Source organism: Xenopus laevis, chromosome 9_10L (assembly GCF_017654675.1).
Source record: "Xenopus laevis strain J_2021 chromosome 9_10L, Xenopus_laevis_v10.1, whole genome shotgun sequence".
NCBI lineage: Eukaryota > Metazoa > Chordata > Amphibia > Anura > Pipidae > Xenopus > Xenopus laevis.
This window is the reverse complement of record NC_054387.1, coordinates 10,944,789-11,062,783: the sequence shown is the minus strand read 5'-3', so window position 1 is coordinate 11,062,783 and position 117,995 is coordinate 10,944,789. Positions and strand designations below refer to the sequence as shown.

Genomic DNA, 117,995 nt, shown 5'->3' with positions numbered 1-117,995 from the left:
TCCTAATTTGCATATGCAAATTAGGGGTGGGGAGGGAAATCGCATGAATTTTTGTCCCATAACAAGGAAGGTAAAATGTCTTCCCCTTCCCACCACTAATTTGCATATGCAGATTATGATTCGATTCTGGATCGGCCGAATGTTTCGCGAAGGATTCCATGCATCTGTACCGGAAACCCGTTATCGAGAAAGCTCTGGATTACGGGATGGCCTTCGTCCATAGACTCCATTATAATCGAATAATTAAAATTTTTAAAAATGATTTCCTTTTTCTCTGCAACAATAAAACAGTAGCTTGTATTTTTATCCAGACTAAGTTTTAATAAATCTCTGTTGGAGGCAAAGCACTTCTATTGGGTTTATTCAGGGGGTTATTTACTAATTCTCAAAGTTGTTTCTTGATATTGTGATCTGCGCTGGATAATCCGCTAAAATTGGGGGTTTTCATCCGATAATCCAATAATCTCAAATTTTCGCAGCAATGATTCCATAAAGTTTTCGGAGTGTCAATTGTACAATTCAATTTGACGCTCAATTTTGTCGGAACGTTTTTTTGCTCTGACTTTTTTGAGAAGTTAATGATAAATGAGTTCAATTCATGGATGGGAGTTTGGTCGACTTTGTTTAAATAAAACATTGAGTTTTAGTAAATAACCCCCTAAATGTACAGAATAAGGGTTTCTAATGTAACATCAGTTCACCTCTCACTATATATCAGAAGCAGAAAACATGAATGATATTTTTGCTGGTGATTTGAAACCAGTATCAGTTTCACGATGGAGTAAGTAAGACAGCAAAACACTGATATAACTTTTTTCTTTATTTAGAAAGCTATTTTTATACCTGTATCGATATTAGGTAATAATTGGCACTCCTTGGATAATCGTTGCTTCATTTAAATATACATGTGCTATATGTAATTGCATAATATCACATTACTGAGCACGATCATTCCCTTGGGCGTGTGTTAATCATAAATATATTTAGAGATTTTATATAATGCTGCCATGAGTGGATCAAAGACACAATGTTCCTGGGCCCAATGAGGTCTACGCCCTACCAAAATGTGTTTTACATCATTATACACCCCTTACTTGTCATTATACACCCCTTACTTGTGGGAATATAAACTTTAATTTGATGCAGCCCAGCCAAATCGGGCAGAGATCTAATAGTACGATTTCCAAGGGGGTTATTTATCAAAATCCGAATTTACCCATTATTTTCTGAAATAAAGTCAGACCAAATCCACACGGTTTATTTCTGGTTATTTATAATACATTTTCCCGAAAAACTCGAAAAAATAGTCCGAAAACTCAGATTTTTTTCAGATTTTTTTCAGATTTTTGACGGAAAACCACAAAATCTTCAGATTTTTTCGTGAAACCCAGCGTAGATCAGGATGTCTTCGGGACTTCTCCCATTGACTTATATGCAACCTTGGCAGGTCTGAGATGCTGGCTTTTTCGGATTCTGACTTTTTCCATCCTCGGGGTATAATAAATCCCGAGTATTTCGAGTTTTTTTTTTTTCACTAAAATTTTTGATTTCATAGTCAAAAAAACTGGATTTTCTTTTGAGTTTTTGGCATTCAGAATAAAATAACCCCCCTAGTGTATGGTCACCTGTAGAATGGCATTGTCTACATAACAAGGGGGCCATCGCCAATCATAGGGTCCCAGACTACTAAGTTTCAGTGTGACATGTTTCATTGAAGCTCAGTTTCTGATTTTCATTGCAGTGTGTTTGCTTTCAGCTCTGCTCTATTCTGCCATATTTTATGTATTGTGTAAACAATGCCCCACCTAGACTGTTGTGTTTTATAATGGAGCTCCAGTGCTATTCTGGGTGTTTTGTTGCAGGTATATTGAAATGCAAAAACCATGCTTTCTAGAAATGGCGCTGGCTCAGGAGCAGTGTTGGACTGGCCCACCGGGATACCAGGAAAACTCCCGGTGGGCCCAGGTATCAGTGGGCCCTCCTGCTTCTAAACATTTGGCTTATTTCATGGCCATTTCCTATTACTATAAGTATAAAGAGGCTAAATAGCTAGAATAATAGGTCAGTGTCGGACTGGCCCGGGATACCGGTAAGAAACCCGGTGGGCCCGACCCTCGTGGGCCCCCGCCGGGCCAGAACCCGTCTCCAGATATTTAGAATCGCAAAAGCCGACGCTGAGCCGACGCGGTTTAGTAGGGGGGCCGGAGGGGGGGCCCAGGAGACATTATGGGGGCAATTTGTTAAAGGTCGAGTTGTGTTTTTCCTGAAAATTTTTCACTAAAAATTAGGGATCCACCAAATCCAGGATTCTGCCTTTTTCAGCAGGATTAAGCAGAATCCTTGTGCCTGGCCGAACCGAATCCTAATTTGCATATGCAAATTAGGGTCGGGAATGGAAACCACATGACTTCCCGTCACAAAACAAGGAAGTAAAAATTCCCGCCCACACTTTTTCCTTTTCCACCCTAATTTACTTCGACCATCGAATAGGCTACTTCGACCTTCGACTACGACTTCGATTCGAACGATTCAAACTAAAAATCATTTGACTATTCGACCATTCGATAGTCAAAGTACTGTCTCTTTAAAAAAAACTTTGACTACCTACTTTGCCACTTTAAATCTACCGAGCATCAATGTTAGCCTATGGGGACCTTCCCCATAAAGTTTCTAAACTTTTTTTGATCGAAGGAAAATCCTTCGATCGATGGATTAGAATCCTTCAAATCGTTCAATTCGAAGGATTTAATCAAATCAAATCAAAAACGTTCGATTGAAGTATTTGCGGTAAATCCTTCGACTTCGATATTCGAAGTCGAAGGATTTTACTTTGAGAGTCGAATATCGAGGGTTAATTAACCCTCAATATTCGACCCCTAGTATGATGTAGAGAGTGAAATTCTGAGACAATTTGCAACTGGTTTTCATTTTTTATTTATTTGTGTTTTGAGTTGTTTTATTCAGCAGCTCTCCAGTTTGCAATTTCAGCAATCTGCTTGCTAGGGTCCAAATTACCTTAGCAACCATGCATGTATTTGAACATGACACTAGAATATGAATAGGAGAGACCTGAATAGAAAAACGATCAATAAAAAGTAGCAATAGCAATAAATGTGTAGCCTTACAGAGCATTTGATTTTTAGATGGGGTCAGTGATCCCCATCTTAAATCTGGAAAGGGTCAGAATGAGAAGGCAAATATTTCCAAAACTATAAAAATAATAAAGACCAATTGGAAAGTTGATTAGAACTGGCTGTTCTATAACACACTAAAGGGTAACTTAAAGGTGAAGCACCCCTTTATATAAGAGCATGTCATTATACCAAAAGCAAGTACAACGTTCAATATTCATTTTCCTGCCCTAAATCACTTTTTAGGTTTGTGGAATCAGTCTTGCTGTAGCTTTTTGGGGGGACTTATAGTTTAGTATGTATAATAACTACATCTCAGCCAGGCAGTTCATATGGAATTAATCCAAATAAAAATGCCCCAGTGTTCTGCGTTGCGACGGGAGAGGAAGTATCAGGCGTCTCCCGTTGTTAATGAGCGGGGTTTAAACAAAGTAGCAGTTGTCCCATAGTCATCATCCCCTTAATGAGAGCTGATGGTTGACTGCCACTGTCTCTTGAATATTTAAATAAGATTCAGATATTATATCCACCGACATTCTGCCCAATCAGCACTTATAGATCGTCCCAATTACTGACTGACTTCATCAGATTAAAAAATCAGACTCAGATCAGATGAATTTCTAACCAGGAATCTAATGACCCCCAAACTTGTATTAATGCTGCAATACTATATTATACTGCAGACCATATGCTTAGTAGGGATGCACCGAATCCAGGATTCGGGAAGGATTCTGCCTTTTTTAGCAGGATTCAGATTCAGCCGAACCGAATCTGAATCCTAATATGCATAAACAAATTATGGTTAGGGAGGGAAATGGCGTGACAAGGAAGTAAAAAATGTTTCCCCCTTCCCACCACTAAATTAGGATTCAGATTCGGTTTGGTATTCGGCCGAATCTTCTGCGAAGGATCTGGGGGTTCGGCCAAATCCAAAATAGTGGATTCGGTGCATCCCTAATGCTTAGCCAATTATATGATCATCAACTTGATTCCCAAATACTCCCAGGACTGATCGTCTGACCATGTGATCTCTTAGGGGTATATTTATCAAAGAGTAAAGTTAAGGGCTCTTACACATGAGCGTTTTTACCTGCGCTCCCCTGCGTTCCGTTTTTCGGCGTTCAGCCGCAGGGGAGCGCAGGAATAGACGCATTTCATTATTTCAAATGGGGCTGTACTCACACAGGCGCATGTAGACGCCGAACGCAGGTTGAGACGCAACATGCTGCATTTTTCCTGCGTTCGGCGTCTACACGCACCTGTGTGAGTACAGCCCCATTTGAAATAATGAAATGTGTCTATTCCTGCGCAACGGAACGCAGGGGAGCGCAGGTAAAAACGCTCATGTGTAAGAGCCCTTATAGTGAAGTTCCGCCACTAGAGTTTAAGTCCGCCACTCTTCATTCATTTCTATGGGATTTTTATAGGCGTATTTATCAAAGGGTGAACTTTCAAAAATTTATTTCAGAAATAAATTGAGAGCTGCGGAATTTGACTCTAGTGGCGGAACTTCACTCTTTGATAAATTTACCCCATAGATTGAACATACACAGTGAAACATTTCTATCCCCTTTCCTGTTCTCTGCTTTCTGTTAAAGGGGTTGTCCTCTGAATTAACATTTAGTCTGATGTAGAGAGTGATATTCTGAGACAATTTGCAATTGGTTTTCATTTATTATTTGTGGTTTTTGAGTTATTTCGCTTTTTATTCAGCAGCTCTCCAGTTTGCAGTTTAAAGGAGAATTCAACCTGTAACATAAAAAACCCTACCCCCCTTTCCTAGGTAGACCCCCCTCCCCTACCTGGTACCCGGGGCAAATGCCCCAAACTTTTTACTTACCCCTCGTGCAGATTCTGTCCTTGGGAGTTCACGGCAGACATCTTCTTTTCTTCGTTAAACTTCGTAAGCAGACCGTCGTTTTTGGCACAGTTTCCGGTCCCGAACAACTGCACATGCGCCGAAAGCCGAAATTTTCGTGACATTTTTCGTGACTTTCGGAAATTTTCATTACGTTCAGCGCATGCGCAGTTGTTCAGGACCAGAATATTACTCCGACTGCGCATGCGCCGAAAACGATGGTCTGCTTACGAAGTTTAACAAAGAAAAGAAGATGGCTGCCGCAAACTCCTGAGGACAGAATCTACATCTAGGGGTAAGTAAAAAGTTTGTGGCATTTGCCCCGGGTACCAGGTAGGCTGGGGGGGATGGGGTCTACCTAGGGTAGGGGGTAAGAGTTTTTAATGTTATGGTTGAATTCTACTTTAAGCAGTCTAGTTGCTAGTGCCCCTTTTACCCTAGCAACCGAGCACTGAGACTGGAATATGAACAGGAGAGGCCCGAATAGATACATGAGTAATAAAAATTGTAATAGCAATAATGATACATTTGTAGCCAAAAAATAAATGCTCTGTAAGGCCACAAATGTATTGTTATGTATTGTTAGTGCTATTTTTTTCTTACTCAGACCTCTTCTATTCATTTTCCAGTATCTTATTCAAATCAATGCATGGTTGCAGGGGCAATTTGGACCGTAGCAAACCGGAGAGCTTCTGAATAAAAAGCTAAATAATTCAGAAACTGAAATGAAAACCAAATGCAAATTTTCTCAGAATATCACTCTTTATCATACTAAGGGGCCGATTCACTAAATTCGAGTGAAGGATTCGAAGTAAAAAAACTTCGAATTTCGAAGGTTTTTTTGGGCTACTTCGACCATCGAAGGATTCGTAGTAAAAATCGTTCGACTATTCGACCATTCGACCATTCGATAGTCGAAGTACTGTCTCTTTAAAAAAATACTTCGACCCCCTAGTTCGGCAGATAAAAGCTACCGAAGTCAATGTTAGCCTATGGGGAAGGTCCCCATAGGCTTGGCTAACTTTTTTTGATCAAAGGATATTCCTTCGATCGTTGGATTAAAATCCTTCGAATCGATCGATTCGAAGGATTTTATCGTTCGATCGAATTTTCTGCGCTACATCCTTCGACTTCGATATTCGAAGTCGAAGGATTTCAATTCCTAGTCGAATATCGAGGGTTAATTAACCCTCGATATTCGACCCATAGTGAATCAGCCCCTAAATGTTAATTTAAAGGTGGGTTCAATTTTAATTTAGGTGCAAATTATGAGGGGACAGGAGACTTACATGGGATATTAGGAGGTGTTGGACCAGAGCCATATGATTGATACGTCTGACAGTTATAAAATGCATGAAATGTCCCTTAGGGTTGGCAAATATTAGGATTGACGTGAGAAGAACAGGACAGGCAACTTCACATAATTCTTGCGTTTCACGTTAAAATTGAATGAAAACCACAGATTCTGGTCACCGATAATTCAGAAAGTCAAAAGCCGCACCTTAACATGGATACGTGTGATTTCTTACTATTGCTTTACATCCACACAACAAGTGCATAACTGTAAGGCCAATGTCAAAAGCATTCCCTGATCCCGTCCTATATGTCTGCTGGGGGACAAACTCGGAATCCAGCCAAGTTGCTAAATAAAAAAGAATTTCTGTGTAACAGGAAGGAATTCCTATTCTAACAAAGGTAACATTCTCTCAACTTGCCTGGCAGGTAACATTCCATTGCAGAACTCAGGTGGATCTGTGAGCCCTGTCTACATAACAGTCTGGTGCCACCCTGTGGCCAACATGTTCACTGCAGCATCACTCTCAAGTCCTCTCGCTATTAGGGGCAAATTTACTAAATGGCAAAGTGACTAACGCGGGTGAAAAAACTTCACTAGCGAAGGAGATAGACTCTAGCAGTACTTTGCACCCTAACGCCAGGCAAAGCTGCGCTCTGGCGAACAAACGTGACTACGCTAATTCACTAACATTGAAATTTTACTGAACGTTCCCTCTTGCGCCAGACATGCCTTCGCCAGCTCAGACCAGGCAAAGTGCAATAGAGTAGATAGGACTTGGTCAAAAAGTCCCAAAAACGCTGGCGTCTTTTACTTATTACAGGGTGATAGGCTACAAAAGATCGTAATTTTTTTTTTTGGGGTACCCGGCTTCCCCCCTACATTTCCTAACATATGGCACCTAAACTATACACTGGGCTCCTGTGTAGGGCAATATAAAAAATCTAGTTTATTTTATTTACGTTTCCCGGGCTTGTGTAGTGTAATGTATTTGCTACAACATAAACGTCCATTCAACTTTAACTTCCCGCCGTATGCAAATTAGCCAACGCTAGCGTAACTTTGCTTTGCTTGCCGCAGTAACACTAGCGCAACTTCGCAGTTGTTCAGCGCCCTGTACGCAACTTCGGATTTTCATGAATTAGTGTTGTCCTGGCGAATCTACACCTGGCGAAGTGTTGCGATGTCAGCGAAGCCGTCGCTGGTGCAATTTCGGAGCTAAGTAAATTTGCCCTTTGGAATGGGTTATTTTTAAATGATCTTTAACGCACAAGCAAGGAGAAAATTCATAGGGGGTTATTATGTGTAATGGCAGCAATTAGCTACCAAGTTAACATTTGGAACAACATTTGCCCTGAGGTCTAGCAAACTATAAGAAATGAAGAATAACTAAAGCATGCATCGGATTAGTTGTTATGGGATACAGGACTTGGAAAACATTAACCCTGTTTTACCTCTGTGGCCACTATATGATTGGTGTAGCCCTTCACTAGAGTCCTGCGCGGTACCAATTTGTTAAACCCACACCTGAACCGCACCCGGACCTACAACCCACATACTTCCCCGCTTGCATCCGCTACCCGACCAGCAAGTACCTTATCCGCAACCCGATACGCTGATTGAGAGAGTAAAACATGCTATTGAGAGTTAATCGAGATTTATTACACCCTGATGCTGCAAAAAGCCAGAATCCGAAAAACCCGACATCTCAAACCTGTCCAGGTCAATGGGAGAGGCATCAATCTCAATTTAAAGATATCGTGGTCTGCGCTGGGTTTAGCTCTATAATATGAAAAATTAGGGGGTTTTGGGCAATAACAGGAATCGAGCGATTTCGGAAGTGAAGTCCGAAAAGTTTTAGCTCGATTTTATCAATTTTTTTTCCAGCCTGACTTTTTTTTAGTTATTTTATTGATAAATAAGGTAAAATCGTGGATGGGGGTTTGGTCAAGCTTTGTTTAATAAAAAAATGTAATCAATTTTGATTTTAGCAAATGGTTTTTGAGTTATTTAGCTTTTTATTCAGCAGCTCTCCAGTTTGTAATTTCAAGCAATCTGGTAACTAGGGCCCAAATTACCCTAGCAACCATGCATTGATTTGAATAGACTGGAATGTGAATAGGAGAGGGTCTGAATAGAAAAATAAGTAATAAAGTAGCAATAACTATGAATTTGTAGCCTTACAGAGCATTTGAAAGTTTGAAACAGTCAGAAGAAGAAGGCAAATAGCTCAAAAACTCCAACAAATAAATAATGAAGGCCAACTGAAAAGCTGCTTAGAATTAACCATTCTATCACATACTAAAAGTTACCTTGAAAAAAAAATTAGGTTTAGAGTTCAGTTCTGGTTCTGAATATTTACCTTTAAAAAAATTTGTTTGAAGAATAAACAGCACCACCTTATCTGCCTGCTTAATATTCATGTCAACAAGTGCCAGGATCCAGAGTGAGTGTATAGAATTACCTGGCAGATCCACCGTGCCACTGATCCGTGGGAATTAAAAATAACTTGACTGGTTGAATTGGTTTGCTCAGTCTTAGGTTACTCTTTATACACCTCATGCAATCAGTATATTTTGGCACGGTGCAGTACTGAGCAGCCCATTGTATTTGCTTATTGATACCGACAAATGACAGATTCATAGAATCAGAGTTGTTTATAGGGGCTACAGTCTAAGTGCCAGCAACATTTTGCAGTTGATATGCCTATCCTATCTGATCCCTATTGTAAGCAACAGTCCTGTCCTGCTTTATGGCTGAGATTCTAGCTATCTGTATAACAGAGCATTCTGTCCCAGTGGCTGCACAGATCCTATCTGATCCCCATTGTAAGCAGCAGTCCTGCCCTGCTTTATGGCAGCTGAGATTCTAGCTATCTGTATAACAGAGCATTCTGTCCCAGTGGCTGCACAGATCCTATCTGATCCCCATTGTAAGCAGCAGTCCTGTCCTGCTTTATGGCAGCTGAGATTCTAGCTATCTGTATAACAGAACATTCTGTCCCAGTGGCTGCACAGATCCTATCTGATCCCCATTGTAAGCTGCAGTCCTGCGCTGCTTTATGGCTGAGATTCTAGCTATCTGTATAACAGAGCATTCTGTCCCAGTGGCTGCACAGATCCTTTCTGATCCCCATTGTAAGCAGCAGTCCTGTCCTGCTTTATGGCTGATATAATATAAGTAATTGTATAAATACAGATTGGGTATTATTTAAGCAACTTATATAATAACACTCATTTGGAGTTCGGAGTAAATGCTACCCGCTGATTGGTTTCAATGCTATGGTATACCATTTATTGCTACCCCTTATAAAAGTCCCCTGTCAATTTATTCATAGCAAAGCTTGTGGCGCTACCTTCAGTTCCATCCAATCAGCATGCTACTGACTAACCACTGCCTTTAATTTCCTGCTCCTCTGCCTTTTGGACGCTGCAAGTACATTCTTTTTTTGCTTTGCCAAGATTATTTTTATCAGCTGCAAGACAGAAATGTGGTGTTCCGAGATTATATTTAATTTCACTGCAGGAAAAGGGAACTGTTCTGGAATTTCAATGGAAATGATCAGTGTCGGTGACAATGGCAGCATACATCATAGCAGTTATCAGTTAAATTGAACATAGAATGAATGGTCTGGGCACCCAATAAGCTATACCCCCATACTGTACTGTCTAAGGGAAACAATATGGCACCTCCTTCCCATATGTATAAATACAAATATACAGAGAAGGAATGTTCTGGGCACACAATAAGCTATACCCTCATACTGTACTGTCTAAGGGAAACAATATGGCACCTCCTTCCCATATGTATAAATACAAATATACAGAGAAGGAATGTTCTGGGCACCCAATAAGCTATACCCTCATACTGTACTGTCTAAGGGAAACAATATGGCACCTCCTTCCCATATGTATAAATACAAATATACAGAGAAGGAATGTTCTGGGCACACAATAAGCTATAACCTCATACTGCACTGTCTATAGGAAACAATATGGCACCTCCTTCCATATGTATAAATACAAATATACAGAGAAGGAATGGTCTGGGCACCCAATAAGCTATACCCTCATACTGTACTGTCTAAGGCAGTGGTCCCCAACCAGTAGCTCGCGAGCAACATGTTGCTCTCCAACCCCTTGGATGTTGCTCCCAGTGGCCTCAAAGCAGGTGCTTATTTTTGAATTCCAGGCTTGTTTGGTTGCATAAAAAGCAGGTGTCCTGCCAAAGAGAGTCTCCTGTGGGCTACCAGTCCATTTAGGGTCTACCAAACAGCCAATAACAGCCCTTATTTGACATCCCCGTGGACTTTTTTATGCTTATGTTGCTCCCCAACTCTTTTTTACATTTAAATGTGGCTCACGAGTAAAAAAGGTTGGGGACCCCTGGTCTAAGGGAAACAATATGGCACCTCCTTCCCATATGTATAAATACAAATATACAGAGAAGGAATGTTCTGGGCACACAATAAGCTATACCCTCATACTGCACTGTCTATAGGAAACAATATGGCACCTCCTTCCATATGTATAAATACAAATATACAGAGAAGGAATGTTCTGGGCACACAATAAGCTATACCCTCATACTGCACTGTCTAAGGGAAACAATATGGCACCTCCTTCCCATATGTATGAATACAAATATACAGAGAAGGAATGTTCTGGGCACACAATAAGCTATACCCTCATACTGTACTGTCTAAGGGAATCAATATGGCACCTCCTTCCCATATGTATAAATACAAATATACAGAGAAGGAATGTTCTGGGCACACAATAAGCTATACCCTCATACTGTACTGTCTAAGGGAAACAATATGGCACCTCCTTCCCATATGTATGAATACAAATATACAGAGAAGGAATGTTCTGGGCACACAATAAGCTATACCCTCATACTGTACTGTCTAAGGGAAACAATATGGCACCTCCTTCCCATATGTATAAATACAAATATACAGAGAAGGAATGTTCTGGGCACACAATAAGCTATACCCTCATACTGTACTGTCTAAGAGAAACAATATGGCACCTCCTTCCCATATGTATAAATACAAATATACAGAGAAGGAATGTTCTGGGCACACAATAAGCTATACCCTCATACTGTACTGTCTAAGGGAAACAATATGGCACCTCCTTCCCATATGTATAAATACAAATATACAGAGAAGGAATGTTCTGGGCACACAATAAGCTATACCCTCATACTGTACTGTCTAAGGGAATCAATATGGCACCTCCTTCCCTATGTATAAATACAAATATACAGAGAAGGAATGTTCTGGGCACACAATAAGCTATACCCTCATACTGTACTGTCTAAGGGAAACAATATGGCACCTCCTTCCCATATGTATAAATACAAATATACAGAGAAGGAATGTTCTGGGCACACAATAAGGTACTGTACTGTCTAAGGGAAACACAATGAACTTTCAGACATACCTGAAACAGGCTGGCAACATTAAATTTACCAGTGAAACAGAATATACACCAGATGCTACACTTATTCTGCATAAGGATTCCCCCAGGGTCAGGCATAAAACCTTTATGAATGTATGATATTATTTATCCAATTCTCTGGTAAATGCAATGAGGTGACAGGAACCTCGGGTTGACGTATTTACTGTAGTTGCCAGCACTATGAATGGGTCTTCAGTGCATTGCAGAGACAAGGGGAGAGATGTAGCAGCCATTGTTGTGAGTTGGCGGGAGACGTGCATTGCAGCTGTGCCACTGATCCAGCAAACAGTTGTGTTGCCAGGAGAATGTGGCTCCCTTGGGGCGCAATGGAATCAGCTCTGGTATTTCCTGAAGCCCTCGTGTAAACATACCAAACATCTGATTGTGCATTTGATGGGCCTAATCACCAGCAAGAAATGCACAAGTAAATGTGCAGGGGGCCATTCCTTGCAATGCCACAGGCTATTAATTAGAGACATCGCAATGGCACAACGGGTCAAACTAGTCTACCATGACACCAGAAGACCTCTCAGTGTGGTTGGCTTTAGTGGGCTAAGGTTTTACCCCATTTTTTAGATACCGAAATCTGACCGTTAAAGGGGTTGTTCATCTTTGAATTAACTGTTAGTATGACGTAGAGAGTGATATTCTGAGAACATTTACAATTGGTTTTCATTTTTTATCATTTGTGGTTTTTGAGTCATTTAGCTTTTTATTCAGCAGCTCTCCAGTTAGCAAGTTCAGCAAGCTGGTTGCTAGGGTCCAAATTCCCCTAGCAACCATGCATTGATTTGAATAAGAGACTGGAATATGAATTGGAGAGGCCTGAATACAAAGATAAATAATACAAAGTAGCAATAACAATAAATTTGTAGCCTTACTGGGCATTTGGTTTTTAGATGGGGCCAGTGACCCTATTTTGAATGCTGGAAAGAGTCAAAAGAAGAAAGCAAATAAACAAAGAACTATTAAAAAAATAATGAAACCAAATGAAAAGTTGCCATTCTACATTATACCAAATTTAACTTAAAGGTGAACCACCCTTTCATGATCTCAGTAGCCAGTGATTTGAGACTAATACTTTGGCCACTCTTGGTCTAGTTCAGTGATCCCCAATGAGTGGCTCATAAGCAACATGTTGCTCTCCAACCCCTTGGATGTTGCTCCCAGTGGCCTCAAAGCAGGTGCTTATTTTTGAATTCCAGGCTTGGAGGCAAGTTTTGGCCAAATAGAGCCTTATTGTAAGTCTACAATCCAAATAGGGGCGACTAAATGGCCAACAACAGCCGTATTTGGCACCTGAGGAACATTTTTCATGCTAGTGTTTCTCCCCAACTCCCAACTTCTGAATGTTGCTCATGGGTTCTAAAGGTTGGGGATCCCTGGTCTAGATCCATGTACAGGTATGAGACCTGTTATCCAGAATGCTCAGGACCTGGGGTTTTCCGGGTCTTTCCATAATTTTGATCTTCATACCTTAAGTCTACTAGAAATCCAGGTAAACATTAAATAAACCCAATAGGCTAGTTGTGCTTTTAATAAGTATTAATTATATCTTAGTTGGGATCAAGTACAAGGTACATTTCTATTATTACAGAGAAAAAGGAAATCATTTCTTAAACTTTGGATTATTTTGCTATTATAGAGTCTATGGGAGACGGCCTTTCCGTAATTCGGAGCTTTCTGGATAACGGGTTTCCAGATAATGGATCCCATACCTGTACAAGGGGGCAATTATTGTGAGAAATTGGCAGCAGATTGGTGCAGTGCAACACCTTGCAGTGTTGGGGGTCTTTACTCATCTCACATTGGCACTTAAAAGCTTCACATAACGTTGTTGTCATAAGAATGAAAATACAGAGTTCAGTTAAAAACCGTTGCAGTTCTGTGTTCCCTTGAATGGAAATTTAAGGGACATTTTTGTGAAGACTTGAAAGTGTTTGTTCACCTTAAAATTAACTTTTTAAGGCTAACATTGATGTTCGGTAGGTTTTAGTTGGCGAAGTAGGGGGTCGAAGTTTTTTTTAAAGAGACAGTACTTCGACTATCGAATGGTCGAATAGTCTAACGATTTTTAGTTCAAATCGTTCGATTCGAAGTCGTAGTCGAAGGTCGAAGTAGCTAGGTGTGATGTAGAGAGTGATCTTCTGAATTGATTTAGATTTTTCTTATTATTAGTGTTTTTTTAGTTATTTAGCTTGTTATTCAGCAGCTCTCTAGTTTGTTATTTTAGCAATCTGTTTGTTAGGGTCCAAGTTACCTGGGGATACACTGAATCCACAATGGATTCGGCCGATCCCAGAATCCTTCGCAAAAGATTTGTCTGAAAACCGAATACGAATGCTAATTTGCATATGCAAATTAGGGTTGGGAAGGGGAAAACATTTTTTACTTCCTTGTTTTGTGACAAAAAGTCACTCATTTTCCCTCCCCGCTCCTAATTTGTATATGCAAATTAGGATTTGGATTCGGTTCACCCCGGGCAGAAGGATTCAAATCCAAATCCTGCTGAAAAAGCCCAAATCCTGGCCGAATCCGAAACCGAATCCTGGATTCGGTGCATCCCTAAAAGTACCCTAGCAACCATGCAGTGACTGAAATATGAATAGACAAATAATTAATAAAAAGTAGCAATAATAATAAATGTGTAGCTTTACATGCCATTTGTTTTTAGATTAGTCAGTGACCTGTATTTGAAAGCTGGAAAGAGTCAGTAGAAGAAGGCAAATTATTAAAAAAAACTTTCAGAAATAAATAATGAAGACCAATTGAAAAGTTGCTTATAATAACATACTCAAAGTTAACTTAAAGGTGATCTATCACTTTAATAAATACATCCTAACAATTTGTATGCAGGTGACCAAGAAGCTGTGACATCTCCCATTGAATCAGCGAGCTCATTTTTCACCGGATCCTACATATACCCCAAAATATCTAGTTTTCAGATGTGACAATAGAGGGAGCCAAATCCCAACCTGGCTAACGCGGCTAATTACTGTAACATTGCATTTTCCTCGGAGCTGCTGAGATTTCTTCGCTTCAGATGTCACAATTCTTTATGTTTTATATAAACAAAAATTAGAAAGGAATTTGGATCATGAAATGAAATGTAAGAGAAATGATTGTTTTAATGTTATTTTTTTTCTTCTTCATTCCAGCAGGAATAAAAGCCTTCTGCCCTTATTTTAATCAGCGCTTCAGTTTGGAAGATTGTTCAGATAAGGGCCGGCTGGCTATGTCTCCCTGACATACAGTTGGGAAAACATCATCTATCAGTTCAAGGAATTCTTTCTTCTTCTGGACATTTTTTTTTTTTGAATTTAGAATTGCAGTTAAAAACCTGATGAACATGTCCAATCACACAGCATCATCGCCTTTCTCTAAACCCCACAGGGTATACAGGGGAAGCAATATGGCAGATACCATCCATATCAATGCAATTACACAGAGCATGCTATACCCTCATACTGTACTTTCGACTAAAGGGTAAATAAATAGAGATGTACCCCACTTGAATTGAGAGGGGGGATATTCTTTACATAAACAAATACAATTTCAATAACCCATAGAGCAGACCATTTAAGGAAAAGAATGCAGAATGGGTTTAATGAAATTCAGCAGCTTGCGGTAGGCTCACAAAACACAACTTTCCCTTCCTGGGGACTGGTTCAGGCTCATTTGCGTGCGTTGAACTGGAACTTTGTTGCACTGTGCAAGACAAGCCTGGGAAACGTCAAAAGAGAAGCCAGTTTGCCTTCCAGAGTACATCCTATGTCATACAGGTTTAGTGCTGTATACTGAATGAGCAAGTACTTATTATGGCCACAGAGAAAAAAATAGATTGACTTTGCTCCTGGAAGACCTCAGGGTACCTCATGAGAGTAGGTCAGGGTTATGCCACTCTCCTACATTCTCCCCCCCCCAGGGTCTAAATATTTAAAGGAAAATTGTCATGGAAAAAAAGTTTTTTTCAAAACGCATCAGTTAATAGTGCGGCTCTAGCAGAATTCTGCACTGAAATCCGTTTCTCAAAAGAGCAAACAGATTTTTTTATATTTAATTTTTAAATCTGACATGGGGCTAGACATATTGTCAGTTTCCCAGCTGCCCCCAGTCATGTGACTTGTGCTCTGATAAACTTCAGTCACTCTTTACTGCTGTACTGCAAGTTGGAGTGATATCACCCCTCCCTTTCCCCCCAGCAGCCTAACAAGGGAACGTAACGAGATAACAGCTCCCTAACACAAGATAACAGCTGCCTGGTAGATCTAAGAACAACACTCAATAGTAAAATCCAGGTCCCACTGCGACACATTCAGTCACATTGAGTAGAAGAAACAACAGCCTGCCAGTTCCATCCTAAAGTGCTGGCTCTTTCTGAAAGCACATGACCAGGCAAAATGACCTGAGATGGCACCTACACGTCAATATTACAACTAAAAAAAATACACTTAATGGTTCAGGAATTCAATTTTATATTATAGAGTGAATTATTTGCAGTGTCATTTAGAAATAAAAACTACATCATAAAAATCATGAAAGAATCCATTTAAATCCATAGTTTCCAAAACTGATACCCCCCAACAAGGATAGCCCAGTCTGTTGGTTTAAGATGCAGGGATACCATCAGTTGGCTCTCCTAGATATTCCTGGGAACCCAACTTATAGGTCACATAGGGTAAGGTCTGGGGTAAACACAGCCCTTTATATTCTTGGAACTATCATGGCTGAAACAGCAGTATTTTAATTTTAGTGTCGGCTAAGGAGGACCCTTACCAAGTGTCAGACCTCGACAGGAGGGCATGCACCACAAAAGAGTCCAAAAATCACTGCCTTAGAATATAATGGGAGCATGTTTGTGCTGCTGTTCTCATAGTATTCACTGGTTCAGCAACTTATGATGGTGCAAACGCCACAGTATTTATACTTTATTAAATATATCTGGAATTTATTTTATAGCAAATGCCACATTCCTGAGTGTGTTCATCATGATCCTGTATTATACATGAAGTACTACTGGGAGCTACAGCCTGGCCAAAGTCATGGGTCAGTAATTTGTCTTTCCTCCCATTTGCCTCCAGCTGGTAATGACGTTCCCTCTGGTTTCCATGCAAATACAGGTAATTTACATAGATCTTGGGCAGAAGTGCAAGATCACTGAGGGGTGCCATTTAGTGCTCATGCATGGAGTATTTCTGCCTGGGGCCTGGCTGCACTCTATGCTTCATGCTGTCATAGGGCAGGGAGTAAGTACAGAGCATTTTCACGTCCTAGATCCATCGCTGTTCACCAAATTGCAGGTCTGAATGTCAAGTTAGTTAGGGGAAGGAGAGGGACATCCTTCATGAATACAGCTCTGCTGAATGCAGACACCACTGTATTCATGGGAGTGGCCTCAGCTCTCTTTAATTAACAGTAATGCTGATTGTAGATCTTCTCTAACATTGTTACTTTAAAGGAGAAGGAAGTGATTGTATTGACTTACCTGAAACCCCCGGGCTTTTCTCCCTTTCTTACTACCACCAAGCCTTTTCTTCTCCTTTAAAAGCTTTACTTATATATACTTATAGTATACCAGTACTTTTGCTTTTAGCTTCTGCTGCCCAGTACCCCAGTCTGAAACTGGTAGTAAGAAAGGGAGAAAAGTAGGTAAATGGTGCCCAGTTTATACCACTTTAGCTCTTGTCGCCATCTTCTTAGAGCCAGCGGCATAACTAGATATTACTTATTTTTCAGGCAACCCAAAATGTCTAGAGATCGACCTGTTTTACCAATATTTATTGAAAATGTATATGAATTAGTGCATCATGTGGCCCCTATACCTCTTGGACCCCCTGGTCTGCTGCCTCTGTATTTACACCCCTGTTTATAGCTAAAGGGCCTCCTATAAGCAACAAGGCCCTCAGTTATTGCCTCTGTAAATAAATGGAAGGGTACAGGCATTTGATACCCCCTTCAGATTAATGTATTAAACCCCCTGCAGCGACATTGCAGTTCACATGAGGACCCCCTTGTACCAATGTCTAATAGCAGTCAATGTGACTACATTCCTATTTACGATGAAATAGTTCTCTAGGGCAAAAAAAATCCATTGGAAAGGGGGGGGGTTGAGAGGGAGAGAAGCCTGTTTGTGATTAGAACGGAGAAAAGCATTGTGTAAAAAAATTCTAGTAAACATAAAAAAAAGTTCTAGTCCCCCTTTAACTCCCCCCACCAGGCAGAGAGGCAGAGCAAGAGCTCAGATGGTGCCTGATTAATAGCAGAGAGTCCTGACACAGTCACAACCTCTCAATGTCCTTCCAATTAGCTGCACTCACTTTCCATGCCAGTGTGAGGGGGGCTGCAAGACTGGGAGGGATTCATGGGGGGTATTAGTTTAGCATTTTACTCACATAGGAGCAAAGAGGGGGAGAAGGGGAAACAAATCCTTGGCTGAAAGGCTTTCAAGAGCTCAGGGGCTGTGCAGTTGAAACATTGGACGGAGGTTGCTTCTTCCCCAGCCCAGAGCATTTCCATGAAAGTGAGTTTACTGAGGACATGTGTGCGAGGGTGTCTCCTAGATAAGGCTGCTATCTCTGCCCTGCATGCAGCACTACTACCAACTGCCACTTCTACTACTCCGAGGGGACTCTGCAACTGCCAACAGCATCAATAGGTGAGTGCACTCTTTTTTAATTCTTTAATCGGCATCACCTGGGAGGGTAGCTTGCGTCTGTCTTGAGATTCTAAATTATTATTGGATCTGCAAAAGTGCAAGGTCTTGGCACCTTCAGAAAGGGCTTGCACAGGATGCTGGGAAATGCTGAAGGTTCCTGTTTACATATTGCTGCTGCAGCTGCCAGTGTCTTGACTGGAGATGAACTAAATTGTGGGCTCTTTAATCCTTTTGAAAAGTTGTGTCTAGATTCCCAAAATGCAGCTGCTAAGGATGCTGGGAGATGTAGTTTGGACCGGTCACTTGCTGGAGATTCCCATTTAACTGTTCTGCTGTTGCTTTTAGCATCTTGAACCAGGAATGGCTGGTAGATATAGTTCATCAGCAGCCAAAGCTTAGAGCTTCTTGCTCTAATTGTGTGGTTCAGAACTGCATATGTCTATCTAGCGAATCAGAAGGGCAAGGTGAGTGTTATGTTTTGGTAGCCGAGGATGAGTAGAATATAACAGGGCTTTATTAGCAGGCTCATGCAGCCATTATACAACAGTAAGCAACTCTAACACCACAAGCTGTATAGAAAGAATGCACAAAATCTACAGGCCATTTGTATACACACCAAAGGAAGGATGCTGGGAAATGAATATATATTCGGAAGGCTGTGACATGTGACACATTTGGAATGCACCGAGGACCAATGGGTTGATGCAGCAGGGAACAAATTGAATGGAACACATGGAGACTATGTGATTATTCTCATCATCTCATTTCATACTACTGGGAAACAGGTCTGATTTTAGCCATGAAAATTTTGAGTCATTTTGGATATTAGCGTGTGCCGATTTCCAATCACCATTCACGTGAAATGTTTTGGGAAATGTCCTAAATAAAACTGTGCGAGACGATTGCTTTAAAGTGATACTGACACTAAAAAAATGACTTTTTAAAATATGAATGTACATTAAAAGTTACCCATAGGTCACGTTGATCATTTCTTGCTGAGAGGTTTGTTTATGTAAGTTATTGTTAGTTGACGTTTCTAAACCTGACTGTCACATCTCAGACTGTCAGTTAGAGCATCTAATGCTAACGGACTCCTGCTGCACAAATATGGCAGCCTCTTTATGCAGGAACATGGGGCATCAGACAGGCAATGTAAAAGCATTGGGCAAATACTTTATGGCAAAGTTATAAGTTGCTTTCAAAGGCAATATTATGATAGATGTAAAAAGTGTCAGTATCTCTTTAACTGTTTCAGAGCTAAGGGCTGACAGTGACTTTTCATGTGGCACAAAGAGTGGCATTTAAACCTCAATTCACTTGAATGAAGCGATTCTGCACCCCTGGCACCCTGAGATGGACTTTCCAATGCCACCCCTTCCAGGGGAGGTCCCAATTATTAAACATTATTACAATTATGTGTTTGAAGTAAAGCACAAGGGTTTAGGTGATAGAAGCTTTAAAGGCGGTTGTTCACCTTTGAGTTATATTTTAGTATGATGTAGACAGTGATATTCTGAGACAATTTGCAATTGGTTTTCATTTTTTATTATTTGTGGTTTTTGAGTAATTTAGCTTTTTATTCAGCAGCTCTCCAGCTAGTAATTTCAGCAAGCTGGTTGCTAGGGTCCAAATTCCCCTAGCAACCAACCAACAGGGTTATTTAGCTTTTTATTCAGCAGCTCTCCGATTTGTAATTTCAGCCATATAGTTGCTAGGCTCCAAACTACCCTAACAACCATGCATTGATTTGAATAAGAGACTGGAATAGGAGAGGCCTGAATAGAAAGTTGATCAATAAAAAGTAGCAACAACAATATATCTGTAGCCTTAGGGCTAGTCCACACGGGGAGATAGCGACGCGTTTGCGGTCGCGGCGACAAAGCGCCGCGACAGTCGCCGCGACCGGCGCAGGCGACAGTTTTGTATGGGCGCCTATGTAAAAACGCCTGTGCTAACCACACGAGGCGATGCGCTTTTCAACAGTCGCCTGAAAAAGCCTGGCGAGGCATTTTCAGGCGACTGTTGAAAAGCGCATCGCCTCGTGTGGTTAGCACAGGCGTTTTTACATAGGCGCCCATACAAAACTGTCGCCTGCGCCGGTCGCGGCGCTTTGTCGCCGCGACCGCAAACGCGTCGCTATCTCCCCGTGTGGAATAGCCCTTACAGGGCATGTGTTTTTAAATGGAGTAAGTGACCCCCATTTGAAAGCTGGAAAGAGTGAGAAGAAGAAGTCAAATAATTCAAAAAAATTATATGAACCACCCCTTTAAACTGTGATCTAGTGTGTGTTGCAAGGCAACATTTTGGTGGTAATGTTTGCTGACCTACAACTCCCAGCACCCCTGACACCTATAGCTGTGCGGTAACCTACTCCCTCCATGAGTGAACAGAAGCACCCAGGAGAATTAAAGTGGCACCTTTGCTCTTCCTTAAGGGATTATGTCATGGAAAAATGTTTTTTCAAAACACATTAGGTAATAGTGCTGCTCCAGCAGAATTCTGCACTGAAATCCATTTTTCAAAAGAGCAAACAGATTTTGTCATATTCAATTTTGAAATCTGACATTGTCAGTTTCCCAGCTGCCCCCAGTCATGTGCCTTGTGCTCTTCAGTCACTCTTTACTGCTGTACTGCAAGTTGGAGTGATATCACCCCCCTCCCTTTCCACCCCCGCAGCCTAACAACAGAACAATGGGAAGGTAACCAGATAGCAGCTCCCTAACACAAGATAACAGCTGCCTGGTAGATCTAAGAACAGTACTCAATAGTAAAAGCCAAGTCCCACTGAGACTGATTCAGTTAAATTAAGTAGGAGAATTAACAGCCTGCAAGAAAGCAGTCCCATCCTAAAGTGCAGGCACAAGTCACATGACTGGGGGCAGCTGGGAAACTGACAATATGTCTAGCCCCATGTCAGATTTCAAAATTAAATATAAAAAAATCTGTTTGCTCTTTTGAGAAACGGATTTCAGTGCAGAATTCTGCTGGAGCAGCACTATTAACTGATGCGTTTTGGAAAAAAAACATGTTTTCCCATGACAGTATCCCTTTAAAAAAAGGGGTTTCCCCGCTTGCTTGCAAAGATTTTATGCGGGGGTTCTGTTGGATCTGAGAACCAATACATTTTGGCAGGAAAAGGTGGAAAGTACCAAAGTCTTACATGCATCTTGTCCCGGTCTGTTGCAAACGGCATGGCTTGTGGTTTCTAGCAGCATATGCTCTGTGTGATCCCATTATAACATATCCTGGAAGTAGCTGCCGCTGGGGATACTCCTTGCTTTTAACCAGCAGAGGGCAGCCAGCAGCCCTCCAACATTCAACTGGCGGTGAGCACTAGTATTCAACAACCTCTAGAGGGCGGCAGATTGACAATCCCCTTTTATATGATCCTAATGCCTTTAAGTGATTTATAATGAAAAATAAAGGGATTGGCTACATAAAGTAGGTGTGTCTAATATGATTTCACTTTAAAGGGGTTGTTCACCTTTAAGATAACTATTAGTATGATGTAGACAGTGATATCCTGAGACAATTTGCAATTGGTTTTCATTTTTTTATTATTTGTGGTTCTTGAGTTATTTCGCTTTATATTCAGCAACTCAATTTGAATCTTTAGCAATCTGGTAACTAGGGTCCAAATTACCTTAACAACCATGCATTGATTTGAATAAGAGACTGGAATATAAATAGGAGAGGCCTGAATAGAAGGATCAGTAATAAAAAGTAACAATAACAATACATTTGTAGCCTTACAGAGCATTTGTTTTTTAGATGGGGTCAGTGACGCCCATTGAAAAGCTGCAAAGATTTAGAAGAAAAAGGCAAATAACTATAAAACTATAAAAAATAAATAATGAAAACCATTTGAAAAGTTGCCTAGAATTGGCTGTTCTATAACATAATAAAAGTTACCTTAAAGGTGAACCACCCCCTTAAAGGAACAGTAAGATCAAAACATAAAAGTATTTTAAAATAAATAAAATATCATGTACTGTTGCCCTGCATTGGTAAAACGTTCATATTAATAGCCTGCTGTGGAAACTATGGGGGCAACCATTCAAGCTGAAAAAAGAAAAAAAGGCTCAGGATACGTAATAGATAACAGATAAACCATACCTCCCAACTGTCCCGTTTTTAGAGTGACAGTCCCTCTTTTGACAGCTCAACCTGCAGTCCCTCATTTGTACTGGAAAGTCCAGTTTTTCTCTGCACTGAACAGCCAGAAAAAGAAGCAAAGTTTCTAACTTAATTGGCTTTTGGCAGAGAGTCCAGAACAGCCACAACAGAAGATAAGATACATTTGTAACAATTCAAATGTATTTAGATAAGCAAATAAGTAATTGTAACAATATAAGATAACAGGTCCCTTGGGAAAAGACACAGCTTAAAGGGCAATTCACCTTCATTAGCAAAACTGTAATAACTGGGAAAAAAAACACAGAAATATGTTCAAAGTTTTATAACCTACAAAATTTTATAAAATGAACATGGTAATTTTTAAAAATGGACGTGGTCCCTCTTTTTATTTCCAAAATGTTGGGAGGTATGGATAAGCTCTGTAATAGAATACAACGGGATTATAGAGAGTGCATCTGTTATCTGCTATGTAACCTGCGCTTTGAATGGCTGCCCCCATGGCTACATAGCAGTTTGTTTATATAAACTATAGTAGTACTTATCTGTAATCTACTGTGTATCCTGTGCTTGAATGGCTGCCTCCGTGGCTACACAGCAGATTGTTTATATAAACTATAGTAGTACTTAACTGTTATCTACTGTGTATCCTGTGCTTGAATGGCTGCCCCCATGGCTACACAGCAGCTTGTTCATATAAACTATAGTAGAATTAAACACACTAATTATACAGTAGTAGTAAACACACCAATTGTACTAGTGCATGAAAACAGTACATTATATTTTAACTACTTTAGAACACTTAAGTTTTTTGGTGTTACTGTTCCTTTAAAGAGTGCAATTTACTATTCTTTGGGTGGGGTTGCGGTTGCAAACAGTGGTAACAGTGATAAGCCAAACTCAAGCCACCTAACAGGGCCGTAACACTTTTGTAAACAATTCAGCCGAGGGTGCTGGGAGCTGCAGTTCAGGAACAGCTGGAGATTCCACTGATCTCACCCAGCTCTGCACTATGTCGCCAAAGTTGATATATTATTATTTATATGATGAACTGTGATGTGTTTACTTAGTAGACGTCTTGGATTGACATAGGGACTGCAAAAAAAATTCCACTTATGGCTCAGATTAGTTAAATAATACGAACCAGATTTATTTGGAGGATTCAGGCCTTTCCCTGCCATGTAATCAGGCAATGTTGCAAGATATCTCAGCGAGACATGTTTTCAGCTGCACATAAAGTTGTGATGCCTCGAACAGCCGAAAAACGTGCGAGAATGTGATTTATTTGAAGGAATTTACTTGGAATTTACTCAGGGAAATTAGTTTTCCCAAACACGTTTATCAGACTGCTGGCTTTGAAGTCCGTTATACATGGAGACACCAGTGATAAGCACATGGGATATGAGTATATCTGTTCCTACTCAGGATCAGAAAAAGTGTTCAAGGGGTTCCCCCCTTGTCACCTTTACAAACAAAATAGTCCCTAGGGTTGAAACCAGAAGAAGGGAATTGGAAGAGATAATATATCTTATATAGGAGGATTATAACTCAAAACCATATTTCTGTGCTAAATTCCAAGAGCCCTCTCCTTTATGTCTCACCACCTGCTCTCTTGACCGTTGCCCATCTCAGCTTCTTCATGCTTACTCATCCCTGTTATTGCCACCATGAAATTACCTGTATAATAAACTTTTGCTCTAACATATGTCACATTTCCCTCTGGATTTACACACTCCCTAATCATTCCCATCCACAAGGAATCCTCCTTTGACCTTACATAGTGTCAGATGACTGTTCTATCCCTTTTTTCCCTTTGTACCTCAATGTCTTCTTCTGCAACCAGATGAGTCTGTGCCTTGTGCTAGACCTCTGTCATCTGGTGTTTGCTATTCACATTCTTCTGAAAATGCTCTTTTTAAAGTCTCCAATGATCTTCTCATCCCCTTAAAACTAAGGACTGACTTTCATGTACTTTGTAACTCAGGATGAACAAGGACATACGCTCATCACGTTCAAGATCACTCAAATCCCAAAGGTAACGATGTTGTTGTTGTTCATTTAAGTAACCTCCTCTAACCCAAGCTCTGGAGAACTCCTACTGGTACATTTCTCTGGACTGTTCACCTTGCACTATTGTTGAGCATATTTGGTTATAGCTGATTCAACACATTTTATTGTCCTGCACATAATATCCAAAGAGCCCTAAGTTTTGCCTTCTAGCACTGTAATAATGAGTAAGCAACTGTAAGACATGGGAGATTGTCCCAGCTTCTTACCTCCCAGCACGTCTCTCCCCGGACAGTGTGCACTTCCGGGTTCCTCTTCCAGTGACACTGGCGTCCGACGCCAATCGTCTTGACGCCTTCGTCATGATGTGATGTCATGATGTCATCAGTGTACGTCAAATTGGAATTTTTGGCACCAAAGACAGCTTAAAAGGCCAGTCCACCATTTTGTTAATGCCCAAACTGGTTCCAGTTTTACTGATCCTGCTGAAGCCTTGTTTGTGATATTGGATTCCAGGTTTTTGACTTTTTTGCCTGACTCTTGACTACAATTTCTGCCACCTGCCTTGAACCTTTTGCCCGACTTCGACTACGTCTTCTCTTCAACCTTGCCGGTACCTCGCTTATGGTTTTGCTACACACTTCCTTGTTGGATTCTGCAGCAGAAAGCCCGGGGGCCCCAAAAGGGGGTGCGTCCGCAAGGTTCAGTCACCAAACAAGGTTCTTGATAACGTGGTCGTTACAGCAACCATACACTGGTATTTGCTTCGGGATTCAACTGAACTGCACAAAGGTAACAGGAAAGAGATGTTGATCTGCTACTTTGATTTCCATCTTCACATGCCAAAAAGAGGCATTGGTCAATGTTTTCATTCTACAGAAAAATCCATTCTTGGTGAAATCTCAAATGGCCCACATATGATTCCATACACATCATTATGATTGGTCAACATTATTGATGTTTTTGGACCTATTAATTTTAACTCCTCCTGAGCCACTTGCAAAATAAACAACACAAACCTGTGTTCTCCTCCCATACACACAACTTTGGCCTTCTCTGTATCTTCCAATTGTCTAATTCATATGGACAATCCCTTACTGGCCAAAAAGGACAGGTTTTATTTAGAAGTTGGGTTAGTTTATCTTTAGGGTAGATTGGTAGATTGGTGCTTTTTCTAGCCTGGGAGAAGTGACCTAATTTTCCAGCTCAGAATTTTTGAGGGTTGTGTTTCACCCCACAAGCTCCATGTCACCTAGCCTTCTTCAGGCATGGGAAAGGCATAGCTATATGGAGTCCAACAAACTGGGAAACTTGAAAGACACAACCATAAAAGGATTTAATCTAGACCAATGGTTTAAATATAGATCTTTACTTTTACTAATTTTTATTATGAAGTGCTAGATATTTAGCAGTCAAAACATACTTTGAAAGATAGTTTCACACGCAGAAACTCTGTTGTGCTGCCAAGTAATCCATTCTCTTTCCATTGCCATACACCACATGCTTTTATTTTCTTTTTTAGCCAGTGCATTTCTCTTTTGGGCGAATCTGCTAGATATAATAGACAAATTTCAAATGCATGCTTTCCAACCGCAAATGGTTGGCTGCTGAGTTCTTTGGAATCTTTCTGACTTTCCAATCAATGAAACCGCTGGTCAAGTTCTAAACCGATACCACAGTTTAGCGAAGTATTTTGTTGGCCTTTGGCTATGTATGAGTGAATGCTGGATAGAGAAAGCTCAAAATTATAGTTTTCATGCTTTTGTATGAAAGGTGTATATGGTGGATGTAGGAGGAGCAAGCTGGGCAGAATTAGTGCCTCTGACTGGGGACAAATTAGGTCCCTTTTTAGAGGTTAATGGGATGTGGGAATTATGAGCATTGCAATTTTGGGGTGCTAGTTCCTGGGGCAGAGTATAGCAGACTTTAAGGAATGATCAAGAGGCCAGAGTTACCTCTCAACATAGGGATTGACTTTGAAGTTTGGTATAACAGGAGGTAGTTTCATTGATCAACAAGGGGTAGGTAGCCAAAAAAGTGGGGTAACCAAGGTTATGGCATACATGGGAGGTGCTGTGTGTGTGAAGCATAGGTCTGGAAATAGGCTTTAGCAAGACATCTTTGTGTGTGGAGATTTGGAGTATGGAGGCTCAGGCTTGGCACAGTGTGGTTATCCTAAAGTTAGGTGGAGTCCTTTTACTTTTGGTAGCTTGTGGATGTTTTTGGTTGATCAAAGAGCATTTATGTTACCGTGTATCCAGCTTTGGCCTTTCCTCCCAGTTTCAAGTCTGTGAGTAATTGGGGTGCTTTGTCAGGTAGCCAAAGAATTGAGACTACCCAAGTCAAGCTATTGGAATAAACGTGGAATACCATAAAATTGGATTTCTGAGGGTGGCTGTTTTGTTTCAAATTAAATTACCCTGCGTGACCAAAGCTATATCTTAGATACATACATTGATGAAAAGGGCACGTATTACTACAGTAATTACAGTAATCTTTTAAAGAGCAGATACCAACTCTTCCATGGCTGCTGGCCTGAAGGTATGAGTTCCTCAGAATCAACTTATAGACTGATATTTTGAAAATGTTGAACTTGTGTAATTTGTCTTTTTTTTTTTCTTTTTCTTGTGTTACCGTGTAACCTGTCTCGTATCTGTATCATCAATGAGGTAAAACCTATAAAACTGCTGGTTTTATTAGTATCTTTAATTTATATACCCTCAACTCTGTTCCGCAACAGTATTGTTCAACATTTACATCAGTCCAGCGGAGCTTATAGAGTAAGATCAGGTACATCAAGATCCAGTAAACCTGTTTGAATGTTTCTGGAGTGTGAAAGAAAACCCATAAAAACATGGGAAGAACATACAAATTCCCTTGCAGAAAGTGCCCCGTTTGGTATCAAACTGAGGACCTTAGTGGTGCAAGGCAACAGCACTTACCACTGAGCCACCATGGTGCATATTTAGGTAACATTCCTTCATACTAATTCCTTCTCTTGATATTCAAGAACTAAACTCCATAAAATCCCATACAATCCCATCACCTCATGAGCAGATAGGCAATAAATGTACATTTATTTGTGTGTATGTGCAAAATAAGCTCTAAATCCGTGACAGCCATGCGCTATTGAGTTTTTATATTCCTTTATTGAGGACTGGTGTCTCCAGACATACGATGTTCAATAAAAGCAAGGCACAGTTCCAATTCTGAGAGATTCCTTACATGGTAGATTTTAGAGATACAGTACCCATGATTAAGCCTGTTGGAGGCCCAGTAAGTTATACTGAGTCTCCTGTGCATAAACATTGATCGCTTTACAACGTCTGACTTAGTGCTCCCCTAGGACATTACTTAAGCTCTACAGATGTATCAGGGCTTTTTTTTTTCTCTTCCAGGCTGGAACACTCAAGAACTGAAATGCGAGACAGTTCCAAAATAATTTTCTTTTGCTTAGTCCATAGACTTATGGAATCCACCATAGCTTGCACTGCTATCGATTAATCTATCCAGGTTGCTGTTGGGTTTTCCACTGCCACATTTCCTTTCAACTCTTCTGAGCATAATTGTCTATTCCAATGAGCTGGGCCTTGTTATATTATGTCCATAATAAGATAACTTGAGCCCAGTGCAGTGACCATGATTCCCAGAATTTCATTATGGTGTTGACTACAGTTATTACTTTTTACCAAGACATGGTGCAAACCCAAGCATAAAACTGTTACCCAACCTTTTGGGGCTGTAGTATCAAGGCAATAGCCTTGGAAATCCTCTATTCCCTAAAAAAGTTATCGTTTTATCAATATGCTGCTGTTTTTGTGCATAGAGAGGAGTTTTTGTTTTTGCAAGCCCCCTACCAGTGTACATCAAAGTCATTATTTCTCGTACACTGACATGGCTGGTTCCCCCCTTTAGTAAACAGATCTCTCCCCTTTCACACTGGGTTTCTTGGCATCCTGACATAGCTCTTGGTCAGTGACCCTGATACAACTGAAATAACAGTAAAGAATAACAAAGCTATAGGAGATATCTTCGCTGGCTCTCTTGGCTGTCCTCTGCACAAACCTTCCTCACACTGGCTTCTTGGATTCCTTAACATTGGGTTTATTTAAAGAAACTTGATTCTTCCAAGTGGTTGCATTGTTTCCTTCTTTGTCAGAAGCATCACATCATTATTTGTATAATAGTCAAGGGTAGGAGAGCCCTAGATTTAAACATGGAATTTCACCACAGAACCGACTGAGGTAGGATACCACATTCGCTTTTGTAATTGCTGCCATTTCCTAATTTTCAAGGATAACCACTGGTTTTCTCATCCGCTAATCTTTTGTCCCTGGAAAAGTTCATATTTTCAAAGCTGGCCTGTTACCTAGAGGGGTTTTAGCCATCCTTTAAGTTCAACCAGAAATCTGTTCTCAATGGGGTGTGTTCAACACACAACTGTGTTATAACCATGACGACTACTCCAATATATAGGTTGTGTTTTTTGTGCTTCTGAACAGCACTAGTAGTGACAAAGAATGAAATATAAATTAATGTATGGCTAACCTGATATCCCAATTAGAGATCGTATTCAATTTTTACTTCTGCTGCCCATATGGATAGTATTTCTCTAGAAGTTCCCGTTATTTGTTTGGGTCTCCGGTCTTCTCGTTATGGTAATAGCTAACATAGAGCAATATGGAAAGAGTACTGCAGCAGGACAAGATGGCAAAAGTTCGTCAGGATGGAGACAGTAGGGCAAGATGGCCAATACAGAAAAAGATAGTGACAGTATAACAAGGTGAAACACTAGGGCAATATGAGGACTATAGAAAAAAAATGGTTACAACTGAGGAAGATGGCGGCAACAATAGAAAGTTGTAGCATGGAGACAGTAGGACAAGAAACCCACAGTAGAAAAAGATGGGTGATAATAGGGGGAGATGGCATCAGTTGACCAAGTTGAAGACCGTACAATAAGATATGGGGCAAGTAGAGTGAGATGGAAACACTAGAAAAAGATGGAGGCAAGTTTAAGACAGTAGGTCAAGATGGTGACAATGGAAAAAAGCTGGTCATGGTAAACCAAGATGGAGACAGTAGTGTGGATATTATGACTTCCAGTGTTTTCCCAATCCGTGGCCCTTCAGTAGTGATCCAAACTCTTGACTTGCAGTGGTCATATCTCACCATAAGATGGTATTAGTATTAATTACAGATCTTCATGGTTGGAGCAGATTCTTTCGTGAAAGTGTTTAAGGATGAATAGGCACCATTCTGGACCATGCACATATAAAGGAATTATATTAAAATAAGAAAAATATGTCTGGAAGCGCTATTCCAAAAATCTCGTTATAAAAAAAAAAACCCAAAGCATTTTCTTTAAAATGTTTCTTTTTCCACAAGAACACAATTTATGTGGTTTTTATTTCCAGTGTGCACGCCAAAATAACCTAATTGCACAAAATAATGCAATAACACAAACCTTTCCTCCCCTCCCCCTCCCCAACGCGCCTTGATTCTTGGTATCACCTCTATGGGCCATAGAGTTTTATTTTATTGGCAAATAATCGTTTAGTGCCTCTATGATTTAAAGGCATCCGCACCTCGTTTAATGGCTTTGGCACAGGGCGGCCTCCATACCAGACGCAGTTCAGAGGTGTTGGGAGAGGGGAAGGAGATCTAGCGGACTGGAAGATATATTTTTGATACGTTTTCAAACTGGCAGAGTGGCCAGAATTTAAAAGCTTTCAACAAAGCCGTCGCTAAGCAGAAAATCTTGAAACTAATCCAACAGCCTTGATTTGTGAAGTCTTATAGCACTGGGTAATGTATAGGAAGATAGGGTTACACATTTTGCGGCAGATTTTGCCGGAAAAAATTCTTGAATGAGGATTGGTGATAAATTCCTTCTGATAAATGTTTATTTGTGGCTACTGTGGTCTGTATAGAATGCTCGTCCACTGGCGAAAGCAAAACCCTATAACAAACACAATAGGCATTACACTGATGGTTGTCGCATTATACAATAAAATGTTACATTTTTATCATGGGCAGTACTGACCTCTTAACTTTTATAAAGGGGAAGTGAACCTCTTATTAGAGCAAGTGCTTGTTTGATAAACCCAGTCATGAAGTTGATGTTCATCTCTGGTCTTAAAGGGTCATGATTTTTATGATGTTGTTTTTATTGCTAAATTACACTGTTTTACACTGCAAATAATTCACTCTACAATATAAAATTTCATTCCTGAACCGGCAAGTGTATTTTTTTAGTTGTAATATTGGTGTGTAGGTGCATCTCAGATCATTTTGCTTGGTCATGTGCTTTCAGGAAGAGCCAGCACTTTAGGATGGAACTGCTTTCTGGCAGGCTGATGTTTCTCCTAATCAATGTGACTGAATGTGTCTCAGTGGGACTTGGATTTTACTATTGAGTGCTGTTCTTAGATCTACCAGGCAGCTGTTCTCTTGTGTTAGAGAGCTGTTATCTGCTTACCTTCCCATTGATCTGCTGATGGGCTGAAGTGTATCAGAGCACAAGTCACATGACTGGGGGCACCTGGAAAACGGACAAAATGTCTAGCCCATGTCAGATTTCAAAATTAAAAATTAAAAAATAATACGAATAACTGATACATTTAAAAAAAATAAAATATATTTTTTCCCATGACAGTATCCCTTTAAGGTGGCCATTAAGGGCTTTAACTAGCAGTAGGCAACAGAGGCCTCAACCTTATGGGAGAAAGAGAAGTGGTGAACAGGTGGCAAGAGGTACTTGCATTGGGCTCAGCCCTGTGGTCAGAAATTGGCAGTGAAGTTGGAAACGTATTGTCCCATATATGGGGGCCTCTAGTTGCCTGACCAATATCTGATCAAAAATTGTCTAGATATCTATAAGCAGGTTAGAATATCTCATTGGGTAAGAAATTCTTTAAAGAGTTGATACAGTCCTCTCCCAAAGTGTCTCCACTGTTCGGTATTAGGATCTGATTTTTGGCCCAGGGACCAAATGATCAGATCAGCCTGATTTGAAGCTGCTTTTGAGTGGACAAATAATGCCAAATCAGCATATCTATTGGTGTGTGAAGATCTTTACCAGCTCTGTGTAAATGATTACCCCCCTGTAGGTCTATGGTAAGCTTCCAGAGCATGATGGGTGTTTTAGCTAGATGGCTTTAGGTTGGACTTCACTGCCTTATACAGTACAAGTTCTGAATCCCACAGACTCCCTGTTCTAACAGGAAATAAGTTCAATTGTTAATGATATAATACAATAGTAGAACAGAATTTTCTGTAATAGAATCCCAACATCCCCCCCCCAGTAAGTTTTAGCTAAACCACTTGTGAGTTTTGGGTTCTGATGGGGGGGTTGGCTCCATCAGTCAAGATTTAAATTATGTCCTAGAGGGACAGGTTGTGCTTTCATTACCCACCCTTGTCGAGGAAAAAGATACAGTTATATTGTCTATAGAGGAAATCGTATTACTGCTATAAATGGATGCCTGCTGATACAAGGTCCTTTTGGGTAGTCTTGGGTCTTTGTTGAGTATGGTGAGAACCTTGATAGTGAACATCTACTGGATTTATATTGTTACCTTTTCATGTGTGTGGTTTTTTTTTTTTACTAGTTTTAATTACAAGTGTATTTTGTATCATTGTTTGAAGGTCAGAATCCTGTCTCTATCATTTGCTTGTCCCTCTCATGGCCACCTGTAGCCGTGGCAATAGCAGCCGTTTTTAGATCTTTTAGCTTCAAGAGAGACTGTATAGTCCCTCGATGGGATCCATTCATTGGCCCAGGCCCAAACCCTCCACAATGTCATCAGATGAGTATATTATCTGGGGGTATGGCGAGCGGATGTCTCCTGAACCATCTGCTCCAAAAGGTAGATCATTATCTTGAACTGGTGACCAGTAGATCACATTGAATCAAGCATTGTCGACTAACTCCCTAAGAGCACCCCTATTAAGATATGCGACATGGGTCTTGTCCTTTCATATATATCTGTTTTTTCTGAGGGTAATCTAATTAAACTTAATTTCTATAGCACTAGACCGCACACTGGTAAAGTCTGGGCACCTCTATTCTGTTACCTATTAAGCACAGGTTGAAGATGACTGCTCTATACCATATCTACCCTCCCTTAAAGCATATGTAGCATACTTGGACCTCTGGCTCACCATCATCCCCAACAAGCTAAAGATTTTCTGGAATAAAATTTTTAGAAATGTTAAAAGAATTGGCTCAAGGCTAACAACATAAGCACGTGTGGTTGGCTGCACAAAACTCCAAACTACATATTCAGCTGCTTTAAAAACTACAACTCCCAGCAGCCCCTAGTTGCCAAGAACTATTTGGCAATTGATAGAGAGCTACAAGGGAGTACTTGTGACTGGAAGCCAACAGTCTAGGGAAAGGTATCCTTACTTAATGGTCAGGGAAATCTTACTTGGAGAAGGCTTGGGGTTCCATATATGACCACAAGTGCAGTTTTGGACAATTTGCCATGTTTTTCCCCCCACAATTCCAATATCAAGTGTCAATAAGTTATCATTACTATAAATACATTTAATTTGCCTTTTGCTGTAATAAATGTAAAGAAACTCGCTTAAAGGGGTTGTTTGTCTTTAAAAGAACTTGTAGTATAATGTAGAGAGGGATATTCTGAGACAATTTACAGTTGGTTTTCATTTTTTATTATTTCTGATTTTTGAGTTATTTAGCTTTTTATTCAGCAGCTCTCCAGTTGACAGTTTCAGCAGTCTGGTTGCTAGGGTCCACGTTACACTAGAAACCATGCACTGATTTGAATAAGAGACTGGAATATGAATAACCGAGGTCTGAGTAGAAAGATGAGTAATAAAAAGTAGCAACAACAATTCATTTGTAGCCTTACAGAGCATTTGTTTTTTCATGCGGTGGTCAGTGACCTCCATTTTACAGCTGGAAAGAGTTGAAAAAAGAGGGTAAATAATAAAAAAGGATAAAAAAGGAAGACCAATAGAAACGTTCCTTAGAATTGGCCATTCTATGACATACTAAAAGTAAACTCAAAGGTAAACCACCCCTTTAAATGAATGTTGGCGACAGATCTTGCATTTCCATAATGTACGTCAACTTCACTCTTATAAACTTGGGCACCAAAAGCATTCCCACGGTTAATGGACGTTGATTTATAGACAAGCATAATCGGTAAACGTAGTCCCCCTCCAAGCCCCTTGTAGGAAAGAGCCACGTCGTTTAAAGCTTTTATTATGATTCTAATAAACTGACATTGAATGGTTTCCCGAATGAATCAACTTGTTTCCAGTTTTATGGAACTTGTTGGCCATGAAGCCAGTCGTGTGCAGATGTCGTTATCTGTAATTACCCAGCCTCAAATAAATTCTAATGGCTGATATTTTATTTTTATTATTGCTAAATCCTGACTTGACACCCCAAGTTCCCTCTGGGTTTCATCTACTCTTTGGTCTATAGTTCAATTTAAATTTAGTGCAGTTATATATAGTGAAGGGAAACAATATGGCACCTCCTTCCCATATGTATAAACACAAATATACAGAGAAGGAATATTCTGGGCACACAATAAGCTATACCCTCATACTGTACTGTCTATAGGAAACAATATGGCACCTCCTTCCATATGTATAAATACAAATATACAGAGAAGGAATGTTCTGGGCACACAATAAGCTTTACCCTCATACTGTACTGTCTAAGGGAAACAATATGACACCTCCTTCCCATATGTATAAATACAAATATACAGAGAAGGAATATTCTGGGCACACAATAAGCTATACCCTCATACTGTACTGTCTATAGGAAACAATATGGCACCTCCTTCCATATGTATAAATACAAATATACAGAGAAGGAATGTTCTGGGCACACAATAAGCTTTACCCTCATACTGTACTGTCTAAGGGAAACAATATGACACCTCCTTCCCATATGTATAAATACAAATATACAGGGAAGGAATGTTCTGGGCACACAATAAGCTATACCCTCATACTGTACTGTCTAAGGGAAACAATATGGCACCTCCTTCCCATATGTATAAATACAAATATACAGAGAAGGAATGTTCTGGGCACACAATAAGCTATACCCTCATACTGTACTGTCTAAGGGTAACAATATGACACCTCCTTCCCATATGTATAAATACAAATATACAGAGAAGGAATGTTCTGGGCACACAATAAGCTATACCCTCATACTGTACTGTCTAAGGGAAACAATATGGCACCTCCTTCCCATATATATAAATACAAATATACAGAGAATGCAAATCTACAAGACGTTATTAGGTTCATCAGTCCTATAAATAAGGCATATTTTCCCTTTAAACCCTAAAGACTAATGAGGCAGCAGTATGTATGACAGACACATCTGTTACTGTGCATAAGAGTTTCCGATACAAGACCGGCTTGTCGCCATCGTTTATTCTCCTTTCAATGGAAGCATAATGAATGGGAAAGTATTTGAACACCAGTTTTATAGCTAATTATTGTAACCAGCAGGACGCTCTTGTTTTACTGCTCTGCCCGATTAATATCCTGCCTGTTATCGGAAACGGCGTTGTTTTAATTCCTAGAACATAAGTTCCCAATCCATTTGTCCATAATTCCCGCATCGTGGTCGCCTCTTCTCCCCCTTAAGCTTTTTCAGCTTAGTTAAAATGTTTTGTGTTTTTTTTTTAATAGCTCCCAAGGAATGCACCCAGGGAACAGAACATCTGCTTTCCATAAAGCACGTTAATTCGCTGTAAAGCGCCAAAACGCTGTGCTTTGATACACGCAGGGTTTAGAATGGAGCCAGGCGTTGACGAGCTCCACCCAATGCACAGGTATTAGTGGCAAGATTTTTTTTTCTTTGGAGACATTTTTCATGACATCCCTAAGACTATTATTCTATAATAACTATATTACTATTATTACGACCATTTCCTTAAAGTTCATTGAGTTGCAATTCAAACCCATGGTTTCCATTAATGCATAGCAAGATGTAAAGGAGACACAACTTTTTTTTGTTTGTTTTTTGGGTGGTAATCAGGGCTGTATTTATATATAGGGGTGCCTTTTTTTTGGTTTTGTTTTAAAAAAAAAAAAAAAAAAAAAACCTCCCCACTCTCCGTCATGGATTTCCATAGGAAATCTGGTGACGGAGCTGAGGGGTAGGGGGTCCGAGGAAGAGGGTGCGTGACGTCAACGTGTGACATCAGCGAGCACGACGTAGGGGCGTGTTTTGGTCTGATGCCTAGGGCAGCATCGCACCTAAATACAGCCCTGGTGGTAATAATTGGGTAACAGCCCCACGATTGAATCATAAGGGGGACCTAGGTAGATCTGTCGGATGAGGACCACCCTGTCATCATGCCAGTCATTGCCCAATGGAATTATCATTATATAATACACAACAGCCATGAATATCTTGTAAATGATATCCTTATTACACGACTCACTAAATCTTGTGCATTATAATAACTCTCCAGAGTGAAATTTATTTGAACTTTAGAAATTGGATGGCTTTGGCGTTGCCATTATTCTGTGCAGAGGAACCCTTTATTTCAGCAAACTGGGAGAGGATACCACCAGAAGTGTGAGAAATTACTAATAAATTAAGTACCCCTTGTTGGAAAATATGAGGATATAAGAAGTCACCTCGGAAGTTCCATGACCTTCGTCCTTGTGATTTTATACGGTCATGGAACTCCTCAGTGACTTCTAATATCCTTACATTTTACAATAGGGGGTACGTTATTCTCTATATATCATTTGGGTAGACTGTTGCACCCATACTTAGTCCAATAAGCTGTCAACCCGATCTAAAGGTGCAGAATCAGTAGCTTTTATCTGCCCATCTTTGGCTTTACAAAAGTATGATATTTTGTAAATTTGCAGGAACCACTGATTTTGCCAAGAGAGAAAACACCGTAATCAACAAATATAAACTCTGTTGGCAAATAGGGTACTGGCACATGGGGCTATTTATTTTGCCGACTTTGTGGTTTCTACCTTTGCAGGTGGGCAACACTGGGAATCCTCCTTCCATTAAATGGGAATCGTCAGGACTCTGGCGGTGCATTTGCGGTTCAGGTGATTCTTTCTTGCAAAGAAAGCAGTGAACATATTTCGGATAAAGTTGCCACCTTTTGTTTTAGTTAAGTCCGAACAGGACAGGTGATGTCAGGGGGTTGGGCAGGTGAAGTTGGGGGCATGCTTGGGACATCCGGGGTTAAGGCTATGATCACTGATTGGCTTTTGCCCACAGGGAAATGACTTCAGACTTTTTTTTTTGCTTGTACTGCTCTCGAAGTTCCAACCTTTGGTCAGGTCCACCCTTTCCTCCTAAAATGTCTACAGACATAGTTAGAATTGGTGTATTAGCCATGGTTCCAAAAATATCTGCTACAGCAAATTAAATTTGACTCCAAAATTCTACCTTAATGGACATTGAAGCTGGGCTCTCTGGTGTATCTAGGAAAACAAATAGGCATTGTGCCCAACCCTCAGATTAATCCCCCCCTGATACTGCTCCAGCTCTATGGGGGCCAACCCCACAGCTTGGGAACCACTGCCTTATAGAAACGGCATTTGGGGCTGTATTTGCGTGCTTTAAGTATCATTACTGCCCATTACCCTAAGGCTAATGTCACATTGCCCTGTTTGTGACAGGCTGATACCCTTAATCTTAACCTGTCGGATGGACTGCCTTATCGATTGTGCAAACACCACAAAGTAAATATATATAACCGGTCCCATCTTACTCGGATATGGTCTCAAAATGGGAAAAAAAATCTTTCAGCATAAAATCCATGTAAGCGATACCCAAGACAGGGATTGAAGGCAAAAGGGTCAAATATGAAAGAAAAACAAGAGGAGAAAAGATTGACAGTAAGAAAAATCAATATAATCACATGGGCCCTAACAGGTTATAATAATTCTCAGCGGCAGAATAACAATCAACCTGTCAGCGAGACATGCCGGTATTTGGTGCAGTCATTGTAATGGGAATGGAATCAGCCCCACAGCAATCAATTCTGCAGTGCAAGGGAGGCTGAACAAAGACACTGTCATTAATAGTAATGCTACAGGTTGCAACTCTACAGCATTGGCCCCAGGGCCAATCTGACTGCCTATACAGTAAAGAAAACCTTCCTGTGCTCTTGGTGAAACCTCCTTTCCTCCAGTCTCTGTGAATTTCCTTTTTTTCCAATCTGCCCAAATTATTGAATGTCACGGTTGCTTCTTTATAGTTTCTTGTCTTTGAGTGGTGGCACATTTATCTGCTGCACCCTGTGACTGCTGTCTAGGATGATCAGTGATAGGGGGATTATGGGAGAGGGAATTGCAGATTGGCTGCCATTGTTTGCAGGGTTAGGGCTAACTTTGCCATGGTTTCTGCGTTACACTTGCTTTAATACTGTTCGCATGTTCCAAGTATCCACTGCTCTTCATGATCATGACTCCCGAGCTTCCCAGCCTCGAGCTTCAGGGCATTGCCTCCCGTCTCTTCTGAATTTAGTTGAGCTGTTTGAAGTATTTTTACAAGTTTTGAGCCTTAATTAGAAGGGAGAAACAGCAGAGCGAGCAGCTGCGCATCAAGCAAGATCGCCAGATGAGATTAACAAGTCTTCCACTCATAAGAATCGGCCATGGAATCAGTCCAGGTTGGGAAGGAACCCTAAGAAAGATTCCGGAGTGTTTGCACTCATTGTGCGCTCGCCTGAGAGACGATGGAAGCCCCCATAATGGTCTCCATTGCACCAGCCTGTCAGACAATGGAAACCCCAATTATTCTCTCCATTGCACCAGCCTGTTGGGTAACAGAAGCCCCTGCTATGTCCATCAGTGAAAGAAATGAAGATCACAGTTTTGTGGAAGAAAGGGGGGATTCAAGCCATAAGGTAATATATAGTAAAGGGAAACTTGAGTACCTTTTATAGAGCGATGGTTTTTGCCTTGAGTCTTCTGATGGTGAAGATTAACTTGTCTGGTGTTACCGCATGGACATATTTTTTGGGACATAGCTGAATATCTACAGAGTCTTCCAGCCCTAAGCATGGCCAGTAAGTACCAACAGTAGAACAGTGCTCATTGAGCATGTGCAGTGCCGCTGGCACTAGGGAGAGCACTGACTGTAACAGATACAGAATTTGCACTAAAACATTGCTCCTGTATAACATTTTACATGAATCCTTTTGTCAGGCTTTAGTTGTCCTTTTAGAGACACCACTGTATTTATATATTTAAGGGAATGTCAGTATCACTTTAAGAGGAAATGCAAGGGGAAATAAACACAACTTCTAAATATAGTGCCTTTTCACTTTAATCAATCTTCAAACTGTCTTGAGCGTACTTTGCACATTGCATTTATTTTTGCAGTTGATTCTCATTATCTGCTATTCGCACACTTCCTTGGGCTGTGTCTGACAGGCACAAGGGATGGAGGGGAAACCTATTCTAGTTTTAGAAAACATTACACGAGTATGTACTGTCCATCAAGGTCTAAGGAAATATGCCCCCCTTTTCTTTATTTACTTGCAATATGTAAACAATGTTGCCATTGGTGTTATTTGTTATTGTTTTATCACTTATTGTGCTTTACAAACAAAAACTAGGGGGCCAATATTAAGCCGAATATTCTGTTTTTTTTGCGGTAGAATTGTTTTTTTCTCTCTCCTTTAGCCTCTTGGTTCTTAAAGTTGTGTCCCCAGTTATGTTGATATGTTTATAGGTAGTGGGATTCTGGAGACCCGTGTTTACAAACAGGTCTTCTCCTTTCTCCTGTAACTCTATGATGGTGGGTCATAGGGAAGCCCCTTCCATTGAGAGCTGCTGTGACTCTGTTACTCAGCTGGGCCGATGTAGTGGAACTGTAACTGCCAGTAACAATATAGAATGGGAGTAGTTTTTCAAAAGCTAGAAGGTTTAATGCTGAGCATCCATCTATGCACCCAACAAGCTGTAGCCGCTACTTTTTTTTTATTTTTTATAAATAATCATGTTGTTTTATTATATAACTGAATCTGACCTGTACATGACTATATGTGCCATATACCAGCATTGTAGAATTATGTCCTTACCCTTTTACTTTCTAAGAGCAAGAAGTTCAGAGCGTGAGGAATATATTTCCGCCCGTCCCTTTTGTATATAAATATTGTCTGTTATAGCAGTGTTTGCTTATACAGTTTGGAATGTTAACAACATACCCTTTTAATGGAGAGCAGTGATGTGTGGCTCAGAAAAAAATCAATATAAACTCTCCTGAGGAAGCCAACCCGTTCCAAATTCCGCAGCACTACCTACCTGTAAGTCAACCAAATACAAAACTACCAGTCATTCCTGTGATCCAATGCAATCCAAACCCAAAAGCCTTTTAGATCAGCCAACCCAATCCAATGCCAACAGTCCTTTTTGTTGGCCAACCCAATCCAAACCTACCAGCTCTACTTGTGAGCCAACCCAGTCTAGACATGCCAATCCAGTCCAAATCCAAGAGCCCTTGCTGTTAGCCTACACCATCCAAACCAACCAGTCGTTGCTGTGAGCCAACTCAAACCCACCAACCATCTCTGCAAGCCAACACAATCCAAACCCACCAACCATCTCTGCAAGCCAAAACAATCCAAACCCACCAACCATCTCTGCAAGCCAACACAATCCAAAATCACCAACCATCTCTGCAAGCCAACACAATCCAAACCCACCAACCATCTCTGCAAGCCAAAAAAATCCAAACCCACCAACCATCTCTGCAAGCCAACACAATCCAAACCTAATAGCCCTAGCTCCATGGGAGCCAATTCAGAGCTGCCAACCAAATCCAAACATATGAGCCCTCTCCGTGAGCTAACCCAAACCAAACCTGCCTTGCATTCATGTGAAATCCAAATGTAGGAATGCACCGAATCTAGATTTCGTTTGGGATTCGGCCAAGATTTGACCTTTTTCATCAGGATACGGCCTAATCCAACTGCTGGTCAAACTGAATCTAAATCCGAAACATCACATGGCTTTTCATCACACAAACAAGGAAGTCAAATTATTTTTTTTAACTGTGCGCTGTACACGTGGTTCACATTCCCTAATTAACATATGCAGATTAGGGTTCAGATTTGGTTTGGTATTTGGCAAATCTTTCACAAAGGATTGAGGATTTAGTGCATCTCTATCCAAACTTACCAGTCCTCCAAATGAGCCAACACAATCCAGGCTCAGGTAAAAGGGGTACAACTTGATAAATAAATATACCAGAGTCATGGTGGCCCCCTTTGTAATTGCAAATATTGCAAATGTGTATATATGTGTGTGTATAGATAGATAGATAAATTTAAGGTACACATTTGGAATAACTTTTCCAGACGCTTATTCCCCTCTCTAAAATTTGGCGATGATTGAAATGGGTGTAGTGGTCCCCGATCTCTATACACTTCCATCCATGTTACTCAACAGTTTATATCTGGGCACAAAAGAGAGAGGAGATTTCATCATCAGCATAGCAAGAGATTCTGAGAAATTCCCTAATGAGGGAGGGGAGTGATGGCTAATTTATCGGTTTGGTTTAGAAATGGGTAAGATGCCTTTGATGATGACTGCAAATCACTTTTCTTGCTACAAACAAAACCAGCAGTGATTGATTCTAGGTGTTACTTGATTATCAATTGGTTGTTTATCGTGCAACTGGCAGCCAGCCAGCTCTTGGGGGTAGCTGGGGGGGTGGGCAGCTTTTTTTTTTCTGGGTCAAGAGAAAAAAGTCTTGCAAAGGCTGAACTAACTGATGGTATTTATGTTTCCACTTTGCATAGCATGTTCTATTCTATCAGGGGCTTCCACAGACCTTTCATGCATAGATTGATGGTATTATAAGTACATGGGAAGAGGGGAATATTATTTGGATAGCTGCATGTGCCACGAGGCCTGTGAGTATATGTAGATAAGTGAAAACCCAGGACACAAACAAGAGCAGGCTCCCTTTCTTGCAACTTGAGATAGTCATGCAGTGGGTCTAGGGGTGTAACTACAGACCCTGTGGCTGCAGGGGGCCCCAGGAGGTATGGGGCCCCTAAGGGTCCTAATGAATGAATCATTTTAACATAAAAAAACGAATGGATATGTTGGTTGCCCTAAAACTAGGGATGCACCGAATCCACTATTTTAGATTCGGCAGAACCCCCAAATCCTTTGCGAAAGATTCGGCCGAGTACCGAACCCAATCCGAATCCTAATTTGCATATGCAAATTAGGGGTGGGAAGGGGAACATTTTTTTACTTCCTTGTTTTGTGACAAAAAGTTGTGATTTCCCTCCCCATCCCTAATTTGTGTATGCAAATTAGGTTTCGGATTTGGTTCGGCCTGGCCGAAGGATTCGGCCGAATCTGAATCCTGCTGAAAAAGGTCAAATCCTGGCCGAATCCCGAACCTAACCCTGGATTTGGTGCTTCCCTACCGAAAACAAATTTGCTGTGTGGCCCAGTAACCTCTAGTTATGGCACTGAGCGGATCAGGTAGGTGCAGACAAGTATGGGCATAGCTAAGCCGACGAGCTATAAGCTTATTGTGCTTCTTTTTCACCTTCGCTTGGCTGACATCACTTCTAGTCAGGCAGCGCATCGCACATGCGCAAAGATAACTAGGCGCGCATGCGCAAACGGCGCTGCGCCAATTTTTTTTTTTTTTTTTTATGAAAAACTGTTTGGGAGAGGGGGTCTGGCCTGGCGGGGGCCCATATGGGTCGGGCCCACCGGGTATTTTCCCCGGTGTCCCGCTGGGCCAGTCCGACACTGCTTCTGGTCTATAGTGATATCATTTTGGTCTGCAATGATGTCATTTCCAGGTTTATGGTGGCCAACAGGTAGCATGTAGGGTTGAAGATAAAGCAGTTGTGGGTTGAATAGGGTGGTGTAGGGTTGGAACTAGGGGTGGACAGGAGAGACACATGCCTAAGGTGCCATTGGGTTGGGGATGCAACTGAGGGGGCACAAGCAGAGTAAAGGGGGGCATACAGGGCTCCAGGCCAAGTAGTATAGCCTTGTATATAGTGTCTAGTATAGCCTTGGACATCATTACTACTAAGCCTAGCACTGGGGTAGTATGTCTCACTGGTACAGATGCTATTCTGTGTGTGTGTGTATATACAGTAGAACACCAATTTTACGTTTTTCAGGGAACCAGGAAAAAATTATGTAAGATTTGGCAAAATGTAAAATCAGGGAAATGTGTAACTTTTTCTTTAAGTACTGAAAGGATTTAAGCACAGAAGTCTGTTTTACTTTGAGATCCAATATTTACTGTGTTAATAACAAGGGTTAAACATTGCAGTGTTAATGTTACACTATGGGGGGCAAGTGCAAGACTCTCTGTCAGTCTCATACACAACCTAAAGCGATCGGTGCAGGACAGTATAAGGGTCACACTCATTGCAATTGACCATTTACAGGCAGAACTATGACAAACTATACATCTGGTTAGTATTTTAAATATCTTTATTTCACAAATAATAACATTCATAGAGGGGGAAAAAAGCAGTTTTTGGGAACATCAGGACACAATTTTGATGTAAAATGCGGGAAAACATTACTTAAAACCAGGAAAATGCGCCCATAGAAATGCATTATAACTTGGTGGGACCACAAATAAAAGATGTAAAATGCGGGAAAGCTTGAAATCAAGGTACTTAAGGGATACTGTCTTGGGAAAACATGTTTTTTTCAAAACACATCAGGTAATAGTGCTGATCCAGCAGAATTCTGCACTGAAATCCAATTCTCAAAAAAGCAAACAGATTTTTTTTTATTCAATTTTGAAATCTGACATGGAGCTAGACATATTGTCAATATCCCAGCTGCCCCGGTCATGTGACTTGTGCCTGCACTTTAGGATGGAACTACTTTCTGGCTGTTATTTCTCCTACTAATGTAACTGAATGTGTCTCAGTGAGACATGGCTTTTACTATTGAGTGTTGTTTTTAGATATACCAGGCAGCTGTTATCTTGTGTTAGGGAGCTGCTATCTGGTTACCTTCCCATTGTTCTGTTGTTAGGCTGCTGGGGGGGGGTGATATCACTCCAACTTGCAGTAAATAGTGACTGAAGTTTATCAGAGCACAAGTCACATGACTGGGGCAGCTGGGAAACTAACAATATGTCTAGCCCCATGTCAGATTTCAAAATTGAATATAAAAAAAATCTGTTTGCTCTTTTGAGAAATGGATTTCAGTGCAGAATTCTGCTGGAGCAGCACTATTAACTAATGCGTTTTGAAAAAAACACGTTTTTCCATAACAGTATCCCTTTAACATCGAGGTTTCACTGTATGTCTGACGAGCCAGGGCAGATTTTGCCTGATCTGTATTTGACAGATACACCCTTGTATCATCTTGGCCTCAGCAAGTCCTATCCCCTTCATTTGGCTTCAGCCTCAGCACAGACATCCCTGGCTAAACAGAAAGCCAATTAGCATGAGCATTTTATAGCAGAGAAGTCTTCTTGGAAAGAATCTTCCCTTTTTCCGTCATTCCGAATCCTGCTAGAATTTACACAGCGTCTCGCGGAATACCAGGAATCATGGAACCGGCCCGAACGGAGCCAAGTTTTGGTGCTAATAAATTTCAGTGCCTCGGACGCAGCAGCTGTTTTTGTTCAGAGAACAAGTGAGTGTCCGCTATTTAGAGACATAGGGGAAGACTATATTATATCATATCTCTGTGTGTAAAGCATATATCAGTGCTCCTCAGCCTGCATATATACCCTAGGTCAGCTCTCCCATTGGGGGGGCACCATGACATAGACTCTAATGGACTGAGTTTAAAGTGAAGACAGGATTGTTCAGTGCATACCTTAACTGTGCATAATGATTGATATTATAACTCAGCGCAACCCTGCTTCCCACTCAACCTGCCTGAAAATTCATATACAGGTTTGGGATCCGTTATCCGGCAACTCATTATCCAGAAAGTTCCAAATAACGGAAAGGCCGTCTACCATAGACTCCATTATAATTAAATAATCCACATTTTTAAAAATGATTTCCTTTTTCTGTGTAATAATAAAACAGTAGCTTGAACTTGATCCCAACTAAGATATAATTAATCCTTATTGGAAGCAAAACCAGCCTATTGGCTTTATTTAATGTTTACATGAATTTCTAGTAGACGAGGTATGGAGATCCAAATTACAGAAAGATCCGTTATCCGGAAAATCCCAGGTCCCAAGCATTCTTGATAACAGATCCCATACCTGTGTGTATATATACATTTTGCAGCATTCAAGTAGAACCCCCCATTTACATTTTCCAGGAGACTGGAATAAAATGTTGTAATTGTAAAATCAGGGAAATTTATAATGCATAATATATAGGTGGGATCACAAAAAAACTATGTAAAATCTAACAAAATAACTGCCTTTTGCACAAGTTCTGCATGTAGAGAGACAGGATTTCTGGTGATTTTAATAGAGTGAGATCTAATACATCTTCTAGGCAAAAGGAGCCCCCTATAAGATATATTGGATCTAACTGTCAATGAATATCTGACACCCAACTCCTGAATGAAGACAGAATGAAGAGAGGGATAGTGAAGATAAACTTGATTATTTCAGAAATGGTACAGAATATTTAATTGATTGTATTTTTTATTTCAGTATGCTGAAGCTAAAAAAAAGTCATTTTCGCGATAGTTCCCCTTTAACTTTTAGTATGTCATAGAATGACTAATTCTAAGCAACTTTTCAATTGGTCTTCATTTTTTTAAAATTGCTTTTGAGTTATCTACCTTCAGCTTCTGATACTTTCCAGCTTTCAAATAGAGGACACCATCTAAAAAAAACAAACAAATGCTCTGTAAGGCTACAAATGTATTGTTATTGCTACTTTTTATTACTTGTCTTTCTATTCAGGCCTCTCTCTTCATATTCCAGTCTCTTATTCAAATCAATGCATGGTTGCTAGGGGAATTTGGACCCTAGCAACCAGATTGCTCAAATTGCAAAATGGAGAGCTGCTGAATAAAAAGCTAAATAACTCAAAAACCACAAAAAATAAAAAACAATTGCAAATTGTCTTAAAAGATTACTACTCCCTGCATTATAGTAAAATTAATGTAAACGGTAACAACCACTTTAGAAAGGTGACATTATTTTGTGCTATTTTAAACATTTTTTTCTGTTGGTTTTGTGTATGTGAATCGCTCAGTAATTAAGTTCACACAACCAACTGATTTAACTCAAAAGCGTCATTTAAGAATAAATTTACATTCCACCGTGAGAGTTCTTTTCTGGAATGGAGCCGGCCGGGGCCACAGTTGTTTCTTATTGGTTGAAACGGAATTTCCTTGTCGAATAGTTAGAAAATAAATCGTTTGCATATGATTCTTGACAGATAGCCGGTATAATTAGCATTTTTGCTGTGAGTTTTGTTACCATGGCAATGGCAAGTAGCAAAACGATGGAAGGACAGAAATATGGATGTTATGTGTAAAATGCTGGAATTTCTTTTGTTTAGAAATGGAGATGATTAAGTAAATGGAGACTCATCATCTTGTAAACACTCATTATGGGGTGAAATGGTCATGGGTTGTGTAATCAAGTAGGAAGGGTCTTGTTCTGCTGTAGGCGAATTCCTAGGAACAAATAGGGGCAGATTTATCAAGGGTCGAAGTGAAAATGTGAATTTTTAAATTAGAATTTTGAGCTATTTTTAAGGGGCAAGGGTCGAATTTTGAATTTAAAAGACTTCGAAATTCGAATTCAAAAAGACCAACCGAAATGAAGACAGTTTTTTGTTTTTTTTTGGTCGAATACAGTAGGTCAGTTTTCGTTCGAATAAGTAAATCCACCAATTGATTCCACATAGGTTCTAGGAGGTCCCCCATAGGCTAAAACTGCAATTCGGAAGGTTTTAGATGGTGAATGCTCGAAGTCAAATTTTTAAAGAGACAGTACATGATAAATTTCGGTATTCAAATTTTTTGCAAATTCGAATTTGGACCATTCCCTAGTGGAAGTACACAAAAAATAGCTCAAAATTCGAGTTTTTTTCATTCGAAAGTTCACCTTGACTTTTGATAAATCTGTTAGTGTACTTCAACTAGGGAATAGTCCAAATTCTAAATGAATTTGAAAAATAGTTGAAAATTCGAATATCAAAATTTATTATGTACTGTCTGTTTAAAAATTCGACTTCGACTATTCGCCATCTAAAACCTGCTAAATTGCTGTTTTAGCCTATGGGGGACCTCCTAGAACCTATTTTGAGTCATTGGCGGACTATGAATTAGATTTTTTTTAATAAATTTCACTTGGTCTTTTTTTATTTGAATTTCGAGATGATGGGGGTTTAAAAAAATTTGACCCTTGATAAATCTGCCCCATAGTTTTCTGTTCTGGAGCCTGATGTGCTATATCCCTTTATCCAGGTCATATCTTACAGTTTTCATTTGCATCCTTTAGGAATAAACCAAATCCGCTATTTTAGGATTCTGCTGAAGCCTTTGTGAAAGATTTGGTCAAATACTGAACCGAACCCTAATTTGCATATGTAAATTAGGGAAACAAGGGGGGAAGAGAACTGCACACACAGCTCATGCTTCAATAATGTTTGAATTTCTTGTTTGTGTAATGGAAGATTGTTTTATTCAGATTCAGTTCGGCCAGGCACTTGGATTAGGCTGAATCCGAATCCTACTGTATAGCATCCTTATATTATACAGACTGCTCTGCAGAGGTGCAACGTGGGATCCCTGAAACTCCCTGTTGGCCACAGGTCCCATGAACCATGGGGGTAAGGGGACCTATTCATTAGTAGGGGAATACGTGGATCCTTACTCTCGCTTTGTAGCCCCCCCACAAGCAGGGCTGGTCCTATCAAATGTGGGGCCCAATTGGAATCATTTTGGCGGGGCCCCTTAGATGAAGTGTTTCTGGCTACTGACACAAGGGGAGGCACATTTATCGAATTTCAAATTCATGTGAGTTTTTAAACTCGAAATGTATTTAAAAAAAATAATTTTTAAAACTTGGATCAATTAAATCGAACTGAAAACTCGAATCGAATTCGAATGGAAACGTAAAAAAAAATGTTCCGCTTCCCACCCCTAATTCGCATATGCAAATTAGGATTTGGTTCGGTATTCGGCAGAATCTTTCGCAAAGGATTCGGGGGTTTGGCCAAATCCAAAATAGTGGATTTGATGCATCTCTATAGCAAAGTGAATCATATTTCCCCTTTAAAGGAGAACTAAAGCTTAACTAAAGAAGTAGCTAGAAATGTTGTACATTATGTTTTGTGCTTCTGTACCAGCCCAAGGCAACCACAGCCCTTTAGCAGTAAAGATCTGTGTCTCCAAAGATGCCCCAGTAGCTCCCCATCTTCTTTTCTGCTGATTCACTGCACATGCTCTGTGCTGCTGTCACTTACTGAGCTTAGGGACCCACTCACAATTTACAGTACACGTAGAATAGACATGTCACAATATAAGGCTGATTAGTAATTAATACAGATAATTACTACATGGCAGCACAGAAACCAGTGCAATTAGCATCAGAATTTAATAATCAGCCCTGTAGCATCAGCTTATATTACAGCCAGGGAAGCTCATTTTCTGCTGGGGCAGCTGGGAAACTGACAATATGTCTAGCCCCATGTTAGATTTCAAAATTAAATATAAAAAAATCTGTTTGCTCTTTTGAGAAATGGATTTCCGTGCAGAATTCTGCTGGAGCAGCACTATTAACTGATGTGTTTTGGAAAAAAACATGACCGTATCCCTTTAAAGGTGAACAACCCCTTTTAGAGCAGAGAAGGATTATTTGGGTGTAACAGGGTCAGATAAGCAGAGTGGACAAAAATGTCCCATTTTTTTAATTTTCAAATGTTAGCTTTTATATAGGCACACCTAGTATGTGTTAATAAGGGAACCCGATGTTATATGAATGGGTTAATATCTTTATATAGCATGAGCCGGCGCTGAGCTTCTGGGATCTGCACATTCTGTACATTGTTGCCCCCACTAACCCTACAATAAGTGCACTGACCTTCTCTCCCATGGGAATCCTCTGCTGTTGGGCACAGGACTGAGCAGTAAGGTCACCAGCTGCAATTATTCTGGAGAGAGACAGTTAAAGGGGAAGTACAGCCTACTGTAGTAGACAATTCATATTTATAAGCTGGGGGCGGTTTAGCGTCTGCACTTTATTAACCCTCTATTTTCACCCAGAACTTTGTTGACCCACTTTGTTGAAAGCATGAATTCAAACCCACATCCCCACTACCTAATTCTATCCGAGGAACATGACCCAATTTTTAAATCTATTCTTTAACGAGGTGCAAAATGGTGTATAGCAGCAGTTTAATGGCGTTGGACTCGCTGAGAGCCAGCACCTCAGGAGATCCCTCAGGGGCCAACAGCAATAACGCTGACCCAAGCGAAGTGTCAAACCTCAGTTCATAGGGAAGGAAGAACGTATTGTTAACACAGAATCCTTGGACTGTCTGACGGAACTTGGATGACTTTGAAAGTGCTCGTTGTGAATAGAAGAATCAGGAACACGTGTTTTTTAGTCTCAGACTCACTTTTTGTTTTCAAAGGGTTTTTATAGTTTGACTTGATTAGTCTCTGCGGTACCATATGATTCGCCGCAGCCCAGAATGTGTGAACGATTAATGTTTGAGCTTGAGATTCTACAGACCTTTTGGGTTACTCAGGCTCTATTCTACTTCAGTTTAACCCATTGGTTTGTAGTGAGGATTGAAGGTGTCATAGACTCTCAAAGTGAGGACCCTGCTTAGACAGAGGAGAAGGTGAGTGGTACATACAGAATAAGGAACCATAGATGGACCCTGTCCAGATAGAGGGGAAGGTGAGTGGTACATACAGAATGAGGAACCACAGATGGACCCTGCCCAGATAGAGGAGAAGGTGAGTGGTACATACAGAATAAGGAACCACAGATGGACCCTGCCCAAACAGATGGAAGGTGAGTGGTACATATAGAATAAGGAACCACAGGTGGACCCTGACCAGACAGAGGGGAAGGTGAGTGGTACATACAGAATGAGGAACCACAGATGGACCCTGCCGAGACAGAGGGGAAGGTGAGTGGTACATACAGAATGAGGAACCACAGATGGACCCTGCCAAAACAGATGGAAGGTAAGTGGTACATACAGAGTGAGGAACCACAGATGGACCCTGCCCAGACAGAGGGGAAGGTGAGTGGTACGTACAGAATGAGGAACCACAGATGGACCCTGCCCAGACAAAGGGGAATGTGAGTGGTACATATAAATTAAGGAACCACAGGTGGACCCTTCCCAGACAGAGGGGAAAGTGAGTGGTACATTCAAAGTGAGTAACAACAGATGAACCCTGCCCAGACAAAGGGGAATGTGAGTGGTACGTATAGAATGAGGAACCACGGATGGACCCTGTCCAGACAGAGGGGAAGGGAATGTGAGTGGTACATACAGATTGAGCAACCACAGATGGACACAGGACCCTACCCAGACAGTGGGGAAGATGAGGGGTACATTACACTGAACCACAAATATGGTTCCAAATGCTGTCTTGGTTAAGGGATTTGGAGACTGCAGTTTCCAGTATCCCCCAAGAATACCATAATGTTGACATCCATACATTAAGGGGCCTATTTATTATGCTGGGTAAAACTACGTTTGCCGGTAAAAACTGTAAAAAGCTGTGTACAATGAATGGCGAATTTATCAAGGTTTGTTTTATTTTACACCATGTGAACACCAGATTTTCCACAGTCATTTTACACTGCTTCAGACCTTTGTAGGTAAGTTCCGGCAGAAGTTGCTCAAAGAAAAAGCTCTTAAAAACATGACGCCACACACTGTCAGTTGAAGTGTTAACAGCATTTTGGGTAATCTGTGTCTTCTCTATTATAATAAATAAACTTCTGTGCGTGATCTCGGGTGCACTGTCACGAGGTGGGTGGGGGTGCCTTTGGCCTCTGGGTTGAACTCCATAGACAAACAATATATGATAGGGGAGAAGAATCATGGGAACCTCAGGAATTTAAGAAAACTGTTACTGTTGGATATCTCCGAAAAGAGCAATAAAAATGGGCTGGAACCTTGTGTTGCTTTATCAAAGCGTTCTGTGTGCTGAAACATTGGAATGTGGAGCCGGCTTCATACTGTACTGGTACGTACGTCCCGTCCCCAATGTGTTCTGCTGTCAGATCCTCAGAGCGCTAATTAGGGTGGTGACTTTGTCTGAGTTACAGCTGCTACAGGGATACCATATATTCTCTTTTATTCCTAATATATTCTCTAAATATTCCTATTTTTATTTTCCTATGTACTCCTCCATTGTATTCTCTTTTACTTAATATGTGAACTATTCATAACAAATATATAAAGCTGTTTCCTTTTTGCTCTGCTGATTAATGTTGTTTAAGGGCTGCTGCTTACAATAGGGATCAGATAGAATCTGTGCAGCCACTGGGACAGAATGCTCTGTTATACAGATAGCTAGAATCTCAGCCATAAAGCAGGACAGGACTGCTGCTTACACTGGGGATCAGATAGGATCTGTGCAGCCACTGGGACAGAATGTTCTGTTATACAGATAGCTAGAATCTCAGCCATAAAGCAGGACAGGACTGTTGCTTACACTGGGGATCAGTTAGGATCTGTGCAGCCACTGGGACAGAATGTTCTGTTATACAGATAGCTAGAATCTCAGCTGCCATAAAGCAGGACAGGACTGCTGCTTACAGCGCCGCTTCGGACCTAAGCGCCGCCTGAGGCGGCTCCTGCAATGCCGCCCCCCTCGTCGACTTACTTGTCGGGAGGGGAGGCAGGAACACTAATGCGGAGAGCGCAATTGCGCTCTCTCGCATTAGTAAAGCCGAATTTCCGGTTTAAAAACCGGAAATTCGGCTCTTAAAGGTGCAGGAGCGGCTTTTTGCCGGCTCTGGAAACCGCTTCGGCGTTGCCGCCTGAGGCGAGCGTCTCAGCTCGCCTCATTGGCGGCGCGCCCCTGGCTGCTTACAATGGGGATCAGATAGGATCTGCGCAGTCACTGGGACAGAATGTTCTGTTATACAGATAGCTAGAATCTCAGCCATAAAGCAGGACAGGACTGCTGCTTACACTGGGGATCAGATAGGATCTGTGCAGCCACTGGGACAGAATGCTCTGTTATACAGATAGCTAGAATCTCAGCCATAAAGCAGGACAGGACTGTTGCTTACACTGGGGATCAGATAGGATCTGTGCAGCCACTGGGACAGAATGTTCTGTTATACAGATAGCGAGAATCTCAGCTGCCATAAAGCAGGACAGGACTGCTGCTTACAATGGGGATCAGATAGGATCTGTGCAGTCACTGGGACAGAATGTTCTGTTATACAGATGGCTAGAATCTCAGCCATAAAGCAGGACAGGACTGCTGCTTTCAATGGGGATCAGATAGGATCTGTGCAGCCACTGGGACAGAATGCTCTGTTTTACAGATAGCTAGAATCTCAGCTGCCATAAAGCAGGACAGGACTGCTGCTTACAATGGGGATCAGATAGGATCTGTGCAGCCACTGGGACAGAATGCTCTGTTATACAGATAGCTAGAATCTCAGCCATAAAGCAGGGCAGGACTATTGCTTAAAGTGGGAATCAGATAGGATCTGTGCAGTCACTGGGACAGAATGTTCTGTTACACAGATAGCTAGAATTTTGGCAATAAAGCAGGGCAGGACTGTTTCTTACAGTGAGTATCCGGATATGTGCCAGGTTAATTGGCTGCTGATAAAATTGGCCCTAGTTTGTGTGAATGTGACAGGGACCTTAGATTGTAAACTCCACAGGTACAGTGACTGATAAGAATGCAGCATTATCTGTATAGAATACAATGTATAGAAATGATATATAAATGAATAATACTATTATTAGTAATAAAAAGCTAGTTGTGTGGCAAGTTCCTTGATTGATCTAATTCAGTCTTGGGCAATGTTTGTCGCTCTAGATCTTCGATGACAAATTCCAGCGTTTCACCAGCAGTTCACCCCCCACCCCGTGCCCCAGATGCTGTAACATGTTATAGTTCTTTTTTCCCTGTGCGTGTTTGTAATTATATTTGAATTATTGTAACCTCTTTAGGTTTGTTGCCCATAACTTATAAAAAGGGGGGCATGTTTACTTTATTACATTCGATTTTGCTTTTAAATGTAGCCTTTAGTGGATTATTGGAGTTTCCTGTTTTATATGGGTCTCTTTTTTAATGAAATGCCTGTTTTGACAGCTGTATACTTTCTTTTAAAAAAAAAATCCTCATTTGCTTGTGTTTAGGGTCCTTATCCCTCCCACCCACAGAGAAACAAACAAAACTCTTCAGACTTTATCTGACGCCAGTGCTGCACTTATGGCAGGACAATTCAACGCTGTGCCATAGAGACACATACAAATCTTGAAGCAGAGAATCTGATTTATATTTGCTCATCCTTTAAAGGAGAAGGAAAGCTACGGAGGTATTTTATTGCCAATAGATTAGATGCAATAGCGCAAGCTAGAATGCTATATTTATTCTGTAGAAAGTTTTACCATACCTGAATAAAAAGCTTTAGAAGCTCTCTGTTTGTTTGGGATAGCAGCTGCCATATTAGCTTGGTGTGACATCACTTCCTGCCTGAGTCTTTCCCTGCTCACTTATAGCTCTGGGCTCAGATTACAGCAGAGAAGGGTGAGGAGGGAGAGAGGAGCAAACTGAGCATGCTCAAGCCCAAGCCCTGGAGGTTTAAGCTGAAAACAGGAAGTCTGATACAGAAGCCCACGAGTACACAATAGAAGGAAAGAAATGCTGTGTTTGTTTTGACTGAGGACTCAGAGTAGCATTACTTTGAGGGTTTACTGGTATTTTTAGGTGGACCTTTCTGATAAGGCTTACTTAGTTTTAACCTTTCCTTTTTCTTTAATAACAACTAAATTGGCAGTGAATTAAATAATGTTTGAGCTAAGTATAATATGGGGCATGGCTAATAAAGGCCCATCTCCGTATCCCACATGCTGGGTATTAAGGGGGTGGTTCACCTTTACGTTAACTTTTAGTATGTTATAGAATGGCCAATTCCCGCAGTCCCGCTTTTGACAGTTCAACCAGCATAAGGCCCAGAATATAGACTTAAGATACTTTTGTAACAGTTTTAGATAAGATAAGAACGAAGACTCACAGCTTAAGGGCAGAGAGAGACGAGAAGATTCAGGGAGATTCAGTTGCCTGGCGACAAATCGCCTCTTCTTCGGGCGACTAATCTCCCCGAACTGCCTCGCCGCCGGCTAGAATCTAAATCGCCGGCGGGATGGCACTCTAAGCGCTTCCTTTTCTGAAGTTGCCCAAAGTTGCATGAGGGCAGACACACGTGGAGATTCTGGGATATTTAGGCGCCTCTTCTTCAGACGACTAATCTCCCCGAATTGGCCTCCGCTGGCTTTGAACGCTTCGTTTTCCGAAGTCGCCCAAAGTTGCAACACGAGTAAACTTCAGGCGATTTCGGAAAACGAAGCACTCCGAGTGCCATCCGGCCGGTGATTTTGATTTAAGCCAGCGGGAAGGCAGTTCGGGGAGATTAGTCGCCCGAAGAAGAGCCGTTTTTAGCTGGGCGACAATATCTCCCTGATTCTTCTCGTCTGTCTCTGCCCTAGAGGGCAATACACCTTCATTAGCTAAACTGTAATTACAGATAAAAAAACACAGAAATGTGTTCAAACTTTCATAACTTGCCAAATTTTGCAAAATGGACATGGTAATTAGGGGGTGTGGTCACAAAATGGGTAAATCCTTTCGTCCCTCTTTCTGTTTCCAAAATGTTGAGAACATGGGAAAATTTTTGCTGGTTAGAGTGAGTTGCAGGTAAGGGCAAGGCCAGACGTGGCGTTTTTACTTAGCCAGGCGTAAATACGCTACTGAAACCACATGCGACCGTCAACATGTGTTTTTCAGCACATAGGATTCTTTTCCCAACATGCACTTCTCATTGTTCTCATTGAATTTGGACGCCATATTTAAAATACGCTGCGTATTTACGTAAAGTGTGGTTTCAAACGTGCAGATCCCATAGAGTCTATTAATTTGGTAGTTTCTTGACGTATTGGTGTTTCTGCTAAAAAAACGCCAATACTGGCGTCCTGTGGCGGATTTCAGCTTGCAAGCGCCCTGTGTGAATTGCGTTTTCCATTAGTTTCAGTGTCAGTGCAGTTTATGCGTATTTACGCCCGACTGTTTTTTTTTAAAAACGCTGCAAAAAGCCACGTCTGTCCTTACCCTTAAGGTTTTGCTGGTCAGAGTTTTTCGTGACTCGCGCTTCACTAGCGGCAACCATCCGATACATAGAAAGTGCAGTTTCAAAGGGCCAGGAAATATTATTCTGTATTAAAAGTCATAGATTTGTGGCATGAGAGAGTGATTATTCACCTTTACACTGTTAAGGTCTGATCTAGAATATTCAGTTGATCTTAATGTTTAAGGAGAGATTTTTACAGTGAGAGTGTAACACTTTAAACCTGTAAATTAACTGTTAGTAGATGTAGAGAGTGATATCCTGAGACACATTGCAATTGGTTTTCATTTTTTATTATTTGTGGTTTTTGAGTTATTTAGCTTTTTATTCAGCAGCTCTCCAGTTTGCAATTTCAGCCATCTGGTTGCTAGGCTCCAAATTACCCTAGCAACCAACGTTGATTTGATTAAGAGACTGGAATATGAATAGGAGAGGCCTGAATTGAAAGATGAGTAATAAAAAGTAGCAATAACCTGTGTAGCCTTATGGAGCATTTGTTTTTAGATGGGGTCAGTGACCCCCATTTGAAAGCTGGAAAGAGTCAGAAGTTGAAGGTAAATAAACAACTATAAAAAAAGAAAGGTCAATTGAAAGGTTGCTTAGAATTAGCCATTCTATAAAAGATTAAAACTGAATTTAAAGTTGAGCCTCCGCTTTATAGGAAAATCTTTGGGCTGTACCAACATGCTTCCCATGAGGTAAACCTGTTCATGTTACTGTTTATCAGGACCAAACCAGGTTATAAGCGATTTCTGACAGAAGTTAAACCTCTTTGTTTGATATCGTAGACTAAATCAGTGGAGAATATTTACCAGACTGGATCTCTTTAATGGGCTCTCCCTAAACCCCCCTAGTGAATACTACCAAATGGTCTGGTCCCTCCCCAGTGCATTGAGAGCTATGGGAGAGGTAAGAGCTGTGTCAATGTTCTGTCCATTAAAAAAACAAGAAGTGTTCGCTTCTGTTCTCAAAGTACACTTCTCCTCCTCAACACATTGTATCTGTGTGCAGTAATGTGCAGGTTAGCTGAGGTTTCTAGTGAAGCCCTGCAGAGCACATGGTGCATCCCAAGATGGCCGCTTCATGAGGTAACTGCGCAGCTTGAATGAGTTTCTCCTCACAATGCAAGGGCTTGTCTGTTATTTACTGACCTCTCATGTATTTTACCTCATAATCTCTGCTCCTGGCCTATAAACACCCTGTAATATTGTTTTCCAGGGATATAGAGTTAATAACTGCTGGTGGCCTTGTGTGTACAGGTGTATCTGGAATCCCGTTATCCTGAAAGCTCCAAATTACGGAAAGGCCGACTTCATTTTATCCAAATAATCCAAATTTTTTAAAATGAATTTCATTTTTCTGTGTAATCATAAAACAGTCGCTTGTACTTGATCCCAACTAAGATATAATTAATCCTTATTGGAGGCAAAACCAGCCTATTGGGTTTATTTAATGTTTACATGATTCTCTAGTAGATTTCAGGTATGAAGATCCAAATAATGCAAATATACCTTATCCGGTAAACCCCAGGTCCTGAGCATTCTGGATAACAGGTCCCCTACCTGTGCATGACAGTGGCCGTGTGTTTCCTGCTGTTTTATAGGTGTGCTATATCCATTTTTGTATATTTTGCTTTATGCAAATCTTGCAACCACTATCTTGTTATGTTAAAGGAGAAGGAAAGCTACAGAGGCATTTTATTGCCAATAGATTAGCCACAATAGTGCAAGCTATAACACTATATTTATTCTGTAGAATGCTTTACCGTACCTGAGTTAACAGCTCTAGAAGCTCTCTGTTTGTTTAGGATAGCAGCTGTAGTATTAGCTTGGTGTGACATCACTTCCTGCCTGAGTCTCTCCCTGCTCACTTACAGCTCTGAGCTCAGATTACAGCAGGGAGGGGAGGAGGGAGGGGGAGAGGAGCAAACTGAGCATGCTCAAGCCCAAGCCCTGGAGGTTTAAGATGAAAACAGGAAGTCTGATACAGAAGCCCATGTGTACACAATAGAAGGAAAGAAGTGTTTCTTTTGACAGAGGACTGAGAGCAGCATTACTTTGAGGGTTTACTGGTGTATTTGTATAGACCTTTCTGATGAAGTTTACTTAGTTTTAACCTTTCCTTCTCCTTTAAAGGGGTTGTTCTAGGGTTGCCACCTCTCTGGTTTTGACCCAGACAGCCCGGTATTTTGTAGGGCTGCCCGGGTCAAAACTTCCTGCCCGGTTTTCCAAATAAGGATAACCAGGCAGGATTCACTTGATTGACACGGCGCCTGATGTCACAACCTCACCCATCTATGTCATGGCCCCACCCACTGACATCACGGCCCGCCCCTTGCCCGGTCTCAGCCGTATGGAAAAGTGGCAACCCTAGGTTTTTCACCTTCCAAACACTTTTTTTCCCAGTTCAATTGTTTTCAGATTGTTCACCAGAAATAAAGACCTTTTTTACAATTACTTAACATTTTTATATTTTTTACAATTTTTTTTAAATCTAAAGGTGGCCGTAATGAGCGGATCTCTCCCGCATTGAGGTGCGTGATAGGCTGATCCAATCATGGGCCCTAGGGCCCAACGATCGGATTATAATGTAACCAACATGGCGGACATATTGTCAATTTCCCAGCTGCCCCTGGTCATGTGACTTGTGCCTGCACTTTAGGAGAGAAATGCTTTCTGGCAGGCTGCTGTTTTTCGTTCTCAATGTAACTGAATGTGTCTCAGTGGGACATGGGTTTTTACTATTGAGTGTTGTTCTTAGATCTACCAGGCAGCTGTTATCTTGTGCTATGGAGCTGTTATCTGGTTACCTTCCCATTGTTCTTTTGTTTGGCTGCTGGGGGGAGAAAGGGAGGGGGTGATATCACTCCAACTTGCAGTACAGCAGTAAAGAGTTATTGAAGCTTATCAGAGCACAAGTCACATGACTTGGGGCAGCTGGGGAAATTGACAATATGTCTAGCCCCATGTCAGATTTCAAAATTGAATATAAAAAAATCTGTTTGCTCTTTTGAGAAATGGGTTTCAGTGCAGAATTCTGCTGGAGCAGCTCTATTACCATTCTAGTTTCCCCCTAATTTTGTGTGCTAGATTTTCAGCAGTAGCTGTTGGCTGTGCAGATTTAATAGCCTCCCACGTTCTTTCAGAAACCTGAGCAATACTCTCAATGCTTGACCAATCATTTGCCAGAATGTCAGCCTATCCATTGCCAGATCAAAATATCACATTCTGCATCAGGAAAATACCAAATGGTTTGCCAGACTGGGGAACTCCTGGCCTGTCCTGTGCCAAAACAAACCGTTAAATGCAAGGTTATAGTACCTGAGGCTGAGAGGAGGGATATTTCTCATTAAGGTTTGGTCATAGGCGCAATGTGCTCCATGGAAAACCTAAGGTCTGTGCCAGAAACCCTCCGAACTAAGTAACTGGGTCATCTCAAATGAGTTCTGGGCTCAGCCAGATTCTTTGAATTATGACAGTTGCAATAATGTTTTCTGACAGATGCTTGAAATGTGAAATTTGTAAAATGATCTACAGTTGTAATTGCGACTACACACTGGGTAATTTAACCCCTTCAGAGATCAACTACACCATAAAGCAGAGCTCTTCTGATTTGTAATGCTCAGGTTCAACCTTTGCTGTTAAGTAAAAAAACTGTATATAGGAAGGAGGGGACACATAATGTCTCTTCCCAGAGAGTATTATCCCCACTGCTACTATAGGCACCATCTCTCCCTACTATACCTGCTATCTCACAGTCACACTCCCTTCCCAGAGACTATTATCCACTGTTACTATAGACACCATCTCTCCCTACTATACCTGCTATCCCACAGTCACACTCCCTTCCCAGAGACTATTATCCACTGTTACTATAGACACCATCTCTCCCTACTATACCTGCTATCCCACAGTCACACTCCCTTCCCAGAGACTATTATCCACTGTTACTATAGACACCATCTCTCCCTACTATACCTGCTATCCCACAGTCACACTCCCTTCCCAGAGACTATTATCCACTGTTACTATAAGCACCATCTCTCCCTACTATACCTGCTATCCCACAGTCACACTCTCTTCCCAGAGACTATTATCCCACTGTTACTATAGGCACCATCTCTCCCTACTATACCTGCTATACCACAGTCACCCTCCCTTCCCAGAGACTATTATCCCACTGTTACTATAGGCACCATCTCTCCCTACTATACCTGCTATCCCACAGCCACAGTGTATTATCATGAATTCTAACAGAAAAGGAGGCCTGAGTCAGTGCATTTGCAGCAGACATCGTCAGTGTTGAGTGTGTCACAGGAACCCAAGCTTTGCCTACTCACAAATGTTCATTTCAGGCTGTTTAGATTGAAATATAACATAGCTGCTGCCTGATCTGGTTAGTATAACGAGAGGCAGGCAGGTTGGCCAAGCAGCGCTCCGTCTGTCTTGTTTAATATTAGAGGGCAGTTTGCGCAAAATTTGGCACCGCGTGCGGCGTCTCGCTCTCGTTCCGGAGTCTTTCATGTCTTATAAATGTCTTTACAAGCTGTGCACTTGCAGCGCTTTAAAAACCTTGGCGTGGGTTCAACCTGGAAAGTACTCTATGAAATAATTATTATTTGGGTAATAGAAATGGCTTTATCGCTATTGTGATTTGGTTGAAAAAATGTCTACGGCTTGCCAGGAGAGAAATAATAATAAAAAAATACAAATGTGTATAGAAATGAGCTTTGCTTGCATCCTGCGTCTAGTCTATACGAAACACAGCTGGCAAACTCATCTGCCTCACCTCACACACTCTCTGCCATTAAACTCCTCCATCTCCCCTCGAATCACATTTCAGCCCCTTTGGCTCAAGAGTCCATCACTATACAGTAGTTTTCAGTCTGTTTGCCATTTAGCTACAAATATTCTTCAGTCCTCTCATTCAATAGACCATACAACTCCATTTTAAACAATGCTTTTAAAAACGTTTTCCTTTTTCTCGGTTACAATTAAGCAGTTCTTTGTCTCTTATCGAGAAAACCTCAAGTCCTGAGCGTTCTGGATAACAGGTCCCATAACTACCTACCTACTGTGTTTATTATGATTACTTTATTAGCCAGAGGTACAACAGTCTAATGAAAATAAATATCCATCCTACGCTCTTGGTGGTCTCTACCCAAACTTCATATTTTATTGTGGTCGCCCCTCACTTTGGTGTCAGTGGCACTGCACATGCTCTGTTACGAAAACTTAAAGGGGTGGTTCACATTTACATTAACTTATATATGTTATAGAATGGCTACTTCTAAGCAGTTTTACAATTGACTTTCATTATTTTCTATAATTTTTCAGTGATTTGCCTTCTTCTTCTGACTCTTTCCAGCTTTCAAAGACAAAGCATCTAAAGACAAATGCTCTGTAAGGCTACAAATGTATAGTTATTGCTACTTTTTATTTTTCATCTTTCTATTCTGGCCTCTCCTATTTATATCCCAGTCTGTTATTCAAATCAATGCATGGTTGCTAGGGTAATTTGGACCCTAGCAACCAGATTGCAGAAATTGCAAACTGGAGAGCTGCTGAATAACAAGCTCCATTACCCAAAAACTACAAATAATATAAAATGAAAACCAATTGCAAATAGTCACAGAATATCACTTTTTATGTCATACTTAAAGTTAATTTAAAGGCGAACAACCTTTAATGGGCAGGCACTGACCAAGACTGTATGCATCTCCAACAGGGTGTCCACAAAGACTCCATGAGGAGCTTGGCTTGGTTAATGTTAATGTTGGTATAGCAGAGCTATATCATTTTCTAGCTAATCAATGAAGAAGTGTCAGAAGTGAGTCAGTCCCTTTAAATCCATCTTTTGGAAGCCTACTTGAACATTTCAACCTCCACAAGGCCTAAACAATTCTCTTTTTTTTTATGGTAGGAGTTGCTGGCAACCATGTCGGTGAAGCTGAGGTTCAGTTCTCCCAGTGACGGCCTTGGAGGAGTCGGCAGGAGCAGGTCCTTCGCTGGCTTTAGCACGTTACAAGTCCGAAAGACCTCGTAAGTAACGCAATTTGACTGCCAGCCCAGTTTTTCTCTGCTATAAATGTCTTTTTCTGAGACGCCCAGTCCTGGAAAACATTACAGCCAGTGTGATAGTTTCTCATTTTATTTTATTGGATCCACATAAATGTTCTTGATGGAAATTGATGTGATTAATGGAGTCTGGGGCCTGTATATTTTCTTTTTTTTTTTTTTTCTTTTAGTCTCTTATAAAGCTTTCCCTTTTGCCAGCGCTTCTGTATGGGGACACCAAGAGCACCTTGTGAGATATTGCAATACTCTGCTTTTTGCAGGTGTTTTCATTAAAGGAAAAATGTAGCTGAGTGCTAGTGTATAACCTGGTGACTCACCAGCAAATATACTGTCTTTATCTGTGCCCAAAAAGAATGTGTAATGTCTAGTATAAGTGAATGCTTGTGGCTCATTATATTACTCCACAAACCAACAGTCCTGTCCTGCTTTATGGCAGCTGAGATTCTAGCTATCTGTATAACAGAGCATTCTGTCCCAATGGCTGCACAGATTCTATCTGATCCCCATTGTAAGCAGCAGTCCTGTCCTGCTTTATGGCAGCTGAGATTCTAGCTATATGTATACCAGAGCATTCTGTCCCAGTGGCTGCACAGATCCTATCTGATCCCCATTGTAAGCAGCAGTCCTGCCCTGCTTTATGCCTGAGATTCTAACTATCTGTATAACAGAGCATTCTGTCCCAGTAACTGCACAGATCCTATCTGATCCCATTGTAAACAGCAGTCCTGCCTGCTTTATGGCTGAGATTCTAGCTATCTGTATACCAGAGCATTCTGCCAGAGTGGCTGCACATATCCTATCTGATCCCCATTGTAAGCAGCAGCCCTGTCCTGCTTTATGGCAGCTGAGATTCTAGCTATCTGTATAACAGAGCATTCTGTCCCAGTGGCTGCACAGATCCTATCTGATCCCCATTGTAAGCAGCAGTCCTGTCCTGCTTTATGGCAGCTGAGATTCTAGCTATCTGTATAACAGAGCATTCTGTCCCAGTGGCTGCACAGATCCTATCTGATCCCCATTGTAAGCAGCAGCCCTGTCCTGCTTTATGGCAGCTGAGATTCTAGCTATCTGTATAACAGAGCATTCTGTCCCAGTGGCTGCACAGATCCTATCTGATCCCCATTGTAAGCAGCAGCCCTGTCCTGCTTTATGGCAGCTGAGATTCTAGCTATCTGTATAACAGAGCATTCTGTCCCAGTGGCACATATCTGTAGCATTTAGAGAAAATAAAATATGTTACATAAAAAGTTTAAGGCTCATTAATACTAACTTAAATAGAAGATTGTGGCATATGAAAGTTTATATGTAAATCATCTTGAGGCAGAGCACTCTTGATATTCTGATTAAGCTGCACATGGCAAACAACTTGCTGATATGAAGTAATGTCCAGTGGGCTGGAGAGAAATATTGCAGATTGATGCTCAGCATGAAGTCTGCAAAAACAATAAACTGGCTGGCCAGCCAGGAAACCTCTAGGAAATAATCTATGGGACATTATGTAGAAACATGAATCATGTAACAGGTTCTCCAGACTTTGTTAGAAGGAATGGAAATGAAAGTGACTTCTTTTCCATCATATGCTGATTGTGAGTGAGATATAAAGCAGTTGCTTTTAATGGCCACTCTGTCTGCGTTTGCATTTTATAAAGCCTAGAAGATTATCTAAAGGGGATATGGGGTGTGAATATGAAAAATAGTCTGTCCATAAGGTATAAAAAGGCTTAAGCATGTGTTTGGTAACTATCAAGCTATAGTACATATGGATTTAAAATGGCCATACAAATGTCTGTATTCCCTAAGCAATCAGATTTATTTTGTCCAACAGACAGTCCCTCCGCAGAAGCTCGGTGAGGTCTAAAGTATCGGTAAAATCCGACAAGCTCTATCCCTCTCTGCGCAAGGGGTCGATCCGACTGGACCCACATCCACACCAAGTCAAGAAGATATTTGAGGCTCTAAGGAAAGGCTTGACGTACGTAATGCCTAATCCATTACATATGTCCATGTAAATGTCATTCATTGCAAGATTATGTTTGTATGAATATAAATGCATATCAATACATTTAAATGTACATGTCAATATACTGGTGTGCTGTGGAATTTATTCTCTCTTGCATAATATATATATATATATATATATATATATATATATATATATATATATATATATATATATATATATATATGTATATATATGTATATATATATATATATATATATATATATGTATATGTATGTGTGTGTGTGTATATTGTAATGCAAGAGAGAATAAATTCCATCCTGTGGGTTGAGGACCACACCAGTGTATTGATGTTATCCTCTCCCAACTGCTGGTCTCCCTAGGCCCACAAGCACTCAGATCTGCATGTTCTATATTTGTATGTATAATTTTATTTATTAAGAGCTATATGAATACACAGCACTGCACATGGAAACGAAGTACACACAGGGAAGACAAGCATATATAGGCATAATAATAAAAATTAAGTATAAATATACAGTGTTTAAGTTCCAAATCTAAGCTTTTTAGTGCAGTTGTGTTACACTGAAAGATCAGCTGCTCTTTCCCATGTACTCGTTGTCTCTTTGTGGCACCCAGTTGTGGTATTTTACACTGTTAAACAAGCTCAAATGTGGACTTTGGACATTATGGCAGGAACTAGTGTCCCTGTTTGATAATCTTATTCCAGTTCCTCTACGTTTATTTTTAAAATTCGCTTTTTCCCAAAGCAGTGAGTAAATGCCAATTGCAAGGAACACTTGTATGCATCTTAGTGTGGCAATGAAAGGTTAAACTGGAAAAAAGGGGCTTGAACCCCCACAAGTGTACCATAGCTGAGTCTTCTAAAGTATACATCAGAAATGTGTTTACAGGAGCAGAGAGTATATAATTTAATTGTACTATAGACAGAAGGGCAATGGCAAACCTGTTGTTAAGAACAGTATGGATGGAAGCGATTGGACCTTATAGATTCACATGTCCATATCAAGTGGATGACCAGTCACTTCAATCTTGCAAATAATCCTCCTTGACACACAAGTAGTTAGCTGGCCAGCCACAGTCTACCTTCCATTATGAAGGCCCAGACCATTCAAATGTAGGCACAGCATCAAAACTGTTATTAATAGCCACATTGAACCTAAACATAACAGGAGCCATTTATACCTTTTTTAGACAGATTTGTGATGCCCATTATAAGGCACATTCTTAGGCACAGTTCTCCAATCCGTGGTACACTTATGAATCAATCAGCAGTTGGCTTTTACTGATTTTGTAGAGTGACAGCACACATCCGACTGGTTGCTGTGAATTCCAAAAGCATTTTGCCAATGATTTCCCCCAAAGGAATTGTGATATAATTTCAATCCCAGAGATTTGAATTAAATTTCTGGCCAATGAAGTCTCTGTTTGAGGGCAGCAGCCAGTTCATATAGCCTCACAGCCTGATCCCCAAGCAGCTATGAGTATGTATATATAAAGAGTTACCGTAATGTACTTGCCATATTTTGCAGTGAATACCTTGAGGAACATCAAACACAGCTGGATTTCCTGTCCGGCCAACAGAAAGACATTAAAAGAAACTCCAGGCTGGTAAGATGGAATAACTTTTTACTAAAACATGTCAAATTCTTGGGCACCATCGAGGTCTTCCATTAAACGAGATTGCAACATGTCGGAGAGTTCTCTGGCACTTAGTTATCTTTGTGATGCCATGGCTCAGCTATAGAATGATTAGAATGTGTTGGTTAAATGTCTGTTAGTCATTAGGGAAAAAAAACTATCCTGAAAATAGATATCACGCATCCGTTGGATTTATCAGAACTTCAGCTGCATTCTCTATATAGGTTTTTTTGGGTGTGTGTGCCTAGGGTGTGCAGCTTTAATGGGGCGATCCTCTTGTGTCTAATGCTTGGGTGATATTTTATTTATAGCTAGCTTTGCAGAATAGTATATTTCTCTGAGAGTTTTAATCTTGAGGTTTAGTGCATCTATATGTTAGCAATATACTGGAAAATGAACTGACAGGCTTTTTATCATTTCAGGCCTATTTCTATGACCTCGACAAGGTAATTTCACTCCGTTCTGTTCACTCCGTTCTATTTTTTTTTTTACATTTCTCTCTCTCCCTTTTAACTTCCTGTTGTGTGGAATCCTGTCTCCCATCTGGTGTGTGTAAAACCCCATCCAGTCATGTAAATACATCAGCCCAGGGGAAGATACAGACCACATGGCCCTTTCCATATATCTGGCCACCTATATATGTCACATTTGTGTGTTGTTATAATGCGGCCTGTGAGGCCAAAGTGCAGCAGAATATTCCTGTAACTGTTATCACTGACTTTTTCTTTATCCTTTTATACCCTCATGGGAGGAACTTTCCTCTTTAAATCTGCATCATGTATTATATCCTTGATAAACTTCATGCCACCTGCAATAGGAACCTTTTATTACAGTTTAAGGAGAACAAAAGGTAGAATTTCTGGGGGGGGGGGGGGTGTCCAGTGATTCTAGTTATTTGCTACCCCAGGCCTATGATTCTGATCTTCCAAAAGTCCACTGCCCTTCAATGCCGACCTGTGTCCCCTTCTTCTATATATCTTCCAAAATACTTTCTTCCATAATTCACTTGTATATGGGACTGTCCCTAATAGATCATTCATTAGCCTCTTCTTTTCCAAACTCTTTTTTTCTTCATTCCTGAAGGAGATACGTTTAATTGAGCGGCACATCCGGAAGCTGGAATTTCACATTAGCAAGGTAAGATCTCTACCTCTTACACGGGGAGGCACATTTATCAATGGTAGGATTTCAAATTCAGTTTTTTTAAAACTCCCATCAACTCCCATAAATTCAACCAATCGAAATTTATTAATAAAATCGTATTTTCTCAGCTTGGACGAATAGAATCTACCTGAAAACTAGAATCGAATTCAATTCAGATTAGAACAATTCATTTTGACCCTTAATAAATCTGCTCCTAAAAGTTAAGCTGCTTTTTGAACACTGGTGGAAAAAACACATGCGACACTAGGAAACACTTATGTAAGGGATTATGTATTATTACAGATAATGTACCCCCTACTGTCAATGATAAGGATATTAGAAGTCACTGAGGGATTCTGTGACCATATAAAGACACAAGGCTGCAGGCTGAGTTATACAGGGAACTCCGAGTATCACTCATGTATTATAAGGGATAATGTACCCCTACTGTAAATGATAAGGATATTAGAAGTCACTGAGGGGTTGTTCTGTGACCATATAAAGACACAAGGCTGCAGGCTGAGTTATACAGGGAACTCCGAGTATCACTCATGTATTATAAGGGATAATGTACCCCCTACTGTAAATGATAAGTATATTAGAAGTCACTGAGGAGTTCTGTGACAATATAAAGACACAAGGCTGCAGGCTGAGTGATACAGGAACTCTGTGTATCACTCATGTATTATAAGGGATAATGTACCCCCTACTGTAAATGGATATTAGAAGTCACTCAGGGGTTCTTTGACCATATAGGGAGCTCTGAGGATCACTTTATTTTCTGAAAGTCTCCCTTTAAAGTGCGGTTTTGTTCCCCTTAATTTTGTAGTGCTTGTTTTCAATCCATTGTTGAAACAATGGATCAGAAGCCAGTTCCCTTTAGGTCTGTTAATGAGCTGTGGGTGGGTGGGTGGTTCACCTTAAAGTAAACTTATTATGTTACAGAATGGTTAATTGTTACTTTTCAATTGGTCTTCATTATTTACTTTGTATGGTTTTTATATTATCTGCCTTCTTTTGACTCTTTCCAGCTTTCAAATTCGGGTCACTGACCCCATCTAAAAACAAATGCTCTGTAAGGCACAAATGTATTGTTATTTTTTATTACTCATTATTCAGGCATTTCCTATTCATATTCCAGTCTCTTGTTCAAATCAATGCATGGTTGTTAGGGTAATTTGGATCCTAGCAACCAGAATGCTGCTGAAGAAAAAGCTAAATAACTCAAAAACCACGAATAATAAATGAAAACCATTTTGCAAAGTATCACTTTCTACAATCATACTAAAAGCTAATTTAAAGGTGAACAACCCCTTTAAGCTATATTGTTTCAGAAGTCAGAACAGTGGAGAGAATGGAAACATCTAGATCAGGGGTGTCCAAACTTTTGGCTCGCCGGGCCACATTGGAAAAAGAAAAATTGTCTGGGGCCACAAATGAAATACACAAACACATTTGATTTGTAAAAGTAATGGAAATATACAGAAAAGAACTACAATGCCAGTTGGATAACCAGATGGAGCTATACACTGGAATATGGGACACCTGGATATTAAATAGACTTATTATTATATTATTATTACTAACTGGCCAATGGGCAGAGTCCCTCCTCCTCCTATATCCTTTGCAACATGACGTTTCCTCAGGAACCAAGCTGGGCCGCATTCATATGCATCCTGGGCCGCATGTGGCCCTCGGGCCGCAGTTTGGACACCCCTGATCTAGATCGATATTGCTTTCAATAGCATTTTAATAACGTAGAGAATTAAAATAAAACCACTGGGGGGGTGCTGATTTGTCACCCCCACCGTTGATTATAATTAAATTTATTAATTTCCTACCCAAAGTAAAAAGGAGAGGAGCGTCAGCAATAGAGATGAGATACATTGGGGTGTCTTAGAAATTGGCAGCCTCCAGTTTTCTCATTTAAAACCATGGAAGATTTTGTGTGTGTATGGGAAATTTGCTTTGCATTACATTTTCTTTCATTTTGGCAATACAACAGTTTTGGGTGGAGTTTCTCTTTAAAATAAACTAAGTTGTCATTTGACTTGAGACGCTGGGGGCACAAATGTTTTCTTTTTTTCCCAGGATTGAGTTCAATTGCCACAATTCATCATGATACGGACGGTCGGTCATTAGGCAAACACAGCAAATGTTGGAATGTGACACTGCGATCTCTCTATGGAAGAATTTTTCTTCTCAGAAATAATTATTTTATCCGATATGATATACGGATGATATCCGTCTCTCTGGTGCCAGATTTCACAGAATATATGGGGTGTCTATTGAATAAATAAAGTATAATGTTCCTGCATTGCCGCAATTACTCCCTTATATCCTCTGAAACTGTAAAGGCATTTTGTAGAGGGAATAATACACCCTGAGGAGTTCCATGACCATTTGAGACTGAAGGCTGGGTGCTTTTTTTTTTTCACGAAACTCTGATATTGTACAGTAGGGGGTACATTGTTTGTTATAATGCACACGTTTTAGTCAGTCATGTGATACAGATGACATCCTTAATTATATCTGCTGTCATTCGTCAGATCAGTTTATATTATTTACAGTATATTGGTGGTTCTTGTGCAGGGTTCCCCAACCTTTTTTACTCGTGAGCCACATTCAAATGAAAAAGAGATGGGGAGCGATTGCCCAAATAAGGGCTTTGATTGGCTAATTGGTAGCCCCTATGTGGACTGGCAGTCTACAGGAGGCTCTGTTTGGCAGTATATATGGTTTTTATACAACCAAAACTTGCCTCCAAACCTGGAATTCAAAAATATGCACCTGCTTTGAGGCAACTGGGAGCAACATCCAAGGAGTTTTTTAGAGTCCTGTGCGGAACCAATTTGTTAAACCCGAACCCGGACCCGCAACTCGCATATTTACCCGCTACCCGACCTGACCCACAAGTATCTTATCCACGACCCGCTGACCATCAAGAAACAGGAAGTGCTGTCATTGTAAACCAAAAGTGACATCATTGGTAGTAGGCCTGATCAGAAAAAAAGGAGTAAAACTCGATATTGAGAAGACTCGCGACCTGACCTGCAAACCTGGAGAACCGCCGACCTGCGTCTATACCCACTCACGAAACTTCTGCCTGCAAGCCGCAGGTTTTTGCGGGTAACACGCTGGTATCCGACCTGCTGCATAACTCTAGGTTGGGGAGCAACATGTTGCTTACGATCCACTGGTTGGGGACCACTGCTCTTGCGTATTGTGCTATACCCTCAAGTGGAACACTCACTGCAGATCTCCAAAGTGTCCCCGAAAGCAGTGTCAGTTCCATTCGTAGGAAACATTGGGCTTTTTATGGGTGATCAGAGGTGCCAAGTACCTATGGTGTAAGGGCACCTCCATTGTGCTTTGGAACAGTGGAAACGCTTTCTCTGGAAGGATAATTGCCATTTCACCATCTGGCAGTCTGATGTGTTTCCTACTTTCTGGAACAGTTTGGGGGAGGCTTAATCCTGTTTCAGCCCAATAATGCCCCCATGCACAATGCTAAGTCCTAAGTAATGGGTTTGCTTCGATGGGAGTGGAAGAACCATCAAACTGAACTCCTGTGGCCATTATATAAAATACTAAAATTCAATTTAAAGTTGAACCACCCCTTTAATACAGTTATTCTGTCTAATCTTATTACTTCTCACCTGTTCCAAGGAGTACATAGGCCGCCCTTTTGCCCTGGTGTTGACAATTATATACAACAGTATTTAATTTTATAGATCAGGGCTGTCCAACTGTGGCCCTCCACATCAAAGAGATTAACTGGCCCCTGCATTGTTTAAACCTCAAATTCAGACTATTCTCCTGTATTGTTCACACATGTAACCCCCCCCTGCATTGTTCACACTTATGACACCTTTATGTTCACACCCCTAAAGGCCTGTACTGTTCACACCTGAGACCCAGACTGAAACTGCCCACATTGTTCACCTGTTCACACCTTATTCAAAATGCTAATGGGGCACCAGCACTGTGTCACTGTATGTAGTACATATTAGACTGGTCCTGATTTTCCTGTCTCCTGCTCTGTTCTGCCTTCACTATACTCCCTGTGTTTGCCATACTTTGTTTGCTCTTTGCACCCTGTGTGTGCCATACTCTCCCTGACCTATGATCCCTATGGAACATAAATCTGGTATTTGTTCTGGGGGTTTGTTAGCATTTGAAAATTATTGTTAGGTTAGTGTTATATCATATGCTGGGGTACTGTATTTAAACACAGGGGAGGAGGAGGCATATGGATTTAAGGGTATGTCTTAATATGACTTAACTTTTTTCACATATGAGTGATATCCCTGCCAGTGCCGGGTCAAGGTAGTTTGGCACCATAGGCAAGAGCTTCAATCAGTGCCCCCCTGTCCTGCATTACCATTTCCCTCCTTACCATGATGGTTTTTAAATAAAGAAAGCGAGAGAATGTACAACACTTTTTCATTTATATCACTGCCCCCTGTACCAGCAAGCCCAGCAGCCATCCATCATACAGCCCCCCTGTACCTGTGTCAGTAGCCATCCAGTAGCCATCCATTATACTGCCCCCCATACCTGTGCCAGTAGCCATCCATTATACTGCCCCCCATACCTGTGCCAGTAGCCATCCATTATACTGCCCCCCATACCTGTGCCAGGAGCCATCCATCATACTGCCCCCCATACCTATACCAGCAAGCTCAGCAGCCATCCATTATACTGACCCCCATACCTATACCAGCAAGGCCAGCAGCCATCCATAATATAGCCCCCCCCTTCTACCTGTGCCAGCAGCCATCCCTTATACTGCCCCCCATACCTGTGCCAGTATCCATCCATCATACTGCCCCCCCATACCTATACCAGCAAGCTCAGCAGCCATCCATCATACTGCCCCCCATACCTGTACCAGCAAGCTCAGCAGCCATCCATCATACTGCCCCCCATACCTGTACCAGCAAGCTCAGCAGCCATCCATCATACAGCCCTCCAGCAGCCATCATATTTCCCATAATTTTTACCTGTATCAGCAGCAGCCAAAAATAAATCTGATCACATCATATTGCCCCCAAGTATTTATGTACCTGTGCCAGCGCCCAGCAGCAACAGCAAACATATGGCCCCCAAATCTGTACCTGGCTGTGCTAGCAGGAAGCTTCACACTTTCACAGTAATAGAAAGAATGTCTTCAGTTGAGTGCAACTGTGTAAGGCTGAGAGTAGCAAGCATGAGCCACGCCAAGCAGCCCCCCAGCTCTCTTCCTCTCTCTGTCATCCAACCACATCAGTAACGTCATTGACGCGTATATGCACGTCGCACTGCCGCACTGCACTGAAGGAGCTATTACTTGCTGGCAAGAGAGAGAAGGTGAAGGAGGGGGATTCCACCTGACTGTGACCATGATTACTGAAACAAATTATTAAATAAACGCTTGAAAAAAAACCCCCATTAAAAGTGCCCCCTTAATGATGGCGTCCTAGAGAGCTGTCTGCTCTGCCTACCCCTAGTTCCGGCCCTGATCCCTGCAGTGAGCACCAACCATCTGTTTTTTTGGTGTGCTATTAATGTGGACATGGTCTTGCGGTAACATGGGTGTGGTTTAAAGTGGGGGTGGTCTAATAACAGGGAGTGGCTAACACTGGCTTCCATTATCGGCCCTCCACCATGTAGATTAGAAAAATTCTAGCCCTCTGTACCATATAAATTGGACAGCACTGTTATAGATACTTGCTAACATACATCCTGCCTGTTCCTCCCTGCCATCACAATCTGGTATTTTCGTCAGTGTCCTTGTCGTCCTGCACATGAATAGCGTGTGTAAAATGTTACAGGAAATAGCTTTTCTCTTTCTGCGTAATTTACAGAGTTTTCAGGAAGATAAAGACTTTTCTAGGTTACAGCTAAAGGAAGCCTGATCATTTGCAGACGTGCTTTATGGGAGTAATTTATGGTGTATTTAGTGACACTTTCCAGGACTGGATGTTCTCATATTAGAGAAGAAAACCAGTTGTATATTGTGGCAGCACAGACTGTTTTGTTTTTTTTTCCCCATTCAGATGTGTTTGTGCAAACCTGTATAAATGTTACAAATAATATCAGAGGTGCGGGAATCTTACAATCTCATAGTGACAAGGTTTTCAGCAATGAGACTCCTTGATGCCCATTTATCAAAGTCCAAATTTATCTCAATATTTTCTGAAAACAACTCCGCACCTTTTCTTTTCTCTGTATTTATCAATACACTCTCCCACTGATTTTCCACCTGAAAACTACTTTCTGATTTTTGCCCGAAAACCACAAAATCTTTGCATGAAAATAAATCTTTGGGACTTCTCCCTTTGATTTATATGCAACCTTGGCAGGTCCGGATTTTAAGATTCTGACTTTTTCCATCCTCTGGATATAATAAATCCTGAAAAATTTGTGGGTTTTTTTCCCACAAAAAATTAAGATTTTGTAGTAAAAAAAACTCATTTTTTGGGTTTTTGGCATTCAGAGTTTAGTAATCCACTTGGTGTCGGGGCAGTGTTAAATAAGTCATTTGGTTGCACTTCAGAAAATATCTGCTAATAAATAGTAATCATATCTCAAAGCCTAACAAAGGCTTCAGCTAAGGGAAGGGAGGGGGTTTGTTTATGCAGAGTTCATTGTGCAGAGTTCATTGTGGGTAGCACTGGTAGTCCCTGTGCTTTACAGACCCATGGAACACCTTTATTTAGCTTCCCTGCCAGCTGCGTTAGGTACATTTTGTGATGGTAAAAGTAAATTAAACTGGGCACTACTCTTTCATTATTACCCTGTTGACTGACATTAAGGATATTTTCTCATGATAGATGGTGACATAACAGGTTGCCACAGTAGGGCAGTTGGCTGTACTACTTCTAGTAGAACCCCAAGAGGAGCATTAGTCATACAGAAGTATCGCCCCCCAGGTCCCTACTCCACCTTCTTGGATCACTTTGCTGCCTGGCTTCCATACTTTCTCTCCAGTGAGACACCTGCTCTCATTTTAGGGGACTTCAACATCCCCATTGACAACTCTGCTTCTGCTGCCACCTCTAAACTTCTCTCTCTAACAGCTTCATTTGGTCTCTCTCAGTGGACCGACTCACCTACCCACATCGAGGGTCATGCTCTTGACCTTATATTCTGCCACTCATGCTGCCCATCCAACTTAATAAACTCTCCCTACCCTCTGTCTGACCATCATCTACTCTCCTTTCAGATACTGCTTTCACCTGCACCTTCACAACCATCTCTCTCTACCCATACGTACAGAAACCTTAATGCTTTTGAACCACAACAATTATCAACAGTATCAGCACAATCCATATCTCATATTAATACTCTCTCCTGTCCCAATATGGCAGCTTCTCTCTACAACGATGCCCTTTCAACAGCACTTGACTCCCTTGCACCTTCTACCACCCGTCACAGCCGGCCAGCTAAACCCCAACCCTGGCACACTAGTGTAACACGGTACCTCAGAAGATGTAGTAGATCAGCTGAGCGACGATGGAGAAAGTCATGAACTGATCCTGATTTCATCCACTTCAAATTCATGCTCTCTTGCTATAACCGAGCTCTATCATTAGCCAAAGAACAATACTTCTCTTATCTAATATCTACTATGTCCTCCAAACCACAGCAGCTGTTTGCCACATTTAACTCACTCCTATGCCCCCCTCCACCTCCTCCACCTATTAATGTTACTGCCCAAGACCTTGCTCATTTCTTTAATGAAAAAATCGATCTCATTAGGCTGAGCATACCGTCCGACAACAATCTCAGACCAACGTGCAGTCCACTCACATCTACTTTGCACTCCTTCACCCCTGCAACTCTAGAGGAAGTCAGCAAACTTCTAGCCAGCTCAAAACCCACCACCTGCTCCCTTGACCCCATACCCTCTCGCCTTCTCCACCCAATCTCTGATACACTCTCTCCTGCACTTACCCACCTATTCAATCTTTCACTCTCTACTGGTACCTTTCCATCATTATACAAACAAGCACTAATCACTCCTATCCTCAAAAAACCTTCCCTTGATCCCAGCTCTCCCACTAACTATCGACCGGTCTCCCTTCTTCCATTCGCCTCCAAATTACTAGAAAGGCTTGTTTATAAACGCCTGATCCAGCATCTAACTCACAACTCCCTCCTCGACCCCTTGCAATCTGGCTTCCGCCCTTCACACTCGACTGAAACTGCCCTCACCAAAGTAACCAATGATCTTCTATTGGCAAAGTCTAAAGGTCATTATTCCATTCTAATTCTACTAGATCTCTCTGCAGCCTTTGACACAGTTGACCACACACTCCTCCTTGACATTCTACACTCAGCTGGCATTCGGGACACTGCTCTTTCATGGTTTACATCTTATCTGTCTGACCGTTCCTTTAAAGTTTCCTTCTCTAACTCTACTTCTACTACTTTCCCACTCTCTGTTGGAGTTCCTCAAGGCTCTGTTCTTGGCCCCCTGCTGTTCTCGCTCTATACAACTTCACTAGGAAAACTCATTCAGTCATTTGGACTTCAGTATCACCTTTATGCTGATGACACCCAACTCTACTTGTCTACTCCTGATCTTTCTAATTCTGTCCTTTCCCAAGTCACAGACTGTCTTTCTGCTGTCTCCTCCTGGATGTCACAGCGCCACCTGAAACTGAACCTTTCTAAAACAGAACTCATCATATTTCCTCCAAGATCTTCCCCTGTCCCTCAGATATCACTCACCGTAAACAACACCACCTTTCATTCCACCACACAGGCACGCTGCCTAGGAGTTATCTTAGACTCTCATCTGTCTTTTTCACCACACAACACTTGCAAAATCTTGCCGTATTCAACTGCGCAACATTGCTCGAATACGACCCTATCTCAGTTCAGAATCAACTAAAACACTGATTCAGTCTCTCATCATCTCCCGCCTTGTTTACTGCAACTTACTCCTCACAGGTATTCCAACAAGTCACCTTTCACAACTCCAATCTGTTCTAAACGCGGCCGCTAGACTCATTCATCTAGCTCGCCGCTCAACATCAGCTGCTCCCATTTGTATGTCCCTTCACTGGCTCCCAATCTCTTCTAGAATCAAATTCAAATTACTTACACTCACATTCAAGGCCCTTAATAATGAAACCCCTCCCTATATTTCATCTCTAATCTCCAAATACACTCCTTCACGAAACCTACGCTCTGCTTCTGATCTTCGCCTCACTTCTCCTCTGGTCACTTCTGCCCATTCTCGTCTACAAGACTTCTCTCGGGCTTCTGCTTTTCTCTGGAACTCTCTGCCACAAGCTGTCAGACTTTCTCCTTCCTTCCAAACTTTCAAGTGCTCCTTAAAGACCCATCTGTTTAAAGAGGCCTATTCGTTGTACCTTAATTAATCATTGCTGTATCAAAAATGACAAAGTGTTTATATAATCCTAATGTCTCAATTGTACCCTAACCTTTTAGTTTGTAAACCCCATTGTACTCTGTAATCCTTGTCTGTTAGCCACCATTTATTCCCTGTTTGCTATAACTGCAGTAAAGCACTGCGTATCTTGACAGCGCTATATAAATAAATGATGATGATGATGATGATTGGGACAACAACTACTTTCTGTATAGATAATCCCACTGACTTTGTCTCCCTCAGATTGAAGAACTCTATGAAACGTACTGCATACAATGGAGGCTGCGGGTCGGCGCTTGTAACATGAAACACGCTTTCTCCTTATCTCCGTCTACCAAAGCATCCAGAGAAAGTCTCATAGAGCTCTACAAGAACTTCCAAGAATGCACAGAGGTAAGTGGAAACCCCAATCAACTGTTGAAGACCTGCTTGTGTGTCTTACGTTAAATAAATGCTAATCTTTAATCCAAATGCTTGACTAGACATAAGGGATGTCTATTAGATTGTATCCTTTTCTTGAAGGCAGTTACTCAATAGACTGAATCTGTTCTAAAGAGAATTTAATTATACTTTACAAATAATGCCAAGCTGCTTCATTGTGCCGTGGAACCCAAGATCTGTGTTTCTGTCTTGTCCTCAGGGTTAACTAAATTCACTACACTTGTTTTTTTGGGGGGATTAAGGACTTCTTTTGTTGGTGCCAGTCCTCCACTTTGTGTTGCATTTTCTCTCCTTCCTCTTCTCCTTGTGCTCTCATCTCATAACAAGGTCCTCAAACTTCTACGTTCAACATTAAGATGTCATCACCTTTAGGGCAGTTCCAGCACAACATAGAAAAGTGGCTCCCAAAATGACTATACCTGGCTACTTCTGAATTCCTTGAAGAAGAATGCTGTTAAGATGGAAAGTCTGTACTGGGTGCATTGGTCTGCTTGGTTGTCCCCTTTTTCTATTGTTGCATTGTAACTAAGTGTGGTCAACTACGTTCTCTAGTTGTGCAAAGACTACCACCAACCTTAGCCAGCCTAACTTGAGCATTCCTGATCTACAGTTTAACATAAATTGTCATTTAAGATCCTGGTGGAGACATTCCTTCTTATTCTTCTGTTTGTCATGCTGAGATTTCCCTATATTTTGAGGAATTCACCCATGGATTCCATCCCTGACAATGGTAATGTCCTCCGATAAATCAAGTCTGGTCGGGAGTATGCAAACCATCTGCCTTGCATTAGTGAGACAGCTTGCAACCATCCATAAATAATTCGGGGCATGCCAAATACACGTGTGTGTGCAGTTAAAGTACTCAGTGGGAGGAGGGCTATTTTTGTTTTTAGAAGTGCTTCATACTGCTTCGTTATAGGTACAAATGTGCTCTCTGGCTTGAATAATAGATGGATTCCTTCATATCAAATTAATTTTAAAGAAGCTTTAAAGAGCTATGTCTTGTATAAGTAGGGGTTATCCATGCACTTAGTACTGCATAATATTTATGCCTTAGATTTATGGTTCCTGCTGAATTGTGCTTAGTATATCTGTTACTGTGACTGTGCATACCCCAATAACGGCATGCTACACCCCTGCACTGTCTTCCTGGTAATTGCCATGGGATTATAACCAAATAGGAGGCCAATAGATGGAGCAGCCAGCCTAAGATACAACCGAGACAACGATAATACTGAAAGCTGAGCTTTAATAACCTTGCAATATTGGAGAAATAAACCAAAAGGAAAATAATTATGCATTCAGCTCATTAGAGAAACCCAGAGAGAACATAAAAATGAATTTATAGTGATGCTAAAGGTCCATGAAATAGTGATACCCGTCATAAAGGAATTGCGTTACTTCTATGCGATCTGATATCCCCGCGCTTTCTCCACTACCTTTGGAAATGGGTTATATGGCTGAACTGCTTGTGATAGCTGGAACCCTTTCAATGAGGCCATCCAAGATGAATGCTCCATGGGAATGTTTAAAATGTTATTATTGTCTGGTATTTGGTTTTTATATAATCCCTAATGGTCTAATCTTCCCATTCCCTGTGAAATTGGATTTTTATGCTGCGATACTGCTCTGGCGTTTCTGGGGGTGTTCAAGGCATTAGCTGTGTCATAAACCCCCAAAATGAACCTCAGGCTTTCTGCACAGTATTAATGATCGCAGGGAGCAGTGTATGGATAGTGTTACCCTGCTCACTCTGTCCTGGAACATCCTAACCCTATGCAATCATGTTTTTATTTACTGGATAGAAACAGCTTCTTCTGTTACCTTTATTGAATACAGATGATGCAGATTTCTTAGAAAAAAAGGCACTGTGGCTCACTCACTGACACCTCTTTCATATGCAATCGGTGGACTCTGCCTCTGTCTGGGCAGAGCCCATCTGTGGTTCCTCACTCTGTAAGATTCACTCACCTTCCCCTTTGCCTGGGCAGGGTCAATCTGTGGTTCCTCATTCTGTATGTATCACTCACCTTCCCCTCTGTCTGGGCAGGGTCCATTTGTGGTTTCTCTTTCTGTATGTACCACTCACCTTCCCCTCTGTCTGGGCAGAGCCCATCTGTGGTTCCTCACTCTGTAAGATTCACTCACCTTCCCCTTTGCCTGGGCAGGGTCAATCTGTGGTTCCTCATTCTGTATGTATCACTCACCTTCCCCTCTGTCTGGGCAGGGTCCATTTGTGGTTTCTCTTTCTGTATGTACCACTCACCTTCCCCTTTGTCTGGGCAGGGTCCATTTGTGGTTTCTCTTTCTGTATGTACCACTCACCTTCCCCTCTGTCTGGGCAGGGTCCATTTGTGGTTTCTCTTTCTGTATGTACCACTCACCTTCCCCTCTGTCTGGGCAGAGCCCATCTGTGGTTCCTCACTCTGTAAGATTCACTCACCTTCCCCTTTGCCTGGGCAGGGTCAATCTGTGGTTCCTCATTCTGTATGTATCACTCACCTTCCCCTCTGTCTGGGCAGGGTCCATTTGTGGTTTCTCTTTCTGTATGTACCACTCACCTTCCCCTTTGTCTGGGCAGGGTCCATTTGTGGTTTCTCTTTCTGTATGTACCACTCACCTTCCCCTCTGTCTGGGCAGGGTCCATTTGTGGTTTCTCTTTCTGTATGTACCACTCACCTTCCCCTCTGTCTGGGCAGGGTCCATCTGTGGTTCCTCATTCTGTATGTACCACTCACCTTCCCTCTATCTGGGCAGGGTCCATCTGTGGTTCCTTATTCTGTATGTACTACTCACCGTCCCCTCTGTCTGGGCAGGGTCCATCTATGGTTTCTCTTTCTGTATGTACCACTCTCCTTCCCTCTGTCTGGGCAGGGTCCATCTGTGGTTCCTCATTCTATTCTGTATGTACCACTCACCTTCACCTCTGTCTGGGCTGGGTTCATCTGTGGTTCATCGTTATTTATGTACCACTCTCCCTCTGTCTAGGCAGGGTCCATCTGTGGTTACTCATTCAAAGTAGCCCAAGAAATTCTTTACAGGAGAATGTAGTATAAGTGCAGAGTTTAGTCCCAGCCCATTAAACGGACCCCCTGTAGTTTGCAATTATACATAAAATCAACGTGTACCTTTCATGTATTGTCTATGTCAAATATGTTGCTTCTATTCTATCCTAAGACCTAACATCCAGTGTTTTCTGAAATTAGGTTTGTGCAAATATGAGTTATAGCAGACTTTTGTCAGTTCTCACGTGTTTAAATGTGTCTAATTTTAATGCTAAAGAATTTTTACAGATATAGTTGCTTTACCCTGTAGGACATGTGCACGATTGAAGGAGACCTTGAAGTCCATTTGGGAGAGTTTCTCATAAAAATGAAAGGTAAGCGTTTTAGATTAGGTTGTGAGATTCTGAATCTGATTGGAGATTCTTTTAGCCAGACTCTCTTATCTGGTAGATGAGAATCTCATAATCTGATTGGAGCTTCAGTTCGCCAGGCTCTTTTTACCTGATAGATGAGTATCTAATACTATTATAGGAGGCCCTGGTAGCCAAGTCTCTTGTACAGATACAAATCCCAAAATCTGATTGATGGTGAACTTAACTAAACACTGATATATCATATATAATAATCTCATAAACTGACTGGAGGGTCAGAGGGTTAAATTAGCTGAAAACTAAGGGATTCAGAGGGTGCTGAGACCTATAGTTTAAAACTACCTGAAGGGACACAGGTTAAACAGTCCTCCTTTATGTAAATAATGGGGCCCACAAGGTCCCTTTGTCCTTGGCCCCACCACAACTAATGACAGCACTGTGATATCACACCCCATTAAGGCTGTTTTATGAGAGAGCGTTAGAAGAAATTACTGACAGATTTTACACTGATGGAAAACCCATCTCGCTGACCCATAACAGGACTGACGGTAGCACACAAACTTCTACTGGAAATACAAGCCTGCCCGGGGAACTCATTAACCCTCTCAGCCAGCACAGCCTGGAGAACGAAAAATAAACTGTGTTTGTGCACGACCTATTAGCAAGCAGAACTGGAATGTTCTGCAATTAATTTTCCAAATCAGAAATCACACCCCTGACATATACAGCTATGGGATATGGTATTCTGAAACCTGTTATGCAGAAAGCCATCTCCCATAAACTCCATTTAAAATAAAATAAAATTATTTCTTTTATTCTGTAATAATAAAACAGAAGCTTGTAATATACCCCAACTAGTATATAATTAATCCTCATTAGAGGCAAAAAAAAACCCTATTGAGTTTTATTAATATTTAAATAAGTTTCTAATAGACTTGTGATCCAAACTTTGGAAAGATCCCTTTTCTGGAAAATCCCAGATCCCGCCATTCTTGATAGGTCCCATACCTTTTCTTTTTCCGTCCATATAAAGGATTTTAATGGGAAGCTTTAATTAAAGAAGTCTAAAAGAAGGCCCCCAACTATTTGAGCCACAATTAATGGCAATGTTTGACAGTCTTACAACTCTCGGCTAGTTTCTCTGGCATATACATTAGATTGCTTTAAGTAAGGGCCAGGGGTTGTTTTACCAAGGGAAAATATTCCCTTTCATTGCCACTGAAGGACTCTATTAGATAAATTTTGCCATAAAGCATGCCTGTACTGCTGTAAGGAGGACTCTTCTGAAAATTTTTAAAAAAAGCAGAACAGGCCAGGGTTTGAGTACAAATACACTGATTTACGCCATGTCTTCTAAAAGGCTGAAACAGAAACACCATAGTGAGTGGTTTAACAGAAGCCGCAGATGTTTATACTTTGCACTGTACCATTTAGCACAGAGGAGTTTATAGGGCAGACAATGGGGAATATATTTTCTTATTGAATCATCGTCTGACTCTTTCCATGTTCTTGCTCTGTGCAGGTTTGGTGGGCTACGCTAGACTCTGCCCTGGAGACCATTACGAGGTACAACCAACATCTGGAATTTAAATGCTTTAAAGCCCCTTTGGCGTCAGACACGTCCCTCATTTTCATATTTTCTGCCGTTGTTTTATTGCTTGGCCGACACTTTTGAGAAATGGATTTGAAAATAAGACTAAGCCTTAAAGATGAGAACAGTCAACAAGCTTTTAAGCCTCAATTATATTCTGATCCAATGTGAACACTCATTTTAGAAATGCCGTCATTGTTCTTGGCATCCGGGGTTGCCCCTGGGGGGGACGGGACAGGGGGTACTTCATTGAGGGGCCCTATGTGTGTTATGTGGGTAGTGAAGGGGCAGGGCTTGAAGAAAAGTCGGCAGGAGTTGGGTGGATCATAGGTGGGATTTTGGCATGAAGGGGCATCACCATTTTTTCATTGGGCCCATTCTACTTGTCAGCAAGGCGGAATCTAATGTTGTACGTTCTTAATTGAAAATAAAAAGGGAAAATGTATCAGTATTTTTCCCCAAGATGTCCATGTGATGTTGAGGGCTCCGGGGCTAATGCTGTCTCTACTCCTACCTTAAAAGCAGCCCTGCATGATCAGGAAATTACTATAACTGTAAATGATAAAGCCTAACAAGACGTGCATGCTCTATTTTTGTCAGTCTTTTACAAGAGGTTGGCAGCTAACGGAAGGAACTGTTGCAGAGAAACAATGAATAAGCACTCCCTCCCCCCCCAATAACGTATCCCCCCAGCAAGAAATGTGCCCAGTGAATGGAGCCTGAAATGGTAATGTCATTGGAATAATGAAAATGCCTGGATTGTTCTGTGTGTGGCCACTGTTAAGGAGACTTAAAAAACTGATTTATTCTTATTTTCCTCTGAGGGTGCCCTTGTGATGCCATGAGCTTCCGGGGCTAATTCCCTCTCTGCAAGCAATATCTAAAACCTTTTTTAGTAACAAGTTTTCCCCTTTCATTCATCAGCCAAGTTGGAGGCTTTACAGCATTCAGGAAAGGGAAACTAGAACCAACACGATTAGAATTAAATTCATGTTTTTACCTTACAGCTTACTGCTTAAATGCTGGCATGGCAGGGAATTCATGTCCAGGCTTGATAGATGTTATGGGGAAATGAGCAACTGTGCTAGTGCCATATTATATGTCATTCCACTGCAAAGGGTAATACATAAAGGAAATAGCACAGAATATACTGACAGCAGAGGAAAGTTCCATGTTCATGTCTTGGTATCGGGGGGGCTTCTGGGAATTGAGAGGTGGTAGAATTCACAGGAAATTGCCCCGGTTTGCTTCCCATCATAATCTATAGGAAATGTTGTGAATGATACACAGGCATAATACAAAGTATGGAACACATGTTTCTAATAATTAAGATTCTTTTCTTTCACCATGATTAGGTCTGTATACTGTATGTATGTGTATATGTATATATACTAGGGATGCACCGAATCCACTATTTTGGATTCGGCCGAACCCCTGAATCCTTCTTGAAAGATTTGGCCGAATACCGAACCGAATCCGAATCCCATTTATTACTTACTTTTTTTGTGACAAAAAGTCACGAGATTTCCCTCCCCATTCCTAATTTGCATTTGAAAAATTAGGATTCAGATTCAATTCGTCCAGGCAGAAGGATTCATCCAAATCCTGCTGAAAAAGCCAGAATTCTGGCCGAATCCAGAACCGAATCCTGGATTCGGTGCATCCCTTATATATATATAAAAAAGTCCAATTAGTTCAGCACTCCACAAAATAGTACAAAGTCCTGGTGCTATCCAAAACAACAATGTATAGAAAATCCTGATATAAAGGATCAAAAAGTTAAAAAACTTACATTTTATTTAGTACATTTAAAAAAGCAGGTTGACGTTTCGGTCTGTATCTGAGACCAAAATACTGGATTTGAGATATATAGTGAATAAAGTACCCCCTCTTGTAAAATATAAGGATATTATTAGTTACCGAGGAGTTTCATGACCATATAAAAACACGAGGCCGAAGGCCGAGTGTTTTTATACAGGTCATGGAACTCCGAGGTAACTTCTAATATCCTCATATTTTACAACTGGGGGTACTTTATTTATTATAATACACAAATTTTAGTGAGTCATGTGACAGAAATTACATCACTACTCACCGTTTATAACTGATGACATCACTACTCACCGTTTATAAGGATATAATTTACAGGATATTCATGGCTTTTGTGTATTATATATATATTCATTCAAGATTCTTACACTTCAATACGTCTTGAAGGTGCTTGGTCAAATATTATGTACAATCTTCAAGATTGACCAGCACTCCAATTCTTTAAATTACCAATTTTTATTGAAACATCACTTGTGTATCCAACGTTTCTGCCCTCAGTGGGGCCTTTATCAAGGATAAATATAAATGAAGGCCCCAGTGAGGGCCGAAACTTTGGATACACAAGTGACGTTTCAATAAAAATTGGTGGTTTAAAGAATTGGAGTGATGGTCCATCTTGAAGATTTTACATAATAATAATAATAATAATAATAATATATATATATATATGTATACAGTATATATATATATATATATATATATATATATATATATATATATATATATATAATATACTGTATACATATATATATATATATATATATATATATATATATATATATATATATATATATATATATATATATATATATTCCTGTCCATGTGATGTATTGAGGCTTCCATCAACTCCAGGCAATATCTATCTATCTATCTCAGAAAGAAAGATGGATAGCTAGAGAGAGATAGATAGAACAGACAGCGGAAGACAGAGATGAACTATCTATCCTCTCTTTCTATCTATGGAGGTGGCTAATGACAAACAGCTAGACAGACTCCTAGATGGGCAGAAAAAAAGACAGGTTGGATTTATTTGATTCCAACCAGAGTACTTTCTGCAAGGATTTTGAATGTTCTCCCTGTTAATTCTTTGATCTTCCCCTTTAAATGATATCATCACACACACGGACTTGTTCAGCAGTTATCAGTAAGGAGACCCCTGGGGGTAGAGACAGGGGTGCAGAATCTGATATTCCATTATTTTGAGCTTGGTAATAATTCCCAGGCAGGGATGAAAGCAGGGAAATGGGTTTATGATGCACAAATATGTCAACTGTGTTTACCAGGAATACAGCGTTTTCTTTGCTTTTCAGGTATTAATAAGGTTAGGGCGGCAAAGGTGGAGGTTAAAAGGAAAGATTGAAACAGACGACAGCCAGATGTGGGATGAAGAAGAGAGGATGTTTATCCCTAACCTCTGCGAAAACTTTGAAATTAAGGTAGTAACAGTTATAAGGGTTATATATCGTGTGTGTGTGTGGGGGGGTTCTTCGTAAATTACTGCTGCATGAACGAAAGATGTATTTTATCTGGCCTGACTATATAGGCACCCTACTGTACCTGCTATCCCACAGTCACACTCCCTTCCCAGAGACTATTATCCACTGTTACTATAGGCACTATCTCTCCCTACTATACCTGCTATCCCACAGTCACACTCCCTTCCCAGAGACCATTATCCACTGTTACTATAGACACCATCTCTCCCTACTGTACCTGCTATCCCACAGTCACACTCCCTTCCCAGAGACTATTATCCACTGTTACTATAGGCACTATCTCTCCCTACTATACCTGCTATCCCACAGTCACACTCCCTTCCCAGAGACTATTATCCACTGTTACTATAGGCACCATCTCTCCCTACTATACCTGCTATCCCACAGTCACACTCCCTTCACAGAGACTATTATCCACTGTTACTATAGGCACCATCTCTCCCTACTATACCTGCTATCCAACAGTCACACTCCCTTCCCAGAGACTATTATCCACTGTTACTATAGGCACCATCTCTCCCTACTATACCTGCTATCCCACAGTCACACTCCCTTCCCAGAGACTATTATCCACTGTTACTATAGGCACCATCTCTCCCTACTATACCTGCTATCCCACAGTCACACTCCCTTCCCAGAGACTATTATCCACTGTTACTATAGACACCATCTCTCCCTACTATACCTGCTATCCCACAGTCACACTCCCTTCCCATAGACTATTATCCACTGTTACTATAGGCACAATCTCTCCCTACTATACCTACTATCCTACAGCCACCTGCTAAATGGTGCGTTACTAAGCAGTCCAGCTCTACCCTGTGTAGCTACCATTTCATTATTGCTTCCTATAAAATAAATACTTGCTATCAAGTGTAAGAAATGTGCAAACTTCCTTAAAATATGACTCCCTAAATTACATCTGTCTTTAAGCAAATGGAAACTAATTTTAGCTCTGTCAGTGAAGCTCTGACCTTTCTGAAAATTGTACATGTTGTTTCTCATTATTCCATCATAACACTGGTTGAGCTTTTTCCATCAAATTCTTTAACATTGTTAAGTTCCATCCCATCATAGCAGATTTATTTCTCATACAATGGACTGTGGTGAGTGTAAGAGATGAATACAAGAGCTTTATTCCATGCCTGCAATCTAGAACTAATGCCAGGGCTACAAAAAGAATTTGGAGTATATATAATTAGAAAGGAATATCTACCTAAGTCTTTGCTTCAAAAAAGAATATATATTGTAGTAAAGGGTTATTGCTGGTATTTAAAACGGCAGGCCTCAAACTGAAACAGATATACAGCCCCTCCTTATCCAGATGTCTGTAAAAATATGGAGCCTACAAGGGTTTTTTCATGGGCCCTGGCTTCTGTCCAAAATACCCCCCCAGTGTTAAAGGTCTGTAGGGTAAAAAGGTATGCATACCTAAGAAAATAGATAGTCTTCTGCGCAGAGCCCCCTCAACACAGTGGCAGGCTTTGTGTAAATATTATACATCATAAACCAATCTGCACTGTTCACTTGATGACATAACAGAAGCTCTCTGTAAAACAGGGGTTTTGAGTTTCTGACCTGCCAGCTGTTGTGATCTCATCATGCTCAATGATTAACTGAGGATGCTGGGAGCTGTATACTGTATATTTACTCCCTTGTTCTATTATAGCAGTGGAGGGTTCTCCACTTCTCTGCTAGTTTATGATTCTCTTTCTTTGCTGTGTCTGCAGGTTATAGAGCTCCGTGGCCTTACAACCATCGTGGTGGGGGTGGTGACGTGTGATAGTGCCGATTTTTTTACCACCAGACCGAGAATCATCATTGTTGACATCACAGAATTGGGGACCATTAAGCTGCAGCTGGAAGTTATCTGGAAGTAAGTCAAGATGTCTCGTTGTTCCTCAGAGCCTCATTGATGCTAGTGAAAGCTGTCATTACGGGCCACTTTAAGAATTTGGTGGCCACTGGGCTTTCACAAATTTGAAGAGCTCCATTAAATCTGTGGCAGTATATTTTGCCTGCATGTTTAATTCACGTGCTTCTAGCACAAAAATGTTATAAACACAGACAATCGGCTCACAGACATTAGCCCTCATGTCCTGCTGACATGACTATATTTCCTGCAGCTTCCTCCTGGCATAATTCTGTTTCCTGCAGCTTCCTCCTGGCACTATTCTGTTTCCTACAGCTTCCTCCTGACTTGTCTCTGTTTCCTGCAGCTTCCTCCTGACATAGCTCTATTTCTTGCAGCTTTCTCCTGACATGTCTTTGTTTCCTGTAGCTTCCTCCTGATATTACTTTGTTTCCTGTAGTTTCCTCCTGACATGACTCTGTTTCCTGCATCTTCCTCCTGACATGACTTTGTTTCCTGCAGCTTCCTCCTGACATGACTCTGTTTCCTGCTCCTGACATGACCCTCTGTCCTGCTCCTGGCATAACTCTGTTTCCGTAAGCTTCCTCCTGGCATAACTCGGTTTCCTACAGCTTCCTCCTGACTTGTCTCTGTTTCCTGTAGCTTCCTCCTGACATGATTCTGTTTCCTGCAGCTTCCTCCTGACATGACTTTGTTTCCTGCAGCTTCCTCCTGGCATGACTCTGTTTCCTGCTCCTTGCTCCTGACATGTCTGTTTCCTGTAGCTTTCTCCTGACATGACTCTGTTTCCTATAGCTTCCTCCTGGGACCAGGACCAACTCTGGGACCAGTTCAGGCACCTGTACTAGAACTGGAAGTTTAGCAGATCATGTGGAATATTAGTGACACTTCTAAATAATCCAACTAGAGGGGCTGAACTGATTGTATTAAATTGCAGTCAGTACAACTCAGTAACCGGCATTTATTAGAAGTGTCCCTGATTTTTCAGCTGATTTGTTAACCTTACTTTGAACCCCCAACTCTACAAATCAGCGCTGTAATCACCCCAGGTAATACACAATCAGCTCATACTGTTACTGGCGACTTTTGGAGCATAAAAGGCGCAGCTGCTTTGGCGCATTAGGGAAAGAAAAACAGACAACTCTATAAGTAATTAGAATGATTTCAGCAGTCTTTTTAGAGATAAAGCATCTGCTCGCTGGATTACAGAACTATATTATAGGTATTTCAGATTCAAGAAAATAAATCTGATTAGAATTCCAGATGTCTTGGAAATTCTACAAATTTCTACAGTTGACAAAGAAAAACGTAAAAAAAAGCGAGGGGGCAAAGGTATTTTTATGCTTACTCCTTTTTAGATCAGGGCCATCTTTTTAGGGGCACAAGCTGGGTGGCATTGCTCAGTCTCTTGGTGAGACCCCGCTAAGCCACACAGAGGGATAGCAAAGAAAGTCCATTCTGCACCACAGATGCTTTGCTTTCTGGGGAAAGAGAACAACAGCAACATTTTATATTGTGGGTGTCCAGCTCTCTGCCTCAAGTTATTGTTGGACACGGGGTATATCCCATGAGTAAAGACAACCATATGTATGCATATAACTTCTCTCTGGGGTAAAGCAGAACCATTGCAGTTCCTTCCTCCGTCTCATAATGTCCTGCAAATGGAACATCAAACACAGCGTGATACAATAACACACAAATGCACCTTTAAGGAACAGGGCCCTAGAGCCAAATCTATGTATGGTGCCCCTACTTTTTATTTTTATTTTTTTAAATTCAGGCAGTTTATTAATATAACAGCATCAGATTCATTGCAAGGTTATAGAATATATCACATTGATCATGTACAGCAGTGGATGTATAAATGTACTTGGTTACAACTACTAAATGTTGTCTTTAGCACCCGCAGCAATTATTATTCTATGTCTATGGGCTTTATTTCTGCTGCGAAACAAGGAAAAAAAATTTGCCCATCCCTAAATATAAACATTGCCTCATTAGGCAACCCGGTCCATCCATTTGACCCAGATTTTTTGATGCTTAGGGGAAGCACCTCTAGCTCTATAAATAAGGGCTTCTAGGGCACAACGGTGCTTGATTTCAAGGGTCCATTGTGGGGTGGTGGGAAGTAGGAATTCTTCCACTTCTGCGTGATCATTTTCCTAGCCACGAATAGGCATTCATTAACAAAGGAGCTTTGGTGGAACGTGAGCATTTCTTTCAGCCCCACTCCAAACAAACAGACCCTAGGAAGTTGTACTTCTAAGATTTCATCTAACATATCAAGCACCTGTGCCCAAAATGAGAACAGGGCTGTACACTCCATAACATATGTACCAAGGAGGCTTGCTCCGCGTGTCATCTGGTACATTTAGAGGAGACCGTGGGAAATATTTTATGCAATCTAGCTGGGTATTAATAAGCCCTGTAAAAAAGATAGAGTTGGATCATCCTATCCCTATAATGCAAAGAAACTGAGAGCGGGGCGGCTAATAACTCATCCCATTCCTCATCATCCAGTTGACCCAGGTCTCTTTCCCATTTGACCTTAAGCGTGGCCAGTGGTTTTTTAAATACTTTGGAATGGAGGTTCATGTGTATTTTAGAAATAAGGCCTCTAGATGAGTCCTGTGAGAATTGGTCAATTAGGTAGACCTGAGCAAGTCTGATAGGATGTTTGCTATTTTGTATGCGTAAGCATCTCTTGATCTGGTAGTATTGGTGGGCAGTCAACTGGAATGTTTACCTTAGCACCTTCAAGGGGACCATTTTATCCTCCAGCCATACATTACTTATTGAAAGAATGCCACACCTCTCCCACACCAAGTTTTGGCTACTCCTGGGAAACAGTGATTTCTCCATAGCGGAGTTTGCTGGAGTACGCCAATATAGTGCTTAACCTGCGCTGTTTTTTTACCAAATCACTCTCATAAAGGACATATCAGAATTATCATAAGTCCCTGCTTGGGGTTTTTTGACAAGTAACCATTGGAGAGGTGTATTAGTAATACCCAGAAGAAGCTTATGCAGTAGGTATACGGTTTGTTGGTTGCTTCCTTTACCCATGAGGCCAGATGACTGTGATGTGTGGCAAGGAAATATAAAAATATGTAAGTCAAAGGCCCCCCTCTAGTCAAAGTTGTAAGGCTCAGTCGAGAATGGGAGTTGATCCAAATCAGTCTAGAAGCCTAATCCAATTTGGTAAAAAAGGCTCTTTTTATTGTAAGAGGGGCATGCTGTAGCACATACGTTATTAATTTTATTTTTCTTAATCTTTATTAACTGTATCCTGCCCATGGGTCTACGGGGCCCCTACTCTTCATTAGACTTCTCCCTAGGACTGAACGTGTGCCACCAACAATCAAGCTCTAAAATTGAATTTTCTACATCTGATATAGAACTACCTCCCCCCCCAGTACAATATCTATTCAATTGCAGAACTTTTAAGAGACTTCAAAATAAGAAACAACCCCCTGCACCGACCTTACATAATTCTGGGCCTGTTCCAGAAATAATTTATGTGACAATATTACTGCGTTTCCTGATGGTGGGCCCGTCTCCCGTGCTGGCTGTATAGTAAGGCGCCCCGCCAAGTTCTCAGAAAAGTTGCTGCAAGTTTTCCCTATTTTATTTCTGCTGTTGCAGATGCAGGGGGCTGCAGCTCATCTCTGCGGGGGGAAACGGAATAGCTGTGTCTGGGAATAGAACAGACGTCACACAGCCTCCTGTGCAAAGAATAATACGTGGGAAAGCAGGCCAATGTACAGTCAATATTTCAATATTTAAAGGGGACCCGTCACCCAAACAAAATTATTCAAAATCCTATTTTATCACATTAGTCAAGCAAAATGAACTTTAATTACACTGTATAAATTATTTGAATATTGTTTCCATCAGTCTGGGAACTCATAATTATATTAACCAGGAGGGAGCCATTTTGTGGACACTGTTATTAAGGCAAGCCTTGTATCATCTCAGAATCTTGTTTGTGCACCAGGGGACAGGGACCCGATGTCCATCTCCATGCCCTGGCTACACAATTAAATCGTTAAGAGAACTGGGGGAATGTGAGAGAGCAGTGACATCTAGGAAGTGCTGAATGGAAAGTGAAAGTAATTGTTTGCCCCGCCTCTATGCCTAGGCATAGAGGCGGGGTAGGCAATATTTGATTGACAGCTGATATTTTTAAATGAGTTTACAACAGCTATGAATGCTTTAATTAAAAAAAAGAAATTGGCTTCCATGTTTAATTTAAAAAGGACTTTTATTATACAGATTTTTATGTCTGGGTGACGGGTCCACTTTAAGTGTTCAGTAAAATATATGGGGAAGTTTATGTTTCTGGGCTTCATTTGTGTGACATATAAGTGCAAAAACGAACACACGTTTGCCTGCACTATAATTGCCTTGCACCTACCATTAGTGCACCCACTCAATTTAAATGGGGCACAATACTTTCCTATCATGAGGCTGCTGAGCCACCAGTTACATACAGCAGCCATGTAACACTTTCAGTTAGAGGCTAGTTTTTATTAAGGCAAATGACACAAAATACATTTATTAAAGGGATACTGTCATGGGAAAACATTTTTGTTTCCAAAACTCATCAGTTGATAGTGCTGATCCAGCAGACTTCTGCACCAAAATCCGTTTCTCAAAAGAACATGCATATTTTTTTTTTATATATTTTTTTGAAATCTGACATGGGGCTAGACATATTGTCAGTTTCCCAGCTGCCCCCAGTCATGTGACTTATGCTCTGATTAACGTCATTCACTCTTTACTTCAAGTTGGAATGATATCACCCCCTCCCTCCCCACCAGCAGCCTAACAACAGAACAATGGGAAGGTAACCAGATAGCAGCTCCCTAACACAAGATAACAGCTGCTTAGTAAGAGCAGCACTCAATAGTAAAATCCAGGTCCCACTGAGACACATTGTTACATTGAGTAGGAGAAACAACAGCCTGCCAGAAAGCAGTTCCATCCTAAAGTGCTGGCTCTTTCTGAAAGCACATGACCAGGCAAAATGACCTGAGATGCACCTTCACACCAACATTACTACTAAATACACTTGCTGGTTCAGGAATGAAATTGTGTATGGTAGAGTGAATTATTTGCAGTGTAAAAAGTGTTATTTAGAAAAAAACGACACCATAAAAATTGTGACAGAATCCTTTTAACTTAGAATAAATACAAGCTTCGTCATTTGTTATATTCCTCGGAGCCCCCACTGATCAAGATGATGAATAGGGATAGAAAGATTTGATGGGATCTCCGCTGCTGTAAGTCTGTATCCGACCCAGCCAAGGAAATGATCCATCAGGCTCACATCTCTGACATCTCTTCTGCGGGTGCCACAAGGCGAGAATCTCATTTTACATAGAAAAATTTGTTCCAGAGTATCGCTTGTTTACTGATGGGAGTCTCGCCCGTTCCAGGCACTCCAGTCACAGCTGTGCAGGATTTGGAACCTTTATAATACGGTCCTTTGCTAAATGAGCTTTGGGCCAAGGCTTGGTACAGCGTCCCATACATATCGTAACCTATGACAGGGCCATGGGATTTCTTTCATTGTGTAATTTGTCATCTATAAACCCCCAGCCCATCCATTAAATTGCAACAACTGTTATAGACATCCAATCAGTCTGGTCTACACCACATCCAAAACCAACCTGTGTCCTCTCCTGTTCTAACAGCCATTATTACTGGGCCCACAAAAAAAAATATTTTTCAGGCCCCCAAAATAACTAGAGGTTGATCTGTTTTTCCAATATTTACTTCAGTTCACTCACACTCAGTTTTGATGTTACAATATCTTTATCAAATGACCATAGCCCATAACATTTATGTTGGACTGGGGGACTGGAAGCCTTAGATTTGGGGGTAAATGCATAATTGCACCCGACTGAACTCTTGCACGTTATGCTAAAAGACGGATATATATGAGAAAATGTTCTGTGTCAATGCAATAAGCAGTAATGGTGGGGTTAACTTACCCAAAAATGGGATCCAGGTGCACTAGCCCCAAACCTTCAGCTCAGGAAGGCAATATAGTAAATAGTGATGGGCTGGCACAAACTGAATCACACTCCAAAAATAGATGTAGTAAAAAAGTATTTTTATTAGAGCAAAAACATCACAGCAAAGGTCTTACGCATTTCGTGCCATAGGGGCACTTAGTCATAGGCTAAATGAACACTTATCACACAGTCATATGTAAATAAAAAAGAACCAATCAGTCGCATGTATCTAACTGCCAATCTAAATTGGAGGCAGTAATTGGAAATAAGCCAATGATTACATAGGCCAATCCACACCACGATTACATATTATGGTTACAAATTGAATATCTATCAAAGAATGAAATACAATTACATGGTTACGGGTCCACCTGTCTGTAAATGTTGTGCAAGTTGTACTCTGATCCTTATGGGCATCACGCAGAAGAGGTGCATTTATTTCTAGCTTTGTAGATCTGTTTGTAAATCTCCAATGTTGTTGCCAGTGTCAGGATGACATTTGCATTCATATTGAGCTCAGTTCCCTGTGGAGGGGCTCGCGGAATCGGATAGCAGCACAGTAACCGAACGAAGCAAAGGAAGAATCTGGATGAGATTTTAAAGAAACATAAGTTCCTGCCGGGGAGATGGAGGGGTCCAAATGCTTAGGGCCTCGTTCCATCTGGCATGGGCTTGGGTCTGTGTGCTGGGAATGAGAATAAGTCGGTGATGGAGAAGGATTCTTGGGCTGCTGAAGTGTAGCCGAGTGCCATTCATCATGCCTGGTGCCCCCAACTGTAACTCTGATAAATATAAGTATATATAACTTCTATATAAATATTGAAATTATTCGTCAATAGTAAAGCTCGCCAGGGGCATCAGCAGATACGTTCACCCATTCAACCCTTGGTACAGCTTGATGGTGCTGTATTTATGCTGTATTTATGTCTAGCACATGAGGGTAGGGTCCTGCTTTCTTTGGGTACTTATAAAAAAGTTGGGTATTGTGTGGGCAGCAGGTGACCTCAGTGGGTGAGGTCACAAATATGGTTCTTTATAGCTTCAGTTTCCTGATGAATCGTAACCAGACAATAGAGATAGTGTTGGATTTCCAACCAGACCCAGAAGCACAAGTGGGCACTGTGGTGGGCTTGGGGGAGCTCCTCAGTCCATTTTCAGCCCAGTTAGCCGATCACCTGGCAACTTCTATTGTCAAGTCACTTTTGTGCCACCAGCAGTGCAGCAACCCACCTCAGCCTAGTCACATGATCAAACAACGATCAGCAACAACTGACGGGTCAATGGTTGTATTTAGGGCATCCAACCCCCTGAGTTTAGTGCACACAAAAATCTACAATTGCCTGTAGATATTGCCGTTTCTTCTGTTCCATAGGATGAAGCTGCATGTTAATGTGTTCTGGTTCCCCGAGAGATCTCTTAAATATCTGTCTGTTTTCCAAAACCGACACATAGAGCCGAGTTAGTGCCTCCTGCTCTTATCTGCGCATCGCTGCTTCCTTCTCCTGCCTCCTGATATTGCTCCTGGGGAAGCAGGAAAGGGTGTGTGAATACATCTGAATACTTTATCTCACAGTGAGGCAAATACAATTAGCAGCCCCAAATTGCCTTCACTATTCTTCCCTCAATATTGGGCCTCCCAAATGACAAAGTTCCATTAAAGTTAAATATTTTAAATACATATTTTTCTTTAAAAAGCCAATTGTTTTTTTCTTTTATTCCATGATGCCTTTATATTGCTTTGCTTTATTTTACTTTCTTTTCTTTTTACTTTTCTTTCTTCTTTCATGTACCAAACAGTTTGCATATTGTTTGTATTTATATGTGCTTTCATTATGTACCATCGAGTCAAGTGTTTGTTTTGTACTCGTTTCTTACATAATAAACATACAAGTTTCAAAAAAAAAAAGCCAATTGTTAATAGTAGAGTTACATTATCTCTAATAATACTTAGTGATACTCCCTGTACAACTCAGCCTGCAGCCTTGTGCCTTTATATGGTCACAGAACCCCCTCAGTGACTTCTAATATTCTTATCATTTACAGTAGGGGGTACATTATCCCTTATAATACATGAGTGATACTCAGAGTTCCCTGTATAACTCCTGCAGCCTTGTGTCTTTATATGGTCACAGAACCCCTTAGTGACTTCTAATAGCCTTATCATTTACAGTAGGGGGTACATTATCCCTTATAATACATGAATGTTACTCAGAGTTCCCTGTATAACTCAGCCTGCAGCCTTGTGCCTTTATATGGTCACAGAACCCCTCAGTGACTTCTAATATCCTTATCATTTACAGTAGGAGGTACATTATCCCTTATAATACATGAGTGATACTCAGAGTTCCCTGTATAACTCAGCCTGCAGCCTTGTGCCTTTATATGGTCACAGAACAACCCCTCGGTGACTTCTAATATCCTTATCATTTACAGTAGGGGGTACATTATAACTTATAATACATGAGTGATACTCAGAGTTCCCTGTATAACTCAGCCTGCAGCCTTGTGCCTTTATATGGTCACAGAACAACCCCTCAGTGACTTCTAATATCCTTATCATTTACAGTAAGGAGGACAGTATCCCTTTTAATATAAGTGAGTTCGGTGACTTGATATTTTAACAGAATGACGTTTTATTATTGTCCTTAAAGGATAAGTAAACCTTTAAAATAAGTGAATTTAAAATTGACGAGAGTGCTAATTCTAAGCACTTTTGTAATGTACATCAATTATTTATTTGTTTTTATTCCAAGATATTTATGGATACATGTACTGTTACAATGAATTAATGTTGTTACAACAGCGCCATATGCTGGTTAGTTTCCCACCAGTCTGACCACCAAGTAGTCAAGGAAGTTGTCAGGAGAAAGAAAGAGGCTGATTTGATGTTCTTCTGGATAGGAAAGACAGGTGGTCAGACTGGTTGGCAACTGACCAGCAGGTGGCGCTGTTGTAACAAAATTCATTAATTTTAACAGTACATGTATCTCTTAATATCTTGGAATAAAAACAAAATACGTAAATAATTCATGTACACTGCAAATAGCACCCTCATCAATTTTACATTCACTTATTTTAAAGGTTTACTTACCCTTTAAAATAGTAAGGGGCTAGTTGTGATATTCAAAGCACTTGGTATATCTCAGCCCCTTAAGCAGACACTGACTAATCCAAACTGATTGTTCTACTGGAACCATCTGTGGGTCTGGCGCTGAAAGAAGTATTTGCAATTCTGCTTCCCAGAGAATTTGGATATCTTTTCTCTGCACCTAATTCTGATCAACGGAATGTTCTAGTGCAGCAATCAAATATTCTGTAGAATTATGATCTATGCTTAAGGGGAACAATACCCACAGAACATTCCTTACTTTGTATATTTGTATTTATGCCTGGGAGCTGCCATATTGTTTCCCTTAGACAGTATGTGGATAGTTAACTGGTGCAAGGAAGGTTTCTTCTGTATGTCAGAGTGGTATAGAAGAGGTTAAAGTTAGAGTAGAGCCATCATTATACCATGTGGGATCATCTCCAGCTCATTAGCGATGGCATAAAACCTTGTGCAGAGGGTTCAGCCAATGACAGTGAGATTTATCTCCTTACAGGCCATTTCCAGCATCAGGGGAGACCCCACTAACCATTGTGTCGGCTCACATATCCTTATTGTATATTCATGGGGGCTCATTTCCATTGCAGCGCTCAGAGAAAGATAAATAAGGCAGCGGTGGGAGAAGATAAGACCTTTCATGTGAGATCTTGCTGGTACCCCACACAGCACGGTATATCTTGCAACCCGTTGTTCATAGACCTTGTGGTGTCAGGGTAACTAAATAATCTTTCCCCCCCCCCCACATGAAAAGGGAATAATTGGGGGAGGCTTTTGACAATACAATAATCATGTGCTGCTCTAAAGAACTTTGCACGGATATACATTGTAACTGTCTCCGTCTTGCCCTATGTGGACACACATAAAGGGCAGATACAGAATGGAATGTGTGACTTATGCACAGTTGTAGTTGCACAACACCTGGTCTGCTCTGTGTCAGGCATAACTGGAAACCCTGGTAGAGGTAAAACAGTAAAGTGATGGCGTGCGTGAGCTGTGGCCCCTGGGTTTCTCCCGCTGGCCCTCACTCAGGCAACAAGATGGAATATGTGATAGAAAGGCCTGAGAACACATATTTGTGTAGTGAGCTAATCCCAAAAGGAGCCTTAATCCGCCACAAGCCTCTCAAACAGGTTTTTCCAATTTGTCATTTTATGGGCCGATTATGTTGTTATTTTAAAGCACAAACCTTCAACTGGCAGCTCTGCAGCCTCGTTTCAACTACAAGTTCCAGAATCCCCTTTCCAAAAGCACCGTTGACCTCAGGAAGGGCCACAATTCCTTAGTTATAAGTATGGCTCATCCTCCATTTATTATAGATATAGTGAGCTATGTCAAACCCATGTCCCTTCTGCTGTACTTTAGTGACTAAAGAGCCACGTGTTGTACTGGGAATATTTAATAGGTGTTGCCCTCTCTGTTGTACCCTACAAGGCCCAGTTGTGGCCTAATTCAGTCTGATGACATGCACCCAATAACAACAAGGAAAAACCATGGGTTGGTTGGTTGCACCAATTGATATCAACACAAATTGGCGAGTTGGTTGCACCCAAAAATATCAAATAAATTCCTTGGGTTGGTTGCAACCATTGATATCAAAGAAGATTCTTGGATTGTTTTGCTTCCATAAATAATACAAAAAAAAAATTAGCTTGCACGAGCTGCACCCAAGAATATCAAAGAAGATTCTTGGATTGTTTGCTTCCAAAAATACAGAATATACTTAAATTGGATGCAACAAAAAACCATGAGATGGTTGCGCCTCCCAAAAAATATCTAATAAGAAACTTCAGTTATCCAAGGAAATCCTTGGTTTGATATTAAATTATGCAGGTTGGTTGCACCCATAAAATCCTTGATTTGGGAGATAGTTGGTTTGGTTGCAGCCAGTGATATGTAAGAAAATATGTGGGTTGGGTGCACCCATAAATATCAAGGGAAATCAATGGGATGGTTGGGTCTATTCCAGCTTTTAAGCCTTGTTAAAAGGCAGGTGCCCATTGAAATCAATGCAACGCTAAACAATGGGATTTATGTGCAAGTTCCAGAATTGCACCCCATAGTGTGTAGTTATCAGGGCAAAGTTGCACAAGCTTGAGTATAAGCTGCAGCCAATGTTCTCACCGCTGACTCCTGTAATCCATCATCTGTTACTCCTGCAATAACAAAAAGTCCTGTTTATAAATCTGCAAGAAACGTATAATAATATATTTTCTGTGCCCTGATGCACGGCAAGGTGTCCCGTGCTCGCCTACAAACCTGAAGCAGATGCTGTGCACACCCCAAGGCCACCTTTGTGCCAAAGCTCAATGCAATTTATTAGGCCGACTCCAGTGCAAATAAGAAGCTGAAATGAGAAACCTCAGGCTTGTGCTGGACTGGACCTTCCTCTGCTAAACTGCCTGAAATCTGACAGCTGGGAGGCACCAACAGGGCAGGGGCAAGTAGTGCAGGAGATCTGGGGGGGGGGGGGGGGTTAGGAGATAATATATATCAGGAATGTTCTCCTAAATTCCTACAAATGTTCTGTTAAATGGCAACACGACTGACTCCCAACCCCCAATTATGCTAACCTTGTGAATATTGTAGTAATGGGATTGGCTGCAGTGAAGTGGTCTGATTGGCTATCCCTCTGAATGTTCTCATGCTTTCATGGTCTACATGTTGGTTCTAGACCTGCGATATTATTGGCTACTCATTGGTCTGTCTTTGTGAATGTTCTCATTGGCTACAAGTAATGTAGCCCTATGATTATTCTAATGCTCTGAATGGTGGGCTACTCCTTTGATTCTAATACAAATTATTTGCACTGTCCCCACAGTCCCTTTAATACCAGCAAACTCCTCTCAACACCTGGAACAACTACCAAGTTCTCTACAAGCAGCCGCAAAACCTCCCTGTATCACTGGACCCCACCCAATACTCCCAGCTTCAGAGAAAAATTCTGTGTGGTGAGTAGCTAATTCATAAAATATGGGATCTCCCTGTACAGTCTATGAGCAAACTTAGGGGGCTGTTCCTGCTGAATTGTGCTTAGTACAGGGGAATACCTATGCTGTCATAGTTTTATGGGATCTCTCTGTACAGACTATGAGCAAACTTAGGGGGCTGTTCCTGCTGAATTGTGCTTAGTACAGGGGAATACCTATGCTGCCATAGGTTAATGGCATCTGTCTGAATAGACTTAACAACAAGCATGCTGCAAGTTACTGTTCTAATATAAATTTATGTAAATCTTAATTGCAGCAAAGTGACTTGGACAGCACCTTCTCATCCCTGGACAAGGACATCCAGACCCCGTATATACTAAGTTACCTGGCCAACAGCACTTTGGTTCCTCAGAGAAGAGAACGGAGTCACCAGGTGACCAACATGGACAATCTGAGGAACATGGGGGACAAATCCGATGTAAAAACCAACACGAGTACAGTGTCTTCTCGAGAGGACGTTCCACCATATTTATCTTCCCAAGATCTCTTCAGGGAAGAGAGTTTGTTGCCACCTTCCAGTCACACCACGCTGGATATCCTGAAGGAAACCCCAGGTAGCTATGGAACCCTTCAGACCATGAAGCCCACAGAACTGGACTTTGACCAGGACACCAGCAGAGAATCCATAGGGGACAGCCTGAACAGCATATCTTTTCAAGAAGAGACAATGTATAGCAGAGCAGAAAGGATACATTGTAACGGGAATCTGAGGAATTCCATTGGACATCAGTTGGAGGAGGTTCTAGAGCTGCTCAAGCTGGAAAAAGTAACGAGGACGAAACTAAAGGAAATGGAACAACCCATCTTAAATTTCAGAGAACGGGTTAAGGTAGGCTCGATGACCAGGTAGTGACCGGGATTGGAATGGGTGGGTACCATACACGGGCAACAGCCGAAAGCGAGGAGGAACTGACAGCTCTCAACTTCCTGTTGATCCCCCATACACTAATACATAAAAATGATAGTCCAGTGTAACTCACCAAATCAGGGAGGAGGCCCAGGTGCACTGCCCTGAGCCTTTAGCAAAGGGAACAGTTCAAACCAAGATTTTTGTAGAGCAGGCACTCGAATAAGGCAATCTTCCACCAGGCAGTAGATATAAGTAAAATTATTTATTATGTCGCATGTATAGCCTTACGCTATAGCCCATGACTAAGTGTTTGTAACACGAAACGTGTAAGGCTATACATGTGACCTAATAAATAATGGAAGATTACCTTATTCGGGTGCCTTCTCTAGAAAAATCTTGGTTTGATCTCCCACACACTGGCAGATATAGGGGGACTAAGAACATTCAACTTGAAAAAAGGCTAGAGGGCCGACATTTATATAGCATATAATGGTTTTATATAGATAGACCCAGGTAATAGGCTCTGCAGAACTATAGGAAGGATAAAAGGCAAGGGGCAGAGTAGGATAATAAATCAGGGGAGTATCACTTTAAGACACATTACGGTATTCCTTAATAACAAACAGCCATGAGCCTGGTCCCACTGCCTTGTTTCCGTCCCCCCCAGCAGGATAAAGATGCCAGCCAGCAGAATTTTCCCATGGACAGATTGCTGGTAGAGACGGCTTTGGAAAGTTTCGACTTCTTAAACACGGACTTCCATGCTGATGAGATGTCGTTGTTTGGCAGCGTTCGGACTCACAGCAAGAGGTAAAACACACATGATTTCTGTGTAGCCGGTCCAAAAAATCCTCACTATTTCCTGTGTGATGTTTTGGGAACTGCTTGGAACAGTGGTACCAGGAATATGTCCCTTCAGATTTAAAGCAATATGCCCATCATTTTAGCTTTGTGCTTTTCTCTTCTCAAAGCAGCTCCGTACACTTCCTCACAGAATATTTACTGTAGCTGAATAAAATCAGTTCATTGCTACTATAGGCACCATCTCTCCCTACTATACCTGCTATCCCACAGTCACACTCCCTTCCTAGAGACTATTATCCCACTGTTACTATAGGCACCATCTCTCCCTACTATACCTGCTATCCCACAGTCAGACTCCCTTCCCAGAGACTATTATCCACTGTTACTATAGACACCATCTCTCCCTACTATACCTGCTATCCCACAGTCACACTCCCTTACCAGAGACTATTATCCACTGTTACTATAGGCACCATCTCTCCCTACTATATCTGCTATCCCACAGTCACACTCCCTTCCCAGAGACTATTATCCACTGTTACTATAGACACCATCTCTCCCTACTATACCTGCTATCCCACAGTCACACTCCCTTCCCAGAGACTATTATCCACTGTTACTATAGGCACCATCTCTCCTACTATACCTGCTATCCCACAGTCACACTCCCTTCCCAGAGACTATTATCCACTGTTACTATAGGCACCATCTCACCCTACTATACCTGCTATCCCACAGTCACACTCCCTTCCCAGAGACTATTATCCACTGTTACTATAGGCACCATCTCTCCCTACTATACCTGCTATCCCACAGTCACACTCCCTTCCCAGAGACTATTATCCCACTGTTACTATAGGCACCATCTCTCCCTACTATACCTGCTATCCCACAGTCACTTCCCAGAGACTATTATCCTAACTTCTACTATAGGCACAATTTTTTTGTCTTCACTCAGATGGTAGAGTATTTGCCTGGGAAAACTCTAGAACCTTATTTATTTGGAGTATGTTATGAATTACACAGCTATTGTTCCGTTACACTATTTTTACAACCATCAGCCCGTGTAAATTACAGACATTCCCTCATTAGCAATGTTTCCGAGACAGAGTGGTGGGACCTCTTGGTGCCTTTAGGAATGTGACGTGGGTATGGCAGTAGATATTTTATTGGATAAAGATGGGCATAATCATCACGCACAGTATGAACAGCATTACTCAGTGCCTGTAATGAGGAAAGTTTACGTTTATTATAGAGGTTAATTAAACTCTCCCATTACAGCCGGGTTAGCTCTGCATTTATTGTATTCAGCAGATACAGAGCTGAAATTGACCAATAAAATGTCAGTGGGTTAGGGTTCTATTGAGTCAGTAAGATGCGCCTAGAACATTCCTTCTGTATATTTGTATTTATACATATGTGTTGGAGCTTCCATACTGTTTCCCTTGTAAATATATGCTGCATATTAAATATATGTTCTGTTTGTTTAGCACTGGAACTATACAGGAGAGAGCACTGACAGCCATAGGGTGCAACAGCCCAAGTGAGCCAAGCACTGGAAATGAGGATCTAGACCTGATCCTCTCGCTCCATCTGCGAGTCTGCAAAGCACTTTTACAGGTAATAAATAGGTTTTCAATTACATTTACTTTGCCTTCACTGATTCAGTTTCATCATGTGACACGTATGAGTTCTGGGGAAGGAAATAACAGGGAATTGTATGTTGTAGAAACTAACATGGCCCAATACAGCCCGAATTCTACAGAACCACCTGCTGGAGGAGCTGCGCTGGCAGAAGGAGGTGTTGGACTATCTCTCCATTATCTTTATCCAGAAGGCTGGAGACAGAGTTTCCATTGATGAGGGTAAGTAGAAACCGTTGTGCTGCCAGGAGACTTTATGCAGCCAGTTCCCAATCAGCAGCACCACTTGTTTATAAACACTGTTAGTTGTGCGGAAATAAGCTGCAGGGTAAAGCCGCTCTCTGGGAGGCTGGAATAACAAAAGAATATCATCATTTATTATAAAGGGACAGTAACTACTCCCTTATAAACCATGAGTAGGGGATAAAGCTTCTGGTATTCCTGCAGGGGGCAGCCTTCTGATTATGGAATGGTTTCCATTAGGAGCCAGAACAGGGCCATTTTATTGACCAGTCGTGGCCCTTACTAGTATTTTTAGGAGACTAATTAAAGAGACTTATTAAAGAGGTAGTTCACCTTTAAAGTAACTAGTATGTTATAGGATGCCCAATTCTAAGCAACTGGTATTCATTATTTATTTTTTATAGTTTTTTTTTAGTTATTTTTTCTTTGGATTCTGATCAGCTTTCAAATGGGGGTCACTGACCCCATCTAAAAACAAATGCTCTGTAAAGCTACACATTTATTGTTATTGCTACTTTTTTGTTACTCATCTTACTATTCATAGTCCAGTCTCTTAATTAAATCAGTCCATGGTTGCTAGGCTAATTTGGACCCTAGCAACCCGATTGCTGAAATTGCAAACCTGGTGAGCTGCTGAATAAAAAGCGAAATAATTCTGAAACCACAAATAATAAAAAATGAAAACCAATTGCAAATTGTCTCAGAATATTCCTCTCTACATCCGACTAAAAGTTGTGAACAACCACTTTAACACTAACAGGTAACTGTGCCCCAGGTTGGACTGAGCTAATGTGCCTTATATAGTGAGGGCACAGGAGAATTATAGCAGCTCCATCTGCTGGAAAACACGGGGCATAGCAGGTATAAGTAGTGGAGGCACAAATAATAGGCTGAATCTATTTGTTGTTCTCTGTCTGTACTGTCCTATAATGAACCAAGCACCTTTTTTCCTCCTGTCTGACCAGTTATTCCAAAGAGCAAGAAGATCCGGCATTTCCTAAAGCTATGGAAGAGCTGCACTAGTCCCGACTGCCCCTGGTTCTGCGCTTCCGAAACCTTCCTCGGCTCCATCAAGAAAATGTTTGCAGCCAGAATCAAACGGAAATATCCAGGGCAACTAGAAACAGGTAAATCCACCTGATGGCTGAGAATCAGAGGAAAGTCACACTCTGCAAAAGCCTATCCCATAATATCAGCTGGGTCATAGTTCAAGAATATCAGCCTCCGAGGCTTCTTAAAGGAGTGGTTCACCTTTAAAGGGATCCTGTCATCGGAAAACATGTTGTTTTTCAAAACACATCAGTGCTACTCCAGCAGAATTCTGCACTGAAATCCATTTCTCAAAAGAGCAAACAGATTTTTTTTGTATTCAATTTTGAAATCGGACATGGGGCTAGACATTTTGTCAATTTCCCAGCTGCCCCCAGTCATGTGACTTGTGTGTGCACTTTAGGATGGAACTGCTTTCTAGCAGGCTGTTATTTCTCCTACTTAATGTAACTGAATGTGTCTCAGTGGGACTTGGCTTTTATTATAGAGTGCTCTTCTTAGATCTTCCAGGGAGCTGTTATCTTGTGTTAAGGAGCTGGGGGGGGGGGGGTTTAGGGGGTGATATCACCCCAACTTGCAGTACATCAGTAAAGAGTGACTGAAGTTTATCAGAGCACAAGTCATATGACTGGGGGCAGCTGGGAAACTGACAATATGTCTAGCCCCATGTCAGATTTCAAAATTGAGTATAACAAAATCTGCTCTTTTGAGAAATGGATTACAGTGCAGAATTCTACTGGAGCAGCTCTATTAACTGATTCATTTTGTAAAACATTTTTTTTTCCCATGACAGTATCCCTTTAAGTTAAAGGAAAACTATACCCCTCAAACAATGTAGCCGTCACGTACAGACACACAGAAGAGGGAGTGAAAGAGGGAACGTGTCTATATAATCAGTGGAGAGATTTCCTCCTTGAGGAAGCAGAGTTGTGTCGCACGTCATTCTGCTAGGAATCAAGTTTCACTGGTTCGATACCCGTCTCTGCATCATATTAGCGACATCTCCTAAACGACATCATATCTCCCCAAATTAATTTGTTTCCTGCATGGAGGGATTTGGGGTGGGGGCGCCTGTGGGCTGCGTCTTCTTCCTCTTGCTAAATGTTGATGTAAAACGCAGCCTGGAGGAGTCATTAGTAAATCTGCTTGTGTGTAATAAGGTCAGGTTTCCAGGCCCCCCTTATTGATGTTAAACCCATTAAGCAGCCCCTGACTCATTGTGCACATGTTGATGTGAATCAGGACTGTTGCCCAATACTTCTATTTATTTATTTATTCTTCTCCTCGAGAAGCGCAGCTAAATCGTCTCCACAAACTGTGCCCGAAGTTTGTCAGCATTGAAACATTTATTGGCCTCATAAAAGAAAAACCAAAATATAAATGAGGCCGACCCTCAAGTCTTATTTGTTTCTGGGAGCCATCAAGTCATTGCGGTTTACTTAAAGGTTCGGGTACCGCCAGGAATTGGCTCCTACTGAAGTGTTTGTACAGTTTGGTTTTCCCCAGTCCCCAGGGCAAAAGGTGATGGAACAATAGATCTGAACTCACAGGGATTGAGAATAATATGGAATAAAGAACATTAGAGAGACATGCAGAGGGTTTTGGCTAAATGCAGCGTCATAACCGGGTACAACCTAATTCTCTTTACAGGGATTGTTCACCTTCTAAATACTTTTTTTTCCAGATTGTTCACCAGAAATAAAGATATTTATCAATTGCTTTTCATTTTTGATAGTTTTTCAAATCCAAGGTCGCAAAAAACAAGTGGCTCTATCCCCTGCTATGCCCAAAGCCACACTCCCTTCCCACAATCCACTGTTACTATAGGCACCATCTCTCCCTACTATACCTACTATCCCACAGTCATACTCCCTTCCCAGAGACTATTATCCACTGTTACTATAGGCACCATCTCTCCCTACTATACCTGCTATCCCACAGTCACACTCCCTTCCCAGAGACTATTATCCACTGTTACTATAGGCACCATCTCTCCCTACTATACCTACTATCCCACAGTCACACTCCCTTCCAAGAGACTATTATCCACTGTTACTATAGGCACTATCTCTCCCTACTATACCTGCTATCCCACAGCCACACTCCCTTCCCAGAGACTATTATCCACTGTTACTATAGGCACCATCTCTCCCTACTATTCCTGTTATCCCACAGTCACACTCCCTTCCCAGAGACTATTATCCACTGTTACTATAGGCACCATCTCTCCCTACTATACCTGCTATCCCACAGTCACACTCCCTTCCCAGAGACTATTATCCCACTGTTACTATAGGCACTATCTCTCGCTACTATACCTCAGTCACACTCCCTTCCCATTATTGTTCCCTTATTGTTATTGCTACTTTTTATTACTCATCTTTCTATTCAGGCCTCTCCTATTCATATTGCTATCTGTTATTCAAATCAATGCATTGTTACTGGGTAATGTGGACTCTAGCAATCAGATTGCTTTAATGCTGAATAAAAAGGTAAATAACTCAAAAACCACAAATAAAAAAAATCTAAACCAATTGCAAATTAGATTAGAATTAGAATATCAAACTCCTAATAAAAGAAACAAAATACAATTTTAATATGGTTTAAGTTATTTGTGTATGTATTGCTATTGAATGCAGTTTTCCCTCTTTATTCTCTGCACTGGTGGCTCAGACTGTTGACACAATGTAGCTGATTAACAGACCTGAGTTTGCTGGGGAATAAAGACTTTTGCAACATTTGTCTAAAAGGTGACAACCAGGAGTTAAAGAAATGCTACTTTCAATAGCAATTGTTCTTACAAATAACTTAAAGAGCTGACATTTTTAAAGAAAAGTATGTTGGAAAGTTGCTTAGAATGATGTTGTCTTATTCTGGTGTTGGCTTGTACCTGCCTTTTATGAAACTCAGAAATTCTGCTCAGCAGGGACAGATAAGAAATGTATCAATTTAGAACAGTTTACAGGGTCGGTGACCCCCTCCTCTCCCACAGCTGCTTGAGACAGACATAAAACAGTATAAAATGAAACTTTAAACTTCAATATTAAAAAAAATAGCCACAAATAGAAGGTAGTGTGGAAAGTCTTTATTTCTGGTGAACTACCCAAAAACAACAGAACTAAAAAAAAGTGTTTAACAGAGAGGAAGTAGATGGCAGTCACATGGTTAGTAAGAAATGAACATTTAATGTTAACCAATCACCACTCGACGTTTCCCTTTCAGTGTGCAGAAGAGTTCTGGAGCAGATGTTCAGCTTTGGGGGCATATTCCCAGCGGAGGAGTTGTCAGACGGAGTGGTTTCCATTTTCCTGCTTTATGGTTACCTGAGAAGACATCAAGTGTTAGACCTGGAGAAGTACATTGCTGCCCTTACAAGAGAAGGTGGGGAATGGCACAATATCTGCATTTCTCCTGCCATGAACTCCTGTGGGTCACATGGAGATATTTGGGCTCATGAGAGAATGACTGGGGTGCCCTTAGTAGATTCATTATTGCACCTTGTTATTCTCAGCGGCACAACTATAGAGGAAGAAGCAATGCAACGTATACAGGCACAGGCCTTTGTCACATTTGATTGCAGAAGTTGTAGCACAAGCTTTCAGGGAGCAATTGTTTCCTCAGGTGCAAAGGGTTGTGCTAAAACTTCTGCAATCAAATGTGACAAAGGCTACTTCCCTATACATAGTTCGGCTGCTAGTGGAGGTGGTCAGGGAGTTGAATGCACCCTACTAAATAAGTAAGTGGTGTGCAGCAGAAAATGTTTGTTTTTATTACTATAGAGCACGGGTCCCCAACCTTTTTTTTACCCGTGAGCAGCATTCAAATGTATAAAGAGTTGGGGAGCAACACAAGCATCAAAAAGTCCCTTAGGGTGCCAAATAAGGGCTGTGATTGGCTATTTGGTAGCCCCTATATGGACTGGCAGCCTACAGGAGGCTCTACTTGGCACTATACTTAGTTTTTATGCAATTAAGACTTGCCTCAAAAATAAGCTCCTGCTTTGAGGACACAGAGCAACATCCAAGGGGTCGGAGAGCAACATGTTGTTCAGGAGCTACTGGTTGGGGATCACTGATATAGAGGAAGCAGATGCTGCGGGGGGTACATGAGTATAATGGACCCCTAATTAATAAGCTATAGAACACTAATAACTTTAGGCCTTGATATTCCTCTGTGGTTGGGGCCCCTGAATTAAGCTCTACTGTCACACTGTACAGTACTGCTTTTAAAGGAGAAGGAAAGTCTGTTTGCATTGGGGGTACCAAATGTTAGGCACCCCCTAGTGATTGTATTGACTTACCTGAAACCCCAGGCTGGTGCTCCTATCAGCAGAAAACTGCACCAGCCCTGGGTTATACCAGTGAGCACCACGGAGCGATCCTCTTCCAGCTTCTTCTTTCTTCAAATTTCCCGGGGCAGACGCATGCGCAGTTGAACTAAATAGCCAACTTTGTAGTTAAAGTTCCACTTTTCACTCTACTGCACATGTGCAGCCGCACAAAGAAAGCCGGAAGAGGATCGCTCCGTGGTGCTCAATGGTATAACCCAGGGCCAGTGCAGTTTTCTGCTGATAGGAGCACCTGCTCGGGGTTTTAGGTAAGTCAATACAATCACTTGGAGGTGCCTAACAAGCAAGTGCAAACAGACTTTCCTTCTCCGTTAAGTCTAAATAGGGTATATTTTTCCTACTGGTACATTGCGATTAAATCTCCTGTATCTTTGTTCATCTAGTGACTCTCATTGAAGCCCTGCAGTTGCCAGGAAGACTAAAAAGAATTAAAAAATTAAAGACCAAGCAGATCTGTCGGCTTCAGCCGCTGCCACAGCTTCTCCGTATCTTGGCCAATTTCCAGCTTGATGAAAACAAGAAATTGTCTAAAGCCTCAGCAAACTTGCTTTCTAGGGCTTCCTCCAACAAGCAATTCAAGCACAAGGTACGGAATCCAGCAATTACAGTGATGTTTGATGGGGTACACAACTTTATGTCCTTCCCTCCCCAAAGTGAAAGCATCAGACAAAACTGCCAACACTATTCAAGCACCACCCGTTCATCTAATATTTATACAAACTGTCCTGTAATTCTACTTGCTATAGTTCCAGGGGTACCCAGGGCACAAATAAGCACTCACCCCAAATCTCCCCCTAACTGGCCTTCAGACTGGGCCCCCTTAGCTCATAACAAGGTTACAGATATATAGAAACATTGGGGTAACAGTCACCCTGCTATAGTTCCAGGGGTACCCAGGGCACAAATAAGCACTCACCCCAAATCTCACCCTAATTGGCCTTCAGACTGGGCCCCTTAGCTCATAACAAGGTTACAGATATATAGAAACATTGGGGTAACAGTCACCCTGCTATAGTTCCAGGGGTACCCAGGGCACAAATAATCACTCACCCCAAATCTCCCCCTAACTGGCCTTCAGATTGGCCCCCCTTAGCTCATAACAAGGTTACAGATATATAGAAACATTGGGGTAACAGTCACCCTGCTATAGTTCCAGGGGTACCCAGGGCACAAATAAGCACTCACCCCAAATCTCCACCTAACTGACCTTCAGGCAGGGTCCCCTTAGCTCATAACAAGGTTACAGATATATAGAAACATTGGGGTAACAGTCACCCTGCTATAGTTCCAGGGGTACCCAGGGTACAAATCAGCACTCACCCCAAATCTCCCCCTAACTGACCTTCAGACTGGGCCCCCTTAGCTCATAACAAGGTTACAGATATATAGAAACATTGGGATAACAGTCACCCTACTATAGTTCCAGGGGTACTCAGGGCTGGACCCAGGGCACTACAGTCTGAGCGCTTACATAATAAAAGGAAAAGACCATTACATTGCAATCCAATGAGAATAAAACATTAAACACAAACTTCAAACAGGTAATCACCAAAAAAGAAGTACAGGAAACACATTGTTCTTATACTGAGGGAAAATTGTAGAATAAAGTATGGAATATATTGTACATTTCATTATTTCCATCGTCATTCAGACTCAAAATGACACAACACCTTATATAGCCAGTAACACACACTCCAACTGTCAGTCCAACTTATGGACTTGTTGCCGACAGAGAGAACAGAGGAGACGCCTATTGGCCCATTAGAACAGAGGTGTGTGTGGGGGGGCATTAGATAATAAATACGAGCAATAATAGAGAAATAATGTGGAGACACATGGTGAGAACTTACATTACTTACTTACTGATCACGTTCATTCCTGAGGTTACACCTATTTCTCAGCACATTATAAAGCAATACTGTGGGATGTAATAAAGTCCCAACAACAATCTCAGCTTCAAATGCCTGAGGCGAAGGGAATTTACTTCTATATGGCTTTTATTATTTGACAGTTTAAGTGCATTTTGAAGATTTTATGAAAGCTGTGTGTGTGTGTGTGTGTGTTACTGTGTGTGTGTGTGTGTGTGTTACTGAGCGTGTGTTACTGTGTGTGTGTGTGTTACTGTGTGTGTGTTTGTGTGTTACTGTGTGTGTGTGTGTGTTACTGAGCGTGTGTTACTGTGTGTGTGTGTGTGTTTGTGTGTGTGTGTGTGTTACTGTGTGTGTGTTTGTGTGTTACTGTGTGTGTGAGTCACACTTGGAGCGCTCCCCTGGTTTCTTTTGTTTCAGCTTCAGACCATAATTCTGAAACGATTTATTCAAAAACAGTTCAGGCCACTAGAGGGCAGTGCATGTATATATATCTATATCAGCAAGTAGCTAGCAGGCTATTCTAATCATGGACTTCAGTGCGGTCCAACTGGCAGCCCAGGGGCTGACCCCACCCCCTCACATGAGTGTCAGCCTGCTGTGTCTACTTACCTTGTGTAAGTTTGTAATGTAACTGGCCCCTACATTGATTACACCTCAATTTCAGACTTTAAGGGTCGGGGACACAGGCAGATTTGGGGAGATTAGTCGCCCGGCAACAAATCTCCTCTTCTTCGGGGCAGCTAATCTGCTCGAACTGCCTTCCCACCGGCTACAGTGTAAATCGCTGGCGGGATGGCACTCAGAGCAATTCGTTTTCCGAAGTTGCCTAAAGTTTGATCGTGAGGCTCAGAGTGCCATCCTGCTGCCCATTTACATTGTAGCGGACGGGAAGGCAGTTTGAGAAGAAAAAGAGATTTGTTGCCGGGCAACTAATCTCCCTGAATCTGCCCGTGTGCCTTAACCCTATGGGCAGAGACATATGTGGAGATTCGGGAAGATTTAGTCACCTGGCAACAATTCGTCTCTTCTTCGGGGCAACTAATCTCCCCAAACTGCCTTCCCACAGGCTACAATCTAAATCGCCAGCAGGATGGCACTCGGTTCACTTTGTTTTCCAAAGTCATTGTGCATCAAGACGAAACTTTGGGCGACTACAGAAAACGAAGCACTCAGAGTGTCATCCCGCTGGCATTTACATTGTAGCTGCCAGGGAGGCAGTTTGGGGAGATTAGTTGCCTGAAGAAGAGGAGATTTGTCGCCGGGCTACTAAATCTTCCCGAATCTCCACAAGTGTCTCTGCCCTAAGGGGCAGATTTATCAAACTGTGAATTTAGAGCTCACCACAAAAAAACTCACCCATGTTCTATTCATTCCTATGGGATTTTTAAAAGTATAAAGTATCAAATTGTAAACTCCATTGATAAATACGATCATAAAAATCCCATAGGAATGAATAGAACTTGGGTGAGTTTTTTATAATGTTGAGCTCTAAGTTTGATAAATCTGCATTGTTCATACTCCTAAATCCCTATACTGTTCATACGTCCGACTGAAAGTGTCACATTATACAAACTGTCAGAGGGGCACCAGCACTGCGTCACTGTAAGTAGTAACAGGGGAGGAATAAGGGTATTAATATGACTTACATTATTCACATATGAGGGAGTGTAATATGTCCACTAGAGGTGCTATTGTGATACATATCTATAGTGTGACTGCCTTCTGCAACAAGTTAAAGGGCTTGTTCACCTTTGAATTAACTTTTAATATGATTTTGCAATTGGTTTTTGGGATTTTTGAGTTATCCACAGCTTGCAATCTGGTTGCTAGGGTCCAAAATACCCCAGCAACCACACATTGATTTAAATAAAGATTAAATAGGAGAGGCCGGAATAGAAAGATCAGTAGCAATAACAATAAATGCGTAGCCTTAACGAGCACTTGTTTTTTAGATGGGGTCATTAGAAGAAAGCAAATAAGACCAAGTTGCTTACAATGAGCTTTTCTATAACAAACTAAAAGGTGAAGCGCCCCTTTAATAGTGGTTTTGCTTGGAGAGTCTTGTTATTGGAGTGAATTGTCCTTGTGTTGTCTGGCCAGGGAAGGGTTAAACATGTGCCGCATGGAGGAGGCCTGGGAATGTTTATATGAAGAGACTTGTGTTGTTGCAGCAGGAGAATGTTAGAAGGGCAGCGACCCCTGACTCTGTGACTAGAGGGGACCCAGGAGACAGGGACAGATATAAATAGTAGAAATAGAGGAAACACAGTGAAGCCACTCGTTACATATTTAGGGAATGAATTCAGGCAGTGAGAGACAGAAGGGACAGTGAAGGGAAATCCAATGAGTAAGTACAATGGGCAAGTTGCTACTGGATAAAGAGGAGGCAACAAGAGAGGAGAATGCAGAGACGTCAGGCTACCTGTACAATGGGAGTCAAGACAGGCAGTTGTAGATGCCCAGTGGTACTTTGGTGATGATTCCTTTATTCTGGTCGTTACCTGTAGAAGGTGGAACAAGGTGTTAGTACAAAAGTGTCACATGTTTCCTTTTCCCCCCATTCCAGGCAGTTGTGTATTACACAGAGATTTTATCTGGTGATGATACAAAGCTCCAGCAATGCGCCTGTTTGGCTCTCAAGCATCTAAAAGTAAGTGTCACCCTCAAACACTTTATCACTTGCACCATGTCCTGCTGTCACTACTGAGCACTAACACCAACACAGAGAGCTGGTGTCACTACTGAGCACTAACACCAATACAGAGAGCTGGTGTCACTACTGAGCACTAACACCAATACAGAGAGCTGGAGTCACTACTGAGCACTAACACCTATACAGAGAGCTGGTGTCACTACTGAGCACTAACACCAATACAGAGAGCTGGTGTCACTACTGAGCACTAACACCAATACAGAGAGCTGGTGTCACTACTGAGCACTAACACCAATACAGAGAGCTGGTGTCACTACTGAGCACTAACACCAATACAGAGAGCTGGTGTCACTACTGAGCACTAACACCAATACAGAGAGCTGGAGTCACTACTGAGCACTAACACCTATACAGAGAACTAGTGTCGCTACTGAGCACTTACACCGATACAGAGAGCTGGTGTCACTACTGCACACTAACACAGATGCAGAGAGATGGAGTCACTACTGAGCACTAACACCGATACAGAGAGCTGGTGTCACTACTGAGCACTAACACTGATACAGAGAGCTGGTGTCACTACTGAGCACTAACACCGATACAGAGAGCTGGTGTCACTACTGAGCACTAACACCAATACAGAGAGCTGGTGTCATTACTGAGCACTAACACCAATACAGAGAGCTGGTGTCACTACTGAGCACTAACACCAATACAGAGAGCTGGTGTCACTACTGAGCACTAACACCAATACAGAGAACTAGTGTCGCTACTGAGCACTTACACCAATACAGAGAGCTGGAGTCACTACTGAGCACTAACACCTATACAGAGAACTAGTGTCGCTACTGAGCACTTACACCGATACAGAGAGCTGGTGTCACTACTGCACACTAACACAGATGCAGAGAGATGGAGTCACTACTGAGCACTAACACCGATACAGAGAGCCGGTGTCACTACTGAGCACCAACACAGATACAGAGAGCTGGTGTCATTAATGAGCACTAACACCAATACAAAGACACACTCACCCCGTAGCCACTCAAAAGCCTCCAGCAATGTCTGTCCTTCCCATGAGTCACTGGGGCTGTAACGGGTAAGCTGCCTGTAGGGGAACATGTATGAGGCTGCAGAGCTTGTTGCCAGGATACAACCCACACAGTTACTATAAGCCTAACGTGTAATTGCTGCACATACATCACTTATTGTGTTGTGTCAATCAGGGGACGGCGAGTATCGACCAGATCGCTTCTTTGTGTCAGTCTGAAGTGAAGGACGTGAGGGACATTGCCAGGGACACAATCCTCTCCTTCGGTGAGTTTATTGCTCATTACACAAACGGGCATTTGTCGCCCCCAATAAAAAATTAGAGATGCACCGAATCCACTATTTTGGATTTGGCCAAACCCCCGAATCCCGAATGGCCGAACTGAATTTGCAAATTAGGGATGGGAAGGGGAAAAAATTTTTTACTTCCTTGTTTTGTGACAGTCATGTGATTTCCCTACCCTCATTTGCATATTCAAATTAGGATTTGTATTGGGTTCGGCAGAATCTGAATCCTGCTGAAAAAGGCCGAATCCTGGCTGAATTCCGAACGGAGTCCTGGATTCAGTGCATCCCTAATACAAATTATGGATGCACCGAATCCAGGATTTGGACTCGAATCGAATGTGAATCCTAATTGCACGATTGCGGGTGACAAAACTCCAAAAAATGTTTCTCCGCCAACAGGAATTGAAATGTTCTGTGTTTTTTTTTCCACCAGAGACTGTTTATTGTTGGTAGAGAAACATTTTTGGGAGAAGTCGTGTGTTTTTATTGGGGGAGACAAATCCCCGGTGAGCAGTTGGCTCAGCACATTGTGATTGACAGATTCTCTATGTGACATTTACACGCGCAGGTCACAAAGGACGACAGGTGTTTGGAAAGACGGACAAGAGGAGCCGGGAACTGCAGGACACACTGACGCTGGATGGAGAGATAGAAATTACAGTGTTTTAAAGTCTGTCTGTCCCCAAATATACAAAATGTACAAAATGAAAAGAATGTATATTTAGGTTTCTTTACATTGCACATAAAGGTGTTACTTCTCCCGGCTATTGGTGTAACAGCGAATTAACGTGGGGCTACTCATTTATCATATTAGTCACTTACAACTGCTCATACTGCAACATAAACGTGCGCTTCACCTTTAACTTCACTTCTAGTATCTTATTCAATGGCTCCAGCTCTATCCGTCCTTTCTCCATCTAAAACTGCAGCTCTGTAAGGCTACACATTTATTGTTCTATTGATACTATTCTTTTATTCACACCCTCTCCTATTAACATTCCAGTCTCTTATTCATATCGAGGCATGGTTGCTAGGGGAATTTGGACCCTAGCAACCAGATGGCTGAAATTGCAAACTGGAGAGCTGATGAATAAACTCAAAAACCAAAAATAATAAAAGATGAAAACAAATTACAAATAGTCTCAGAATATCACTCCCTACATCATACTAAAGGTTAAATTAAAGGTGAACAATTGCAAAGCACACTGGGGCGCATTTATCAACACTGGCCAAATATGCCCTTGGGCAGTTACCTATAGCAACCAATCAGCAATTAGCTTTTTAAAGCCAGCTGCTTGGTTGCCATGGCCATGCCAAATTTGCCCAGTGTTTGCCCAGAGCCCCACTGAGTAGTTTACGTTATGATTGTGTTGGTGGCTACAAGGACAATATTAGATGTTCCATTTCTGGGTTGGGGGAAATGACCTATATTTTTTCATTACAAATGGAATATACCATGTATCAGCTGCACAGGGGAAATTAATATTTGCCAGATACCCTTTTACACCTTAAATGTATATTCTCTGCTATGGAACACAAAGAAACAAGGAAAATAACCCCACAGTATTCTCTTTAATGCCATGACACTCTATTATAAAGTTGCTGTTCCTTTAAAGAACGAAGTGTTGGAAATAAGGAGAGGTTGGTATTTCAGTCGATTCCCCATCAATAGGCAGGACATGTATGGAATACTCTTTATTATGTTGCAGATGAAGTGACTCCGTTGCAGTTTGTCATGATTTAGGTGCATGTTTAGCAACACTGGAGATAAATATCTGGAGAGATTTCTGGAGATGTTGCCCATGGCAACCAATCAGCAATTAGATTTAAACATCCACCTATAACTTAGAAAACAAAAGCAAAGATCTGATTGGTTGCTGTGGGCCCCTTAGTTCCAGCGAGTCTCATAACCTCAGGGTAAAACACAAGCTGGAGCTGCAGGATAAAGTTTTACTATTCAATAACCGCAGAGAAAGAACAAAGGACGGGCACAGCACCCCACTAAGGGGCAGATTTATCAAATGTCAGGTAATTTTCGAATTGAAAAAAAAATTGGCTTCCGACTAGGGAATAGTCCAAATTTGATTCGAATTTGTATCATGTACTGTGTCTTTAAAAATTCGACTTCGACCATTCGCCATCTAAAACCTGCCGAATTGGTGTTTTAGCCTATGGGGGACCTCCTAGAACCTATTTGGAGTCAATTGGTGGACTTTGTAAAATCAAATTTTTTTTTTTTGGAAACTTTGAATCGAATTTGATCAGATGCGCCATTCCTTTGATTTGAATTCGGCCGAATACAGACCTATTAGATCAAAAAAAACCTTCGACTTTCGGTTGGTCTTTTTGAATCCGAATTTCGAAGTGTTTTTCAATTCGAAAACAATTCAACCCTTGATAAATCTGCCCCTAAATGTCACTGCAAGGGGAAGTAAAACACAACTTGCTTTATAATGTCCCTTTCCGTAAATACTTGCAGCCAATCCAAAGCTGATTTACCGCTGACATCACAAGATAGAGAATGTGATTCCCATTGGAAGAGCCTTAACAGGGGTGTGTGTGTGTGTGTGTGTGTGTGTGTGTGTGTGTGTTTATAAGAAATGTGCATAAATGCTTTCCATTCTGTATATTGTAAGTTCATAAACAATAAACTTTTGGGACTTTGTTGAACCAATTTGTCTGCTGTTGCCATAACGCGAGACTGGACTGCTGAGTGTTGCCAGAAAGTAAGTACACCCCACCCCTGCAAACACTTACTCAGAAGTAGAAGCCCCCCAAAACGACAGGAACCCCAAAACATGGCTTTAAAGGGGTTGTTCACTTTTAAATTAAGTATGATGTAGAGAGGGATATTTTGCTATTGGTTTTCATTTTTTGTGTTTTTTGAGTTATTTCGCTTTTTATTCAGCAGCTCTCCAGTTTCCAATTTCAGTAACCTGTTGCTAAGGTCCAAATTCCCCTAGCAACCATGCATTGATTTGAATAAGAGACTGGAATAGGAGAGGCCTGAATAGAAAGACAAGTAATAAAAAGTAGCAATAGCAATACATGTGTAGCCTTGGAGAGATTGGGTCAGTGACCCCCATTTCAAAAATTAAAAAAATATAAAAAAGAAAAATGTAAAAAAGAAAAATGAAGAAATGGAAAAGTTGCTTAAAATTAGCCATTCTAGAACATAACTAAATGTTATGGTAAAGGTGAACCACCCTTTAATGTAGAAGCCTGATAAACACTTTCCTGTTGTGGTGCAAAGCTTTCTACACTTCCCCTCAACAGTAACACCAAAAAAAAAAAGCATTTTAAAGTAATGACAATATAATGTAGTGTTGCCCTGCACTGGTCTCGGATGTTACTGTTCCTTTAATGGGGTTGGATCACATTGTATTGGGCCATTTGTCATACACAAACTTTCCTCCTATTGAAACGAAGGGTGAAGTTAAAGGGGAAGTAAACATACACGCTACTGAGGACGTCTGCAGTTTACAATTATTTTGTGCTTTTAGGCTGTGGGCAGATGGAGCGTTGGCTCCACTCCTCTCAGCCAGAGTATTTTGAGAGAAGCAGATCTGCTCCGTCTCCACTGAGATCCTCATGTGCAGGTACACACAGGGGAGGCATGTCCAGGCTGTGTGTGTGCCTGAATGCAGTTGAAAGCAGTGGAAGCAGTTGAAATGAACGGAGCTGGTCTGCTTCTCTCAGCCTGAAAGAATAGGCAGAAAGAGCCAACGTTTGCCCATAGCCTTAGTAGTTTGTGAGATATTTGCAGTTGTAGACTGCTCTAACCAGGCTCCAACTGTCAGTGTCAGGTTGTGGGTCAGCCAAAAGCCTGGTGTTAGTGTACAACTCCCAATAGCTCAGAAATAAATATACTGGAGTTATGCTCTAACTAGAGAGAAAAGGAGACTTACCTTGCTTCACTAATGGATGCCGTGCAACAGGAAACCAGAGTAACTGTCATCTGACAATCCCGGCTGTGCAATGGTAGGGCCTGGACAAAACAAGATGGCTGCCTCGACGTGAACTGGAAGAAGAAAAAAAAGCAGGTTTGCAAATTCCCAGAGAGAATAATTGCCCCGAGATAGGGAAACCCACCCCAATATGGCCCCTTAGAATGTCTCTTAACCCCAAGCTTTATCCTGGTTGTCTGTAACATTTCAGTAGAAAACACAAGTCGTTCCTATAGGGAACTAACAAGGATTATCCAACACACACTGAGAACAAAAATGAACTACTCACGGTTTGCGTCTGGATCGACTCCACCCACCATCACCAAGGCGGCAGTTTATTCCCAATAATATCCTGGAGGCCGTCACATTGAAACAGACCCAAAGCTGCGCAGTTCTACATGGGAAGTGAGAACCCAAATATACACAGGGCGGGGCTTAACGGCTGAGGATGAAGCCGATTGGGGGGATACAGGTTCCCACACACAATAAAGCGCCAGCGTTAGCAGCCACGTGCTCAGAGACAAACCGACAGCTCTTTATTAAACGTTTAGATCATCCACATTACAAAATAAGCACCGGCTTAGGCAGCGTCACTTTCATGTCCAGGGAATGTTCCATCAGCAACGGAGCCCAACCCCATTGAGTCTGCCCCGCCCACCCAGCTGTGAGGAATAAAGGGGCAGTGGGGAGTCAATACATTTGCACACACATAGGAAAAGCAGATGGAGTTAAATTGGGGATTAGTGTTTGTGGTATAAGAATCACTGACTATAACAGAGCGTGAACTACAAGTGTCTGTACAAGGAAACGAATGACTTTATACAGTGCGGCCATTTACATTACTGACTCCTTAAATGGGTTGTTCATCTTTAAATTAACTGTTAGTATGATATAGAGAGTGATATTCTGAGACCATTTGCAATTGGTTTTAATTTTTTATTATTTGTGGTTTTTGAGTTATTTAGCTTTTTATTCAGCACCTCTCCAGTTTGTAATTTCAGCCATCTGGTTGCTAGGGTCCACATTACCCTAGCAACCATGCACTGATTTGAATAAGAGACTGGAATATGAAGGGGCTTGAACAGAAAGATGAGTAAAAGCAAATGTGTCGCCTTACAGAGCATTTGACTTGTAGATGGGGTCAGTGACCCCCATTTGAAAGCTGGAAAGAGTCTGAAGTAGAAGGCGAATAATTTATAAACTGTAAAAAATAAATAATGAAGGCCAATTGAAAAGTTGCTTATAATTGGCCATTCTATAACATACTTAAAGTTAACTTAAAGGGGTGGTTCACCTTAAACTTTTAGTATGTTATAGAACGACAAATTCTAAGCAATGCAATTGGTCTTCATTAATTATTTTTCTTAGTTTTTTTTAGTTATTTGCCTTTTTCACTCTTACCAGCTTTCAAATGGGGGTCACAGCTGCCAGGCCCGGATTTGTGGTGAGGCCTGGGGCG

At 41.3% G+C, this 117,995-nt stretch overlaps 1 protein-coding gene and 1 long non-coding RNA gene across 7 annotated transcripts; one reads left to right on the top strand and one right to left on the bottom strand.

Annotated features, from left to right (window-relative positions):
• Positions 1-18,019: 18,019 nt before the first annotated feature.
• ripor3.L (RIPOR family member 3 L homeolog) lies at positions 18,020-113,354 on the top strand. 5 transcript variants are annotated; one of them, XM_041575755.1, is made up of 23 exons: positions 18,020-18,406; positions 52,852-53,030; positions 60,759-60,877; positions 62,739-62,885; positions 64,427-64,505; positions 64,958-64,981; positions 65,619-65,672; positions 75,310-75,459; positions 78,823-78,886; positions 80,406-80,449; positions 83,615-83,740; positions 85,531-85,676; positions 97,621-97,750; positions 98,046-98,618; positions 99,307-99,449; positions 100,934-101,063; positions 101,173-101,308; positions 102,295-102,456; positions 105,602-105,760; positions 107,111-107,313; positions 111,165-111,248; positions 112,478-112,568; positions 113,158-113,354. In XM_041575755.1, exons 3-23 carry the CDS (start codon positions 60,774-60,776, stop codon positions 113,256-113,258), a joined length of 2,850 nt encoding a protein of 949 aa, XP_041431689.1. In that variant the 5' UTR covers positions 18,020-18,406; positions 52,852-53,030; positions 60,759-60,773; the 3' UTR covers positions 113,259-113,354.
• LOC108700891 lies at positions 105,450-117,500 on the bottom strand. Of its 2 annotated transcripts, XR_005964291.1 has the most exons (4): positions 116,498-117,500; positions 112,286-112,359; positions 111,021-111,099; positions 105,450-105,702 (listed from the first exon to the last, which is right to left on the bottom strand). It is a non-coding gene; the product is annotated as an uncharacterized LOC108700891 (long non-coding RNA). The 2 variants fall into 2 exon arrangements; XR_001933060.2 differs by lacking the exon at positions 112,286-112,359 and having other exon boundaries at positions 116,498-117,497.
• Positions 117,501-117,995: the final 495 nt, after the last annotated feature.

What these genes read in the sequence shown, in the direction of transcription:
- ripor3.L (XM_018234603.2), top strand. Translation starts at nt 60,774, where the DNA reads ATGTCGGTGAAGCTGAGGTTCAGTTCTCCCAGTGACGGCCTTGGAGGA. An exon ending in ATTTCTATGACCTCGACAAG is followed by an intron (nt 64,982 to 65,618) that starts GTAATTTCACTC and finishes TCATTCCTGAAG; the next exon opens with GAGATACGTTTAATTGAGCG. An exon ending in CAGCTGGAAGTTATCTGGAA is followed by an intron (nt 85,677 to 97,620) that starts GTAAGTCAAGAT and finishes CTGTCCCCACAG; the next exon opens with TCCCTTTAATACCAGCAAAC.